The sequence below is a fragment of the Talpa europaea genome (assembly GCF_964194135.1).
Source record: "Talpa europaea genome assembly, chromosome: 8".
NCBI lineage: Eukaryota > Metazoa > Chordata > Mammalia > Eulipotyphla > Talpidae > Talpa > Talpa europaea.
Genome location: NC_140075.1, coordinates 121,102,601 through 121,244,841, shown reverse-complemented (window position 1 = coordinate 121,244,841; position 142,241 = coordinate 121,102,601). Strand labels below are relative to the sequence as shown.

Below are 142,241 nucleotides of genomic sequence, written 5' to 3'. Positions count from 1 at the left end.
TCCCCACCCGCCACCAGGGGCTCAGGAGGCAGGCAGGGGCCCCAGCAGCGATGGCTGACGGCAGTGGTTCCCCTTTCGCACCCGGGGCTGGCAGAGAGAAGTGGGGCCCCGCAGGCCAGCTCAGCACAAGGCTCCTCCAGTTGCAGGCCTTGGAGAGGCTGTGGAGGTGCCTGAGCATGGAGGGGCCATCAGGTGCGCGTGGTGAGTGCTTGGGAGCTCATGGCCCAGACACGCGAGGGCCCTGAAAAGGGGTACAGCAGGCCCGAGCCAGCCTGGGGCTCTGACCTGGCCCCAGAGGAGAGACGCTCAGACCCTGCTCCTGCCCTCCCAGGAACAAAGCAGCAGCAGCAGCCACGGCCGACCTGGCAAAGACTCTGAAGAGCTTCTCCGAGGCCAAGGCTGCACCTTTGCCAGCCTGTCCTGCCTCCGCCTGAGAGGGGCAGCGGGCCTCGGGCCTGGCGTCTCAGCCAATGGCTGGTGGTGAGGGCCAACCTCTCACAGAGCTGTGTGCCGCCCAGCACTGCTGACGGGTGACCAGCGCTCTATGTCCGGGTCACCTATGGGGGCTATCCTCGTCCGGCACCGCCTCCCCTCTGCTACCTGTTGCCGTCTGGCCCAGTGTCCACTGTCCGTCCCGGCCCTCAGACTGTGGCTGGGGCTGCTGCAGGGAGTGTCGCCCCTCCCCCCTCCTCAATGCGAGCACCTCCAGCTGCTGTGAGTTGGGTCCCGGCCGCCACTCCAGGCCCTCGTAGGCAGGATGGCGCCATTTTGGCCTTTTGTTAAAGCCTCATGGAAGCTTTGGACACTCTCTGGGGTGAGGTGGCCAGTGGTCTGGAGGACTCCTGGTTTCCCCTGTTTGTTAAATAAACCCCACCGCTGTTGTTCCCTGGTCTTGCAATTGTGCACGTGACCAGCCCTCCACCGGGCACTGCCCTTCTGACTTGCGACATTCCCTACGATACTCTCAACGTGAAATCAAAGAGGTAAAAACCATACACTCCTACATTAGAAATACAAACAGTGGGCCTCCCCTGGTGGCACAGGGGGTTGAGCGCCGCACTGTGAAGCTGTCCGCAGTCTCTGCAGAGCGGGTTTGATCCTGGCCGGCCAGCCGGCCGGCCGGCAAGAATCCTACATGGCATGGCAGACCTCTCCCGTCCTGCCTGCTGCTCCCCTCAGCAGTGTGTTTCGTCAGTTTGTCTGTTCTGCTCCCCGCTCTGTTTCTGGTGAATCCTCTCACCCTCCCGCACATCTGGCCTGTACCCTGGTTCTTGTATAAATGAATAAATAAATCTTTTTAAAAAAGAAAATACAAACAGTATGCGTTCATGATGCACGTTTACCTAAGAAGTCTATCTCCTCGCTGTCCACCATAAAAGGACTGGACACACCATCAGCTTGGGCAGTGAGCAGCCCCGACACCCGGACACCACTTCTACCGAGGGAACGGAGCTGCTCAGAGAACGGAAATCCCATGGCCGGGAGCAGGGACAGGACAAAATCAGCCGGAGCTGCCATACCACCCACATAGCAAGGACAGGAAGACAAAGCCCACACCAAAGGCTGGCGTCAGCCCCAAGAGGGACCTGGCGGAGAATGACGGCGACACGGCTAACATGCATGTCTAGATTCGCGTGCTTGTAACGGGACAGCGCAGCCACGGGCACCGGTGGAGAAGCTCTGGGGCCGCCTCGTCTTCTGAGGCTGATGAACCAACATCTCGCGGCATCTCCTACCCCAGCTGCCCCCGGCAGTGAGCAAGGGCAAGTTCTGGAGGCGGCCGGCTCACAAGGCAGAACACGCGCTGCAGCCGCTGGACCCTGAGTGCAGGCCCTGACCCCCGGGCCCAGCCTCCAGACCCACCTGCCACTTCACAGCCAGACAGGCAGGGGGACGCGTCTGGTGGGACCCCCCTCACAGTGAGACCGGAAAAGCCTCTGACTACAGGACAGTCAGCTTGGATTTTCCAGTGAGGAAAAAGGGGCTGTGAGGAGTGATGGTGAAGAAAGGAGAGCTAAGGGACAAGCAGCTGATGGCAACTGTCTGGTGTCGCTCCCAGAAACTAAAAAACACTGTTGAGGGAAACTGAGCAGCACCGTGCTTATAAACAAAATCTTATACATGAATTTCTCCAAGTGAGCTATGTATTAAATCTCACTTTGAACGCCCACATTTCAACCGCACTTTTACATTCATTTTTACGTTCTAACTTGTTACAGAGATCTAACATACTGAGTATAAAACGCACCCAGTCACAAGTGAGAGCTTAAAATAGAGGGTATTTCGTTTCCTTTCACACTCCCGGAGAAAGATGGCCAAGGAGCAAAGGCCATGGCAGGCGGTGAGGTGGCCCCGCCACACCCCGCGCAGGGGCGCCCTCCTTGGCGGGGGCCAGGAGGCCAAGACTCCTGTGCCAGCAGCTGTGTCTATTATTCTTAAAGTTTAATGCTGGCTCTCCAAAATGAAAAGTAAAAATGAGACCAGAATACAGAGGCCTGCCTGGAGGCGAGACTCAAATCCACCTACTGGAGAATGAATCTGCTACACAAAAATGAGTAAATTCAGGAGGTTTTCGAACTTTATTTTTATGCAAAGCGAACAGCAAAAGCCTGGTGAAAGCAACCTGTGGGAACTGACCTCCTCGGGGGACGTACCTGTGTGTCCTAAGCTGCCAGAAGACACAGCGATGCCAGGGGGGGCTCCAACAGGGAGAGCGGGGATGGGTCAGCCCCACCCCAGGGTGCAGAGGGCCCTCACCTAGAACGCAAGAACAGCACGTGGTCAGTTCCCTCCTGGGAGACTTTAAAAGCTTTCAAAAAACCAGTATCACAAACGGAAATGTGTATGAAATGCTCACACAAGAAGTTTAAGTAAGACACCTAAGCCTCTAGGCAAGCGCGGGCTTTGGATTTCCTACATTTTTTGAGCTGGACACAAATTACAGTCTGGGCATTTTCTGATCATCTTCGAATCACTTTTATTAGAAGTGCCACAGTCTCAGCAAAGCAGCGGACAGGTACGTACAGGCTGACAAGGCCAAGCAATGAGGACCAGGGATCCCCAAGGCCCTGGTGGCCCCTTTGGTGTCCCAAATCCTCTCTTCCTCCTCCAAGTGATCGTCACCCTAGCTCTTTAAATTTTTATTTAGGGCTTCCCTGGTGGCACAAGGGGTTAAGACACAACCTATGAAGCTATCCACAGCCACTGCAGCAAGAGTTCAATGCCCGGCCAGGCAGCAACCCACATGGCGCAGGCAGACCTCTCCTGTCTCCCCGCTGCTCCCCCTCGGCAGTGAATTTCAGTCGATCTGTGTGTTCTGCTCCCCACTCTGTCTCTGGTGAATCCTCTCATCCCCCGCACCTCTGGCCTGTACCCCAGCTCTTGTATGCATAAATAAATATATCTTAAAAAAAAAGATTTTCCATTTCTTACTTTTAGTAAGTTATATTTTTCAAGAAATTTGTCTGTATCATCTGTATTTTCAAATTTACTGACATTATGCAATTTCTAATAACATTTTATATTTTTAGAGTCTATTGAATCCATAGTGGTGCCCTGCCCTGCCCTGCCCTGGATTGTGCCTCCTTTTCCCCCTTCTGAGTCTCACCAAAAGTTTGTCAATTTTACTATATTTGAAGAACCAGTTTTTGGATTGGTTGATTTTTCCCAATAAATTTTCCACTTGATTAATTATGTTCACTCCCCCCGCTTAAGCTTTTTTTTTCTGTTATTCCTTTAATTTTTAATTAGAATAATGCTTAGTCTATTGATTTTCAGTCTTTCTACCTTTTTAAGGCTATAAATCTTTCTCTAGGTACAGCTTTGGCTGTATTGTACATATTTTGATATATAGTATTACCAGCTAAAAATCTTTTCTTGCTTCCTTTTTCAACTTTCAGGGATTTTTTTAAATTAATTTATTTGTTTATTTATACAAGCACTGGGTACAGTCAGAAGCGTGGGAGGGTGAGAGAATTCACCAGAGCCAGAGCGGGGAGCAGAACAGGCAGACCGACAAAGCACACTGCTGAGGGGAGCAGCGGGTGAGGCAGGAGAGGTCTGCGAACCATGTGGGACCCTCACCAGTGGCCGGAGATCGAACTGGCGCTGCAGAGGCTGCGGGCAGCTTCACAGCCCAGCGCTCAACCGCTGCGCCACCAGGGAGGCCCAACTTTCAGGGATTTTTATAATTATCTTTTTATCACTGAGATATAGCTTAATCTGACTGAGGTCTAAGATTATGATCTCTATTATACAATACTTTGAAAGGTATTGAGACTTGCCCTAGGCACAGCACTGGTCATATATGCCCCATATGTGTGCCTAGAAATAAAGTTTTTGGATGGAATATAGATTTTTTTAGTCTACTTATTCTATCAATTTACTCAGACCTATGTTGAAATCTCCACTGCAATTATGTATTTGTCTATTTTTCTTTGTACTTATTGACATAAGTATATTCTTGTATATTCTTAAGTCACATTATTAGATTTAGAATCATTTTGATTTCCTGTTGGATTGATCCTTTTATCATCATATACTATGGCAGGACTACATGCTAACCAAAATCATTTCTTTGGCCTCCTGAGCACACAGCTACGTTGTATTTTCCAGCCTCCCTGCAGTTAAGCTTGGTTATAAGACCTGGGCTGGCCCCATGGAATATAACCTGCCTTCCCTCTCCCCCAAATACAGAGGGTGCTGCAGTGTCCCCAGTCCCAGGAAGTGGCAGAGTCACAAGAAAGAAGCAACACCAATCCCTAAGTGATCATGTGGGAAGCAATCTGAGGACAAGAGCTTTGTGTGAGCAGCAAACCAACCTTTTATGGCAGGCTACTCAATGTCTTATTACAGGGCAAACTTTTGTCATATGAATGCAGTATTATTATCCATATGAAATGGCTTTCATATCAAGTACTGCTTTTTGCCTTAAAGTGTATTTTATCAGACACCTTACAATCTTTTTTTAAATGATTTATTTTATTTATTTATGCATACAAGAACTGAGGTATAGGCCAGAAGTGTGGAGGGGTAAGAGGATTCACTAAAGACAGAGTAGGGAGCAGAACAGGCCGATCCACTGAAATCCACTGCTGAGGGGAGCAGCGGGGAGACAGGAGAGGTCTGCTGTGCCCTGTGGGTGCAGCTCCCTGGCCGGGGATCAAACTCAAGCTACAGTGGCTGGCAATAGCTTGATAGCGCTGAGACTTTAACCCCTGTCAACCAGGGAGGCCCTGATACCTTACAATCTTGCTTTTGGTTAGTATCTGCATAGTTTATTTTTTCAGCATTTTATTTTCAACACTTCTTAATCCTTATGTTTTAAATGAAACTCTTAAACAGGATATTTGATCTTTACTTTTTTTTTTTTTTTTTTGGTGGGACCCTCGCCGGCGGCCGGGGAACGAACCGGCGCTGCAGAGGCTGCAGGCAGCCTCGCAGCCCAGCGCTCAACCGCTGCACCACCAGGGGAGGCCCTACTTTTTTTTTTTTTTTTTAAGATTTATTTATTTATTTATACAAGCACTGGGTACAGCCAGAAGCGCGGGAGGGTGAGAGAATTCACCAGAGCCAGAGCGGGGAGCAGAGCAGGCAGAAGGACCGAAGGACACTGCTGAGGGGAGCAGCGGGCGGCAGGAGAGGTCTGCGCGCCATGTGGGACCCTCCTCCGGCGGCCGGGGAACAGCCGGGGATCGAACAAGCGCCGCAGAGGCCGCGGGCGGCTTCGCAACCCAGCGCTCAACCGCTGCGCCACCGGGGAGGCCCTACACATTACTTCTTTGAATAATTACTTTAGAAAATAAAATATGCAGGTTCTTACCAAAATCCAATGTTAGTATCTTTTCTCTTCTCTTGAACAGCATCCATCCCATTTACCTATTTCCAAGTTAAATCCTCCTGTCGTGGATATACATGGTCATTACTGCTTTAAAACAAGAACCATTCTTTTTTTTTTCTTGTTTTTGAGGCACAGAATTATTCTTCCTTGTAGTCTCCTGAAGCTATCACGCCAGTCTTCCTGCTTTCGCTGCGGTGTTGAGAAGCCAAATGACCTGTCTCTTTGCAGGTGATATTTTTCCAATGACTTTAAGGTTTTCTCTTCTCACCGGTGTCCTGCCACTTCACCATCCCCTGGGTGTGGAGTTTTATTATCCTGTGAGTCATTTATTGAACATCTGAATCTGTGGTTTGGCACCTTTCATAGTTTCTGGAAAATCTTCGGTCATTATCTTTTCAAATATTGCGTCTGCATCCCCACCTTTCCCTCTTCACCTCAGAGCCCAGCCCCGTGGTGGCGGCCTCACTGCCCACCCACCCCCTCGCCCCCCCTTCCCTCTGCATTTCCTGGATTCCCAGCTCTGCTTCATCCTCATCTTTCTTTCTGCCCTATTGCTAGGGCGGCCTATAGTGAGTTTCCAGTGTCACGGGATCTTTCATTCCCCAGATACCTGGTCACCATGCCGTGTCCTCGTTAGATGTCCTGCGTGTGTCCTACTTGCCAAATTTATGGAGGTGTTTGGAGTGTATGTCAAATATTGCCTGGTAGTTTTCCTTTATGGTAGCTTTGGTTCTGATTTCAGGCTTTTGCAGGTGTCACAGAAATGTTCCTCTTCCACATTCTGAAAGTTTCTGTGAGGTGGGCATTCCATCTTCCCTAAGTACCGGACACAATTTACCAGTGAAGCCATTAGGGCCTGGAGTTTCTTTGAGGTCAGGATTGTAACTACACATTCAACTTGTTAATAGAAAGCCACCTAAGTGACTTATTACTTCTTGAGTGAGCTCTGGAATGCATGTCTTTCAAAATATTAGTTCATCTGTCATATTCATTGGCATAGTCATTCATGATACTCCCTATTATCCTTCAATGTCTGTGGGGTCTGCAGTGAAATTCTCTTCACATCCCTGGTGCCGGCAATTCATGTTTCTTTTTTCCCCCAGGGATAAGATTTTTCTGGATACATCTTCAATTTACCGGTTTACCTTCACACATTTAACACTCCAAACATAGTGACACCATCTTCACTTCTCCTCGTCCAGCCTTAGTATGTTGTCATTTACCCGCCTCTGTTCTCAATCCCACAACACGCTGTTGGTTCTTCTTTAATCAGTCAATTTTAAAAAGAAAAAAAGGGAGAATATTTATCCCTCTACTGACCATTTCAGGTTCTCTTCGTTCCTGGCAGCTCGCCCCATCTACAGTCTCGTGGTGCGACTCTGCAGGCGATGAGCTCAGCTCTTCTTGGTGTAGAAACGTGCACTCATGTTCACTTCTGAAAGGCTTTTACTGGGCACAGTGCTCTCCTGGCCAGGCCTGCATTTTGCCACTGAAGTGTGTCACCCGGGGTCTCCTGACCCCAGCGCCTCTGGCGGGAGCCTGCTGCGTCTTTGCTCCTCTGTGATGTGTCCTGTCGTCTCGCTGCTATTAGTGCACTTTTCAGCGCCTGGATGGCGCAGTACCTTGGTACGGTTTATTTACTCTTTGGGGGTTTTCGTCTTCATGGTTTATGGTTTTCATCAAATTTGGATATGTTCAGTGACTCATCTGAAAATACTGTTTCCAGTGCCCCCTCTTCTGGAACTCTAGTCATGCGCACCTGAGGGTGGTGGGTTCTGGCTCACAGGTCATGTGCTGTTAATTTTGTCTTTATTCTCTGTGCTGTAGTTTGGATGGTTTCTATTCCTGTGTCTTCTTCTGTAGTGCTGCTTTGCTATTAATCTCTACTGCATTTTTCATTTCTGAGCTTGTATTTTTCATCTCTAGAAGTTCTACTTCAGTATTTTGTATCTTTTATTTCACGCTTTCCTCAATGTTCTCACATATGTGCACCATATTTATAGCAGCTATTTTCAAGTCTGCGTGTGCTAATCCCATCATTTCTGTTATTGCAGGGACTGCTTCTATTGACTGCCTTTCCTCCTGGATAATATTGTAATTTCTTGTCCTTCCAATGTCTGGTAATTTTTATTAGATGGTGGACAATGGAATTTGAAAATTTTTTCACTTTATTGAGTGCTGAATTTTAAACATCCTTATTTTAGGTATAACTGGAGCTGCATTGGGAAATGCATTTAAGTTACGTGGGGTCAAGTGATCCAAACCTATAGTAGCCTTTTAATTGAGGGCTAATTCAGCCCCACCTCTAAGGGGGCACCTTTCTGAAGCCCCATAGCGGATGTCCTAAATGAAACCGTTGTTCTGAACTCACCTGACAAAAATTAAACAAGCCTTTAAAGGATCTAATGCCACCCTGGGTGGTGGCCACAAGCCCTGTCAGTTCGCTTCTTTCTGGCAGTGGGTCACCTGATATGGAAGTTTTCCTCTCAGGTACATGAGATCAGAGGAGAATGTCTCAGGGGTCATCTCAGGCCTCTGGAGTTTGGGTTATAGCTCCCTCCTCTCCTACACCTGCCCTCAAATTCTTGCTGCTTCATTGTCCCCAAACTCTGGCCTCTATTTTGTCCCGTTAGTGGGCTCTAACTGGCTTCTCTCTCCATGCCCTCTAATGTGGAAACTGTCTCCAGGCCAGGGCCAAATCTAACCTGCTACCTGTTTTTATAAATAAAGTTATGGGAACAAATCCACACCCATTCATTTATGTGCCTAATAAGAAAGCAACCACACACAAAGGCAGAGTTGAACTAGTTGTGACAGTGACTGACAGTGTGGAAAGCCTAAATATTTACTATCTGGCCTTTTTTTTTTCTTAAAGGTTTATTTATTTATACAAGAACCAGGGTAGAGGCCAGATGTGCAGGAGGGTGAGAGGATTCACCAGAGACAAAGCGGGGAGCAGAACAGGCAGAGTGACTGAAATCCACTGCTGAGGGAGCAGCGGGGAGACAGGAGAGGTCTGCTGCACCATGTGGGGTTCTCGCCAGCCAGCCGGGATTGAACCCGTGCTGCAGAGGCTGCCGACAGCTTCACAGTGCAGCACTCAACCGCCTGCGCCACCAGGGAGGCCCCTATCTGGCCTTTTATAGAAAATGTCTGTGGAGCCCTCCTCTAGAAAATCTATTAGAATTTTCATAGGGCTCATTTTATTTGTTTTCTTTAACTCAGGGAACACCATCCTAAGCTACCAGGAAGCCAATGTTTGGAAACTGTCATTCCATGTCTGGTTTTTGAGTTGTTTAAGACGGGCGTCAGTTTTGGGCCCAGGGGAAGGTGAGTGAAATGCCTGCTGCCAGGCACAAATTTTAGAGGCGTGCCGAAAACCTCAGAGAAATAATTAATGCAGAAAAGTTGCACGAGAAGTAAAATTTGAAAATTTTCAATCAAGACAGTATCTATAACAGTACTGACCTGAGCCACTCTGAAGCCTGAGGCAAAAGGAAAAATCACTAATAATGATCCTGTCTTCATTTAAAATTTGATTTCTTTCATGATAGGCTTTTTGCACCAAACTGAATTTTTTTTTTTAAAGGATTGCAGTAAAATAGAATTAATCTCAGTTCCTGAGCTCTTCTGGTGCTCCCTTAAGACTGCAGTTGAGGCCAGAGCCCCTCCCCCCCAGACCTGCAGAGAGCAGTTCTCCAGCCTGTCAGTGCCCCACGGCAGACGCAGGCTCCAGGAAAATTTCTGACTAAGCAGAATCACACCAAAGTATTAAAACCACGAGACAGTATCCGGGCTCAGACTGAATGTTTTTTCCCAGAGATATCTTAGAGACAGCCAGCGCTTCGGCGTGACACACTGAGCCCTTATCACTTCTGCTGCGCGTTTCACACTTCCCACACACACCCACTTCGTGGACGGAGCGCTGCAACGGAAAAATTGTCTTACAACTCCTGCGTATACACACACGGGACGCTCTGACCAGCAGACCGCACCGTGATCACACACTGGCCAGGGAGAGGCCAGCACGGGGTGCCAAGACCGCCAGCCGCAGCCACTGTCACCAAGTCAGCTCACTGATTAGGGAGAGGTGGTGTCCAGGCTCCGAGAACATGCACTCATGTAAGAGCGAATCAACCAACAGGCTGCTGTCCCCGGCTCTGCAGGATGACCGTCCTCCTGAAACTAGCCAGCCAGCTCTGAGCCCGCCGGTGCGGAGCACGGCACCGGGCGAGGGGAAGCACCACCTCATTGGCACGAGTGTGAGAAGCCGACTTCTCTGCACAGTTTACCTCCTTTTCCAAGGCACCGGTGCAGGGAAATATATTTAAATATAATGACCAAAAACCTTTTCCTCTTAATTAAATATTTTATGGCACGAAGTTTAGTAGAAAAACAAAGACTACGAAATTGAAAGTTAGCATTACAATCAGCTGCCATTCGGGTTCACGGACAGCCCCCTCCACCCGGCACCCACCTCGGTGCCCCGGCCCACCTGGCCCTCGGGCGGGAGGTTCTGCCCTGGCAAGACCCGCCTCCCGCAGCAGGGGCGGCGCCCACATTCCTGCGCCCCTCTGCCCTCTGTGAGCTTCTCCCCACAGCCTCCACTGTCTGGCGATCACTACATCCCCAAGTCTCGGCTCCCACACCTTGACAGCAGCCACTTAACCAAACACACAACTTTCCCAGGAACGCAGGGCAGGGAGACAGCAGACCTGCCCCGGGGCCCACGCGGGCCGCTCAGCAGGCTCTGTCTCCTGGAGCGATTTTCTGTGGATCTCAGATCCAAGTGGCCCCCTAAACCCTGGCCCACAGCACAAAGACACCATCATGGCCCCTGGCCTCGCTGCTGCCCTCGCGCCTGGTGGTGACCTCGCTGAAGACAAACGCATCCCGCTCCGGTTTGAGCCCCAGCACCCAGGGGACACACAGCAAACTTCCCTGGACACACCCCAGTCAGAGCACCGGGTGTCACTCACTCCCGTAGTCACCGTGGACGCCTCGGACCTCTAAGTACAGTCTCCCCTCCATGGGAAGGGCAAGGAGACAGCACTGGCCCGGCTTGCATGGCGCCAGCTGCAACAGAGTCCACTGCACCAGCGCAGGCGCCAGCGACCAGGCCTGGGAATCAGCGTCTTCACCATGGTGCTATCTGCCACCTGCCTGGCTGAGTTTCCTGTAGAGACCCCAGGGCCCAGGTGCCTGCTCTGGGAAATGGCCCCTCCGGCGGGCGCCTGTCATGAGGCAGTGAACACGGCCTGCAAATCTAAGCACCAAAAGCGCTAGGGTGGATTTACTGAATCTTAGAAACTATGCCTGTCTCTTGAAGTTCCTACCCTTGACTCGGAAGGCCCCCTCTGAGCCGCCCTCACACGGAGTCGGTGGACTTACAAGGAAAAGGAGAGGGGAAAGCAGGAGAAAGACCCACTCGGGACAAAAGAGTCATCTATTCTGAGGGCTGCCCGCTGCCCAGAGGGGGACGGAGGAGAGGCAGTCAGTCATTTGACAAAAATACCGAGTAATGGAAAAAAGACTGCTTGCTTGAGAGAGGAAACACTCTGGGGGTTCTGAGACAGCTGTAACAGCCCCAGCCAGCTCGAGGAAACGCTGGTGTCCATCGTTCACACACGCAGCTCGGACGCTGGGTGACCAGGGGGAGCGGAAGGTGCGAGCGGATCCTGTGTGGGCGGCGGGGGTGGGGGAGGCCTTCCTGAGAAACAGTTTAAGCTAATCTGAGGGGTCACAAGAAGTGAGCTATTTCTGAAATTCTCAGATTTTAAGATTGTAAATAAGTAACTATAAGAAGAAAATCCAGGGCCTTCCTGGCGGCACAGGGATTAGTCTCAGCGCTATCAATCTATCGCCGGCCTGAGATCGATCCCCTTCTAGGGTGGTGACCCACAGGGCGCAGCAGACCTCTCCTGACTCGCCCACTGCTCCCCTCAGCAGTGTATTTCAGTCAGTCGGCCTGTTCTGTTCCCCACTCTGGCTCTGGTGAGTCCTCTTACCCCCGCACCTCTGGCCTGTACCCCAGCTCTTGTGTGCATAACTAAAAGATACAAATCTTTATAAAAAAGAATTTCAGTTCCTGCATGTGTCTGTGAGACGCCACTGCGGCACTTTCACAAGGCTGAGAACTGGTCATTTTTGACTGATTATATCTCTTGACAAACCCTGATACTCCCTCCCTTCAATTCATGACAGAGCAGCTTCCACAAGATCGTGCTGCTGGACTCGCTGCTCGTGTGGCACAGTGTGGGAACAGCGCCCCAATCACTGCCGTGACTCAGTAATCGCCTCCCCGGGACGTCACCGCAAAGGGTCAACAGGGTAATGGTTTGCCCTTGGGTTTTAGGGAACCCAAGGGCCATGCAGTCTGCTGAGGTGCCGCCTCAGAGGCCCGATGAGGTAGCCTCCTGGGGAGAGCCCTGGGCACACAAGGCGTCGTCGTGAGAAGAGCCAGCCCAAAAGGCAACGTGGACTCCTCCGCGCTTGCAGGTGTCCTTTCCAACGCGCACCGCTCTCTCGGCTGGGTGAAGCTGAGCATCCGCCCTGGCCAAGGGAAACGGCTAGAGAACCTCGGTCTCCTTCTCACCGTTCCCGACGGCCCCATCTCCCCACATCTACCAGACTGCCCCTGGCCTTCCTTCCCGTCAGCGTCGCTCACCGTTCCCCAATCTGCAGCAGCCCTACTACTTCTGGGGAGCCCCAAAGTCATTCAGATGTTGACCAGCTGGTGGCTGCGGCCTGTGCTCTAGGCTAGGCCCTGCTTCCACCTATGACATCATCCTTGGCACGTGACTGAGAACGAAACCAAGGGGGAGACAGGAGCAGGAGCACCTGTGCTTGTGGCAGGGGAGATGGCCACGCACATCCCGCACCTGAACATGCCCTGCTCACAAACCTGTCGCCTTTCTCATCCAACTGGGAGGCCAGCGCGGGGGTGGCCCCCCAACGCCCTCCCCCATTCCCTCTGCACGAACGCTGTCACCAGTTCACTTCGAGTCAGAGACGGAGCCTGGACTCCTGCGCACACAGCGGACACTTCAGAAGTGCTGCAACCAGGTCCAGCTTCACCTTGTGCCCTCAACATGATCCCCCAATGCATGTGGTCGAGGGCCCATTGGGCCCAACACCGTCGCCGCCCCCGACAGTCCAGCAATCACACCTTTCGATTTTACTTGTCCGTTGAGTAAACTAGATTAAGAATATGGTTATCACTTGGGAGTAATGAAAACATCTGGGTGTACAACGAGGAATTTCCTGGGAAGTACTGAATTGTGCACTATTATAGGGCAGAGCGTATGGCAAGCACACTATCTCAAAAAAAAAAAAAAAACTGCAATTAAAAAATAAATTTAGGGGCCTCCCCGGTGGCGCTGCGGTTGAGCGCTGGGCTGCAAAGCTGCCCGCAGCCTCTGCAGCGCCGGTTCAATCCCCGGCCGCCGGCGAGGGTCCCACATGGCGCGCAGACCTCTCCTGCCACGCCAGCTGCTCCCCTCAGCAGTGTATTTCATCAGTCTGCCTGTTCTGTTCCCTGCTCTGGCTCTGGTGAATCCTCTCACCCTCCCGCACTTCTGACTGTACCCAATGCTTGTATAAATAATCTTTAAAAAAAATAAAATAAAATAATAAATTTAAAAAAGACTGGTTATCAAAAGCTCCCATTAACTTCTAATGCTTCCTATCTCTAGCACGTGACAACTGTCATGTCTAGTTTGGAGTATGAAAATACAACGGATTCCAGCGACTGCTGCATCATAACCACAAAGCGCAGGTTGTGGAGGCGCTGCGCAGAGGCACCGCGCGCGGCGGGGGGGGCACCTGGGACCTCACACCCTGTGGTCTCGCTGCCAGAGCTGATGGAGCTTCCTCCCAGCACGGCGCCGCCTGAGGGCCGGGAGAGGGTGCCCTCCTGCAGGCCTCCTGGAGGTCAGAGCACGGCCTCTGCCCACTGTCATGCAAGCAGCGCACAGAGCCCAGGCCTGTGAGGAAGAACAGGCCCTACTTGGCACCCCTACAGGCCATGAGGCGATACAGTCCTTACAGCAAAGAAGTTCTACCACAAAATTCCCATCTTCTTGGAAACTAACAAATTAAAACTCTGGGTTCACTAGCATCTGGCTAAAAACCCACTTGTATTTTGAAGTCTGGTGAGGGAACCTCTCACGGCCTGTATCGAGCAGGTCAGATCTGGGAGCTGCCCAACAGTAGCTGCTTTGCCTGAGGGGATACAGTGGCACAAGCCTGAGGGGGTGACCCTTCTCGGAGGGCACCACGGACGGGCCTGATGAGGCTGTGGGGCCAGCTGGATGTCCACGCACAGGCCAGGGCTCCCAGTGCTGGTTCTTGCCACCGACCCGCTCATGGACGCGGGCCCCCCCCCATGTCCTCTCCGTGGAGCCACCAACTCTGAGTACGTGTCGCATGGTCAGCAAAAAACAGGGGAGGAGGGTGAGAAGTCGGAGTTCTTGACTTCGTACACCAGAGAGTGCGCCTCCTGTTCCTGTGATCAAAGGGAAGCAAAACAGAAGAACCAAGTGCAAACCTCTTGTCGGGAAGAGTCCTTCGGGGGACAGAGGGGAGCGGGTTTCTGCCCTGGACCTGCTGCTGGCCGGCTCTGGGCCTCAACCACGTGGCATGACTTCTCGGGGTCTCAGCTCCTTCATCTGAAAAATAAAGAGTTGAAGCCGATGAGCATTTTCACGAGTGCAGGCGAGTCCTGCAGTGTCCAAGTCACAGCCTGAAAGGTCAGCACCACCTTCTAGGCCAAAGTCTCCGCTGAGTGGCCTGGGGTGTGGATGAAGCCCACGCAGGGCTGCCCAGCACCCGGCACCGCTGCTCCCGGGCCTTGCCCAGGCTGTCAGGAGCTGCTCACACAGCACTAGCAACCGTTCTTCCCTTGCCCTTGGCCCAGAGGCAGATACAGTTTGAATGAGCAGAGAGAATTGGTTTTTCAAAGAACCACAGTACCCTCGACTCTACCCAACTCCGATGGTCTCTGCTGCAGCCCTGGGCCGCCCCTCCAGCCTGCGCCTGGACCAGCCATCGTGGCTTCATGGAGACAGAAAGGGCAGTACTGCCTCTCGAAGCCAGGCTCACTGAGAGCCCTGGGGTGCCCCTGGGAGGCCCGCGCCCACACAAGGCTGTGGCTGCCCCATCCCGTGCGCCCAGGCCACTGTGCCCAGACTGGGCATGGGCTGCTGCTCACACGCAGGGCAGCGCCCCAACCCTCAACCAGTCTGCGTCCAGGGACCCAGGGACCCCCAGCACGACGTTAGTGTGGCGCGGCGGAGCAGCATCGGCCTCCCCACCTGACTCAGGTGCTCAGCTGTACCTCGGGTAAGTGCCAGAAGGCCACTCACAAGTCCCACAGAAGGCATGCAGTTGCCATGGTAACCTGGCATTACATTTCTTGGCATCAGACATGGAAATTACCACCCCGAATGAATGCATTTAACACAGCCCGGGTTCTGATTCCCAGCCTTCCGCTTAGCTAAACAAAAGGGGGTGTGGGAGGTGGTAGCCTGCTCACCCCAGGAGGACCCCGAGCCCCCACACCTCAGAGGCTCGTAGCAGGCGGAGAGCTGAGGGAGTGAGACTCCACCACAGCCCATTGCCACGTGGCCAAGCCCCCCGCCGAGCAGATGCCACTGCCACTACCCAGGCCTGGAGACAGGCGCGCCACAGACACGCACACAGCAAGTCGGAGGGAAAGCAGATCCTCGACAGAAGACCCCCGCTGACTTATCAGAGGGCATCTGTCAACACCAAGCAAGACGGGACTCACGTGTCCAAACCATCCTTACGGAGAAATGGAAGTTGTGTATCTTGGGTTCCGAAGAGGCCGGCTCAGTCACAATTCCTCACCTCATGGGGAGGCCGACGCAGCCAAAACACCCTCACCTGCGCGGCGCACCCTCACCACCGGCCGGCCTGCGCCCACTGCAGCTGCAGCTGCCCTTCCTGTGCCGGGCTGCTGCGGGACGCCAGGGAGGGGGCTGGCCCGCACCCCCATCTTCAGACTGCAGGCCGGATCAGATTGCAGCTGCCAAGGGGAGGGGAGGCCTCGCCTCCACTGCTGTCTCCACCCGGTGGGGACTCTGGCGTGCTGCACTGCGGTCCCCCTGGCAGCCACCAGGCTCGGAAGCCAGAGGAGACTCCAGCTCTGGAGGCGAGGCGGCATCCTGAATCACAAAGGTTTCCTGGGAAGCTGCAGGCTCGGGGGCGGGGGCCCTGCTCGCTCGCCAACGGTCTTCCCAAGGCTGCTGGCTGGGGTCTCTCCTGGAGCCAGCTGTGGCCAGCTGTGCGCTGGGGGGCAGAAAGGCACGCAGAGGCTGGGTGACACGCCTCCCCGCACACCTGGCGCACCCACCAGCAGACCCCAGGGAGCCCCCGACCGGAGCCCCACTCTGGGTCCAGAACACGTAAATGCAGCAGCCCCGTGGCAGCCATGGCCCTCCACAACCAGCCCCCCAGTCAGGGCTATCATGTGACCTGGGCACTTAAAATATTAGCGCACTGACGGCACAGCCCACTCCCAGCAGAGACTCCGGCCAGCCTGCGACAGCGTGCCCTCTGGTCTCCTTCCATTCGCCCAGCGCTGCTCGTGGGACGACCAGGCACCACCTGCCCTATGTCACTGTGCCCGCCTGGGGACGACCAGGGAGAGTCAGCCCCTCCCAGGGGAGGCCGGGGCAGGGAGAGCCGCAGAGCTGCCAGGCCCCCAGGGCGGGAGCTGGGAGGAGGGCTCAGGCGGGGGGAGCCCCCTCCCCATGTGGTTGCCAGCCCTGCACAAGGGGCTCTATCTGGAGGCCCACCCCACCCTCCTAGCACCCTGAGCAGAGCCGCCATCCCCAACATGCCCGACACCAAGGTCCCGAGTGGAGGGGGCAGGTGGGGGCCACAGCACCACCAGCTGGACCCCTGACTACCTTTGGCGGGTGATGGCTGTTAGGCAGGCACTGGCGGGGGGAGGGTGGGTGCGGTGGGGGGGGGGCGCCTGGTGATCTGACCTGCGAGCCCTGAGGGCCGGCCTGACTTGTCTGCATCTGACAGCTGAGGACACTGAGGTATGTGCACACCAGGCCCCTCTCCGGTCACCCTCGCCCTGCGTTCCAGGGGCCCCATGCCAGCTGGGAAGACGCTGCCTGCCGGGGGCGCTCTCTGCAGGGACAGGGGCTCAGGCCCAGGGACCTGTAAGGGAACACCACAGCCTCCCTTCTCTGTGGGAAGAAGCGGGGGGACTGTGCACAGGCGCAGCCAGCCCGGCACAGACTCCAGCGGACTGGATGACTCCAGCGGACTGGATGACTCCAGTGGACTGGATGCGCCCAGCGCGGGCCGGCTGATCAGAAGGGACAGAGAAAGAGGCAGCGGGGGACGTTCCTTTATTGAGACTCTCCGGAGTGGTTCAAAGTCTCAGAGGAGTTCTCATCAAATGTTCTGGGCACACCTCGGAGCCAGCCTGGCACTCCCCACAAAGGATGGCCTGTGGGCTCTGCCTCCCCAATCAAGGATCAAGGCTGCTTCTCTGCGGCAGCCCCGTCCCCGGCAGCGCGGGTTAACAGGCCCGTCCCCGCAGCCCCGCAGTCCAGCCCCGAGCACTGGCAGCCAGCGAGCGGGGCTCCCGCCAAGGCCCTGCGCCTCCCGGAACAGACAGGCAGGAGGAAGCCAAGACGCCCGTCTCCGCTCTGGGTAGTGTGCCCGGGAAGGGGTCTCGCCACGGAGCCACGATCAGAGCAGGGGTGAGGAGACGCGCTCCGGGCTGTCAGACGGCCGCCCAGGTTAGCCACTGGCGCGCGGGACCGACAGCCAGTACTGGGTCTGCTTCTCCGCTCCCCAGCAGGAGGCAGAGGCCCAGACAGGACGAGTGCCTGCCCAGAGCACCTCCCGCACTGGTCAGAGTCTCTTGGCAGGGGGATGGGGGGGGGGGGCCATGTCCCCCACAGCCTGTCTCCCTCTGCCTCAGCGGGGCCAAGCAGAGAGGGCGCGCCGTGCCCCTGACTTGGCCTCTGCAGGCCCACCCTGCGACACGCCTGCCCTGACTGGGCTGTTGAGGATGAGATGCAGGTTCCAGAAGCTACAACTGCCACCGGCAGGCGGGGAGTGGCTCCTGTGCTGCCTGCAGCGCTGGGCCTGTTGTGAGACTCCGCTGGCGGCTGACAGGGTCCACGCACATTTGCCAGCCGACCCCGCCAGAGACGTCCCTGCAGATGTTGCCTGGACATGCAGCAAAACGCTCAGGCATATCACGGCTACTTAAGGTGCCGACTATTTCAAAACCAGGCAGGATGGTTATCACACCCCCGCGAAACCCGCAGGAGGGAGCATGCAGCGCCGGAGGGACCCCAGACAAGTGCTCACAGTCACCCTAGAGCCACAGGGCCAAGGGGCAAAAGGTGTCCCCAGGAAGAAGTGGCGTGGACGTGGGGGGAACAAAATGCAGGCACGACTTCTCTGTCCTGGACACCGAGCAGACTTAGTCATTGCCCCAAATGGAGCAGGACGCTTGTCTGAAGGGCCCACGAGCAGCAGATGTGGCCTGGGGGAGGGGGTGTGTAATTTTAGCTGCTTCTCCAGGCGACGGGGGCCAGGTCTCACCGTGAAACAGGAGCCGCCAGGTACCTACAGGCCGAAGGAGCTCAGCCAGCACAGGAAAGCCTCTCTGTGCAGGGGCGAGGGCGGGGCAGCGCCCGTGGTGGACACTGAGCCCACGCGGGCCCCTGCACACGACAGAGCACGATCTGGCAGCAAAAGTCACCGGGTGCTGGTCATGCTGCCCAGCAGGGTCAGGGAACAGGCAACGGGGGAAGCAGACATCGGCCCCCAAGGCAGCTGCACCTCGAGGGTCCCAATAGGCCCGGGCCACGCAGCCCAGGGACGCACTGGCACCCTGGCCCGGGCACGGCAGGGGCAGCCCACGCATGGGATGGACCTGGGCACCTGCTGCCAGCCCCTGACCAGGGAAAAGAAGACGGCCATGGGACAACAGAGGCTCCGCTCTGTCAGGCGTGCTGTTTTGGGGGTGCCCTTCCACGGAAGTTTAAATTAGCTGTCTGCGCTCAAACAGCTCATAACTGCTTTGCAACTTTCCTCCCCAAAATCTCAGAGTCCAACAATTTCCAAGAAAAAAACTTGATCTTGATGTCAATGAAAAGTACAAATCACACACATATGCAAATGAAGAACTTTCTGACTTGAGGGGGCAGCGTCATGGGGGGGGGTGGCCACGGGTGAGGGGGACCCAAAGGTCTCACCAGATGGCAGCCAACCAGCCAGAGGACACGCACTCGGGGATGGACCTGAGCCTGGGAAGGCAGCCAGGGCACCCAGAAAGGCCACCCCGGTCCCAGAGCCTTCAGGGCACAGGCCCTGTCGCGGCGTCGCACGGCCACGCGCTCCTATTTTCCGCAGGAAGAGAATCTGTCTCTGCACAATTCGCAATGAGTCAACCAGTGTGTAAAGTATTTTACATAGTGGGAAAATTCATTATGACCCAAAAGTTCATTGTGTTCTCACTAAGTTACCAGAAATTACAGATGCGAAGACACTGCTGTCAACTTAACCAAAATCAAGAAAAGAAACGACTTCAGATACACGCACGTTTTCGGCCTGGAAGCCCTGATTCTCCGTGCTGCTGCATTTCAAACCCCTTGACTGGCACCGTAGCCTGGATGTCAGGGGCCGGTGCAGGCAGCCTCGGCGCCGCTCTGGCGCTGCCTCCTGCCACCTGCAAGGCGCCGCGGGGGCGGGGCTCCGGTTCTCACTACACCCCTACGGCCGCCAGCCAGCAGCGCCTCTCCGCCTCAGTCCGTGAAGACCCTGTGCAGAAAGCTCAGAGTTGCCCCCGGAGCATCTCGCCACGTCACACTCAGTGAAAAAAGAGACTGAGCCACTGAAGGGCGAAGACCTCGCCCCAGGCCACTGGGCCCCTCCTGCGCCAGCTGCATGCCTGTGGCTGGGCTCACCCCAGGGGTCCCCAAGCCCACAAACGTGGCCCATTTAGAGTCCCCCTGGTACCTCTTAAACTGCAGGAGACTCATTTAAGCCCCATTAAAGAAATTGTTTCCCGATAATCAGCCCCAAACTCAGGCTATGGTAGCCTGATCTGCCACCACAAGTCCCAAGAGCCCAGAGAGTGCAGGCCCCATCCTCAAGTATTGCAAAACACCCTCAGGGTGGCTCTAGCTGCGGGCACATTGGTGAGGTGTGGGGCCCTGGCCAGGCTGGTGGGCTGCCCCCCACTCCCGCCCCATCTCAGTCTTGGGCCTGGACCACCACGTGCTGCCTGCACGGGGCTGGAGTCAGCCCAGGAGGACCGGGCCAGGTGCTCTGTGCAGGGGCGAGCACCGCTCTCCTTTTGAAGTGCTCGGCCCATGGCCAGCCCCTCACGGTGCTGTATGAAGGGCAACGATCTTGCCACCTGGCAACCGAGGCTTTTTTTTCAAAATGCACCACTTCAGAGAGCAGGTAAAAAAAAAAAAAAAAATTAATTAAAGATGTCTCTTTTTTAAGTGAAAGATTTTGGTCTACATCCAAAACACATTCATATTTAAAGGTCAGGAAACATGCACTAAATCCATCCCACGCTGGCGGCTCTTGCCCCAGGCAGGCCCAGAGCAAGAGCTGCAGAGCAGGAATCCAGGCTGAGACCTCCCGAGCCCCCCCTCCCTACTGCCAGTACCGTGGACAAGGGGTGCCGAGGGGCAGGGGCGTCTGCCAGGGTCCCCAGGGTATTAGCAGCCCCTTCCTGCTGGGGTTCCAGACAGCACTGGGGGCACAGGTGGGGGGCGGCAGAACTAGCACCCCGCAGGCCCCTCAGCACACTCTTCCCCTGCACCTGAGCGCGACCCCACCCCACAGACTCGGCCAGCAGGGCAATGGCCTAGTGGCCGCTTGGGGCCTCCAGCAACACACATGCTGCGCAAATCTCAGCGTGCCTGATGTAAGGTGCTCCCCACTCCCCCACACATGTGGTGTGGCCCGATTTACCTTAAACCTCAAGATTCCTACCACCTCTGGCCAAGAATAGTGAAAGACCGTTCAGCGACAGGACAAGCAGAGGCTCCCTGGACAGCCAGGAGGCCCAGAGTCTGGAGGTGACCCCATGCAGCCCGCCCGCCGCCCTGCACACTTGCAGCAGACGCGGCCACCAGGCAGCAGGGCCCGCTGGGGGGTGGGGCCAGGCGGCAGCCAAGAGGCAACCCTCACAACGACCACCCCCAGCACAGGCGTGGTGACCCTGTGCCAGGGGACCCTGCGTGTGCTGGGGGGAAACCCTGCTCTCTGGAGCTCGCGGCAGGCGGGGAAGGAGGGCACTGAGGACGGAGCAGGGAAAGGGACACCAAGGGCAGCACTGGGCACGCCCGGGCTCCCTGCAGGCGTTGCCCCTCACTGGCCGCCACAAGGGCCGAGGTCCTGACTTCTCAGCCACGTCCATTTTGTGAAGCGACTCTGGGGCAAATAAAAATGCTTGATGGCACCTTCCCTTCTACTAAGCTGAGGAACCCAATGGGGTTCTAAATCCTGTAATCCCGTGCAGGGGGCAGCGCAGAGGGTGACAGAGACAGGCTAAGGACGGCCTCTCTGCCCCCAGGCCCGCCCTCCACCATCGCTGCCACCACAGGAGGCGCGGTGCTGGGTCTTCTGGGGCCCCCAGACAACGGCAAAGTTCTGCTAGGCCTGAGGGAAACAAAATGGGTGAGTGACTCTCACGCTCCTTGAGGTCCCACACGCGCTTGGGTGCAGCTAACAGCACGACAGTCGCAGGGGTGAAGCGCTTCTAGCCCTCTCGGCCCGATGCCCCGGGCAGAGGGGAGCCGTGCGGTGTGTCCTGTGAAGCCATTCGATTTCTAGGAAGGCCTGTGTTTTGTAGTAAACATTTGTGCAAATTTTACCTTTAACTCCATCGCGCAGCCTACAACAGCCTCCACGCCCCATCTCAGCCTCTGGGAACAGCGCCGGCCACTCGTGTGCTCTCCAAAGCCCCTGAGCGAGGCCCCACTCCCACAGAGCAACCTGTCCACCCACCCCCGCCACATCCTGTCCCTTTCACAGCAAATTCTTTCGCAGAAATGTGCAAACACACAGCCCATGGCCCCCAAGGACTTTCGGCCGCCTCAGCCTCTGGACTCCGTGCTCTTCCGGTGCTGGCTCCACCTCGCCCTGCTTCCCACCCGGGGGGTCCTCCAGCCCCACCTCGCCAGAGCCTGGGAATTACCACCTGAGCACCCCAAAGGCAGTCCAGACTCAACAGGTCTAAGTGAGGGTCTTGGTGTCCCCCCCCACCCCCGTCCTCCAGCACAGCCTAGCTCAGCAAACGGCACCTCCCCTTCCTCACAGCCCCTCCCACAGCCGTCCAGCGGCAACGCGTGTCAGCTGCACCTTCATGTGCACCCAATCCAAGCGCCTCTGGCCCAGTGCCAGCCACATGGGCTCCTAAAATGAGGCAGTGTCGAAAGCCACCAGCCCGCTGCACCAGCCGCTTCCCTGCATGGCGCCAGCGTCATATTCCCCATCAGAATATAAATATCCAGAAGGTCTGGACTCCAGCACCACTGTCTCCCCAAGTCCTGGACCATGGGGGGGGGGGCTCATGACCTTGTTCACAGCCGCGCTCACCGCGCTGTGCACCCTTAACTGGCAGCACAGCACACGTGCCCGAGGCCTTCGAGGGAGAGCACCCCGCACCAGCGCCAGGGCGCCAGCACCCGCGGGAAGAGGCCGGAAGCCGCCGCCACGCCTGACGATGGAGAAGCTCACACGTGACACGGACAGCAGGCCGCCGCTCCACTGCAGACACTTCCGCCCAGCACAGAGTCCCGGGAAAGACTTCAGGTCTCCCAGTGGCCACATTACAAAGGCACAAACAGGCAAAAGGACATCCGGTGTCATTTAGCCCGTTACAAAACGCCATCATTTCGGGTGGAATCGGCGGGAGAGCTGCACTGACGAGGCGTGTTCTCTTCCCTACACTCAGGCCGCCCGTCACCACGACAGCTGGTGAGGTCGAGGCAGGAACAGTCTTTAAGGCGCGCTTTAATCAGGCAGCAGAGATCCGGGCCATGGGGCTAGAGCCCTAAAGAAACCGCCGTAATTCTTCATTCCAGCCGGCTCTGTAGCGAGCTGAACACAGACGCTCAGCAGCAGGTGGGCCCTCACCGCTGCCCGGGCCCGTGACGTCCAGCCTGGACGCCTGGCCTCACGCTGGCCCACGTGCTGAGGCGCGTCTGCAGACAGCACCACTCCCTGCGCTCCTCCAGATGTGACTTGGGCTGGAAAGTTCGCTCACAGCAGACAGGCCATAGGCTACGTGTGCAGACCCCTGCCACGCCACACACCGGGTCCGGCCCGCCCCCCGCCCCAGCCTCTGTCAGGTCTGCAGCTGGATCACGCTGACAGCCTGCCCCAGTCCGGAGAGGCCTCCCCCGGGGAGGGGCATGTGGCTCAGGCCGCTGTGCGGGGCAGCACCTTACAGACAGAAAGGAAAACGCCGCGGTGCAGAGAGTGGACAAGGAGCGGACACTCTGCAGAGTGACAGCTGGACCCGGAGAGCGTGACTGAATGCCATGGCGTCTGGAGAGACAAGCGTCTTGGAAAAGAACAGGCTGAGGACTCGCCGTTCCTGGTCGAGACCCACCACGAGGCCGAGGCGGCAAGGCAGCGCCGGTGCGGCTCGTCACAGAAACGCAGGAGGCCAGAGCCGGAAGCAAATGCTTACATGGTGGGCGAGTGCCTTCTGCCCAGGGCGCCGAGACCATTCATTCAATGGCAGAAAGATTCATCTTTCCAACAAAGAGCAGCTGGACCTCCACATGCAAACAAGTGAAGCCAGACCCAACCTCACCCGCACTGAGGGAGCACAAGCTGCAGGCCAAGGCTGAAGCTGACCAGCTCTGGAAGGGCACGGGACCAGGGGGCGGAGGTGGCTCCTCGGGGAGGTCTGGAGTGCGAGCAACCAAGGGAAACAGCAAAGTGACCGTCCCAGAAGAACTTTCACGCATCAAAGGAAACCAAAGGAAGTGAAAAGACACCCACAAAATGGAAGAAAATTCTGAAAAATCACAGTTGATAGAGGAATTGTATCCAGAGTAGGAACTCTAATAATTCAACAACAAACAGATAAACAAGCCAACTTTTCATACAGGCCAAAGACAGAGTGTAAATTAAGTGAAAAAACAAGCTCACGACAGACCTGGTTCAGTGCTGGAAGGAATCAGCCAGCAACACCACAAAGAGATGCCTGAGCAGATGCTGTGTCTGGCGACAGAATGCAGTAAAAGTCAGAAAGGCCATGAGCAGACCTTTCCAGGAAGACAGGTCCTGGCCAGGGAGCGAGGGTGGGGGCCTCAGGGAGGGAAAGCAAAGCAGGGGTGTCACGCCCACCCTCCAGGCCAAGAGGAGGGAGACTTGAAGAGGTGAGAAGGCCAAGCTCAGTTACCTCCTGGTGGCTTCAAGAAACAGTCCCCAAAATGGTGCCTGCGGAGCTAGTGAAGGGCCCAGCCACTGGCCCCAGGAGCGAAGACCAGGCCCTCAAGGACACGCGGGCCCCGCGCCCAGGCAGGGGCGGACATGCACCAGCCACAGCAGGAGCAGCAGGGTGGGCGAGTGGATGGAGAGGGTCACGGAACCTTGAAAATAAGAACAAACCCCCACAAAAGACCACACATGATAGAGCTCCATTTTTATGAAATTTCCAGAAATGGCAAATCTATGAGAGACAGAGAACAGACTGATGGTTACCTGGGGGGGGGCGGGGGGAGGGAGGGGCGGGAACAGGAAGCCACGACTAAGGTTTCTTTGGGGAAAGGTAGAAAGATTCTAAAATTAGAAAGTGGCGACCTGTGAAATACACTGAAAGGTACTGGGAGGTATGATTTACATGGTGGACACCTGAGTTACAGCTCGATAAAGCTATTTTTTAAAAAGCAATTATGAGGCGCAGCCTACAGACAAGCCGCTTCTCATCAGTCGGTGCCCACGTGGCCCGAGGCGCCCGCGAGCAGGCCGCGCTTGTGTTTTCCACCTTGACTTGCCTATTACGGCAATTTTCCTGCAGTTGAGAGGCACTGGTTTTCTCATTTTAATTTTAAAATTATGTTTTTTAAAATGAAAAACTATGTATATTCCCAGTTTTTTAGAGATTTAGTTTTTTATGCATACAAGAGTTGGGGTACAGGCCAGAGGTGCAGGGGGTGAGAGGATTCCCCAGGGACAGAGTGGGGAGCAGAACAGGCGGATCTAGTGAAATCCACTGCTGAGGGGAGCAGCGGGGAGACAGGAGAGGCCTGCTGCGCCTATAGTCCCATTTTTTTTTTAATAAATTCCCATTTATATAGAAACGCATGATTATGCCCCCAGAAGGATGATGACACACACCAAGACCACAGTGGTGAGGTGAAGGGAAACGTGCATGTTCTGAATGTCCCACATAACTACATAACTACACTGACTTTAAAAAAAACAAGCAGCAAAAGCCATGGCCACACGCTTCCCGGCGCCACACGCTTCCCGGCGCAACACGGGGTTCTGGCAGGACAGCGTGGCCCTGGAAGCCCAGCAAGAAGCCTGGCAGGCCGCGCCTGGCCGTTGCCCTTTGGCGCACGTGCGCAGAGCCCTGTGCTCACACGCAGCATGGTGGGGCCATCTCTGGGCCACGCCCTGGGTGGGGGGACTTAGTCACAGGCCCCGCTGCAGGCTGAGGCTGTGTCTGGAGACCACGGACAGCCTCGGGGCCGCCATCCTGGGTGCAAACAAGGCCTTTGTGAAGGGTCCCCATGGCCGGACGTGTCCTCTTCACCGTGCAGTCCCTCCGAGCTGTGGAGGAGACCAGGAGTGTCGAGGGTGAGAAAAGCGGCCCCATGGCCTTGCATGGCAGATGGGAGCAGACTGCACAACCCGGGGCCGAGGGTCCTGCCGCCCAGACGCCCACCCCGATAGCAGGCACAAGGCTGGAGAGTCACCCCACTGGGCACACAGCCGCAGCAACCCACACCCCCACCGCAGGGCAGGCCTCTCGGGTGCAGCATGCGGGCCTCGCAGTGGGGCCCAAAGGCTCCCACATGGAGTGAACACACACAGGATCACAGCGGCCTCTATGCCCCTCGTGCATCCTCCGGGGCTGCCACACCTCCGAAGCAGGACACCTTCACCCGCCTCTTCCTGGACACCCCGTCCTGGGAAGCGTGACTGGGATCCTGTCCCAGGGCCTCTGTCACGGGGAACCCAAAAGGGCCAGCATTGCCAGGAGCTGCCTTCACAGTCACCCACAGAGATAATGGCGGGAACGGGGGCACAGAACACACAGGAACCCCCACGCGGCGTGCCTCCCGGCGGCCCCGAGCCCTCCACCGAGACGCCGGGGAGATGGCCGCAGCAGGCGAGCAGTGCTCGAGGGAGCCCAAGAGGGCCACAGCCTGGCAGAGCACGACTGCCCCAGACCCGCTCACTGCGAGGCCGGCACGTCTTAGGAGACAGGGAACGTGTGCTGGACTCCTCACGGCCAGCTCTGGCCGCGACCTTGACGGTCCACTGCAAACTACTGATGGTGGAGGAGTCCCTTCAGAACCAAGCTCAGGCTGCCGGTGTTTCAGACGAGCCAAGCAGGCCTTTGCCCTGGACACCCGCCCCTCTCCAGCCCCACCGGGGGCTCCCTCACCTCGGCCCCCACAGCACCACGACACCCCTGCAGCCCAAACCCCGGAACGGCTCTGGTCCTGCAGAAGTCCTGCCCGAGCCTCACTTCACAGCCAGCAGCGTCGGCCCCTTCAGCCTCAGTCAGCAACTTTTCCTAGTAAAGGCCAAATAAACATTCTAGGCTTCGAGGGCCCGCGGGGTCTGCACGTGCTCTCTGCTGACTGTCTAACCCTTTAAACCCATGAGAAGCATCTCAGACATGCGGCTGCCGGCCCCAGGCCATGCCTGCAGCTCCGGGACCCTCCCCAGCGCCCACCCCAGGAGGGACAGCAGCCCCACGGCCCCCATGTCCCAGGCCATGCGGTGCTCAGTCACTACTCTTGCAAATGACTGCTTCTAGGGTAGAGGACGTGGAATTTAAATCACGTATGGAAGCATCTTTCCTCACAAGAAGCTAAAACTTGTTTTTCGTAAAGCGGATTTCTGACCAGCTCCTGGAGTCAGACGAGGTGACCTTCCCCACCTTAATGTCGGCTGGATGACCCTCTAAGCCAGACCAAAGTTTCCCCGCAAAAGATCTGTTCCTGTCCACGTGGGTCTTTAAAATTCTACCCTGCGAAAGGTTTACTGAAAACCTGAAACAACCCTCACGTGGAGTATGTGGAGTTCCAGGACAGACAGATGCTTTGCAAAAACTTATTGTAACGGGGTCCCCAGAGGACGGGAGGGCCCAGGCCCCTGCCCCGCCCAGGGAGGGTGAGCCCAGCAGCAGGAGACGGCGGGAGCAGCAGGACAGGAGCAGGAGGAGCTGAGGCGGCGCGTGGAGCGGCAGAGACGTGTGAAGAAGCCGCCACGCTGGCCTCTCGCCTGACCGGACGGGGCCTGAGGGCCGGGGAGGGACGCTGGGGAGAGACAGAGACGCGGGGGCGAGACCGAGGGGAGGCGGCAGCGGCAGCTGCCATCTTGGTCTTGATTTTGCTCCCTTCCCTCCAGACCAGCCCCGCCTTCCCGCCCCTTTCCCGGGGTCCCCACCAGGAGGGGCCTTACACGCGGCAGCTCTCGGCCTCAGCGGCCCTGCTTTGGGCCAACCCCGTCCGGCTGGACGTTCGCCCTCGAGGGGGTGGCCTTGGGCGTCTGAGCTGGGAACCGTTTTCCTTCTCTCCCGCCTCACCCCGCCTCACCCCGGCCGTACTCCAGCCCCTTCCACGACAGGGCTCGCGTGCAAGAGCGTGTCTGTCTCGATGCGGCGGACGGCAGAGCCCATTCAGAGCGGGCAAGTTTGGGGGGCCCAGGCTGCCCCTCACCTGCTCGGTAACAATATCAACTGGCTCAAAACAATCAAAACTGAGACTGGGACTCAAGATTTTCTAGAAACAATCAGCCCCCCGAGGACATATTCCTCGCCGGGAGCTGCATCAAGCACCTCCAGCTCGGCAGCCTGCAAGGTGGCGGTGTCTGGGCCACCTGCAGGACCCAGAGCAGCACCAGGGTCCCTAGCAGGCCACACTCACCAGCCCTGGGAGGCCGCAGGACGCCCTCTCGCGCCCACCCTGCCCTGTGCTGACTCTGCCCTAGCAACTTAAGAATCTCCAATGTCAGCCTGGGGCGCACAGGGACTGGCCCAAGGAGCCCTCTGTGTCCACGCCCCGGATCCTGTTTCTGCAGCCCAGCGCCACTGTGTCCCAACCATGGGCCCCCCAAGGAACCCCTCACAGCGGCTGAGGCCCGAGCAAGGCCCGTGGCCCGCGAGCCGGCGCCGACACGGGCGCCCTGGCAGCCCTGCGGCCCTGGCTTACCACTTCCTCTCTGCAGGACGGAGACGCCCTGCTCACCCTCTCCCGTGCCGCGGACCCCCGGCAGCGGGGTGCCTTTCTGTGCTGTGACAACAGGGTGCGGTACAGGCCAGGGCGGGGGCCAGAGGTTCCCAGGAGGCACAGTCACTGCCGCCACCCCCACCTCAGCTCTCTTAACCCTCCAAAGGTGAGGGAAAAAAATAACTACAGAAAAATCCCCTATGCAAAAACCCCATCTCTGCGGGGAGGAGGGTGGCCCCAGTGAGTCAGCCGCCCCGCCTCTCCCTGGTGCAGCCAGGTAAGTGGCTGCTCCCGCCACGAGGTCCCTGGCTGACGACAGTAGTCAGGGAGGCCAGAGTGACCCGCGCGCAGCACAGGTCCCCCAGGAGCCAACAAGGGATTTCTGGGAAGGCCTCTCCAGCAGCTGCGTGGAGAAAGGCCAGGGTGGGCGAGGCGGACAAGACGGGCCAGCAGCCTGGGCAAGACTAGAGGAAAGCAGGGCTGAGAGCCGCAGGAGGGAAGGCAAAGGGGCCCAGGGTGAGCCGAGACCAGGGCGACAGCAGCAGCCTGTGGGGCCTGGCACCCCCTCTCTATGCAGGACGAGAGGCCCCTCCCCTGCAGCCCCTGCCCAAGCTGAGCCATGAGGGCACTGGCCCCCATCGACAGCTGTCACATACGCACGGGGGGCTGATGCACAGAGACCAAGTTTGGGGAACTTGGGAACCACAGCTGGAAAATTATTTTCTTTTTCTAATGGTCCCTACTCACAAATTCCCACTCTGCCAGCCCAGAGCAGGTCTCTGAGTGTGTCCTGGCAAGTTTCTCTGGAGTGACCTGGACGCTGGGGTGCTCGCGAGGCGGCCCCTGCTCCCACTGCCAGTGGCCACACACCCGCCTGGCAAGGCTCAGTGTCCCAAAAAGATTTTTTCTAAAGATTTATTTATGCATACAAGAACTGGGGTGCAGGCCAAAGGTGCAGGGAGTGGTGAGAGGACTCCCCAGAGACAGAGTGGGGAGCAGAGGAGGTGGATCCACTGAAATCCACTGCTGAGGGGAGCAGCGGGGAGATGGGAGAGGTCTGCTGCGCCCTGTGGGTCAGCTCCCTGCCTGGGGACTGAACTCATGCTGCAGAGGCTGCGGGTGGCTTCACACTTAACACTTTGCACCAGCAGGGAGGCCCCCCAAAAGATTTTTTAATCTTAAGGTTTCATTTAATGACTAAACGCCAAGTTTCTGTAGAGAACAGCTCACCTCGCCAGAAGAGTTAACAGTTTACACGTTCACCAGAAATTAAACAAGAAGAGAATGGAAAAATCACGCTAGAGCCCGGCCCTGGCACACTGACCAGGGCACTGGCCCTGTCCTGTCACTAGGGGCAGAGTCTGCCCAGTGCCCAGCATATTTCCAGACACTGCCAAGTGTCCCCTGGGACAAAGCTGCAGATCCCTGCCCCCGCAGAGAAATACCCCGAGACCAAGGGTCTGTTCTTATTACTGTGCCCGAGGAGATGGCTGGGGCCTTTCGGTCTGAAACGCTTGCTCAACTCCAGGCCCAAATCACAGCCTCTGGGGAAACTGAAAGCAAAACAGGTCTTGACACTGCAGCCACCGGGCTAGGAACCCTTCAAAGACAGTCAGGGCCTGATGTCAGAGCCTTGGCAAGGACAGGCTCCGCGCTAGGAGCAGGTGGGGCCGCCGAGCCCCCACGCAGCAGCACCCAGGAGCTGAGTAGGCGGCCCCTGTGTCCTCTTGGCCCTGGGGCAGCGGCCTCAGCAGCTGTGGTCTCAAGGCTGCAGTAGCCCCAGGGAGGGCCTGCCAGAGTCTGGGGGGGAGCCTTTGTTGGGGGGTTCCTGCAGGCAGCCGCACGAGGCATCTGCTGCCGTCCTCGTGTGCACAGGGAGGCAGAAGGGCACAGTGTCACGCCTTCAGTCACTCTAGACGCCGCGGTGTCAGGTCCCCCAACAGCTCCCCAAAGCGTTTGAGGTCTGACCTTCCCCATCTCTCGAGAGCAGTCACACTGGAGCGTGGGGTGGGGCCGGGCTCCCCATCATCCTGGGGTGGAACCAGGTGGTGGCCTCCAGGCAAACTTTTTGATAAGATCAAACTAGTGGGAATTACCTAAACAGCTAAAGCAGGGGATGGAGGTGCATCAGAGCAAACCCCTCCCTAAGGGCCAGAAGGAAAGAAAACTGAAGACCGATGAGTCAAGGATGACAGACTGACAGACCCGTGATCTCCCCTCTGGGCCTTCCCGGCTCCCCAGGGCGCAGCAGCCCACGGGTGCAGGGTCAGTTTTCACACACAGAAAGGTTTCCAGAGGTCTGGCGTATTAGCATGCGGGTCGTATAGCAAAAGAGAAAACCGCCATGAATTTCAATAAAACAGACCACAAAACCTGTGCTGAGAACAGGCTGCTTCAGGGTACAATGCCCCCACTCCCAAAGGGCCCACGGCCCAGCCCACCCGTCGGCCGCCGGCACAGGACAGTTAGGGTCGCTGAGATGCTGCCCAGGCCCCGGGCTGGCTGCTGCAGCCAGCACTGGCCCTGCCAGGTGCTGGTCACAGGACCCAGGGAACCAGGGGACACTTCACTGAAGTAAGAAGGCTTTGCGGAGGGACCACCTTCCTGACCTTGCGGCCTTTCTCTCCCAACCTCAGGGGTCTCCTCCTCGAAGCCCAAGGGCACGCAGGCTGCAGCCAGGAGCTGGGCAGGCCATGGCCCAGCCAGACCTTTCTCACACTCGCCGCCCCTCCCGAGCTAACTTCTGCAGGCTCTGCGGACAGGCCGCGACCGAGGGCCCATGTGCAGAATGGACGCAGAGGCGATGGCAGGCGGCACCGCCCGAGGGGTAGAGTTCAGCAAATGTAAAGGTGCCGAAGCAAAGGAGCCAGTGGGGAACGTGCAAAGCGGCGGGGTTCTCGCCGGCCCCCACCTCACACTGCCCTGGCGCAAACAAGCCACTAGCACGCCGGCCCCTGCCCCCAGCAAACGCATGGAGCCGCCTCCAGGGGAAGGACAAGGACAGCCACTCTACAAGGGATGGTGACCGGAAGGAGCATCGCGTCAGGTCAGGTCTTGGCACCAAATGTACGACCCACCACCCAAGTGAGATGCTCCAGGGCTTCGGGGCTGGGGCTTCAGAGCAGGGACTGGGGGGCTGAGTTTGGGGCTCCGGGGCTGCAGAGCAGGGGCTGGGGGGCTGGGGGGCTGGGTACCTCACGTGCGGGGCAGGGGCCCGAGACACCAACAGGGCAAGTGTTACAGAGCAGAGAGAGGGTCACCCCAGACCCCACAGACCTGCCTGCTCTAAATAGGTTCTGCCATCCGCCGCATCAACACAAAACATGAGACCTTAATAAAAAGGAACTTTAATACAATGAGTAAATACAGGAAAGGCAAAGAACACAGTTTTTAAGTCAAGTACCCAAATTTACCCATTTTCTCATGGGTAAAAGTCCAGCCAAACAGGATTGGCCCAGAGCAAGGCCCGAAAGCCTGCCACAAGTTTGAAGCAACTTCCAGCGGGGACCCACAGAAAAGGGTCAGAAACAACCAGACAAGTTTGGGAGAAAAAAAGCAAAATCAAGATAGAAACTGTCACTGTCACCTGCCCACAGGTCTCACCCACATCAGTGTCGCCCCGTCCACGACCAGAAGGCAAGCGCAGTGTTCCTGTGTGGGCTTCATTTCATTCTCCTCCAGCTCTCCTGCAGGCTCTCCATCCTGCTGCTTTTTTTTAAGTCCCTTTTGTAGTTTTGTTTTGGTTTTTTTGGCTTGGACAGGGCAAGGACTTGGGGAGAAGAGGCTTCAGTTCCACCTCCCAGGCAGGGGCAAGCTGGGGGTCAGCAGGTGGGGCCTGTGGTCCCAGCGCTCCCAGACCCCTGGGCAGGTGCTACCGATGGAACCTCCTTTGGGGGGCTGGGGGACTCCCTCCCCCACCCCCTGGCTGGGCGGCGGCGTGGCGAGTTTCAAGGATGCACCTGGATCTGACTCGGGTCTCGGTCGGACCAAGCAGCGTGGCACGAAGCCGGCTCCCGCAGCTCCTGGCCGCAGCGGGAGAGGTGGCGCCGCAAAGGAAACGAACGCCTGCGCCGGCCCAGGCAGGGCACACCAGGCCTCGGGGACAGCAGGGCTGGCAGCCCTCGCGGCCCACCCACTCCAGGTCCTGCGGGTCACACGCATCAGTCCCTCAAGGACACCCCAGACAGGCCTCGCTGAGGTCGCATCCAATCAGTCGCGCAGACACAGCCTCGGTCGGGAGGGTGGCCCCAGCGCACGAGCCAGGCCGAGGGACCGTCACACATGGCATGGACGGGAGTGAGGAGGGGCCCGCGGGCTGGGCCCGGGCAAGGAAGCCCAGGCTCGGGGACCCTGGCCCCCCACCGAGAGGCAGGCAGACTGGCCGCTGCTCAACACCGTCTGCCAGAGGCGGCCTCCACCCTCCGCCCACCCCCCCAACTAGAGCTCTGCTTTCAAAGCGCGCGGCAGGCAGCATTTGGGCGATGCTCTGGCCTCACTGACAGAGGTGGGTGCAGGCCCACCCCCCACCACCACCCCAGGTCACTCTTGGCAGCAGTTCCCTGGGGAAAATTCCTCAGAGAAACCAAGTGGGGGCCCGGGGGTGACTCACAGGCCCTGCTGCAGGCTGCCCCCCTTTACTCTGTGTTAGTGTAGTGGGGTCCCCAGAGGACGGGAGGGCCCAGGCCCCTGCCCCGCCCAGGGAGGGTGAGCCCAGCAGCAGGAGACGGCGGGAGCAGCAGGACCGGAGCAGGAGGAGCTGAGGCGGCGCGTGGAGCGGCAGAGACGTGTGAAGAAGCCGCCGCGCTGGCCTCTCGCCTGACCGGACGGGGCCTGAGGGCCGGGGAGGGACGCTGGGGAGAGACAGAGACGCGGGGGCGAGACCGAGGGGAGGCGGCAGCGGCAGCTGCCATCTTGGTCTTGATTTTGCTCCCTTCCCTCCAGACCAGCCCCGCCTTCCCGCCCCTTTCCCGGGGTCCCCACCAGGAGGGGCCTTACACGCGGCAGCTCTCGGCCTCAGCGGCCCTGCTTTGGGCCAACCCCGTCCGGCTGGACGTTCGCCCTCGAGGGGGTGGCCTTGGGCGTCTGAGCTGGGAACCGTTTTCCTTCTCTCCCGCCTCACCCCGCCTCACCCCGGCCGTACTCCAGCCCCTTCCACGACAGGGCTCGCGCCCAGGAAGGGCACCGCGCCCAGGAAGGACAGCCCTCCCGGCCCAGCCTGGCGCTTCGTGCCCAGCACCCAGCCCCGTCGCCCTCTCTCTGCCAGGAGAGGGCCAGGACCCCGGGCAGGGGCTCCACCCGCTCCACAAGGCCTAAGCCACGGGCTGGGGTGCTGAGCCTGCCTCCACGAGGGCTGGATACATGGTGGGGTCTGTGCTCAACCACTGGGGTGAACCCCGCTGGGGTGACCCCCGCTTAACTCAGACCCATGCAAGGTAGTCGGAAGAGGGGCACTGCCTGCCTCCCAGCTGCTCCGGGGCCTGACTGCCTGCTGTGGGTCCTCATCTAGAAGGACGTGCCGTGGCCGACGTGGACGTGCAGCCGGGGAGGAGTCAGCGCAGTCCGAGCAGGGGTGAGGGCAGCTGGCGGATGGAGGGGTGCTGGGCGGGCCGGACCAAAGGGAGCAATCACTGCACAAAGGTGACGGCCGATGTCAGGAAAGAAATCAAAGACAAGACCCTTGCAGAGAGCAGCTCTTTCTTCCCGGCCACATGCCACAGGTCAGAACCCTGGAATCCATGAAAAGAACAGGACCAGGCACGGGCATGCCGGTAGCCGAGTGCCCACAGAGAAATGCAGTGCGACAACGAGAGATGCCAGCCTGGGCAGGGCTCTGGCCCCTGGCAACACTGTCTTCGGGCCCAGGACCCTGGAACGCCCTCCGCATCTCAGCTGCTGCCTGTGGCCACCAGTCCCTCACAGCTGGCCTGGCAACAGGTTAGATGCCCAGCCATACGGGCATCTGGGGACACAGGCGGAGTGTGCTGGGGAACCACAGGGCCGGGCAGTGGTGCCATACGGGCTCCGGCCAGGGCAGCCGCACCCGCAGCGCTGCGCACGGCCTGCCGCACCGTCCCGCGCCCCAGGCTCCACAGGCGCCAAAGACGCAGCCTCTGTCTCCCTGTTAAACCGCTGCCCAACACCCCAGGGGCCCCGTGACACCCACTCGATGCGGCCCACCAGCCGAGGGGCGGGGGTTACAGAAGCGAGAGTCCATGTCAGAGCAAACGCACACGCACCTCCGCACCCCACTTTTACAGAGTCAGGTCTCTCACTGCTACATGTAGGGGCTTTACTAGGATGACCCAGCGTGGGGGCTGGGAGTTTAAGACACGCAGCTCGCGACCATTTTCCCACTGAAGCTCTTTTTCAAGAATGGAGAGAAAGAGCTTAAACCCCACCACACCTTTCAAAAGAAAAGTGAAGCTTTCAGATCATTTTTAAATGGACTAAGAAGGGGGGAAATGCAAGGACCCAAGTTATACTTGAGCTCCTGATGGAAATGACCAAGGACGCCTGCTAACCAATTAAATAAGATGCAACTGTGCAGGCATGAGCGTCTGGCCCAGAGGCCCGTCTAACCAGGACATGGGGGGCCTGTGGGCGGCTCCGGGCAGCCTGACCACCAGCACCAGCTGCCAGCACCCCACCCCTCCGCAGACCTGGCGGCTGTGGCCGAGGACCATGCAGCAATGGCCCGCGCACCGCGGCCTCTGCGTCCCCTTCTATAACAATCGCTCCAGGGGTCCTTCCTGCCACAGAAGACGCCCCTCCTCAGGTAGAGAGGCCACCGGCAAGGCCCTGAGTAACACTCAGAGAGGAGGAGCCACTGAGTCCAGCCTCTCCTGGCCATCCAGGCACGCGGCTGCAGCTGTCTCGGGCCATCCAACCTCCCCGGTGACCAGAGAAATGCCAGTGGGTGCCCTCAGCCACTGTGCGTGGAGTGGGAGAATCACCCACTGGGTGTTGCCTGCTCAGCCTCAGCCACTGCTGCTCAGGGTGGTGTGTGACTCGGCGAGCATCGCCCACAATCATCTGACTTTTCCAGGGCCCCCGCGCAGGTGGCAGTGTCAGCCAGACTTCCCGCCTAGAAGCCATGAGGGGCAGCTTGTATCTGGGAGCAGTGAGGTACGTGGTATGGCCATCTGGAGCTCTCTGGTCTACTTTGTGACCCTCCTGGATTTTCAAGACGCTGCTAAGTTAAGGGAGGACAGCTTTCCAGACCAAAGGAGCGGAGGTATAGCTGAAATGCAGTCGGCACCCAATACCACAGTCGGACGAAGACACGACACAACTGAAGACCAATGTCCTGATGGCGCAGACGTAACCACGCTCAACAAACAGGAGCAAACCAAATGCAACAACATGTTTCAAGGATTATACACCATGACAGCTGAGATGCATCCCGGGAAAGTAAGGGTGGTTCAATACATGAAAATCAGTAGGATAACACATCATGTCAAGGGACTCCCTAGTGGCACAGGGAGTCAGCACCATGAAGCAGTCCGCAGCCACTGCGGCCTGAGTTTGATCCCCAGCCAGGGAGCTACCCACAGGGCTCAGTAGACCTCTCCTGTCTCCCCGCTGCTCCCCTCAGCAGTGGGTTTCAGTGGATCCGCCTGTTCTGCTCCCCACTCTGTCTCCAGTGAATCCTCTCACCCCCCACCCATACCTCTGGCCTGTACCCCAGTTCTTGATGCATAAATAAATCTTTTCTAAAAAATAAAAGAAAAAAACAAACTGTGGGGATGGATGTTGGCTCAAAACAACCACTTTGCAATATGCAGAAAAAGCAAATCACTCTGTGGTTCGTGTAGGTTATACCTCCACATAAAACCAGTCAAAATAGGGGTCTCCTTGGTGGCGCAGCGGTTAAGTCTCAGCACTATGAAGATATCCACAGCCACCGTGGCCTGAGTTCAACCCGCAGGGCGCAGCAGACCTCTCCTGTCTCCCCACTGCTCCCCTCTGCAGTGGATTTCAGTGGATCCACCTGTTCTGCTTCCCACTCTGTCTCTGGTGGATCCACTCACTCCCATACCTCTGGCCTGCACCCCAGTTCTTCTATGAAAAATAAATTTAAAAAAAAAAAAAACACAAAACAGCTGGGTGCCTCAATCCAAGATGACAAGGCTGAGCTGCCGTCTGCTGACAGGGCACACTTGTGACCCACCGCCCAGCCATCGCCCCCAGCACACGGGAAGGTGAGAACAAGACTTTTCTGCTACAAATTTTCAAAGCCAGAAGTGCGACGGGGCTATTCGAGCAGAGGCGAGAGCAAACCGAAGAGTGTTATTCTGCCCACGGAAGGAACTAGTGTAGTAAATATAAATTTAAGTTGTAGAAAATCATCATATGCAAAAACTGCTTCTCTAGAAAATCAAGAGCATCAAAATACAGATATTTTGTACAGTGCAAAATAAAGCACAGTGATTCCCAGGCATTTTATTCCATTACAAATAGTTTGGTTAAGTCCAATGTGGGCCTGTCTCCCGCCCTGCAGGCCGCGGGCGCACTGCCTCCCGGGTGAGCAAGGCAAGTTTTTCTTCGATGAAGTAACCCAGGAAAGGAAAGAGGAAGAGGAATCACCACACATGACACGCTGGGCTCTTACACTCCCTCACATTGTCACTTCAATCCTCACAATTACCTGTCTGCAGACGAGGAGACCGAGCTTCAGGGAAAAGCACAAGCTAAGGAAAGGCTGGGCTTCAGATCGGCGCAGACCCAGACCCAAGCCTCCTCAGGACATGAGTTCAGCCACTTCTCCTGAGCCCAGCTCAGGTCAGAGGGCAAAGACAGCGGCAGCCCTCTTCTTAAAGCGTGGTCTTGACACCAGAAGCCCAAGGCACGCAGGCCACCCCCCACTGGAGGAGGCCGAGGCCCCAGGCCCGCACAGTCTCGTGCCTGCTCCAACCCCAAAGGGCCCATCTGTCAACGAACAAACAAATCCGCCGCCGCTGTCACTCCAGGAACCTGGCCTTGGGCCCAGTGTCCAGTCAAGCCCCTCTTCTCAAGCCAGTCACCACGGCCCTGCCGGGTTCCTCGGCCGGAATCCACACGGTGCGAGCAGCGAGTCACACAGAAGCATCTCCGGAACAGCCAGCGTCACTCTGCTGGCCGCGGGGAGCGCCTCGCCAGCAGCTTACATTCCCGGGAGCGGTCTGGAGTGATAATTAAATTCCAGATGAATGGGTAGAAATTCGACTGCGCTGGGCTGTGCCCATTATGCTCCTACAGGGACCAGGCCTCGGGGACCTGTTCACCACCAACAGCTAATGTTTGTAAAACCCTGTAAAGACATAATGACTCGACGCCATCATTACGACAAGGCTGCTGGCTGGGAAGCAAACCAGGAGCGAGAGCGGGTGTGCACAGCGGGGTGCCCTGAGAGGAGCCTGAGCCTTCCCTGAGCCTGCTGGGGGTGCTCGTGCAACTGCCCGAGCACCCGGGGCTGGAGGCAGGAGACGCCGAGAGGAGCCACGCTAGGATTTCTGGAACACAGGGCAGACTGGGCACCTACGCTCCAAACAAAGCCAGCATGAGGTGGCAACTCCCCTTGACTGGCTGCAGCCCTCGGGTGGCCAGGCGCTGCCTTCACTGTGAGAGGGGGTGGTTCCCAGCACAGAAGTCAGGCTGCCACAAAGGCCCCTCCCAGCCTCTCCCGGGGCGCTGGCCTGCACCTCCACAGAAGTTCAACCCCCTTTCTCTGGCTTGTGCCCACAAAATGCTCCCTAGCCCCTGGTCAAGTCACCAGCACCCCTGTTCTGTTGCCCTGGCACCCACATCTCACGCTGCTCCCGAGGAGGGTGACCAAGGAGCTTCCTGGTGGCCTCATAACTCCTAAGCCGGAGCAAGGTCTGCAGAGGCGCGTGGTGACTCGCGAGCACTCCAGGTTGGCATGAGAGACCAAGGGGTTTCCCCAGGGGGCAAGTCTAGTAAAAATGAAGAAAGCAGGAAAACTCCACCCTGGGTGCAGTCCCTGACTGGGGGAGTGCTGCCCCCAAGCCCTCTGGGGATGTGCCAGCAGGGGACACCAGCATCAGACCCACAGTCCTGGACACCAAAAGCTGGTGCACTCCGTCTACCCCAAGGTGTCCCCCCAACCCCACCTAACCCTGTCCCCCATGAGGTCAGTACCTGTGCACAGTCCCCTCGGCCTCTCCCTTGCCAAACAGGGGCGTGTCAGCCCCACTTTCCAAAGCAGGAAACCAGCCCAGAAAGGCCCAGATCATGCCCGGGGGCTCCTGCTCCAGGTGCTGAGGGCAGGCCCAAGGTTCGGCTCTTAAAGCTGGTGCCCTCCACCAGGCCCACCCTCCCAAGCCGGAGGGTGGCGACGAGTCCCAGGGGACCAAAAACCTGAGGGAAGCCACAGACAAACACCGCATCATTTGGAGAGTCACCTGCACTCAAAAATGGGGAGAGCCGAGGGTCTATACTGTGAACGCCGGCTGCACCGCTGGGCACAAGGGGGCATTCAGGTCACGTGTTCCACTAGACCGGGCCGGGCTTGGGCTCCTGTGAGGGTTAGACGGCCTGGCATGCATGCCCGAGCTCTGCAGAAGCTCTCTGAGACCCACACACTTAATTTGCTCCGTAACAAGGTTTCAAACATCAGGCTGTATTAATCCAAAAGGACAGAATTTAATTTCTAGAACAAAGTTGTGACTTCCGGGCATTACTGGGTGAGGAAGGACTCAAGGGAACTAATTTCCCTGTTCTTCTTTTAAGTCATTAGAAACCCCCAAGAAACAAGGGCAGAGCCAGTCTCCTGTCACACGAGCCCCCGGCGCCACACACCCAGGAGCCGAGGCAGCAAGAACACCCACAGGAGGCAGCAGGGCACCCCGACTCAGACTCCTGGGTCAGGCCGGGCAGCCTGAGTGCACCTCAGTCGCCCTGCTGTGCACGCTCCTTCCGGACCCCCCTGAGGGCGAACCTGCGCTGCCATGACCATGACTCCTTCAGACTCAAGCTGCCGCTCCGGCAAGACTGCTGTCCACTCAGGGGATAAACTCAGCCTTGTCCTCCCTCAAGGAAACCAAGTTTCCCATAAACGTTTTGGGGTTTTGTCACCAGATCAGTGCATGATCAGAAAGGAAACAAAAAGTCAGCGTAGCAGACATGACCCTTTCCTGAGCTACTGGCCTCGTGAGAAAAGGGCCCGCGTTACGCGCACGCACTTTGTATAGGTGGCGTCGAGAGCAGGGAGAAGAGCCGTGAAATAGAACGGGAGGAGCAACTTTTACTTTATGAGAATGAAAGACGTTCACCTCCCATGAGCATGGGTTAGAGAGGAGTGGGGGCTCCCGGGGGAAGGGATTTTTAACATTTACATGCCTCCCCGCAGCACCCCCTTATGGGAATCTCTCCCGGCAATGAGAAACGGTTGAGCCAGTCATGTGCTGCCACCCCGCTGGGTCACCACTGTGTCCCCACCACCACCCAGGCCCTTCACAGGCCAACCCACAAGCATGCTGACCAGCGGCACCGCCTGCCCGGCACAGCCCACCGTGCCCATGGGAGAAACCCTCCAGCTGTAAGAGGCCCCCTGCTGCCACAGCGGCCCTCACCCTGGTGGCGCACACCTCTTCCTGGAAGGCTTCCTCGACGACCCCAGCAGCCAAGAGCTTTGCGTACACAATCTACTAGATCGCTGCAGCCTGTATTTTATGACCTGCTAGAATCTGCCTAGCAGGACCGCTAGGTACTCCGTGGGCAGGGTGTCGAGTGCTCCTTCTTGGTCGGTTATTTTCGCGGCAGTCGCTTACCCGCTGTCTTGACACCTCACTGTGCACAGGGCCAAGATGCTCTAAACGCGTGCGCATCAAGGCCTGGGAGGTGGCCCGCACCTGGCAGAGGTGGGGCTCAAGGCACACTAGCTGGTCGCTCAGTGAGGAAAAGACTCCTGCGGCCCAGTTCCATGATCCCCTGATCTCAAGAAATGCAGAACTTAGAAAAATTCCAACCTGAATTCTGGAGTTAACAAAAACCCAGAGGCACCTGCATCTACACCATCGCCCCACCGCTGGCCCAGCCCCAGACGTCTGCACAGGGCGACAGAAGTTTCCTCCAGTCAAGGTCGTCCAGCCTGCCTGGCCCAAGAGACACGGGGTGATAGAGCCCCCCGAGGCCGGGGCAGCCGCTGGGCATGTCAGGCAGTTATGACTCAGACGTGACACGGTGCATGCGAGGCCTTCAGTTTTCCTTTTTGCTTAAAACGGCATTTTCTTCCCTCTCCGCGCTCCTCTGGGCCCCGCTGGCCGACAAGCAGCTGCTAAGCCACAGTCCCCTCTGGCTCTGCCCCCTGCGCGCTGCCCTGGCCGGCGGCTCAGGAGTCCCGCGCTCCAGCCTCGGCTGCCCGGGTCTGGTCGCCCTCCAGGTCCTCTGGCCTCACCTCGCCCTCCCCCCAGCTCTCTCCTGGGCCCCGTTCCTGAAATAGGTATCAGCCCCCCCCCCCATCTTCTTCCCCTACCAGCACTTGCGCAGGAGCACACGGGGGTCCTGAGCTCAGGGGCCGGGCGGGCGGCGCGTCCTGGGCACAGGCGCCCCCAGGTGAGCGGAGCCCCTGGAGTGGACCCGGGGAGCCCAGCTGTTGCATAATCTCGGGGTTCGCTCACTCGCCGTGCAGGGCGCGCGGCGCGACCAGCATACGGAGCCGGGCGAATTTAACGCAATTTCCTTTGTCTGCCGGAGCCAGCCCAGACCCGCCACGCTCTGCGAGTTCTCGCCCCCCAGCGCAGCTGTCACCCCCAAAATGGGACTCGCAGGCCACGGCAGGCCCTTCACGCCGCCCGCGCGGGCCCGTCCCGACGCCGGCGAGGTCCTGCTCGCGGGACGCGAGGCCTCGGGCTGCGGCGGCGCCCGGAGAGGGGCGAGCAGGCCCGGGGGCGGGCGCGGGGCGCGGCGGCCCAGCCCCCGCCGGGCGGGCGTCTCTTTCCCCCGGGACAAACGGGGGGTGTCGGGGGGAGAACGGCGCCCGGCCCCGGCGGGGTCCGCGCGGGCGTCGTGCGGGGGCTCGAGCCCGACCCGCCGCTCCGGCTCCCCCCGCGGCCGCGACTGCTGCAGTGAGACCGCGGCTGCGCCCGCCGGACCCCGCGCCGAGCAGGCCCCGCCGCGCCGAGCCCCGCCGAGCAGGGCCCCCCCAGCCCCGACCCCCGCCGAGCGGGGCCCCCAGCCCCGAACCCCCGCCGAGCGGGGCCCCCAGCCCCGAACCCCCGCCGAGCGGGGCCCCCAGCCCCGACCCCCGCCGAGCAGGGGCCCCCAGCCCCGACCCCCGCCGAGCAGGGGCCCCCAGCCCCGACCCCCGCCGAGCGGGGCCAGCCGCCCCGAACCCCGCCCCCGCAGACCCCCCCCCGCCGCCGCGAGCCCCACGCCCCCAGCCCGCAGCGCGTCGCAGCGCCCGTTTCCCCCCCCGCTCCCCCCCCCCGTCCCGCCGTCCCCCCGCCCCCGTCCCCCCGTGCCCGTCCCCCCGTCCCGCCGTCACCCCGTCCCCGTTCCCTCCCCCCGTCTCGCCGTCCCCCCGTCCCCGTCCCCCGTTCCCCCGTCCCCGTCCCCGTCCCGCCGTCTCCTCGCGCGGCGGCCGCGGCTCCTTACGCTCCAGGCACGTCCGGCCCGCGGCGCCCCGGCCCGCGGCGCCGCCCCGGGCGAAGGACCGGCCGGGCCCTCGGCGGCCCCGGGACCGCGACGCGCACCCGCGGGGCCGCGTGGGCGCCGGCCCGGCCCAGCCCGTCCCGCGCGCGGCCGCGAGGCCACTGCGGCTCCGGGCCCCGCGCGATGACTCAGGCGAACTTCGCGCCGCCGCCCGCGCCCCCGCCCGCCGCGCCGCCAAAGTTGCCGAAGTTGCGGCGCGGCCGGCGGCGGGGGGAGGCGGCGCCCGCGCCCGCGCCCGCGCCCGCGCCCCGCTCACCCGCCTCCGCGCTCGCCGTCAGGGGCGCCGGGCGCGTCCTCCGCCGCGGCCCGCAGCGTCCGGCTCCCCGGGCGGCCCCATGTCGGGGGGCGGGGAAGGGCCGGCGGCCGCCGGCGCCGCCGCCGGATGGAAAGTCCCGGCTGGGCTGCCACCCGGCTCGCGCACGCGGCGGCCGCGCCGCCCCGCGCTCCCCGCGCTCCCCGCGCCGGCACTTCCTCCCGGCGCTGGAAATCCCCGCGCGCGCCCCGCCCCGGCCCCGGCCCCGCCCCCGCGCCGCCCCCGCGCGCCCGCGCCGCGCCGCGCCGCGCCGCGCCGCGCCGGCCGCCGCCGCCACCACCGCGCCGGCGCGGCCCGCCCCCCGCGCGCGCCCGCCCCCGCGCGCGCCCGGCCCGCGCGCGCCCCCGGCCGTTCTCCGGGTCACCGCCGCGCCGCCGCGCCGCCGCGGGCGTCCTGGGGTCGCCGGTGGCGTCACCCCCGCGCGCCCGCTGCCCCCGCGCGCCCTCGCCCGGCCGCGCGCGGACACACGCTCCCCCCACCCCCCGCGGACTCACACCCCCAGCGCGGGCGCACACACTCGCCACACGCGCACACGCCACCCCCCAGCACGGACTCCACACGCCCGAGCGTGGACTCACACACTCACCACATACACACACACTCACCCCCCCAGCACGCACAGACACACTCACCACACATGGACACACTCACCCCCTCCCCAAGCGTGGACACCACACACTCACCACACATGAACACACACTCACCCCCCCAGCACACACACCACATACTCACCACACACGGTAACACACTCACCCCTCCCAGCACGGACACTACACACTCACCACACCCAGACACACGCTCACCCACACACCACACTCACCCACACATGGACACACACTCACCCCTGAGCATGGACACCACACATCCACGCATGGACACACGTTCACCCCAGCACGGACACCCACTCACACCAACCACAGAACACACTCATCCCCCCCAGCACAGACTCCACACATGGACACACACTCATGTGAGCACAGACACCACACACTCACACACGGACACACAACCACACATGGACACACGCTCACCCCAGCACGGACATACACCTGCAATAGACACACAGACACACACTCAACCCCCCACAGACACACACCTGCACATGTACATGACAAACCTATGCACAGACCCGCATATGAACACACACCCCAATCACGGATACCACACACTCACCCACACACAGACACACAACCGAGCATGGATACCACACACTCACCACACCCAGACACACGCTCACCCCCAGCACAGACACCACACTCACCCAAACATAGACGCGCTCACCCCAGCATGGACACACACCTGCACACACACATGCACACACACCCTGAGCATGGACACACACTCACTCCCCCACAGACACACACATGCACACAGACATGACACACCCATGCATGGACCCGTATATGGACACACACAGCAAGCACAGACACCACACACTCACCCACACATGGACTCACACCCACACACAGACACATGCTCACCCACAAATGTTCACACACTCACCCACACACGCTCACATGCTCACCCTGAGCACAGACACACACCCCCAGCATGGACACACTCACTGCACACGGACACACACCCACACATGCTCACACACACCTACACAGACACATACCTGCACATGGACATGTGCACCCGCACATGGACTCACATTCACCCACATGCATGCATGCACACTTACACACAGACACATACCCTGCACACAGACACATACTCTACACATGGACACACCCACACACAGATATGCTCACTGTGCACATACACCCGCACACACACTCATCCCCACAAACTCACACCAAGCACAGACACACACCTGCAGACATGCACTCACACATGGACATGTGCACACGCTCACACACCTGCACACAGACATGAGCACCGACACAGACACACTCACCTGCACACACATTCATCTGAACACAGACACACACCCACACAGACACACCCACACTCACATTCACCCCAGCATGGACACACACCCAGACACACTCACCAGCACACGGACACACACCCAAACAAACACACTCACTCACGGACACACACAAACACATTGGCAAACACGCACCCTGCACACGATCACACCCACATACAGGGGGGACACACCCACACATGCTCACACACTCACCTGCACACGTTCATAAATACGCTGTACACACTCTCCCTGCATATGCTCACACACTCACCCTGCACACGGACATAATTCACTCAAACACACTCACACTCCCCCCACACATGCTCACCCTGCACAAGGACACACTCACCTGAGTATGGACGCACACCCCGAGCCTGTATACACTCCCCCTGCACATGGACACACATACCTACACATGAACACACACAGACCCTGCACACTCTCACACCGGCTCACATTCACTCACTCTGCACACACTCATGCATACCTTCACATACCCCACACACTTACACACTCACCCTGCACATGCTCACGCTCATCCCACACACAACACATGCTCTCACACACCTGCTCACACTCACCCACACGTTGACACTCCCCAACACATGTTTGCACACTCACTCTGCACACACTCACACTTATCTACACATGGTCCACATGGTCACACCCTCACCCTACATATACACACACCCAGCATGGTCTGACACAGCCTGCACCGTCTCGCCACACCCCCAAATAATCTTACACCCCACATAGTCTAACCCTCCATCCACTGTACAGTCACACACACACCACCTCACAACGCAGCGTACTGTCTCTCATGTGCAGCGCTCTCCTGCTGTCATTCACACTCAGGCAGATGCTCACGCTTGGCCACAGACACACACGCTCACTCTGACAGGCATATTCACACTGGCTGACACACATGTTCCCTCGCATGCAGGCACGCAGCACACGTGTGCACACACACAAGCACACACAGGCGAGCCGGGGACTCAAGCCAGCGGGGCCGCTGCCCTCAGGCATGGAGGGGCCTCCCCTTCCTCTCAGGCTCCTCCCACACCCAGGAAGTTGCCTTCGGTTCAGTGTAAACAGGGGCCAGGGTGCCAACAGGCCCCCAGTTCTCATCTGTGTCCCTCACAGAGGTTCTGCTGCCCCAATGCCCCCATCCTCCCGAACCCCAGGTCTGCCGGGCACCTCCAGGCCAGGGGCTCCCATTTCTCCCTAGGTCTCGCCTGCTGCCCCCAAGTCATCAATGTCTCCCGGAGGCCCTCCAAGCTGCCCCCCCCAAGCCAGGCCTGGCGAGATGGGGAGCGCTGAGGGCCTGTCTCAGGCGCCAACCCCGAGGACGCAGAAGGGATCCTTCCCTCCCCTCTTCTTCTCGAGGAGGCTCTAAGGCCCCAAAGCCAGAGCCGAGGCCCAGTGGCCAGCGCCAGGAGCCATCCTGGTGTTCCTCCAGCGACGACGTGTGAGCAGAGGCGGGACTCCAGCGTCCCCCCCCTGCAGCTCCCCCGCGGAGCTGTCCAGAACCCCGGGCAGTCTGCCCAGGCTGCTGGCGCCAGGGCTCCCCCGCTCAGCAGGTGCTGTCCTCCGGCCGCCCAGGCCCAGCCAGGCCAGCTCCTCAAGTTCAGGCCAGAGCGCCCCGGGCTGTTCCCAAAGGACTGCGTGGGCCGAGAGCCTGGGCTCTGGCTTGAACCTAGGACGCCGGAACCGGTTCCTCGGCCCTTCTGCCGGGCCCTCCAAAGCCGCAGGGGCCTGTGCTGCCTGTCACAAGTTATCACGACTCTGACCTCAAAGGATCGGGGCCCACTGCTTCCCGGACCCCGGCTCCGGGGCCGCTGCACACTGCCCCGCCCTGGCTCGCAGGCCTGGGTCCTGGGACACCCCTGTGCACGACATCTCTTTACGACTTTGCCAAGTCAGGCTTCGCCCAACATTCTCTAGGCTAGACGAGTTCGGGCGACGAGGGAGAAGCTTCGGGGTTTTCTCGGGCGCCCCTTCTGCCCCCAGAAGCAGCATCAAGCAACACCCAGGAGGGCTGCCGGGTGGTCCGGGGCCCGTGCTGGGCGCTGCCCCTTCCCTTCTGCCCCTTCCCCCTCGTCCTCCCCCTCTTGCCTCAACTGCGGGTCTGGGCCCCCTATTCTGGGGAAGGAGGGCGCAGGGGGAGCGCTCGGGCGGGCGCTCAGGCCTCTGGCCCCCGCTGGCGGTGGTGGCAGGCAGTGAGGCGCGCCCGTCGCAGCGCTGCCCGCGCGGCAGCTCGAGGGCAGCTCCCGTTCCCTATGGCAACACGGCGGCCCCACGAGCTGCGCCAGCTCTGGACAAAGAAATTACTCGCCGGTATTTATGCAGCTCTCCGTGGCCCGGCGCCGTGGCCCATCGCCCGGGGACTGCGGGGCGTCGGCGACGCACGGGCCTGTGGTGGGCGGCCCGCGCGGCCAGGCGGCCTCAGGCCTGTGAAGGGGGCTTTGCCCTGCCCGCCCGGGTCCCTCTCAGTGCGGGGCCAGGGGTTGGCAGCGCAGGGGGCTTCGGCAGGGGCAGGGGCGTCAGCGGCGCGAGGCCAGGTCGAGAAGCAGCTACGGCCGCTCAGACGGGCCCTCCGGCCCCGGGCACATCTGACCCCGCGGCCACCGTCGCAGACAGAAACACGCTGGCGTCGCGGTCCCGCCTCGCTCTCTCACTGCTGGTTGTGACCGTCTCAGCTCCGCTGGCTCCAGACTTGAACTTGGGAAACACGATTCTGATGACTCAAAGGCGGCTGACGGGGGTGGGGGGGGGGGGGTGTCGTCCCAGCCCCCCAGCCCGTCCTTTAAGGCGCCCCAACAGCTGGGGTGCCCCCGAAGCAGCAGCTGCGAGCAGCCCTTCTCTGAACCAGACGCCTGAGAACACGTGCGGGGGGGGGGGGGGTTGTCGGGCACACAAGACCCAAGACGGGGGTGCAAGCACAGCCTCGGGGGTGGCGCAAGCAGCAAGGCGCCAAGGGGCAGGAAGGGGGCGGCTTCGTGTGACTGGCCACAGAGCCCCGGGTGCTCTCCTCTCTGCCGGCCGCTTCCAGAGGGAAGGCGACCTCATTCCACAGGGAAATCTGTCCTGGGGTCACACACACGCACCACCCACGTGCACGGCCGCTGGCTCTGGCCCTCTCGCCCGTCCCTCGGGAGGACTTGGCCTGGGGTGAGACCGGCCTCCACAGGCAGCCGGGCCCAGGGCCCTCACCTCCCAAGGCCTTCAGCGCTTTCTGCAAAGTAGATTCTGCCCCCCAGGAAAGGGCGGACATCAGAAACAAGGAGGGAGGGGGCTGCTGGCCCCGAGGAGCCCGGGGCGGTGAGGAGGCTGTTTGAAAGGTCATTCTCCTCATCAGAATTGCGCCCCGCCATCTCACACAGATGGGGCGCCCACGTGTCCCCCAGGGCTGAAGAGGGTGTGCAAACGTCACGTGACCCAGCCTCCCCACCCAGCTCATACAGCCCACTCGGTGGAGACTGGTCGCTGAGCATGACCCCCACTCCTCTAACCCCCCACCCACACTTTGCCCTTCCAGAGCTGGGGGGGGGGACAGGAAATTAACAAGTCACAAGTTAATCTACAGTGACAGGAGCAGAGAAGCTGCAGCGAGAGGGGACGTGGGGGGCCTGGAGCAAGAGAAGGGAAGGCGGCAGACAAGGCGCCCCTCGAGGCCTGAAGAAGCAGCGTGAACGGCTGCGGGGAAAGCCCCCGGGAAGCAGGCACAGCGTGGGCAAAGGTCCTGAGGTCAGCAAGCATGCGGGCATCGGTGTGGCTGGGGTCCAGGGACAGAAGAGAGTCACGGGGCGGGGGAGCCAGAGATGCAGGCCTGGGGGTCGCCAGAGGTGACCACGTGGAGGGGCAGCCACTCCCAGCCTGGCTGATGGCTCAGTCGGGTGGCACTTCATCACCCTCAGCAACCCGCGCTGAGCCCCAGGCAGAGCCGACAACTCGGGTGGCGCCTTGGACGTCAGCACGAGATGGCCAGGGGGCAGCTGGGCCGCAGCTGGGGGCCGTACAGGCGTCCCGCGAGGGAGAAGGGCTGAGTCCCTGGTGACCAGCGACCCACAGCTGGGTTCCCCAGGAAGCAGCCCCGGGAAAGCCCTGGGTGCTCCCACCTTAAGATGGTGGCCCCGCCGCGGCCTGGCCTGCTCACAGGCGGCTCCGCCACCGCGGGCTGCCCGCAGAGCACAGAGCGGCCTTTGTAGGAGCCCCAGAGCCGGTGGGGGTCGCCTCAGGGCCCAGGGCTCCCCTTGCTCATGTGTCCCCCACCTGGTCCCCGGCAGCCTTGGGGAACCCACGCCAACTGGGCCCCGGGCCTCGCCCATGGCTGCCCTCGCCCCAGCGCGGGGGTCTGGGCTCTCCTTCCGTCCCAGCCTGCTGGGGTGGCTCCAGATGAGAGATGTTTCTAGGACGCCCCTGACCACCTCGGGGGTCCCCCGCCTGACACGGTGGCTTCCCGCCTCTAGCACGAGTGAGGGGTGCCTTCGGACGAGCCCCCAGCTCTTCCACCCAGGGGCCTCAAAACAGCGTCGTGACGGGTGCCCAGGAAAGGTGACGGGCGAGGAGCTCCCCCGAGCAGAGTCTAGACCAGGAATTGAAAAAGCAGAACTCAACCCGTGACCGACTGCGGCTCCGGACGCGCTCACCTCCTCGGCCCGGCTTCCCCTTCTGCAGAGCGGAAACCGGACTGCGTGCCCCCACCCAGGGGCTGCGCGCCAGGGCTGCGCGGGTGGCTGAGGCCGGGCCACTGCCCGAGGGCATGACACCGGGCAAAGGGGCAGGGCCGACCCACGCTGCTGCAGTTACAGGGCCCCCGGCTTTCTTGGGGTGCTGAGTGTGGTGACCCATGCGCCCCAGTGCTGGGGGTCACTGCCACGGCTCTGGCGGCAGCTCTCGGGGCGCCAGCCACGGCCACATTACATGACACGCACACTGGCATCCGTTCCCCAGGGCATTTCTGAGCAACTGGGCCTCAGCCGCCACGCGGATGCACAGCTCTCAGGGCTGCCAGGCCCAACGCCCGCCCAGAGGCCACGTTTGTCACTGAGTTTGTAGCCCATTCATAGGCCGTGAAATCAGTTGTGTGGGTGTGGCAGGCGCCCTTCAAAAAATAGACAGCGCAGAATGCGCCTCGCCCACGAGGGTGAGGGTTTTAGCTCGGGGTGCCCTCGTGGTGACTGCTGTCCTGAGGGCCAGGGCCTCCCCAGGGCTAGGGACACCCCACGCCGGGACACGCTGAAGGGCCACGGCCACTGAGCTGCAGCCGTCATTTGAAGGTAGGTTTCTTCTCGCTCTGCCCACGTGTGTGTGCTCGTGTGTGTGTATTGTGCAAGGCGGAAGCTCCAGCCACCGTGGATGAAGCCATGAGGTCTGTGATGCTGACGACAGACATAAACGGTGGCCTCAGCTTGCAGAGCCCACCCGCCGTGCCAGAGCCACACCGAGGGCCTGTCCTCCCGCTCCAGGGCAGCGCACGACTGGCTGCTGGGAAGCTGCGGGCACCTGCCCGCAGTACAAAGCCCTGGGCAGCCCTTAAAACACCTGGCTGCTGAGGGGGGAGGGGGTGGGGAGGGGGGGAGGGGAGGGGAGGGGAGGGAAGGGGAGGGAGGGCCGGGGTAGGGAGAGTGAATGGCTGAGAAAGTGGGGGAGTGAGCAGGTGTATAGGGCGCGAGGGGCCGGGTCCGCCCCTGTCCACCTTCACCCTCCAATTTCACTTCCTCACTGAGCAGTCCCCACACTTAGCTGGGGCTCGGGGGGATGGCCCAGGAATCTCCCCCCCACAGCTCTGGGGTGTGGCTGAGTCCAAGGCCTTCACCTGAATCCTGGTTGCCGTGACCAGCTCGAGCTGCTTCTTCCGTCCCTGTTGCTGGGGACGTGGGTGGATGTGGGAGCCGCGGAAGATGGGGTCTCAGCCCAGCCCCGCCTCCCCGCTGAGCAGGCCCAAGCATGGGGAATCAAGCCTCTGCGGCTGCATCCGCAGGCCAGGCCCCGGGCTCTTGGGCTCTTTGGAGCAAGCTGAACCCCGAGGTGGGAGGGGCCGCCTAGGAAAGCAGGTTCCAGGGTGTGGGTGTCGGAGGGCGTGGAGGTGACAGGGATCAACTAGCCCAGTAACCCCAGGTCCTGCGGGCAGGGCTGGAAATCTCGGCAGACTCCCAAACACCGGGCCCTGGCCTCAGCCGGCCCCTCATCCTAAGGTGCTTTTTCCTTGAGTGATTTGCTAACGTCCACTTTGCCCAAAGACCCAGTTTGAATGTCCTTCTGCTGCTTCTCAGGGTGGACCCAGACACGCGCCTTCCACAGGGACTGTGGGGTCGCCCTGTCCTGGCTCCAGAAAAGTCAGGGTCTCAGAGAAGCCTGACCTTGCTGGGACTCCATAGGCCCGGCCACCTCCGCTCGTTGCCAGTACTCCGAGGCCCTGAAGCGGACAGAGGCCAAGGAGTCTGAGGCCTGAGGCAAGAGACTGGGCACCGCAGGTAGGGCCGCTCCCTGCTGAGGCTGGGCCAGGCCTGGGGTCCTGTGCGTCCCACAGAGGCACCAGCAGGCACCCTGCAGGGCACTGGGGGGGCTGTCGGTGGGGCTGAGGATAGGGTGGCTGCCCTGGGAAGCTGCCACAGGAAACGGCCTTTCCTCCCTGGTTGTTTCTCTTTGACTGTGAGGCAGACTTCAGAATTCCCCCACAGATGTGAAGGAGGCGAAGTCGGGCTCTGACTTGGGCTTGGGGGTTTTGTTCTTCATTCCGCAGCCCCAGCGGCCAAGGCCTGTGAGCAGCTGCTGCCAGGCCGCTCCCCAGAAGGGGCAGCGTGGCCTCCTGAGCCGTCCTCAGCTGGGGGCCGGTGCCTCCCACACCGAGACTCTGGAGCCCAAAACAAAAGTTCGAAAAGGACTAAGGTTGACCCTCCTCTGTCCAGGGCGCTGATACCATTTTCTCTCCCTTTTTAAGGATAAATGAGACTAACTTGGCCACAGGATCAAAAGTAACACCCACTGACAGCCTTTGACACCTTCCCCAGCGCCCTGCTGCCTCGTAAATCCCCCAAAGGGCTGCCTAGTAGGGGAGGGGCTCGGTGCTGCCCCTCCAGGAAGGCCCCCAGGAGCTGCCTAGAGGCTCCCCCCTCCCCCCACCCCGGGATTCAATAGGCCCGGCCACTGCTTACTACAGGGCTGGGGCTGTGGACACCAGCTCGCTGGAGGCCAGCGGGGCTGTAACCCTGCACCCCTGTGACCTGCCGGCTTCCTGGGCCGGGGGAGGGACCGTGAAGAGGGGTGGCCGTGAACTTGCTGAGAGGGTCCGTGGAATCTCAAGTGCTGGGGTCCATGGACGAGGGTCCAGCTGCCACTGGGCTGCCCAAAGACCTGACCCTAGCAATGCAGTGGGATCTGCCATCCCCCAGGACCTGAGGCTCCTTCCCCGCCGCCGTAAGGACTGGGCAAAAGCCAGGGGCTGTGGGCGGCACCCATCAAAGTCAGGACCCTTTCAAAAGTGCTGGAATTTTCCTCAAGCCGTTCCCTGCCACCCACTCCCCTCCCTATCACTCCTTACTGCCACCCCCAGCCCCCCACAGGGCCTCACCGGCGCCCCCCCCAGTTCTCTCCTCTTACCCGGCACCCTCCTTGTTCTCCCCACACACCCTCTGTCCCCCACGCCTGCCCGTCCTCCTCCCCCTGCTCCGCCGCCCCCCCCCCCGCCCCCCGGCCCAGCGGGGCAGTGTGGGCACCTCTGACTTGCGTCCAAGCCCAGGGGCCTCATCTCAGGGTCTTTCCTGCTCTGGAGTCCGAAACCAGCTCCTCTCGCCGCCCCACGGGCCTGGGGATGAGCTGCAGCCCGGCAGGCACACGCAGCCTGAATGGGGCGTCATTTCCAGCACAGAGCGACCTTGAACCGACCCCACACCGTCCTTCCCGACTGCTCTGGAAGCTGCTCTCCAGGGTCCTCTGGTGGAAGGGAGGTGGGGGGCAGCGTGGCCCGCCGGGGGCCAGGACGGTCTGTCTGGACATGGGTGCCACCTTAGGAATCTTGGGTGACACCATGAGCCAGGCCCTTGGAGAGGCCCAAGGGGTGGGAAGAGAAACAGGGCGATGGGCCCGATGCACGCAGGCGAGCCCCACCCACAGGGCAACTGCGCGGCGCGTGAGAACAGGGCGGCAGTGTGGACGCACCCAGGGCCGCGGGCAGCCCCGGCCCCCCCACCCCGGCCACTGTGCTCCCTGGGACCACAGGGAGACACTGCAGGGCCAGCAAACCCACAACAGACCGGACCAAACTCGGTGGCCTGACCAGCAACCGTCCCCTCGTTGCCCCAAGGTTTCTGCGGCCGGGGGTTTGGGAAAGTGGAGCTAGCTCAGGCCTCTCCTCCAGCCACGCCGCACGGGTGAAGTCAGAACAGCGGGGCCGCTCCGGGGCTCCTCGCCGCAGGCCGCCTCCGGCCGGCACCAGGCCCAGGCTTCCGGGCGGCCGCTCCTGCCCACGCTGCAAGAGCCACCTGGTGAAACCCTCCACACAGGACACTGTCAGCGTCCCCCGTGGCGGGCAGTCTGCCCAGATTCGGGGGGCAGCCCTCATCTCCCAACAGGTGCGACGTCCCGGAGCCAAGCCAAGGGGACAGGAAATACCAACGGGCCATCTGGGGGAGCCACAGTCTCCACGGCTGGGTTCCCTGAAGCAGAGCCTGAGCAGGGACTGGGGCTGGGGAGGGGCCGCCAAGGGTAAGGTTTCAACATAATTCTGGGGTGGGGGGACAGAGCCGAGCAAGGGTGTGGGCCAGGAGCACAGCCACGCCAGGGAGAGGGGAGAATGGAAGTTGGGGCAGCTCTGGTCCGCCGAGGCCACGCCCTGGAGAAGGCAGCTGTAGCAGTCAGCACGCGTGGCAGGTGAAGGGGCACCGCTGCCCGCACAGGGGGTGCAGGGGCGCTCCGGGCAGACTGCAGGGCCCACCTCCCCTTGCAGCTGCTCCTTTGGGGCCTGACTGTGATGCTCTCCCATCGAGCTGCTTCTCCCCACTCTCTGAGCCTGGGAACGCAAGGCCGCGTGGCGGGCTGCAGCCAGCGGGGCCTGAAGGAGCATGTGGGGGGGCCTGGTGGGCTCCGGCGTTTCTGCTCTCCCCGGCACATGGAACCGCCAGACCTTCGCACAAGCTCAAGCTGGCCGCATCCCAGGGGAGGAGCCCAGGTGTCTCAGTCAACAGCGCCATCTGTTGAAGCATTGGTGAGGGACCTCAGATCAGCCCGCGGCCTGCACCCCGCCCCCATCCCTGGGGCCCACGAGAGCAATCCTAGGCGACACCAGCAGGGCCGGTGAGCGATTATTCTGTGTCGCTGCCTCTGGGGTGTTAGTCACACGGCCAAGTTAATTAATACAACGAACGAGGTGCGCAGGGGCCTAGGGAGGCCGAAGGCCACAAGCTCCAGAGCCTCGAGGGTGAGGACGAGCCGGCCTTTCCTCCGGGCCTGGCCCCTCTGAGCCTTGGCTACTCGCACTGACCCCGGGAGACACCAAGACTGTCCCCTGAACAGCAGAGCCCCACGCCCAGGGTGAAGGAGAAGCCCCGGGCCCCCAGGGCTCTGAGGGCCAAGGGGAAGAAGCCCAGACAATGCCCCACCCAGGCCTCGCCCTTGGCCCTTAGGGCTCGGACCTCTGGGCCCCAGACTCGGGATCTGGGCGAGTGTCAGGGTCACTAGCTCATGTGTCAGCTGCCAGAGCCTCAGAGTAGAGACAGGGAGCTATGCCAGGGGATGCCAAGGTGCCTCTTGCAGCACAGTTTCGGGTCTCTTGGATGAAGATTTCACTATCAAACGTTAAGACTCTGCTCTGGGGCCTCCCCGGTGGCGCAGCGGTTGAGCGCTGGGTTGCGAGGCTGCCCGCGGTCTCTGCGGCGCCGGTTCGATCCCCGGCTGCTCCCCGGCCACCGGAGGAGGGTCCCACATGGCGTGCAGACCTCTCCTGCCGCCCGCTGCTCCCCTCAGCAGTGTCCTTCGGTCCTTCTGCCTGCTCTGCTCCCCGCTCTGGCTCTGGTGAATTCTCTCACCCTCCCGCGCTTCTGACTGTACCCAGTGCATGTATAAACAAAACAAACAAACAAACCAGCAAACAAATAAATAAAGCATGCCTCTATATAAAAAAAAAAAAAAAAAAAAAAAAGACTCTGCTCTGGCGGCCTCGCTGGGCGCGGGAAAGCTGGAGCCGCTTCTCAGTGCAGCATTTGAAAGGATTTAGTGATTTTCCATTAATTTTTTTTTAAATGTCAAGGGTATCTATCTTTCTTGGAGGACTCAGTCTGCGGCAAATTTCAGATTTTAAAAGACCTAGTGACGGACTGAAGGGACCGAGAAGGGAGGTGCAACCTACAATTCAACAATTATGAAACGGCTAAGTTTTCAGTTAATTCAAAAATCATCTCCGTGGAAAATTTTGTAAGCTCTCCATGCAGCATCCGAGGTCTGCTTTGGAAGGCACCCGGCGCGCACCCTGCAAGAGCTCGCTTCTGGAATAAGAGGACGGAGCGCGGAGCAGAGACACGGGCGAGCGGTCGGCTCTCCGCACAGACACGGCGAGTGGCGGGTCCGGCCGCCTCCTCGTCTCCAGCCTGCCTCCCTCTCCCAGCCCTGCCCGCAGCTGAGCAAGCACGCCCACGGCGCGGCCTTCAATTTTATGGAGCGATAAGATTTGTAGTAAATATTTATTAGCTGCTTAGTAAATACAATTAGCTTCCTGGCTGGGCTGTGCCCGGCTCTTCCACTGGAACTAGCTAAGGCTCATTCCCAGGCCATGCGGGCGCCACAGAACAAGCTGGTGCAGACAGCAAGGCGCAAACGCGAAATGGGCGCAGCAGGAGGGCACAGGCACACGGGGGCAGGCCAGGGAGCCACAGTCAAGGCTCCCGGCGCCGGCCCTGCCCTCTGTGGGCAGGCACCATCCTCTCCCCAGCGGAGTCCCAGAGACTTGGGCTCCTCCCCCTGGAAGGAAGCGCTTGCAGGTCCCCCTGGGGCCGGCAGTCCGCTCTGGCCCCTGGCCCAGCGCACGCCCAAGGCCTGCAGCACGGAGCAACAGACGCCAGACGCACAGCAGGACCCACAGCAGGACCCCAGCCCCTCCGCCCGCTCCAGGGCTCAGGACTCAAGGGCTCCTTGACTTCCCCTTCTAGAACAGGCTCTCGCCCTGGCCCCCACACCCGAGTATCTACCCCAAGGAATGAAAACATCGATTTGCACAAACACCTGTACACGAGTGTTCACAGCTGCAACCTCCAACCCACGGGAACTGAGGCAGGAGCCACAGCTCCGGGCGGCGTCGGGGGGTGTTGTTTGGCAAGAGGAGTAAGGTGCTGAGATCCCCGCAACGTGGGGGACGCTGGCGGCCTCTGTGACCCCAGAGCCGCCCGCAGTGGTTCCCACTGGAGGAGCCCAGGAAGGTGACCGCGGCCGGCGGCTGGCGGAGGAAGCAGGGCTCACGCCGAGGGCAGCGTGGTTTCTCCTAAGGCTAATGAAGCTGCTCGAACACTGACGTGGCCAGGGGCGCACACCGGCCACCACAGAGCAGCCACTTTGCAGCGGCCTCTGTGGTGCGTGAGTCACATCTCCTGCTGAGCACGTGCTCTGTGTGACTGTGTTGGCCCTGGGTTCTAATCCCGTCCCCCCAGACACTCTGTGGGACTTTGGGGGACCTACCTCAGCCTCTGCCCTGCTTTCGCAGCGCCAGCACATGGCACCCTCTGAGGCTGGCGCCTCAGGTGGGGGTGCGGAGGCAGCACCGAGGCCAAAGAGGAAGAGGTGGCTCCTCCCACAGGCCCGCTGGGCCCCACTCCTGATCAGTCCCCGCTGGATCAAGGGCGACCTTGGGCCACACTCCATGGACTGTCTAGGTGGGGAGACCTTCTAGAAAGCAGCCTTCTCCCACAGGAACCTAACACTGACTCAGAACACTGCCAGAGCACAGTGACATCTAAGGGATTGTTAAGCCTGGAGGGCAGGCCGAGCCAGGGGACACGGGGACGGCCCGTGGGCCCTGGCCAGCAGACGTCCTCGCCACCGAACTCCATCCTGGTCCTGGCAGTGCCAAGGCCAGGCCCCTGGCTCTCCCGGCTGGTGATTGGTGCAGCACAGGGCACATGACCCACCCTAGTCAATGAGATGCGCAGGACAGGGTACTGAGGAAAGCCGGAAAGGGCTTCCGGCTGGTGGAAGACCCCACGGCACGGCCGGCTTCTGCCCAGGTCACCTTAGCGGGCATCACAGAGCGGAGGCGGCCAGCAGCTCCGAGTGGACCCAGAGGCCTCCGTCCCAGGAGGCACTGTGGTGGGACGAGGGGGTTTCTTCTCCAGCGCGACTGATTCCGGGCCGCGCCCCGCAATGCGCACTAGACAAGGGAGCCTGCGCAGGACTGGGTGAAAACCTGCTGCTCACTTGCTGTGTTCCTGTGCCTTGGCCTGGACACTGAACAAGAGGCCATCAGAATTGACCAGCACTGGCCCCTCGGTCAGGCCCCTCAATCTTCATGGAGGTTCCCTCTGGGGTGGAAGTTTCGAGGGAGAATTCCCAGGGGCCTCCCAGGGGCCTTTGCTCACTGTTGAGCGAGGGGCGACAGGAGGGAGCTGTGGGCAGCGTGGTGCTGGGCGCCGGGCAGCGTGGGGCTGCTGTGACCTGCCAGCCTAGGACATGGGTGCAGCAGGCGGCAGGAGGTCAGGGTGGGTCACCACGGACGATGGCCAGCTGGACAGGGGTGGAGGACCTGAAGTGGGTGACTCTCAGATGGCAGGGGGAGGACAGTGAGTCTGGGGAGAAAGGCTTGAAGGGTGCATTTGGGGGCCCCTGTCCTCCCTTCTTGGGAGAGAGGCCCCAGAGATGTTGGGGGTGGGAGCCTTGGGAAGCCAGCGGACTGAAGAGAGGGGACCCCCCACAGGGTGCATTCCTTTCCAGTAGGAAGCAACCTGTGGAGTGGGGGAGTCCTTGGGGCCCTGAGCACCCCTTGATTCCATGAGCACCTGGGAGGAGGGGGGGCAGTCGGGGGAGAAGAAACAGGCCACACAGGCCAGAGAACACGCATGGCTTAACTTGGAGTAGTAAAAATAACCCAGCCTCTCCCCTGGGGTGCTGAAAGTCCCCAGTTTTAGAACGGCTCACCTCGCGAGCGTGACATCAAGCCAGCCTGCTGAGGAGTTCCGGGCAGCCTCGTGGTCCTGGCAGCTGGGTCCACCTCTGCCTCAGTTTCCCCACTATCAATTGCCATTGTGAGCATTGTGCCCTCTCAGCGCCTCATCCAGGAAGCAGCTCTCGCCCTTGAACTTGAGACCCCGGGGCGGAAGATCAAGCCTGTCGAAGCCGCCCCCCCTCGGAGCTCGCGGCCCCCAACCCGGTCCCCTCCCAGCCGCCGGTGGAGTTTTAAAGATTCAGTAGCTCGGGGCTGCACTGAGAGCGCAGACTATTAAGATCTCATTTCTCTTTGGAAATACCTGCGAAGAGTCCCTCCAACGACTGGCGCTGCACCTCACCTACCGAAATAAGTGAAAAGGCGCCCCGGGCCCCTGGTGTCCTCGGGTGCCTCCTCGGGGCCGCCAGCTCTTCCGCGCCGTCCCTGGGCCGTTGGCTCTGGGTCCCTGTCCTTCTTGTCCTGGGCCAGTGCTGTCCATGCGACGCAGGTTCCCGACCTGGCCGGAGCCACCGGGCAGGCAGAGGAGCCGCGCGGCCGGCCGGCGGGACAGCAGCCGACCGCCCGGAGGGGCCCCGGCCCGCCCAGGACCGCGGCCTGTCTGCACGGAGGCGAGCGGCCCGGCCCGCCAGGTGAGGGGCCAGCTCAGCAGCAGACCCTGGAGTAGGACCCGCACTGTGCGTCTGTGGGGCATCGCCCGGCCTCGGTCCAGGGGCGCCCCAGTGACGGCTTGGGGGCCCCGCGGGTGCGGCTGCAGCGATGGCGGAGAGGGGCCGGAAGGCCTGAGCGGGCCGGGCGCGCTCCTGCCCGCCCCGTCTGGCGTGTCCTGGTTTGGCTCCCGGCCTTCCAGAGCCTGTCTCCCCCCCGCGCAGTGGCCTGGCGCCCGCCAGCCCCTCGGAGGTGACTGGGGCCAGGCTGGGCAGGGGCGGCGCGAGCAGGGCGAGCCTCACCCAGTGGGCCCTCACGGGGCCGAAGCACAGCACAGCAGGGCGGCCCCAGCGCCACCGTGCCGGTGCCTGGCAGGCGGCCGGTGCCCCTGGGGCCGCCCTGGCGTCGGCTGTGACATTCCAGGGGCAGACGCGGTGAGCTGTTAGTTGGACTGTTGGTTTCATTTCTGTGGGTTTGCTGATTATTATTTGTGGATTCGGGGTTTGCACAGCCACAAACATGCACATCTCAGACCACATTCCTGCTGTTTCCAGGCTAATTCAAGCAAAACCCAGAACATTCTGCTTGGGTGCTGGGTGCCTGGCTGCTGTGGAAAAGGGACAGGGGTGCACCCTGCGCCCATCTGCTCTGGGAAACAGATTAGCCGGAGAGACCGGGCTGGGCAGCAGGGGCTGTGGGCTCGGCTGCCCTCAGCATGTCCAGGAGGCAAAGAGCAGCCGGGTGGGGTGGGGGGCGGTCACTCCTTGTAGGCGACACATTGGCCCTGGGGACAGGGGCTGATCTCCGTCCTCCCCTTCCACTGGGATCCAGCCAGGGAGCACCCAGCCCAGGGAGGACTCAGACTGGGGAGCACCCAGCCCAGGGAGCAGCCAGCCCTGGCCTGAGCGCCTGCAAGACAGTGCCTGCTGTGGGATGGCCGGTGAGACGCTGACACCTTGAGACCAGGCGCAGAGCAGGTGACTTGCGCTCTGGACACGGGCTGGCGGCTGCTTATAGCTGGGCCCTGGGGCGGGTCTGGGGGGGCTGCTGTGGGCAGGAGGGTGCCAGACTGGTGCCCACAGCCCTGCTCTGAGACTCTCACCCTTGCAGCCCCCAGCATGGTCTGGTCCAGAGACTGCGGGGAGAAACCGAGGAGTCAGGGAGTGGGGGACTCAGCGCTGACTGCCTCAGGAGAGGAGTTCTGAGGGGACCCGGGGTCTCCTCCAGGCCTTGCAGGGACAAAGGACAAGGGACGTGACGGCCACAGGTATGTCGTGGGGGAGAGCAGGTCTCTGGACCCCAGAAGACTGGGGCTGTGTTTACAGCCATTTCGGGGGCCAGAGGACTTGCTTCCCCACCTTAGCCACCAGCAGAGGTGGGGCAGGAGTGAGAAGCCAGACCCCAGGGTGGGGCAGGAGCCCCGCCTCGAGGGAGGGGCAATCCAGGAGGTGGGGCCAGGCTCCCAGCCCCTCTGGTCTCCTGTCCCGCATTGGGGCTGGGAGCAGGCCCGGGGGAAGGCCATGCTCCAGCAGCTTGACGGCTGCCCCAGGCTCTGCAGCCCCAAGGGGTGTGGGACTTCAGAGCTGGTTGAGCCCTGATTCCTTCATCATCTGTGGAGCCCAGGCGAGTCCCTTGGCTCTCAGGGTGCAGCCTCTTCACCCCCACTCTGGACACCGAGTCTGACCAGGAAGGGTAGCGGCCAGAGCAGAGTCCGCCCAGTCCAGGAGGAGGCCCAGGGCCCTGGTCAAGCCCCGGTGTCCCGCCTCCGGGCAGAGCGTGTGCAGCCTAGAGTCGCCGGCGCCGTGGCCCTGGTGTCCTCACGAAGTGCTTCTAGTTCCTACTGGGGTGTCTTCCTGGCAGGGGGCCTCCCGGCCGGACCGCCCCCCCCAAGCTCCTTCTCTGCAGCTGGCGGCCACTCCCGCCTCCCTGGGTCCAGCCTCCTCGGGAGAGGCGCGGAGACCCAGCTCGCGCCGTGGCCCTGCGGCGCTGCCTGGGCACGTCCTCCTGGGGCACCGACCCGGCCGTTCCGCACTGACCTCGTCGGCTCTGGACGCGCCGGGCTGCCCAGTCCCCGTGGCGCGGCCCGTCGGGCTCCCGGCCTGGCCGATCTCGCCCAGACGTCGCGCCCGCCCGGCCGGCCTCGGCGTGGAGAGCGCGTCTCGGGTGGACGCAGAGGCCGGAGCTCTCAACCCAGTCGACGTCACGTCCCTTCAGTTGGCGCCTTCGACTCTGGCTGCGTGGCATTTGGTGTCAGAGTCGCTGGATTTGGGCTCCCTTGCGGTCGGGCTGGGGTTCGCCGTCCCGCCTCTGCCTCGCCGCGTCCACTTCGGGTCCCCTCTTCCTTCTTGCGTGTGAATACGAGTTTTTCAGGACCCGTCATTTTCCTCCTGGATCTCCAGCTCCACGTCTTTGCAGATCCTGTTTTTGAGCAGTGGCTGGGTCTGCGCCCAACTGAGTCACCTCAGGGGCGATCCGGCAGCTGCGCCCCCTGCCCCCCCCCAGTGGCGCCCCCGGCGCCCCCTCTGCTGTTTCTGCTCTAAGCGGTGATGCCCTTTCAAGAAACAAGGGGCGAGGGGGGCAAATGTGTGGGGCGAGAGGGGCAAATGTGCAGCGTGCGGCTGTCGGCTCGCGGCCCGAGCCAAACCCGGGCCCCGCTGCCCTGCTTGCTGATTCTGGAACCCACTGCTTGAGCATCTCTTGGCCTGCCGGAGAGATGCAGCCACGCTGCGGAAGGTGACGGATGGGAGGTGTTTAAGGTGCTAAGATCGGTAGAGGGACGCTGCAGACACGCCGGACGCCCCTCCCCGGGCCTGGGTGCTCTCGCCGTGGCTCAGCCGCCAGAAGGCCTGCCCACAGCGCTCCTTCCGGCGAGTTCCTGGGGCCACCAGCGGGGGCTTCCTAGGGGCCAGCTTCAGCAGGGTCTCTCCTGTGGGTGCTCCCGCAGCAGCCACGACAGCACTTGGAGGGCTGGGTCTCAGCTTGGGGGACGGCAGGGGCGGGACGCCATCCTCTCCAAGTTCCTAATTCTCCCCGCACAGCAGAGAGCAGCGGCCTCCTGCCTCCTGCCTGTCGTCCCGAGTGTCCTTTTCCACGCACCCCGCCGTTAACCGTCACCAACCCGTCATTCGCTGCTCAGCTTTCCCAGTTCCAGTGACGAGAGCGGTTTCCGTCTTCTGACAGGACCTTAACACCGGCATCCTTCCCTCTCCACTGCCCCTGCCTCCCTGCAGGTCTGACCGCCTGCTCTTTACCCTGAGCAGCCTGCATTAGCATTTCCTACAGAGGAGCTGTGCCCGGGACACACTTGTTTTGTGTGTGTGTTGTCCTCATTTGCCTTTATTTTGAAGATTTCGCTGGATGTAGAGCTCTTTGGGGCCGTTTCTGACTTTAGCACCTAACCACGCTCTTCCAAAGTTCTCCATCTTCTGTCGTTTCTGTGGGGAAGTCGCTGCTGACAGAATTGCTCCCTCAACACGCCGTTTTCTCTTGCTACTTGTTTTCCACTTCTTTGTCCTTGACACTCAGCAATTAGATGGCGGTGGCCCTGGGGGAGTTTTCCATTGTTTTTATTCTGCTTCAAGTTCACTGGCACTCTTGGATCTGTAATTTAATGTTTTCTACAACATTTGGGTAGATTTTGCATTCTTCGTGTTTTCTGTCCTGTCTCTGGTTCCTCTCTTGAGACATTTACATATATCTTAGTGCTTTATATTGTCCCACTCGGTCCCTGAGGTGGTTCATTTTTCTTCAATCTTTCTCCATTCATTGAATTATTTTCTATTGATATATCTTTTTTTTTTTTTTTTAATTTTCTAGAGGCATGTCTTATTTATTTATTTATTTGTTTGTTTGTTTGGTTTATACATGCACTGGGTACAGTCAGAAGCATGGGAGGGTGAGAGAATTCACCAGAGCCAGAGCAGGGAGCAGAGCAGGCAGAAGGACCGAAGGACACTGCTGAGGGGAGCAGCGGGCGGCAGGAGAGGTCTGCGCGCCATGCGGGACCCTCCTCCAGTGGCCGGGGAGCAGCCGGGGATCGAACCGGCACCGCAGTGGCCGCGGGCAGCTTCGCAACCCAGCGCTCAACCGCTGCGCCACCGGGGAGGCCCTCTATTGATATATCTTGAAGTTTACTAAGTTCTTCTGCCACCTCTAATATGCTGTTTCAAACCATCTAACAAAATGAAAAATTTCAGTTTCAACTTTAGAATTTTCACTTCCACGCTTTTAAATCTTGTTTCCTTACAAGTTGACCCATTGAAACAACTTTTATTACTGATACATGTTTATACAAGATGTGATACATACTTGTTATAGGTGTTTTGAAGTCATTGCTAAATTCAACATCTGGGTCCACGTGGCATCAATTTATATTATTTTTCCTGATCATGAATCATACCCCTGATTCTTTGCCTGTCTATGAATTTGTTTGTAAATGGACAATTTAGATGACGCCCTGTAGCAACTCTGGATTCTGTTGTGTTCTGATGATGATGTTGTTCTAGGGACAGTTAAATTGCCTGTATTCAAACTGCACATCCATTGTCTCCCTCACCGCACCACACCCCATGTGTAGTCATGAGGAGTCTGCTCAGTCTCATTTTCCAGCTGCAGCACTTGTTACCTGCTCCCTGGGGGTACTCCAAACTGTATATAGTTGGAAGTCAGTCAAGGATAAAGCAAAGTTTACACTTAGACTAAAGAGCTCATTCTCTGTGGCTCCCTTGCTTTTGGGGTCCAGCTTCTCTGTCAGCATCTGGTGATGAGCTCTAAAACTTCAAATTTCTTTTCTTTTTTTTTTTAAGATTTATTTATTTATTTATACAAGCACTGGGTACAGTCAGAAGCACGGGAGGGTGAGAGAATTCACCAGAGCCAGAGCGGGGAGCAGAGCAGGCAGAAGGACCGAAGGACACTGCTGAGGGGAGCAGCGGGCGGCAGGAGAGGTCTGCGCGCCATGTGGGACCCTCCTCCGGTGGCCGGGAGCAGCCGGGGATCGAACCGGCACTGCAGAGGCTGCGGGCAGCTTCGCAACCCAGCGCTCAACCGCTGCGCCACTGGGGAGGCCCTAAAACTTCAAATTTCTACTACTGATGCTGCATAGTTGGGGAATGCACTCAGTTAAAAAGTAGTAAGCTCACAAGACACATCTAGTGTAGATGTCTCTGTCTTTGCATTCACTGCCCAAAATCTATAGCGCATGTGTGAACTTGTGGTGAGCCAAGGTTTGAGAATTTAGACTCAAATTTAGGGTCTCATCCCTTCTGTGGTTCTCTTATTTCCAGAGATTCCCACCACCCCAGGTACTCATGTAGCTCTGCTCTGTTCTCTGCTCCTTGAGGTGAGAGAGATGCAGTGTTCTGCTGCTGTTCAACTCCTTCATGGCGATTGACATTGTGCAGTGTCCTCAGGGAAAAAAATTAACTCTCAATTCTTACCCCTTTTATTTTTTTTTTTTCAAAGTAAGAACACATTTTTTTTTTTTTTAAGATTTATTTATTTATTTATACAAGCACTGGGTACAGTCAGAAGCGCGGGAGGGTTAGAGAACTCACCAGAGCCAGAGCGGGGAGCAGAGCAGGCAGAAAGACCGAAGCACACTGCTGAGGGGAGCAGCGGGCAGCAGGAGAGGTCTGCGCGCCATGTGGGACCCTCCTCCGGTGGCCGGGGAGCAGCCGGGGATCGAACCGGCGCCGCAGAGGCTGCGGGCAGCCCCGCTAACCCAGCGCTCAACCGCTGCGCCACGGGGGAGGCCCTCTTACCCCTTTTATATAGTAATTTTTCAGGAACAATACTCCAATTTCTCTGTTTGGGGGCACTTTTCAGTTCTTTCAATTAGCTGAAATTTGCTTTTATTTTAGTATTTTATTCAGATTTTATTATTGTTTCTTACAGTGGGTGGCCTGATCACTTCATTCCATCACTCAATGACTTTAAAGATTTATTTATGCATACAAGAACTGGGGTACAGGCCAGAGAGAGAGTGAACAGAGCAGAACAGGCGTATCTACTAAAATCCACTGTTGAGGGGAGCAGCGGGGAGACAGGAGAGGTCTGCTGCACCATGTGGGTAGCTCCCTGGCCGGGGGTTGAACTCGTGCTGTGGTGGCTGCTGATAGCTTCATAGTGCTGAGATTCCTTGCACCACCAGGGAGGCCCCTCAATGACTGTAAATTGTGCTCAAGTGCACATAAAAAAATTAATCATTTTAAGTGCACAGTTCAGTGGTATTAAGTAGATTCACACTGTTGTGCAACCATCACTGCCAACCGTCTCCAGAACGACTCTTGCAACACTTAAACATTGTACTTACGAAACAATTTCATATTTCCTTCTGACACCTAGACACCCTCTATTCCACTTTCTGCCTTTGAAGATGCCAACCCTAGGTAGCTCACATAAGTGAAGTCACACCATATATGTGTTTTTGTGATTGTCTTACTTCGTATAGGATAATGTCTTTCCGATAGACGGAATGTGTTTCCCTAAAATTCACATTTTGAAACTACAGCCAGTGGATGGTATTTGGGTGTGGGGCTTTGGGAAGATGATTGTCATGAGGGTGGAGCCCTCTGAACGAGATTAGTGCCCTTATATAAAAGAGACCCTAGATGAGGATTCAGTGAGAAGATGGAATCTGGGAAGCAGATCACCACCAAATACTGAATCTGCTTGAACTATGATCTTGGACTTTCCAACTTCCAGAACTGTTAGAAATAAATTTCTGTTGTTTACAAGCCCCCCAGTTTATGGTACTTTGGTTTACCAGTCCAAATGGACCAGATCACGTTGTAGCGTACGTCAGATTCCCTTCGTTTAAGCAACTGTGTTCACGGATGTATACATCACTTCTTGTTTAATCCACGGGTCTCTTGACGGACATCTGGGTTGTTTCCACCTTGGCTGTTAGGAATCATGCTGCTCTAAGCATGGGCGTACAAACTTCTTGAAGACCATGCTTTCAATTTTTAAAATACAGAAGTAAAATTGAGGGATCACAAGGTAATTCTACTTCTACTTTTTTCAGGAACCCAATACTCTTTTACTAAGTCCCCTTTTTGCTTCTGTCAGCCAGTTTGTTTCTGCCACCCAGCCAGTGTGAGTCCTGACACATGCACATGCCCAAATCCAGTTTATGGCGTGTGCACTAGCAGCCTCCCCGGAAACAGAGCCAGAGGCAAAGGCCTTCTCCCAAGTGCAGCCCAAGGATACAGGAGTGAGGAGAAAAGGAATAAGAGCAAACCGAAGAGTGTGTGTTACTGAGCAGGTCACATTCCAGGACAAGTGAATCTGCTCAATCTCATGGCACATTTCCTCTGAGGTCATACCTGAAGCTCCTGCACGTCTAGAGCCTCGATGTGAATAACCGGGACGAGACGATTGGGTTTCGTATCCTGTCGGTTGCAGTTCCAAGGGCACATTTGCGTGGCTGAGACCCTGTTGTGTCCCAAGTTTCCATAGTAACAGAGAAGCCCAGACAAGGGGACAGCAGCTGGGTGTGAATGGGTCCCGGAGCAGCAGGGGTTGGCCGTGGCTGCTGGGGAGGCGCCACAGCTATGGGCACCGGGCCAGGAAGCAGGCACTGGGAGGCCAAGGATGGCATGTCAGGGAACAGGACGGAGGAAGCGGGAGGCTGACTTGTGGGGGCAAAGGTTGAGCTGCAAGGCGACTCAGCCCAGGGAGGCAAATCCAGCCTGATGACCACAGCTAACAATACTTTCAACACTTCCTTTTTGCCATAGTCTGAAAGTTAAGCTTTCACAGAGACAGCCCCATCACACCTTGCAGCTCAAAGGGAGGAAATACAGACTTTACCTCTTCATGGGAGGAACAGCAAATAATTTGTGGTCATGATGAATGACCACAGATGATGAATCAACCATCCCCAGCACTTCACAAGCCCACACAAGAACAAGGCTGCATGCACACGCACAGCCCCCCCCAACCACTGCTCTGCTTTCTGCGATTTCTGAAACCACAAAAAATGGAGGTGCCACATCGAGAGGGGGAGGAAAAGGACGTTCACATAACTTTTATTACAGTACTTTGTTCAACTGCCCCATTGCTGCTGTTCACCTTTCACTGTGCCTAGTTTATTAATTAAACTTTATCACAGACAGGTATAGGAAAAAACATAGTAAATACGAGGTTGGGACTACCCAGGCTTTCAGGCAAGTTTTTAAATGAGTCGATCTTCAATATTCTCACCACGCAACGCGGCAGCCACGTGTAGCAATGGATGTGTTAACCAACCTTCCGGTGGGAGTTATTTCCCAAAATATACATGTAACGAAAATAAGTTGTCAGGAAGAGCGCCTAATCTATCGGAGGAAAAGAAAGGCGAACTCCCAGAACCGAGGTGCCGGGTGTCTGGCCTCTGGAGAGCAGGCCTGTGGGACAGCCGGACCAGGCCCACCCTAACACCGCCATACAGCTGCAGAGGCAGGGCGACTGCTACCTGCACCTTCTCCCTGACAGAGCACCTCTGCTCCAGACAGACCCCTGGCTGGGACTTGGCTGCTAGCGACATCTTGACAGTACTAAGCCTTCCAGTCCAGACTGCCTTCGCTTTAAACAGCTATTTAAGTATTTATACAAGAACCCGGGCACAGGCCAGATGCGCGGGAGGGTGAGAGGATTCACCAGAGACAGAGCGGGGAGCAGAACAGGAAGACTGACGAAATACACTGCTGAGGGGAGCAGCGGGGAAACAGGTGGGGTCTGCCCCCCATGTGGGACCCTCGCCGGCCGGCCGGGGTGGAACCAGCGCTGCAGAGGCTGCGGGCAGCTTCACAGCGCGGCGCTCAACCGCCTGCGCCACCGGGGGAGGCCTGACTCGTTCACTTTTCATCAATCCTTTTTCTATTTGATCTTCAGATTTGTTCAATTATCCTATCTTCAGAATTCTTCTATCTGCTGAAATATGTTGCTGAGTCTCTTCAGTGAATTAATTTCCCATTATTGTACTTTCCAGCTTTAGAAATTTTTGGTTTCCTTTTTCCTATTCATTCCGTTTGACTCCCACATCACTCTCTTGACTTTCTCCTCGGTTCTTTGGGTCTCTTTAGCAAGTGTATTTCCAGTGTTGCCTCGTAGATCTGTCTTCTGATCCCTCTGAGGGACTGTTTCTGTTTGTTCATCCCCATTCCCTTTTGAACAGGTCATTGATTTGCCTGTGACTTTTAATTGAAAACCGGGCATTTGAAACTAGTAACGTGGGAACGGACCATCAGATCGCACCCCTCCCGCTGCTCTGCTGTTTGACTGTTGTCGGCGAGCTTAGCGCGGCGTGCTGAGCCCGAGGACTCCGCTTTTCAAGCCTTCTGGAACTTTTTGTGCACCTGTGCCTTTTCCTGGGTAAGCACGGCGCTCACTCCTCTCCAACACGCAGTTACTCTTTGATGTCCTGCGCTTCCGTATCTGGCTCCCAAAGGAAGAAAAGTAAAAATGGAGGCGGGACAACAGGGGTTGACCCCTCGTGTCCCCATGAGGACGCCCCAGTTGTGGGGGAGGGGCCCCAAGTCAGAGGCCTGCAATGCTCACTGCCCGCCCGGGGTCTACACCTTTGTCATGAGCAGTGGCCAGCAGAGATCAGAACCCAAGTCCTCACGTCTGGAGCACCAAGTCCCTGTTCCCAGAAGCTGAGCGCACGCCGCTCTGGGAACAGACGCGCGGCCCGGCGCGGCCTCAGTCGCAGCTGTTCAGCAAGGAGCTGAAGCTGCTGTAAAGTTACGGGAATCCACTGTCCAAGGCTTGTCTGGAAATTGGAAGGCTCCAGGAGACTCCAGAGCTCCCAAACAGGTACATCAAACAAATTCTGCCAGTGCGACTATTGTCCAGGTGGGGAAATGCCTGGTGCTTCCAGAACCCTCTCCCAGGGGCAGGGATTGGTGCTAAGGTCGCTGGGGACACCTCACGGAGCTCTTAATCAGTGGACGGAGCTCCTAGCAAGGGGGCCAGGGCCGGAGGGCTAAGGTCACTCGGCTGCCATATGGCTGGTAGGGCTGCAGGCCCCAGGAAGCGGACAAGCAGGAGCTGGCACGTGGCCTTACCCCTGAGCCAGCCGTCCTAAGCCCCCAGGGCAAACGCGACCCCAGGCCCCCGAGGGTCTTGGATCACTAGCCCCTGGGGAAAGGTCCAGGGAGGGAGCGCGGGGGAGGGGGAGGCCTGGCTTGTGCCTCCCTCCCCAGTCAGAGGGTAAGTGGACCGGGAGGCCATCCCGGGCATGGGCTCCCCCCGGCCAGGATGACAGCGCAGGTTGGGACCAGCCACGAGCTTGCCCAGGCCCAAAAGCCGCCCCCAAATAAGACCGGCCTATGAATGACCGACCTGTGAACGAGGCCCCCCGGTTGTGCGCGCAGGGTGCGGCTGTAGGCACTCGCCCGTTCCGGATCTCTGCAGCCAACAGGGAGGAGAAAACCCCACTTCGTGCACGTGAGGTAGAGCTTGGGGGGGCGGGGGGGAGAGGGCTGGCGCGGGTTGCAGAAAATGCTGTTTCATGTTTTATTACATCAATGGCTTGAAATTTTTTATTTAACTTCAGCAAATATTGGAAATAGAAAAATGAATTCTGCAGAATTTCACAAATAAATTTTCAACCTCCACTGACATGTCTTCGATGGCGGCGCAGCGCTAATGCTATGGGCGTCACAACGAATGTGCGAAGTAGAAAACAGGCGGGAAGAGGCAGTAAAATACACAACAGCATTATTACAACGTGTTTTCTTTAAAATTCCAACGTGGATTTCCTTATCACTTCAAAAGATATACAGCATTTCCATTATATTTGCAAACTTAACCTTATACATCTTTTAAAATCTTGAAAAATGCTTAAGCAATCTAAAAAGCACTTGGCAAAGTTGATAGGTCTGTACGGTGGACACAGGCGGCCCAGGCCGGCCCCACGCGCCCAGCAGAGGCCGCGGGCTGGGGCGGGGCTGCGGGTGTGCTTGGGGGGCGCGGCCGGGCAGGGCGCTGCGCTCTGCAGAGGCTCACGGGACTCCAGTCTCCTGGAGACCAGCTTCCACCTGCCGTGAACAGCTTGTCCTGGGCCGCGGCCTGAGCAGGGCGCCAGCTAGTGTAATGCACTGGGTGGCTTGTTTTTGGTAGGGGCATACCAAGGGGCGCCAGCCATCGGGGACAGCAGCAGGGCGGAGTCTGGTTCAAAGGGACAGGAGCACTGGGAGTGAGAGGTGGGAGGCGGCGACCGTCGCGGGGACAAGCCCTGCTGCACTCACCGCGGCTCCCGGCCCCGGCCGTTCCGTTTTCACGTTTGGATTGGAGGTTCGCGACCGTCCACGGGTCCCACGGGCTGGAATCCACGCTGCGCCGCCGTGAGGGGTCTTGGCAGACGCAAGCCCCACCCGGCGCTCGGCGTTCAAGTAACAAGGTGCCGAGCGCGCGGGGAGGCCCTACCACGCCCCACGGCTACACGGATTTAAATAAAACCAACTCTTAATGCATATGCAGATACGACTCAGGTCTCTCAGGATCTCTAAACTAAAAGTTAAACTACCATTTGCTTCAAGGGTACTAGAGTTTGCACAATAACTTATGAGAAGTTTTTCACAAAAATATATATATAATCACGACATTCACATTGATGACCGAAGACGACAAAGCGGAAATGAGCACCGCACCCGAGCCGCGGCCGTGCCCCGCGCCTGCCCGGCGGCCACCCGAGTCTTGATATGTTACGAGGGTCTTCACGGAGGGGAGACGAGCCACCCGGCTTTGAAAGCCAAGCGGTTTCTTGCATCCACGACATGCTGTGCTGCCGGCGCCCGTGGCTGCTGCGGAGAGGGGCACCTCGGCGCCAGCGCTCCAGCCACCTGGAGGACGCGAGACACAGCAGGGAGGACCGAAGCTCGGGCACTGCCTCGCGTCCGCTTCACACGATGGGAGAGGCCAGCTCCGCCCCAAGTCTTCCCTGCCGATTTCCAACGACACGGTCGGCTGCTGACAAAAGCAAAATCCAGCCTGATGTGGCTCCTAGTGTTCTTCCGCCACCCTTCGGGCACGGAGGTGTGCCGCCCTTGGGCCCGTCCTCTTTGCCCAGCAGGCACGAGGTGACCCGCCGGGCAGGCCCCATTTCACGCCCCGATTGAATGACCATTGCCTAGATTTCTAAAAGCAAAAAACCAAATCCATTCCCAACCTTCTAGGCTTCTAGCTGCCCTTCCTTCCTAGAGATCAGCCGACTCAAAAATATAAAAAAAAGGAGCAAGGTGCTTGGGAGTCAGGACACGTTAGATTTTAATTGCATATTTTAAATCCTTAAGAATTCTGCTTGTGCCTTAAAGCATCTACATTGTTTTTTCTTTTTGGTATTGAGAGTGGAAAGGTGTTTAGATGATGCACAGAACGACCACGCGAAAGCTACGCCGACGTACCAATGCAGGCTGGCCAGGCGGCTGCCCCCGGGCCTCCTCAACCACCACGCTGGTCCTAGTGGTGCCCCCTCAGCAGCCCCCCACCTGGTAAGAGAAGTAATTCTGGAAGCTTCCAGTTTATTAGAAAATTTCACTTGTTCCCAGAGGAGCCGGACGGCCTGACTCACAACTCTGCAGCTGCTTCTCCGCCATGGCCCCAGCCGCCGGCGCCCCTGCCCGTCCTGCAGCAGCGCGGACTGCGGGCGTGGGGGGGTTGGTGAACACGAGGTTCCCAGCAACACGGCGAGGTCAGCACGCCCAGGGCGGACAGCCTGCGGCTCCTGTACGGCCCTCCCCTGCTACTCTGAGGCCCTTTGTTGAGCTGACCCGTGGTCAGAACCCTCAGGGTGGCCCTCGCCTCCTCAGCCCAGTGACGTCATCTTTGGCAAGCGATAAACTTCAAAGAAATAAGACACTAAAACAGAAAAGGGACTGGTAACATGGCTGCCAAAAGGAGAAGGCACCAATTCCAATGTACAAGCACCAGGTACGTGGTGTGGACCGCATCTTGGAGTCGGGCGGCGGCGGGAAGTCAGGACAGGGTGGGTGCGCCCAGGCGGGCGGCGGCGCTGAGAGGTGAAGGCAGAAGGTGTCGAGGTCCACGGTCCCTTGAAGCTGCAGCGTCGTGTCGAGGACAGCTGCTGCGAACGAGCATTCCACGCAGGCGGGAGGGCGGGCCGAGCCGGTGGCAGAGGGCCACAGAGACGGTGCGGGGGCCACGGCGTGCTCCGGGCGTTTGCACAGAGGCTGGCACGCAGTTGGCCAGAGTCGGGCTTCCAGGAAGCATGATGTCACCTAGTGGACGCCTCAGGAGAGAGCAAGAGAAACTTCCCGAGGGCCAGCAGGGTCGCGGTCACTCTGGAAAGCACGTCATGCACAAAGTGGAGGTCGCAGGCCATGCGGGGACAGAGCCGCTGCTGGGCCGAGCGCCTGCTTGGAAGCTTGGCCAGGAGGAGCTGCCCGAGGTGGGCCCAGGAGCTCTGGAAAGCCGTGGAGGCCCCGCAACGGGAGGCGGGCAGGCGCTTGGAACCCGGCGATGCCGGCGCCTGGGAAGTGGCGCCAACATGGGGAACGAGCGAGGACTAAGGCAGACGCAGCCAGGACGCGACCTGCGCCTTTTTGGTAACAGCTGCTTGTCCAGAGTGCGGTGCAGTTGTCAAGGTGACGCCTGGTGACGCCTGGCACCGGTGACACCGCCGTCCACACTGGTGCTCAAGCCCCAGCGTCTCATGAAGCAGACGCGTATCTGACGTCAAGAACAGAAGCAGCCTGAGGAGAAGGAAACAGGAGTCAGCATGGCCACACCCCACGCGTGGTCTGCACAGAGGAGGCCCAGACGGCCTGTCCTGCCAGCACCACGGCCGGATGGCCAGAGGGCAGGCCAGGTGCGGCCTCCACAGACACAGGCCCAGGGCGCGGAGGCTGCAGCCTCTCTGGCTCTGTGCCTTTGGGCAGGGTCTGGTCTCTTTGGAAAATCAGTTCTTATGCAGAATGCACCACAGCAGGGGCTGCTTCGAGGGACAAAGGGAAACCCCTGGAGCAGGCACAGCAGCGTACCCAGCTGGAGGCCGGCCCCGGGGGCATCCTCACTGGCGAAATGGTGACTGGCGCTCAGCCACAGGCCCTGCTGGAGCCAGGGGTGCCGACACAAGTGGGGGGTCTTCTCTAAAAGCTTTTAACTTTTTATGTTAGTGATACAGTTTTTAAAATGTGGTGTTTTCTAAGCTTGAAATTTAATACAGTCCTATACTGTACAATTAAAAAAAAAAAAGCTTGCAAGGCATCTCTTAACCCCTCTGTTCTTCTCAAGGCTGACTCCCAGACCCAGATCTCAAGGCCCAGGTGCACTGAGGTGCACAGCAGCCCTCCGGGCGTCACTGCTGGGCAAAGCGCTGGACGATGGCTCCAGAGCCTGACCACAGCGGTCCCTTTCAGGCAGAATCACAGCGCAGGGCGGCGGTCCCCATCGCAGCAAACCTTTCCTCACTAGCATACTCACCGTCCACGTCGTCAGCAACTCCAGTCCGGCCTTGTGCTTGCTCAGGCCCCCCCCACCCTGGCTGGACTCCAGCCCGGCCCTGAGCGCCCTGCTCGGGCTCCCCTCCCCTCCCAGACCTGAAGGGAGAAAGTCTCTGGTGGACAGGCCTTAGGCCCCCAAGCTTCTGGCCACCTGATGCCCCTCCCTCTGTGCACTGCGCAGAGAACACCCAGGGTGGGGCGGGCAGCTGGCAGGCAGGGGATGACCCAGAGGCCAGCCGACAAGGACACCAGGCTCGAGCCCCGAGCAGAGCAGTGATCCAGCCAGCTGGCAAGCGCGCCCAACCTTGGTGGACGGAGAGGAACAGCCAGTCCTCACAGATGAATTTCCTGCTGCAGAGCAACCGGAAGACAGAAAGCCAGGGTGGCTCTAAGAGAGGCAGGGGCCAGTGACAAAGAAAACATGGGGAGAGGGCGAGACGCAGATGGCTGGCGAGGCAGACAGTCTGTGGACAAGACAAGAGATGGCATGGCAATGGCGGGCCCCAGGGGACAACCGCTCGCCTTCCAAGGACCTGCTTGGTGGCAGGGGGCGGGGGAAGGCCTAGGCCAGGAGGACGGGGCAGTCAGCTGGGAAAGAGTCCTGAGGTGCGCTGCTGTGCGGTCACCATGGAGGGGGATCATGAGGGATGGACCTTCCTGACAAGCCGGAAATGAAGTCACTGGCTACTAGGGCCAGTCAGGGCATGAGGTGTCTTAACAGAGGGACGCACGAGGGACTGGGGTGTCTGGGTCCCGGCCTGACCATCCCTTCCTTTGACGGAGCGCCATGGCCATGTGTGCAGCAGAGGGGCCGGCGCTCCCACAGGCCGAGGGAGGCTTCTGCCCTGGCAAGTTTGTGAAGGCCCTTTGTACTTCCAGCCTGTGAGCTGTGTCCAGGCCTAGATGCCGACTGGCTGGGAAGGTATGACCGGCTCGGGAAAACAGACGAGCGTCACTGCCTGCGCCAGGGCTAGGCCATGCACAGCCAGGCCTCGGGGGCTACTGTCGCTGCCAGGGCAGACACTCTGCTCCCTCCTCACAAGGGCCTCTGGCAGAAGCCTCCAGAGAGTCAAAGTATGTCACCATCAGCATGTGCGCGCTCCTGTTGGCCGCGGCCAAGGCAGAGCCTGACCATCGAGGTCAGCTCCCCAGGGCCGCCCTGCTCACCTGACCGGGGCAGGGCCTGGCTGCCCCTGCAACAGGCTCTGAGCACAAAGGGGTCGCATAGACAACACAAAACAGGCCATTTCCAGGCAGTGCTGTCCCGCCCGCGAGTCTGATGAAGTGGTGACTTTGCCTGCAGAGCTCAACTCATCCCTTTTCATGTCAGAGACAAACTCCAAAGTCCAGGGTGGCTGTGAGTGGCCCCTGACCTGGGCCAGTGCCACTCACTTGTCCGTGGGTGTGGGGAGTGCACAGCAGGGCAGGCCAGCCTAAAGGAGGGAATGGCCAGCCCATCAGCCACAGGACACAGGGAGGGAGCAGGCGGCCCCGCGGCTTTAGTAATCCCCTGCCGGGTCCTGGAGTCGACCAGAATGTCCACCACCATGCAGCCATGGCCTGGAGCCGTGCCCCTCAACACTTGAGCCAGCCATCTGCAGACACACCAAAGGGTGGATGGTGTGGCCAGCGGGACTGGCGCAAGCCCTGGCTGGGGAGCCTGTGGCCTGCCATGAGCCCACAGCACGCTGACGTGACTGAGCTCTCACAAGCCTCCAGGGCCCACACCCTGACGTGCGCAGTCTTTCTGCGTTCAGACAGCACTGGTTTAAGTAAACCCGGGTGGAATTCAGAATCTGCCTAGGAATTAAAATGTGAGCAACACATAGTGACAAAAACAGACCGTGTGGCGTTTAAGGTAAGAGTCAAGTTACTGAGCCCAAAGGTATTTCCACAGCTGAAAGCTGCCCTCCCTGAAGAGACTGGCGCCAGCGAAAGAGACGGGCTTGTTGCACACGTACCTCATCCTCCTCTTCAGGCACCTTGATGGAGTTATCCGGGGACTTCATGGGCTTCTGGCTACTGGGCCCGTTGGCCGCCTCCTTCCCGTGCTCCGCCTCCCACTCTTGCAGGACCTCATCGATGTTGAAGCGGCGTCGATAGTTCACGAAAAAGTTTTTCACTTGTACTACTGACTTGTTCCCAATCACATCTGAGATGGCCTGAAAATCTCGGCCATATTTCCTGATGGCTGAGGACACAAGAGAGCATTTTTTTCAACAGAAGAGGAAAACCATTTTCCACACACACAACTGACACCCCACGTCCAGGTATGAAAGCCACAGGCCTCAGCAGCGGACAGGCCCTTAGGGCGAGGCCGGCGGAGAGAATAGCCAGCATGGTTCTCCCACCGACAGCCATCCAGCTGCCCAGCCTGACCCCACCACGCCCCTCAGGTTGCAGATGGCCCCGGGCCCGGCAACGTCCCCCGAGGGCTGTGGCTACTCCACAGCGTCTCTTTAAGGCCCCAAGCCCAGAACACCTGACCGCAGAGCCGCGGCCTTGGGCCTGCTGCGCTCCTGCTCAGGGAGGACACTCACACCTTCAGGAAACCAGGCTCCAGGTTAATGTCACATCCTGGAGACACGGGGAGGCAGAGGGAAGGCCCACAGGGAACGCGGTCACTGGCTACAGTGATGCTCGCCAAGGGGGGCTCTCTGGGAACGCGGCATGGGGAGTAGGTGGGGCAGCCTTTTCCAGAGCATGTTCTAAGGAGAAGGCCCCTCACCTTGTACGGCGAGGAGCTGCTCCTCCGTGGTCCAGCGCGCGTTACACTTCTGGGCGACCTGGGCAGCAAAGGACTGCATTAGCACACTGCAGTGAAAGGAGCTGTCCCAACCAGGGCGGGTGAGGCTTTTTCTCACACTAGAGCATCAACATCAACTAGGCACATAAACTCGCGCCTATGCCTGCTAAAGGATGTACATTCATGGCTGTTTTCTTGGACACACACAGCTCGGGTGTCACCTCCAAGATGGCCTTAGCATCTCCTCACCTCTGGCAGTCGATATGGTTCTATCCCACCATCAAGTTTTTCTTTGAGAGCACTGTTTGTCTGCTTAATGTTCTGAATCTAAGAGACAGAAGAAAACATTTTAATTTACAAAATGAAAAAAAAATTCCCAAAGGTTTAAAAAGAAAATAGAACTAAAAAAACTAAAAGAAACAAAAGACCAAGAGCAAAGACGTCGCTGAGCTCCATGGCAGCCCAAAATGGAGGCTCAACCGCGTCCTCAGAGACATCTGCCTGGCCCTAACTGGCGCGCGCAGCTGCAGACAAGGGGCCGCAGCAAGGGAGGGAGGGCGGGAAGGAGTTTGCTCGCAGCCCAAAGCCCCCCGTGGTCACAGCCGGTCGCCCGAGCAGCAGAACTAGCCCCGGGGCTCTGACACGGAAGACATGGCGCAAGGCCAGGGCTTCCAGGCCCACGACCCCGAGTGACGGCAGGTGGGCGGCGAGAAGCAGGAGGAGCTGGGGCTGGAGCAGGCGCCGAGCAGGGAGCCTCGGACTCCAGGTCCAGAGGGCCCCAGGCAGGTCCACATGCACCACGGCCTTCTTGATGGGGAGGAAGACAGGAAAGCAACGGGCCTGTTTCCCACAAAGCTCATTTGGACCAACTGTAACTTCTGTTTCTCACGAATTATCTTTTCCCGTATCGTTGCTTTGATTCAACAAAACTACACTTCCACTGCCCTCGGCCAATCGAAAGGACACAAACGAACACCACAAACTGCTCACTCAGCCCACGTCCCACCGGGCCTCCGCCCTGCACGGGCTTGGGCGCACCTGTCCCCACACGCAGCAGGGGTGCGCCTGAGGGCAGACTGTGGGCGCGGGCACCCAGGCTCGCGAGTTAAGAAACAAGGAGAGAACCAGGCTCATCCTCCTGAGCGAGGCGTCCGCGTCTCTCTCCGGCAGATGGTGCCCCCAAGCAGAAGTCCCACTGAGGCAGGTGAGGAGAAGCAGGGCGAGGAAGCACGCTCACCCTCTTTAACGAACTCTTTTTTTTTTTCCAATTTATCAAGTTTTATTTTTGGATATGTGCTAAATCTCAGGAACGGTGGGCCATCTTCAGCCTGCCGTCTTGTACAAGGCTGAGACGTGCGTAACAAACTCTCTTCTAACTCCACAGCGCCGAGCGCCGACAGCTCGCAGAATCGCCGCCTCACGCCCCGTCCTCCCAAGTGCCGCTTCTTCTCAGGGCTTTTAAAGGGAAGTAGATGGGCTGAGAAGAGGTCCCTGTGGTCAAGGGCACCAGCCGCAGAGCCAGCCCCCAGGCCTATCTGGGTAGTGCCAAGTCGGCCTTAAAGACAAGTGAGAAGGAAAATGCAGGAAACGTGCTCAAAATGTAGAGTAAACCACAAATGGGGACCTTGGTTTACAGAAATTTGCGTTAGTTTATTTTGAAAATGTACAAGAAAGAAAAGAAACTGGCCCGGAGCTCACTCTGGCGGGCACTGGAGACAGCGCCGCTGCCAACGCAGTGGGCCTGGTCCCGAGGACTTGGGTTTTAACAAGCTCAGACACAAATGTCCATATGTGGGTTTTTGCCACCGCGCAGCCGCGCCCACGCCTGTGCAGAGCAGGGACGCAGGTCACGGAATTCTCCCTCAGTGAAGAGCCCGGCCTAGAAACATCTGTCAGGGAATCAGCAAATTCTCAAGTCGGGAGTCTGGAGAACGCCCAGCCCTGGCAGCCTGTCGGATGTGTCCTCTGCTCCCTCTCACCGCTTAGCCACGCTCCTGTGGGCAGAGCTGGGCCTACACTGCCGCTGATGGAGCGCTGTCGTCCACAGGCCAGCGACATGTCTGCACACACGCCTGCTCCCCACAATCGAGAGAGGGGCACGGAGGGTCTTTCCGAGGCCAGAAAGCAACCACCAGCCTCGGAGCACCGTAGACCCACGTCTGCTAGTGACACTGACCCTACCAGGGGCAGCTAGTGGGGCACCAGTCCAGCACCCAACCGCGCAAGTGACCCTGTGCCAGGGAAGACACCGGCCGCCGTGGAAGCGGCATTTAAGGAGATGGCAGCAGCAGCACGCAGACCAAGCAGCGCTGCCCAGCCGCCCCCACCCCCTGGCTGGACACAGCCTCCGATCCTTGACCTGGGGTGGGTGCTAAGAGGCTGCTCTCAGACGTCAGGTGCCCACTCTCCCTGAGGCCCAGGGACCTGGCATTGCTTTCTAGGTGACGACATCCCTGCGGCCAGGAGCAGCCCCGGGAAGCGCTGGCCATGGCCCCAGAACCTCGGGGAAGGCCAAAGCCCTTCCTGCTAAGAGGGGCAGATGGCCAGCTCTGCCTCCACCTCCCCCACCTGCTGGGGATGAGATGCGAAGCTGCAAGATGGCTTCCGGAGCGCCCACTGCCAGCAACAGGCACGATGAGATGCCCAGCCCTCGAGGCCAGGCTGCCAGCCACTGAGGCTGGGACTTCTAGCTATTTGAGAGAAACAAATCCTCGATTACTTAAGCTCTCGGTGATCAGGTTTTCAGGCGACAATGTTTGTGACAGACCAGCAGGCACGAGGCTCCTGGACCAATGGACCACAAGACACGCCCACCTTGTGCCGTCCTGACCTGCTCCCTTTGCATCGTGAAGCCCCTGCCCTGGCACCACACGGCCAGCTGGAGCGTGACGGGTGAGGCGACAGGCCTCCGCTGCAGACAGCCAGGCAGACGTGCACGTGTGGAAGAGGCCACGGCCGAGACCGCAGAAGGTAAGGCCCCTTCTCCTTCCAGCCAGACCCACAACCAGAACCCTCGTTCTGAAAACCAGAGACTCTTTCATCTGTCATGCTAGAGGATGAGTAACAGCTTTGTGGAAGCGCTTTAGCACAGTCACTTCCAACAGCCGGCGGCAGGGACCCGGCAGAGCGCTGCCCCGAGGCCCTTGCGGAGGACGAGAAGCGCCACGCGGCCCTGATCAGCGCTCACCCATGCTTCACAAGAGCTGAAACCGCTCGCGCCGCAGCCTCACACATCCTGGGAGATAGGGAGGGAGAGGATAAAGCCCCTCGTATGGAAAAAAGCCCAGAAGATAAAGTGATTCTCCTAAGATGAGAGCACAACCGAGCCGGCTGCTGGGCAAGAGGCTGGCCCTGGGCCGCCTCACCAGACCCCACTCCCTCAGGGACCAAGCCACACGAGGCCACTTTCACCTCCCAAGGAAAGCATCTGGATCAACACGCACTGGGCAGACAACCGGAAGTCAGCCGCCTGGCCACGGCGCCCCGGCGGGCAGCGGGCACGAATGAAAGAGCAACACTAAACCGCGGGGCAAAGCCAGACACGCGACCAGCGAGAATGACATAAAGTACCAGAACAAAAAGCCCTGAGGACCGCGGGCCCTGGGGAGGCCAGACGGCCTTGTGTGCCGTGTCCAGGGCTGCCCTTAGGGTGGAGGTTCTGGTCTATACGGTCACTACAGCCTCAATCAAAACTCTAAGAAAATGATACTTCTGGAAGGTCAGGTGGTTCTAAATTGTACAGAAAATAGAAAGGGTCTGGAACAGGGGCGAGCACCCCGGAGGCCGCAGCAGCAGGGCCAGATGGCTCTTGCCGGGGGCGCTTCCGTCCCACTAGGATCACAGACCCGGGGCACGGCCGAGACCGCGCCGCGGCGGGGAAGGATGGTCTCTAAGACAGCAGGCACTCTATGTGCCCACACCACTGCCGGAGGCCGCCGGCCGGGCAGACACGCCCCTCCCCACCACAACACACGCGGCACCCCAGCAGGGCCGAGGTTCCAGAAACGAAGGCGGCTGAGACTCCCAGGAGCGGGACCTCCGTGCACCCGACATGGGCTCCTAACGCGAAAGACCAGAGGAGGGCCTGGGGGGCTCCTACGGGGAAAGTCTGTCCGTCACAAGACACTGCTGAGAAAGCGGACAGGCAGGACTCAGAGTAGGGCGGGGCCTGGCAAACATGGCGATGCCTAGGCCTGCCGGGGAGGTGCCGCGGACATTTGCTGAGCCAAGGCAAAGATGCTGCCACCCCAGGCTGACCCAGCCCAATGTCAGTGCTGCTGCCGCCAGGAAAGCCCGATGTACGGCCCAAACTGTTCTGCCGCGTGCCGTGGAACCGTCAGCCCTGCTCGCACTACTGGGCATGGGCACCCAGCCAGCAGCCCCTCAGGCAGACGCCCCAGGATACTGCTCAGTCACCTGGCCGGCCCAGGACACGCTGCTGGCAGAGTCCTGCGCAGCCCCGAGGGAGAAGGTGGCCTGAGGGTGCTTCGCCCACACAGCGAGGAAGATGCACATGGCCACTCACTACTCCGTGTGCCTCATGTACTGGACAAACCAGCCACGAAAGAAGCCACTTCACAAGACTCTGTCTATACAAACTCAAAATGGGGAGAACGACACGTGATGGAAAAACCAAGACCAGGCCACCTAGGGGGAGGTGGGCAAGGATGCGGCAAGCCCCAGGGTGGCCTGCGACTCAGCTACCTGGCCTTGCGCTCCGGCTCTCACACAGCGAACACTCCAATTTTGAAAATAATTTAAGGGAAAAATAAATCAGTGGACCAGCACCTAAACTGTTCCAGCCAATTTCATAGAAACAAAATGCACAAGGGCCTCTCTGGTGGCACAGGGGTTAGTCTCAGTGTTATGAAGCGATCGCCAGCCACTGTGGCCTGAGTTCGATTCCTGGCAAGGGAGCTACCCACAGGGCGCAGCAAGACCTCTCCTGTCTCCCTGCTGTTCCCCTCAGCAGAAGATCTCAGTGGATCCGCCTGCTCTGCTCCCCACTCTGTCTCTGGTGAGTCCTCGCACCCTGCACCTCTGGCCTGCATCGCAATTCTTGCATGCATTAATAAATTAAGTAAGAAATAAATTAAAATAGAAACAAAACGCCCTTTGCCATTTGTGGAGACAGAACGCCCACTGCTGACTTCGCTGACATGGCTGTGGGTACCTGGCGCTTGATGGAAACCAGCTCCATGTCCAGGTGTCGAAGCACGGTGGTAGCCGCTGTGGCATTGGCAGAAACGGCCTCCACATCTTCTTGAGAAAGGAACATCCCTCTCGGAGGCTTCCTTTTCGCTCTATTCTTCGCTTGTGTGCTGTGCTTTTCTTTTTTAATCTGAGGAACTGTCTCAGTGGGGGGTACCTGCGAGATACATGTGTTTGATAAATGAAACTGAAAAAAAAATTAAAATGCCCAATGTGGGCCTCCTTGATGACACAGGCATTAGTCTCAGGCTGTCACTGCTGTGGCCTGAGTTCGATCCCCGGCCAGGGAGCTACCCACAGGGTGCACCAGCCCTCTCCTGTCTCCCCGCTGCTCCCCTCAGCAGTGGTTTTCAATGGATCCACCTGTTCTGCTCCCCATCATCTCTGGTGAGTCCTTTCACCCCCACCCCTCTGGCCTAACCCCAGTTCTACCAAAAACAAGAAAAAGAGAGAGATACTGTGCATAAACAAATAAACGAAATGCCCAGCAAAGGTGAGAAAGTGCTATCTCCTTAACAGGGTCCAGTCTAAGCCCAGTAATGTGCATGCCACAGTCACCAGCTCCAGAGCGCAGCAGGCAGTTAACAGGCAGGAACACTGGCTAGTGAATTTGGGAAAACACTTCAAAGTGTACTCCATTTCCTTCTTGTACAGACACATCCTCATTCTATCACTTTAAGACTGTAGCAGTAAGCACTCTCACCTGCCTGCAGTAATTGGGGAAATCTGTATTCTCCCCTGGGGAGCTTTGTGAATAAGGAACTATTTTATCCTAACAGGCCCTAACAATACAGAGGACAGATGACCACTGTAAGGAAAAAATGATTCTGCACATGTATAAAATATACATTCAAGTCCTGTAAATCTTCTCAGAAGTCCATAAAAATATAAACTTCAATGTGAAATTATGACTGGTTTATACTTTTTTTTGGGGATGACACAACGTTTAGGGCAACTGTGTGACTTACTTCAAACAGTATATGTGTAATCTTAAAATGCATGGCTGATTAACTTTCTTAAAAGTGCTTTCTCTATCTAAAACCAAAACCTCCAGCAACGGAATGCAGTAAACGCTCGCTAGGAAAAAGTGACCACTCACTGGCCCCTGCTTTGAGAGGAAAGGGCTTGTGACTGTTCGCAGCCACCTTCTGCTGCGTGCATTAGCACGGCCAGCACGGCTGGACATGCCAGGCCTCTCCGCTCCATGGCGCACCCACCACGCCTGACAGCAGGCACACGCAGTACATGGACATACCACGGGCGGCCAGTCCAGTACTGTGCCGCACCGTGCTGCCCACCCGCTGGCCACATATCTGCTTGGGCAACATTTTAGTAGTTGAAGAAACCAAGATTCAACCATTATTTTTGAATCAGACATTGTTTTATATAAATAAGAATTACAGAAATTAATATAAAACCCAGCCTTCTTTCATTAAAAATGTTCTATTGAAAGAACCTTACAAATAAAAATGCATCAAAACAAAGCTTATTAAAAATTGTAAATGTGATCTGGTTTCCCAAACAATCCAATGTAGCGAGCCCTTCTGGGTCCTGGCAAGCTGCTGCCACCCAGCAGTCACTAGCTCCAAGGTGGTGACACGCACCAAAAGACATCTTAAAGATGTTTCTAGAACACTCTGACCCAGCAATTCAACTGTCAGAAATTAATTCTAATGGAAAAAATTAAGAGCACTGATATGAGTGTGTGGACAGGGGCCGCCATCTGCTAAGCAGCCGCAGTGCTGTGGGTGCCGTGCTCACTGCCACGTGCAAGCATGGGGCTCCCGCTCTGTGACACGTGTATCATGGCAGAGTGTTAAGGTCGAGGTACATCCAGACACCTCCGCTCTTCCCAGCCTAATACAGCTGTTCTCCTATAATGCCCTTTTGAACGAGACTCCTCGGAGGCTCTACTACAGCTGCGGGCGCTGTCTGAGCAGCAGCGGTGAGCATGCACTGGGCATGTCCATGCTGGACTGGTCCTCCAGTTAGAGCTAAGGGCTGAAGGGCTCCAGGGTGCTCAGCAGCCCTTTCCTGGGGGGAACCCTGGTGATACCCCTGGGGGGCCTGTGCAGGTAAGGCTTGGCTTGGGGTGTCCAACCTGTTCCATGGAGTCCTGGGTCTCCCTGGAGAAGCCTGAGGTTCCCACACATGCTTTACTAAATTATGGGTACCATGATCCACGATGCAAACCCCATCCTCACACCCCACTGTTCTCAGTGGGAAAGTCACAATAAACAAATGTTACATATAAACAAATGTTACAAATAAAACAGTCACATGCAACTGCAGAGATTCCTGGGTCCTTTAAATCCAGAGACTAAAAACACCTGGGTGATTCTGAAGACGGGCGAGACCAACGTTCACCGTGGTGCAGCGTCCCTGGGTATGACCCAGGCTGCTGGCTCTGCCAGTGCCAGGAAGACCACCAGGCTGGGCGCCTCAGGAAGGAAGGCAGCCAGGGCCCTGCTTCCCCCGGCAAGCCCCGCGCTCGCTGCGGCTGCCTTGTCCTCGAAGGCTTCCTTTACTCGTGTTTCTTGGTCAACAAAACTCTAAGTTCTATAAAGCGAAGTGAGTATTGTTTAAAAACCATATTATGACCCCCTGGACACAGCACTTACTATATTACGTAGGGTAGAGGAAGGGGAACGTTTTACTGAAGGAACTAGTAATGACATGTATTTGCCTAAACAATACCAGGGGAAAAAATACCTCCTTTTTGCTCTCCTTGTTTTGATCAATCTCAATGTCAATGGGGTTATTTCCATTTGTTTCTTCCAGTTCATCCTCACTGGAAGACAAGAACAGGTTACTACAGGTTACTTTATACTAATTCTATTTAATACACAAACATAAGCAATAAAATGACTCAACGACAGATATAACAGGAAATCAGTATTTGTTTTCAGAATGCTGAGATAAAAACATCTTTAAAATTAAAATAATGAGGGCCTCCCTGGTGGCGCAAGGGGTGAAGACACAACCTACGCAGCTGTCCACAGCCACTGCAGCACGAGTTCAATCCCCACCCAGGGAGCCGACCCACATGGCGCAGCAGACTCCTCCTGTCTCCCCACTGCTCCCCTCAGCAGTGGATTTCAGTAGATCTGCCTGTTCTGCTCCCCACTCTGTCTCTGGTGAATCCTCTCACCTCCCCTCCACACCTCTGGCCTGTACCCCACCTCTTGTATGCATAAATAAATAAATCTTTAAAAATAAAATAATGACTCCATAGTTCCTTCATTCTAAATGATAAAAATACCAGTAAAGTAGGTTTCCAACTCCTAAACCCGGTCTAGAACACCGCTACTTTATACTTGTGAAGTGCTTTCTCTCGACTCGACTGAAGTATCTTTACACTATTTCTTACATTTCCCCATGACTGCCCGGTGGAGGACCAGGACAGGGGGACCAGGCCGACAGAGAAGTCAGGCACAGACTGGGGAGCTACGCCATGCTCGGGCCCACCTGCCTCCTCACAGAAACACGAGCCTGAGAGTGGGAGGGCCCAGCTTGCGGTCGGGATAACTGGTATTTTAAATTAATTAAATAACACTTGCGCTGTACGGCACTTCAGGTATTTTTACCTACATTCACCTATGTAATATTCATTTTGAAACAAAAACAAAAGCCACGGTGTGGCAGGTAGGACCTTCACCACATCCAGGAAGAGCCCCAAGGCTCAGCGAGGCCACAGCCCCTGCACGAGGCTCGCCTTCCAGCCACCCTCCTCACCCCAGGAGTGAGAGGTTGTGGCCGGGGAGAGAGCGCCCGAGGAGGCACCCTGGGGCTGAGAGGGCTCCGTCTCAGGGCAGGAGAGGGTTCCGTCCCGGTCCCTGTTCTTCCTTCCCAGGGCTCGCCCTGCCCGTACCGCGGTTCCCCGCACGGTGATGCTGCAGCCTGGCCTCTGATCCCCTGAAGGATAACAAACCCCAATTTATTTCCTCATTTAAGCCTGACTTCAGTGCAGAAGGACGCACCTGCCTGCAGCGACAGGCTCAACTGAGAGACAGTGAACAAGACCTGCACGTAGCGGAAATGCCAAGTCTAAATCCAAGCTGCCTGTGCCCTTCCCCAGCTAGTAAAAGCGCGGCCCCCACCCAGACCTCAGGTGGATGCTGTAGAGCAAAAGCACACGGCTGCGTCAAGGGCGGCGTCCCCGGACTCCTACAGCCCGAGCGCGGGTGGGGCATCCTCAGCACCGCTGCCCTTTCAGACGTGGCCCAGAGTCCAGGCTCTCCAACAGCCACGCACCCCCCGGCCTGTTCCAGGTCCTCTTTCACTCGAAATCACAAAAGCTCCTCTGAGATGGGGCTATAGAGATTACACAGTTCCTCTTCCTTCATTTAACATTTTTTTTTTTTAAATTAAAAGTGTGGAATATAGGTTTTAAAAACCACCAACATTTTCCCCCAACCTAAAAAAGGGTCACGTTGGTGTATGGCTTTCTGGACTTTAAACACCATCGTCTAAGAACAGAGGAAATTAAGGCCGGGGGTGGAAAGTGCTGACCGGCCTTGCCCAGGAGGGTCTAAGCTGGACCTCTGCTGGAGGCTACAGCCACTTCCGAGCGGAGCTCAGCCCCTCAGCCCACCTTTCAGACCATAAGACGCAGTCTGCGCGCTGCTCTGTCCGTGAAACTCACATTTTTACTAAGAAATCACAAAATGTCCCCTCCTCCCCTCACAGTCACAAAACAGATGATCAGAAACAGGAAGGAAACCCAAACTGTTCTGTGATCTCTCCTAATAAACCCAACATACAAGCTTGTCAGTGCTGCATAAGCAAACCACATTAATTTCAGCCCTGGACACCCAGGTGCCCCCTCTAGCAGGAGACGACTCGCGGCAGCATGAGGATGCGCTCGGGCAAGGCCTCTCTCGAGACACAGGTCTACCCGCAGCTGGCGGTGGTGAGAAGAACACCAGCATGGAGCAGGCTCACGTGCCGAACAGCTCACGAGCGCTGAGCCGGGGTGTGTGCCAGCCTGGGCTCCGGGGACGGTGCGGGAAAATGCAATCACCCCACCTTTCCTAGTCAGGCTCCCCAGGTCTTTAGAACCGCTGCAGCTCGGGACAGCCCCCAGCACACTGACCTCTCCTCACGCTCCCGCTTCTGCTTCCGAGCATGGCGGTCCATCACGCTGGTCTTGGTCCTGGTCTTCTTCCAAGAATAGTAAAACTTGACGAGGCTGGCGATCGACTTGTCAGGAAGCTGCACGTCAAAGACGAGTCGATTTAGGGTTAAAGCTAATCTTTACAAATCAAGCGTGTTTAGGTACATGTAGTGAAGATCACGCACCCACACTATGAAAGGCCTGGGCCTCAGAGCCTTTCCTCTAAAGAAGACAACTGCTGAAGAACTTTCCTCCCTGCAACTCTAAGTTACTAATGTTCCAACTGTACACTTAGCTCATGAAAGTTTATAAAGTCCATTTAAGAAGAATCCGAATCTCACGCACCTAAAGTTCTAGAGTAACTTTTGGATTTTATTTTCAAATTGACTTCAAGCCCTGACACAGCTGTCCACAAGCATTCATGGAAGGAGCCCACCGAAGAACTTTCTAGAAGGTGAAAGGCAGGCAGGTCTTCCCCAGGTAGGCAGGTCTCTGACACGCCACCTCAGATAATCCCCAAAGACCCTTCCTATAGGACTCATCTTCTGGGGAGTCCCACCAGGGAGGGCAGGCGTGACACCGCCAAGCAAGGAGAGCTGGGGAGTGTCACTTGTGCAGTGGGCACCTTCCTTCCCGGCCAGCGACCGGCACCGAGCTGCTTCTAGGGAGTGCTGTCAGGAGGGGCCCACACGTGAGGTCGTGATCCTTCCCCTTAGGCTGCGGGGGTGACGGTGGTCTCATCTACTCACCATTTGTTGGATTCTATGAAAAGTTTTCCCGTGAAAACTAAAGGCTTGCTCAAATAAGACTTTATCTTCCACAGTCCACTCATCTGGGAAGGGGGTAAAGTTGGGCAAATCAGCCAATGACTTTTCAATATTATGCTTATGCCAAAATAGCATTCCAAGAGCCTAGAAAAACAGTATCAGTGACATTTTAGATCAAAGACATGAATGAAACATTAAAAGAAATGAGGCGAGAGGACGCGTGTGGCTGCGCACAGACAAGCGAGCGCCTGGCCCTGCTCCTCCTCAGCAGCCCCGGCCCCGCACGGCCTTCTCCGGTCCGGACACGGAGCTGAGGAGCGACTTCCCCAGTGCCAGTGCGGGGGACAGAAGCCTCAGGTGGGCTAGTGGCGGGGGGGGGGGGGGCAAGCAAGAAACTGGGCTCTTGATGCCGCTGCACGGAAGGAGACAGTAACTGCTTTATTGTTCTTTTGCCCAAAAACTCAAAAATACAGTTTGTTTGTTTTTTAATCTCAGGAGAAAATACACAAATGGGTAACTAGAAATGAGACATAAATTAAGGAATATTTTCCTGAGAAAACACCTGTATTATGAACATGAAAATGTTCATATTTTTGAAAAACAAAATCCTTAAACATTCATACAAATACATTTATCAATCACCCAATAATATTTACATTTGCTAAACAGATAAAATTGGAGGATTTTTCTGAGCAACCTTGTGAAGTTTGTGAGCACAGTTTGGAAAAAGAGAAGCAAGAGGCCCTCCCTGGGGGCGCAGGGGTCAGTCTCAGCGCTATCAAGCTATCAGGCCACTGTGGCCTGAGAGTGACCCCTGGCCAGGGAGCTGACCCACAGGGCGCAGCAGATCTCTCCTGTCTCCCTCTGCGCCCCCTCAGCAGTGGATCTCAGTGGATCTGCCTGTTCTGTTCCCCACTCTGTCTCTGGGGAGTCCTCTCACTCCTCATCCCACACTCCTGGCCTGTACCCCAGTTCTTGTAGCATAAATAAATCTTTTAAAAAAGCAGCAAGAAAGATCACCTTACTGTAATTGTCTAGCAATTCTACCAGATAAACTGACTGAGAAGGCCAAGGCTGGAGCCAGTGTGTCCCTGCCAGGCCGCGAGGGGCGTGCTGGGCACCAGGGCAGGCGAGCCGCTTGAGGCTGAGCACCTGGACCTGCACACCAGGAAGTACCAGCCCGACCCACTCACTGCAGAAGCAGGCCCCAGCGACAGGACCGAAAGAGATGCCACGCTTCCGGAGGAGAAATACTCTCGTAGGCTTCTCATTAACAGGCTCCAAATAACTTAAACTTGGTCAAATGTTCAAGGATGAGTGACGTAAGACAAGCAACACGGCACCAAGATGCAGCTGCAGGCCCGGGGCGGTAGCCAAGTCGGGGGCACCCACATTGCAGTGGCACAGACCCCCCGCGGCCCAGCGTGAGGCCCAGCGCACACACCCGCTGCCGCAGCCAGCCCCTGGCTACCTTGCCAGTGACCACCCAAGAGAGCCACAGGGGACAGAGCTGCGGGACCCCTGCAAGCGGGGCCCAGAACAACTGGGCGGGCTCACCTGTTCCATGTTGTAGCCGTGCTTCTCCTTGGCGATGGCGATGTACTCGTCCACTGAAAGGCAAAAAGGCAGGGGGCTGAGGGGGACGCAGGCCGTCCACACCCTCCCCACCCTGCACAGGCACCGCAGCCCCCGCCCCAATAAGAGGAGACAGGGTGGTAACATCCCTGAAGTCTTGAGGAGGACCCACTGTGGCTCTTACACACCTAAACCCCAGAGAAGTGACTGGAAGGAGACTCAAGTGCTAACAGTACTTACCTGTGGTTGGCGAGATCATGACTCTCATTTTTTTTTTTAAAGATTAATTTTATTTTATTTATTATTTATTTATTCATACAAGCACTGGGTATAGTCAGAAGCGCGGGAGGGTGAGAGAATCCACCAGAGCCAGAGCGGGGAGCAGAGCAGGCAGAAGGACCGAAGTACACTGCTGAGGGGAGCAGCGGGCGGCAGGAGAGGTCTGCGCGCCATGTGGGACCCTCCTCCAGTGGCCGGGGAGCAGCCGGGGATCGAACCGGCACTGAGGAGGCCGCGGGCAGCTTTGCAACCCAGCGCTCAACCGCTGCGCCACCGGGGAGGCCCTCTCATTTTTTTTTTAAAGACTTATATATTTATTTATACAAGCACTGGGTACAGTCAGAAGTGCAGGAGGGTGAGAGAATCCACCAGAGCCAGAGCGGGGAGCAGAACATGCAGACTGACTGAAATACACCGCTCAGGGGAGCAGCAGCAGGCAAGACAAGAGAGGTCTGCGCACCATGTGGGACCCTCGCTGGCGGCGGGGGAATAGAACTGGTGCTGCAGAGGCTGGGGACAGCTTTGCAGCCCAGCACTCAACCGCTGTGCCACCAGGGAGGCCCCATAACTCTTATTTTTTTTTTTTTAAAAAACTTGGCTCTACTTAAATTTGCCGTGACAAACAAGTACCACTTTGGTATTTTAAAAAATGATTTAGTGGGCCTCCCTGGTGGTGAAGGGGTTAATCACTGCACTATGAAGCAATCCACAGCCTCTGCAGCATGAGTTCGATCCCTGGCAGGCCAGGGAGCTACCCACACGGCACAGCAAACCTCTCCTGTCTCACCCACTGCTCCCCTCAGCAGTGTACTTCGGTCAGTCTGCCTGTTCTGTTCCCCACTGTCTCTGGTGAACCCTCTCTCACCCCCCACACCTCTGGCCTGTACCCCAGCTCTTGTATGCATAAATAAATAAAATCTTTCAAAAAATGATTTAGAATCAAGTATTAAATTTGGGTTCATTTTTAGTCTCAGCTGAGGGTGATGAAAAAGCAGCCAAGGTTTATGTCAAGAAAAAGCTAAGCCATCAGCGAGGTCACCCAAGCCTGGCACAGGCCTCCAGCCTGCCGCCCACTGTGGCCAGGGACACCTCTCAAGCACTGAGGAGTGCCGGGAAGGCAGCTGACCGGGGCCAGGAGTCTACATCCTCCCTGCATGTTCTCCTCTTTTCTCCATGTCCTACCTGAAAAACAAGAGGCTACTTCGTAGCCAGCAGCACTTCCTCAGCTTCACTTAGGGCCTTTCTTTACTGATTACAAAAATAAGTTGATCACAAAAACAGAAAAACAAGTAGCCCAGAGTACAGGGAGCCCTGGACTCCCCACATGCCCCATCCCTGAGGCGGGCCCAGGGCACTCCCCGCCCAGGTGCAGGCAGGGAACACTGGCCCGGGCGGAGGCCGTTCTGGAATTGAGGACTTTGTAGGCACACAGGCCCATACCGGGGTTCCGTGCTGACGAAAGGCAGCGCCTTCTGGCGCGCCCCCACCTAGGTGCAGGTCTAGGCCCCCGGCCTTGGGCGCTTTCAGACTGACTGGTCACTGCACCCCAGACACGGGGACACACCATTTTCCTGAGAATCAGTAACCACCCAGAGGGTCCTGGTTTGCCACAAAAGTGGAAAGTGATCGTTTTAAGAACGGAGAGGAAACTATGCCAGAGCACACACCTTTCTTAGCCCCTCACGACACGGCGGGTGATCTGAATAGCAGGGGAAAGGCAGGGCATCGTGGGGCACTTGGGAGAGGCCAGCAAGGAGACCCCAGGGATGCGCCGGGGCACACGACAGACGCAGTAACGGGCGGCACGAGAGCCCAGACACGGAAGGGGACAGGGAAATGCTGCGGGAGCGGAGGGTCACCTTGCAGAAGTAGGCAGAGGGCCCTGCAGCCACCATGCCCAGCACAGGGGCTTGTGCACCAGCCCCACCATTGCACCAGGGAGGGGGAGGGGACGCCGCAACGGGGAGAGCACAGTGTCAAAGGTGCGTGTGCCAGATCCCCGAGAAAGCAGGCGGAACCCCTACAGTCTGGACAGCTCCTGCTGACCCGCGCTTCCTGTGCCCAGAGCTGGGCACTGGCTGGCAGGCCCCAGACACAGGAAGACACCCAGGGACGGAGAGCAAGGGGAGGGGGGAGGAGCGGCATAGGGGGAGGGGCGGGCACGCCCCCAGGCACCCCGGGCGCAGGAGCCTCCTCAGGTCCTGACAGCTGCCACATCCGGGAGTCTGCCGTGCCTCTGGTGCTCCGAGCGGGGCACACAGTCTCTCTAGCCTTCCCGGATCGTTCTGTGATGGCTCCCACTCGAGAATGGAGAAAGCAAGGGTCAGAAAAGTCAGGCCGCTTGGCTAGGCCGGCCGGCAACCACAGAAACAGGCTGACAGCAGATGGGGGGCTGGCCCGCAAGGGGAGCACGGGGTGGGCCGCGCTGCGGCGGGCCAAGGCTATCCCACTGAGGCGCCTGCCTTGTTCTGCGTTCACGTTGCCGTCCAGGGGAGGAACTGCCCCGGTGCCCGCAGCCAGCCTCCAAGTCAACGGAAACAGGAGGAAGAATGCGGACCGTGGGGCCAGCGCCCAGGAGCCCCGCCGCCCCCTCCCCTCCCGGGACGCGGCGAGCCCACACCCAGTGACCCTGCGTCCCTGCGAGCGAGGCTGACCCAGCAGGCGGGCGAGGACAAGCTGCAGTCTCGGTGCAGGTTTGCGTGTTTCACTGTCAGGTCTGCACGAGCCCCGGGCACTGCCCTCCCGGGCCCGCAGCTCATCCAGGACGCAGCCAACAGCGCGGTGCCCACTGTATCACTAGCAAGGGACGCGGGTTCGGGATTTGAGCGGGTGTGGAGCCCCCGCGGGCGCAAGCTCCACTGGACGGGCGTTTCCCAGGCCGCCCGCGAGGATAGGCCTGGCCGGGGTAAGACGCACTCTACTGTGAAAATGCTATTTCTTGGTGCGGTTTGGTCAAAACCCCACTTTACAGGAGCAGCGCCTTCTATGCCCTGGCACCCCGGGAACCACCACAAATGCTCACCCAGGCACAGACAAGGCGCCCTCCTGGGGGCCATGGGCTCCAGCCAGCTCACGCCCCCCCCCCTTCTGCCGTCACCCTGACGACCAAGGGCGCCGCCCGCCACCACACTCCAGCCACACACATGGCGCCCGGGATTGGGCGGCCTGCAGGGACCCTCCCACGCAGCAACGCCTGTGCAGACAAGCTCAGGGCACGCACGTCAAGTCAACTGACCAGCAAGCGAGTCCCTCGGCACCGTGTCCTCAGGATATGCTCCTGCTCTCGTGTTTTTTTTTGTTTTTTTTTTAAGATTTATTTATTTATTTATACAACCACTGGGTATAGTCAGAAGAGCGGGAGGGTGAGAGGATTCACGAGAGGCAGAGCGGGGAACAGAACAGGCAGATCGATGAAATACACTGCTGAGGGCAGCAGCAGACGGCAGGAGAGGTCTGCGCGCCATGTGGGACCCTCGCCTGGTGGCTGGGGATCGAACTGGTGCTGCTGAGGCTGCGCGCAGCGCTCAACCGCTGTGCCACCAGGGGAGGTCCTCCTGCTCTCATGTTTTGCCCTGGATTCTGTGAGCCGCAGGAAGGGGCTAGGCTGCAAACACCAGCCGGCCCAGCATGGGGGTTGGAGTGGGGTGCTGTGGGGTCCCCCACAGCCCTACAGCCCTACGGTGGGCTGGAAGGGGCCACCACCAATGATCTGGCCTCAACCAGGGACTTTGCATGCTGGACCTGACTCCTCCCTCTCGTCCAGGAGGAGCAGCAGGTGAGACCCCCGGCCTCTCTCCAAGGAACACCTGCTGCCAAGCGGCATTAATGTGAATTCCTGCAGTCACAGGTGGGGTTCAGTTGGAGGCACTTCGTACAGTTCACGCCGTACAAGCAGCAGCTACTACTACGTGTGTGTGTGTGTGGGGGGGCAGCAAACAGGCGAAGGAAGTCAAACCATATGACGCAGCTGCATGCACCGCTTCCTGCTGTGGCCAAGGAAGGCGTCCCTGGCAGTAACACTTGATGGGTGACCAGGAGGGGCCAAAGGAACCATGTAGCCACCTGGGAAGTGTCCCCAGAGGGAAGAGAAACGGCTCTGGGAGCAGGCATGGACAGCTTCCAGGGGCAGAGACTGGGTCAGGCTGAGCAGGGCCTGGAGCGCCTGTGGGGTGGCACTTCCGGGAGGCGGTGCGCAGACTGCGGGCGCCACCCCCAGGCACCCCGCCGGGCGCGCCCACTGCCTACCCTGGAGGGGCCCCAGCAAGTCAACCCGAAATACGCGTCATGAAGTCCAGTGACCTTAACCCACAGTGCCGTGTGTGTGTCTAAGGAAGGCTCGCACTCCAAGAAAGCGGCAACTCATTTTAAAACCCTTCATTTGACTCTGTCTTTTGACAAACTTTGCCTTTTGACAGAATTCTGCATGGCTGGCGAAGCGGGGTGTGCTCAGTTTTCCTTCCTATCCAGCAGGCACCCAGCTTAGAAATAAGGCCGTTGTCCTGTGTGTCTGAGACCCACACTTCTTACCACCGTACCAGCTTATCCTCATTTTTATAAAATAAAAGTGAAATGTAATCCCCTCTTAAAGAGCTGCAAAAGCACTTACCACACAGAACCTACAAGACACGAACGCACAAATGAGGGAATCCGCTGCTTCCTCACTCCCAGCAGCAGAGCTGGCTCCCCGCACCTGCCCCTTGCAGACCCCCGTCCCCAGGTGTGGATGGCCACACAGGCCTCCCCTCCAGCCCCAAAGTTCCACCTTTCAAGCCCTACCTCAGAGACTCACACAATAGAAACTGGGCCTCAGACTATTTTATTCCCGCCCCCAACGGCTCCGCTCTCCTCAGCCCCCTCTAGGCACCCCCAGGCCACAATTCCGCATGGCACGGGACCACTCCTGCCTTGGTCAGCTCTTTATTTTCCTTAAAATAGTAGAGCGAACCAGACTGAGAATAAGATCGAGCCTAGCTCTACACACATTTCAAAGAAGAAAAAATTCGTTTAAAAAAAAAAAAATACTTAAAATTTCCTGTACTAACACGTCCACTTTGTCGTGCTGGCTTTCAGCTGCTTCTCTACAGACCCCAAACCTCGCATGTGTCTACCTAAGAGCAGACTGCGGGAAAGACTGCCCTGAGGTCGTCAGCTGGCCAGGCCAGGGGGCCAGGGCACATGAGGAGAGCGCCCCTAAGAGAGGGCAGCCGGGAACCGGGTGGGGAGAGGGCCCCAGGCGGGAGAGGAGGGGAGGGGCGTGGGGCAGGAGGAGGGCCGCACACATCACATGGGCATGGGGGGGGGCACCAGGGAGCTGGCGTCTCGCAGAGCGCCTGGCAGACTCTTCGTCAACACCAAGGGGAGCAAAGGCTGGGAACGCGCGGGTGCCCCAGGATCCACCGAGGCCACGTGCCATGACCTGCGTCTGTTTGGGGGCAGTTCCGACTGCGGCGATGGCAACTAGACCCCCTAGGTCTGCATCCAGTCCCCCTGGGCGCCAATTCCCTCACCTGGAACGGAGCTCCCTAAACCGCAGGCCGTTAGGAACTTTCTGAAGAGGGGCCTCCCTGGTGGCGCAAGAGGTTAAGCACCGCACTACGAAGCAATTCGCAGCCTCTGCAGCACGAGTTCAATCCCCGGCCAGGGAGCAACCCACATGGCAGGCAGACCTCTCCTGTCTCCCCGCTGCTCCCCTCAGCAGTGTACTTCAGTCAGTCTGCCTGCTCTGTTCCCCACTCTGGCTCTGGTGAACCCTCTCACCCCCCGCATCTCTGGCCTGTGCCCCAGTTCTTATATGCATAAATGAATAAAATCTTTAAAAATAAATAAAATAAAGAACAAAGACAAGTGGCAGCCCCTTCTATGTGCTGGGGGAGGGGCGTGGAGGAGGGATGGGTGCTGGCAGCAGGGCCACCCCAGGTCATCAGAGAGGAACAGGGCCCCAGAGCCCGCAGGTGGTGCCCGGTGAGAGCCCAACTCGCATGAGGGAGCGCCCGTGGCCATTCCACGCTTGAGGCAGTTGCAAGGCCCTGCCAGCTCTGTTCCTAGGGATGCAGCTAAAACAACAAAACCACGAGAGGAAACATCAAAAATAACCAAAAAACAAAGAGAACAAAGCTTTGTGATTCAGTTTTCACTAGCGCCTTCTTTTCCAAAAGCAACAGAGTGCCAGTTACAGGTAAGCGCGGGACAGGCTGCCGCAGGCCCGCACGTGCCCGCAGCCCCTCCACCCAGCACTGGGGCATGGGCGCGCGCCACACACACAGCTCCTCTCGTGGGTAACGCATGCATAGCAAAGTAACTGGGAAAAGGATCCCTAGCTGGGTCATGGAATCCTGGGCAAATTGTTCCTTCCACACACCTTTATGGGTCTTCTGAACTTTCAACAAAATATAAATGTTACTAGTCGATTCAAAGTTTTACCAAAGCCGGCAGGGCCTGCAGTAAACTGCAAACCTGCTTAGCCAGTACCACTTTTTACAAACGTATTAATTTCTCATATTCTACTCTTTTCTTCCAGGTCCAGAAAAGGCAATATCAACATAATACTAACCCTAAACGCCTGCTGCAAAGACGCCAGCGGGCAATACGAGAGTGAAGGTGCCAACGCAATCCTGAGCTGAGGCCGGAGCGCCCCTCCAGGACAGCTGGCGCACCAGGGTGGGGGGAGGCCCCCTCCCGCTCCTCTGGGGTAGCTTCACAACCCTCTCTGAACTGTGAAGAGCCACCTGAAAAATGGGGGTAAAAATTTCTTCCTGGGCTATCGTGCCGACTGACTGACAAGGCCTGGGAACCTCTCGGCACAGCGCTCAGCACAAAGGCTGGACGAGCGCTCTCTGCTCTGGCTATGCGGCTCTGGACACCACGACTTCAGACGGCACGTGGCCCATGGAGCACGTCCTGGAGGGCGCCACAATGGCCAGAGGCCCGAGTCAGCCACCGGCAAACGCTGGAAGCAACTCGGCAGGCCCCACGCGGGGGTGGGAAGGGAGGCAGGCTGTGCAACCTCAGGGACGGCTGCACACGCACTCCCTGAAGCAGAGTTCAGGAAACCAGGCTTTAAATATTACAGGAGGCAGATTTTTCAGCTCTCTGGTAGAAAGAACAACATGTTCAGAAATGGAACAGATTGCTTTTGGAAGTCAGCAAGTGCTCAAAAGGAGGAACCAAAAAACAAACAGGAAACACTTAAAAGGCCTCCCCCAGCACAGCAAAGGCCTCGTAAAGGCCAATGCCCCCGCCCCTCCGGCCCTCTGTTCATCACAACTCACCAAACAGCAGCCCAACGGGGCAGAGTCGAGACACCCTTAAAATCAGGCCAGACAGACTATTCAGCACCGCCACGGCCACTGTTACTGAGAGTAACCGGATTCCCCTGGTTTCATGGAGAGTTTTGTACAAAAAAGCGGGGGAATCCTTGGTCAGAACTGAACAGGTTTCTTTCCCCCGTGAGTGTTTGTGCCTGAAATATGTTAATGCAGGTGCTGACTGTATAAGAAGAAGATACTCTTTCATATACACCATCTCTGACACTTGGTGGGCAGGGCAACACCGTCGCGCATGGCACAAGAGGAAGAGGGCCTCTTCTCTCAGCTCCCGGCGCTTCCAACGGACACGTCCCGCTGACGGCGTTCTCAGCCGGTGTAGAGGACGGACTCCTGATCCACTCTTCTCAAAGATCCCATTGGAAGGCCAATGTTCTTTCCTCCGGAAAACCATGTATGTACCAGAACACTCTGCATGTGATTTCCAAATGCGCAAGCCCCTATAAATTCTGCCCATGGACTCTCAATGAAAAGTTTTCCAAAGAGGGATTTAATTTTCCTTCTTTCATGTCATGAAGAAAATAAACTTTGAAATTAATGAAGACTAATAGTAATATAGCAGCAATAAAACTATTCTTATAGTATCACCTGAACAGAGGACAAACCTAAACCTAAACCCAACTCTGAAAATACAATTAATATTACTGCCAACAACAGGACTCCTGGCCCTCCCACATCTAAAATCCAAGGCAGCCCAAAACAAATAGCCACTAAAAGTGCCTTCTAGCTCGGCTGAAGGCTTATTATTAAGACCTGTGACACATATTCTCGACTCTTCGTTGTCACAACAACATAACCCCCCAGATGAGGGAGTCAGGCACTGCTACCTTCCATCCTGAGTCTGGCCTCCTCACTTCAGCATTCACTTGAACAGCATTTTGGGAAAAGGGGAAGATTAGGAAGCCACAGGTTAAGGATCTTTGAATCATATGACAGGCCAAGGTATAAAGAAAAACACACTTTCAAACTCTTCACGTTATTTATTTTAAAGGTATTTATACCGACTTTTAGCTATGGTGGTTTTAAAACGTCACATTAAAAAAGAAAAGATGAAAAATTACTTATGTGGGCCTCCCTGGTGGCGCAAGCAGTTGAGCGCTGGGTTAAGAAGCTGCCCGCAGCCTCTGCGGCGCCGGTTCCATCGCCGGCTGCTCCCCGGCCACCGGAGGAGGGTCCCGCATGGCGCGCAGACCTCTCCTGCCGCCCGCTGCTCCCCTCAGCAATGTACTTCAGTCCTTCTGCCTGCTCTGCTCCCCGCTCTGGCTCTGGTGAATTCTCTCACCCTCCCGCGCTTCTGACTGTACCCAGTGCTTGTATAAATAATAAATAAATAAATCTGTTAAAAAAACAAAAAGAAAGAAAGAAAAATTACTTACGTTTCGCTTCTGACAGGTTCTGATTCGGTGACCAGACCAGCATGCCAAGATTGTCTCGTTCTTGACTGCGCCTTGCTAGCTTGGCTGGGAGGAAATAAAAAAGAAAAGGCTTGTTACAATTGAGCAAAGATTAAAAAGATACGATTACCACCACCACTATGATTCTGCACCTCCTCCCATGATGCATGACCCTCCTGGCGCTGAAGTCAGCTCACCACACACGTACGTTGAGATGGGGTGGGGAGTGTCTGTCTGTCTGTCTGTCTCTATTTTTTCTATTGTACTGTCACTTATTTAACATGAGCACGTGAGGTCAGTATGGTTTTTAGCTTCAGGGGCTAGGTGAGGAAACCGAACAGGTCATGTGGCCAGCAGGAGGCGGAGTCAGGACTGACCTTGGCAGGGGGGCTGCCTGTGGTGCCCGCCCAGGAATCAGACATGGGACACCCAAAAGGGAACCTACATGTGCCCAGTCGCTCAGAAACCCCTTTCAGCAGGACCCCCCATGTGCGCTGAACACCAGCACCTTCTCTGCCAGAGCAACCTTTTGGCGACAAGACAACAGGAATCCAGAAGATTCTTAACAACTTTAGCGAAGACTAAATGTGAGAAAGAGCTACCCTGGAACGGGACTTCTGAAGCATGTTCACGTCCTTTAAAGCCTGTGACAGGGCGGAGCGGCAGCTCTCCAGTGCCAGCGCCGAGCTTCCCTGCGTACCTGGATGAAGTGCGGCCTACAGTCTCTTCCTAACAGGGACACTCAAACCATCATCTTCAGAAGGTACAGCAGACTCCAGAGACATGAGGCTTACTTGATAATGGCCAGGCCCACTCATTCATCTAAAGGCGTCTTTGTTTTCTTTAAATCTGCTCCTCTGGTGAAACTTACAAGCTCTACTTTCCAGTAAAAAAAACTAATAAAAAACCTCAACTAAATAAAAGCGCATGAATGGACACCCTGCCCAAATGAAACACTCAGAAAATTCATTCGCCTGCCTTGCAACACTGTGTTCCAGGTTTTATAAATAATAATTTCTACACTCTTGTAAAATCTGTGGGGCAACTGCTTTAAAGAAATACAATTGGATGGGGCCTTCCTGGTGGCCCAGGGGTTAAGTCTGAGCTCTATCACTGCTATGGCCTGAGTTCGATCCCCACCCCCCCACCCCCGGGAGCCGACCCCCCATGGCACAGCAGACCTCTCCTGTCTCCCCGCTGTTCCCCCAAGCAGTGGATTTCAGTGGATCGGCCTGTTCTGCTCCCCACTCTGTCTTTGGTGAATCCTCTTACCCCTCCACACTTCTGGCCTACACCTCAGTTCTTGTATGCATAAATAAAAATATCTTAAAAAAAAAAAAAAAAAAAAAAAGGTAGGGCCTCCCCGGTGGCACAGCAGTTGAGCGCTGGGTTGTAAAGCTGCCCGCAGCCTCTGCAGTGCCAGTTCGATCCCCAGCCACCGGGTGAGGGTCCCACATGGCGCGCAGACCTCTCCTGCCGCCCGCTGCTCCCCTCAGCAGTGTCCTTCGGTCCTTCTGCCTGCTCTGCTCCCCGCTCTGGCTCTGGTGAATTCTCTCACCCTCCCGCGCTTCTGACTGTACCCAGTGCTTGTATAAATAATAATCTTTTTTTTTTTGGGGGGGGGTGTAAAATGCCAAGTGTATTTCTATACACCAGCACTTAAAAATCAGAAATAAGGAATACTTCTTTCAAAATCATCAATAAATATGAAATACTTAAAGTTAAATCTGATAGATGCACACTGAAAACTATGAAACATTGCTGAGAGAACTAAAGATCTAAATAAATGGAGAGACATACCCACGTGTATGTACGAAAAGACTCCATTAAAAAATACAATTTTGAGGACCTCCCTGGTGGCACAAAGGGTCAAGACGCAAACTATGAAGCAATCCACAACCTCTGCAGCATGAGTTCAATCCCCAGCCAAGGAGCTGCCCGCATGGCGCGGCAGACCTCTCCTGTCTCACCCACTGCTCCCCTCGGCAGTATATTTCAGTCCATCTGCCTGTTCTGTGCCCCACTCTGTCTCTGGTGAATCCTCTCACCACCACCCGCCACACTTCTGGCCTATACCCCAGCAATTGTATGCATAAATAAATATTTAAAAAAATAAAAATAAAAAATACAGTTTTTTTTTAAAGATAGCTTTCTCGGGCCTCCCTGGAGGTACAGAGGTTGAGCGCTGGGTTGCGAAGCTGCCCGCAGCCTCTAAGGCACCGGTTCGATCCCCGGTTGCCGGGTGAGGGTTCCACATGGTGCGCAGACCTCCCTGCTGCCCGCTGCTCCCCTCAGCAGTGTATTTCGTCAGTCTGCCTGCTCTGTTCTCCGCTATGGCTCTGGTGAATCCTCTCGCCCTCCCGTGCTTCTCACTGTAGCCAGGGCTTGCATAAAAAAAAAAAGATAGCTTTCTCCCCAAATAGCTCTACAGATTCAAAACAACCCCAACACCAATACCACCATGGTTTTTTGGTTGAGAGAGAGTCTAACCTTCCTGGAGGTTACAGTTTTTGTAGACAGCATACCTACAATAGTCAAACAACTTTCAAAAAGAAGAACGCGGAAGGCTTACACTATCTGAATCAAAACTATTACGTGAACCCACAAAGGCCCCAAAGCAATCCTGAGAGAAAAGAAGAAAGATGGAGGCAAAACCAATTACAAAGAGTCAGAAACCAAGATGATGTGGCGCAGGCATGTGGGGAACACATGTGACGGGTGAAGTCCAAAGACAGACCTACGCGGGCAGGAGCTGATTCTCCACAGAGGCGCAAACACAAGATCAGTGGGGGAAAAAAAAATCACCGTTTCAACAAACGATGCCAGAACACATGGGCACTCACCATATCCCATATCAAAAAACAAAAACAGGGCCTCCCTGGTGGCGCAGCGGTTGAGCGCTGGGTTGCAAAGCTGCCCACAACCTCTGCAGCGCTGGTTCGATCCCCGGCCGCTGGCGAGGGTCTCACATGACACAGACCTCTCCTGCCGCCCGCTGCTCCCCTCAGCAGTGTACTTCGTCAGTCTGCCTGTTCTGTTCCCCGCTCTGGCTCTGGTGAATTTTCTCACCTCCCCGCGCGTCTGACTGTACCCAGTGCTTGTATAAATAAATAAAATAAATCTTAAAAACAAAAACAACAAAACCAAAACCAAAAACAACATTTTTAAAAAAGATTTATTTATTTATGCATACAAGCTGGGGTGCAGGCCAGAGATGTGGGGGGTGAGAGGATTCACCAGAGACAGAGTGAGGAGCAGAACAGGCAGATCGACTGAAGCACACTGCTGAGGGGAGCAGCGGGGAGACAGGAGAGGTCTGCTGTGCCCTCTGGGTCAGCTCCCTGGCCGGGGATTGAACTCGTGCTGCAGAAGCTGCGGATTGCTTCATAGTGCGGTGCTTACCCTCTGCGCCACCAGGGAGGCCCCAAAAACAAACAACATTAATCTGGATCCACAGCTCTCACCTTAAACAAAAATAACTCAAAACTGATGACACAGACAATTACAAAAACTTCTACAGGGAAACACGAGAAAACCTCAGATACAATACCAAAAGCATGCTCCGTAAGAGAAAAAAAATCTGTCAGCTGGACTTCAAAGTGAGAACTTTCACTCCTTAAATCACACTGAGGAAGTGAAAAATGAAAACCCGAGTCAGAGGTGGAGAGAAAATCCCAAGCCACGTGTCTGGTAGAGACCTGCATCCAGAGCACATGGAGAACACGCACACCCAACACAGGCAGCAGCGCAGGCACCACTCAAGGGCAGGAGAGGCGAAGAAACAGTCGCAAAGACGTGAGGCCAACTCTGCGGCCCGGAGAGCAGGAGGCCACCCTGCAGTGGGGGTCAGGTCTGGCCGCATCCTGAGAATGGGGTGCACTACAGATCTGCTCGATGAAATAAAACTCTGCAATGAAAGGAATAAACTGAGCACACAGCATGAGTGCTGAAGCAAGTGTGCAGAGCTAAGGTGTTTCCCACAGAGAGGAGGTGGCGGCAGAGAGGACTGTGGTGCGCGACAGGGACCTGGTGGAGACGGGCTTTGAACACAGGCAGCCAGCGTGTGCCCCGTGGACACCACGGGCGTGTGCTCATTCCAGCCCCGCCCACTGGGAGCATCTCGACACAATGACAACCCAGCAACAGTGAGCACTGCCAGCTCCCAAGTCTTGGCTTCTAAATACTAGAAACCAGGTCTCCCTGGAGAAACAGACGATCCCAGGGCTAGGAAAGGAAACATGCAAGGGGATCCTAGAACATCCTATCATGCAGAAGAAAGCACTGAAATGATGACAGGATCTCCCATTGGCCAAATCTGGAACTATCTGAGCAAGAAGAAAACAAATGAAAGAACCACTCTCACTGAGTGGTCAGAAAGTCCAGGAGCACTAAACAAAGTCAGTAAAACTTGAGAGAATAAAACCCTGGACAGGGGAGGCAGAGCTGGGAGTAGGGGCAACAGCCAATCACAAAGTAGGATGATGAGATGTGAGGACAGAGAAAAAAAGTTTAAATACCCCTACTCACTGGCCCACAACAGCTTCCCTGCCCCTCCCAAGTACAGACCCGGCGTCCTCACTTCCTTCCTTTAAATAAACTTTACTTTCTCTTTTTTTTAAAGATTTATTTATGCATACAAGAGCTGGGGTACAGGCCAGAGGTGTGGGGGTGAGAGGATCCACCAGAGACAGAGTGAGGAGCACAGAACAGGTGGATCCACTGAAACCCACTGCTGAGGGGGGCATCAGGGAGATGGGAGAGGTCTGCCGCACCATGTGGGTAGCTCCCTGGCTGGGGATCTAACTCGTGCTGCAGCGGATGCTGATAGCACCACAGTGCCCCACCAGGGTGGCCCAAATTTTACTTTCTTAAACAAAGCCTGTTTCTCTCTGCCTCCATATCTAAAAGGTCTGCAAATTCCTTTTTACAGCTTCATGGGGCAAGAACCTGTGGTAGTTCAAAGGCTAAATTAACAGCACACACCGGCGTCACTGGCGTACGCACACACAGTCACTCAGAAAGATTCTGTGGTTTTTACAAAGATATGACTATACTCAACAAATAACTGACCCAACAGGAAAGGGTAGGCCCATGCCCTACAGATGACAGTTCCCCGTGAAGCTCACACACGATGATTTGCAGCAGTTTCAGTGACATCACCAAAAATGGGGGTTGGGGGGTGGACGGGACAAGTGGCCTCAGGACTAAGTGGCTAAACCTCCCGTGATGCGCCCACAAACAGGAGCACTTGGACAAGCAATGCATGTCAATGACACGCCCAGGCGACAAGGGCACCACAGCTCCAGAGCACCGGACTGTGTCTTGGGGGCTACAGAAGTCTGGTACCATTCTCGTGGCCTTCCAGAGCAGGCGAAGGTGCAAGGACAAGGGCAGGTCAAGGTTCCAGGGGTCAGGAGTCAGAGGAAGGCTAAGAACAATTTCTTGAGGAGATGGCACTGTTCTGCACGCCAGTTCTGGTGGCGGCTACACAAAACGAAACACAAAACTAGCTCATTCTGCTGTATATATGGTGAATGACAAAAATATAATGAAAACCTTCAAAGCAAAAATTGAGGTTTTCCAGAAGAAACTGGGCCTCAAGACTAAAGCCTCCTTGCTTCCACTATGAACTTTATACTTGTCAGGCACCTGCAATGACATAAGCCAATTACACACACACACACACACACACACACACCCCCCACACCCCACCCCACCCCCATTGGTTCGGTTTCTCTGTAGAGTCCTGACAGGGCTGCTTAACTACACCCATGGTCTGAAACATGAAATTCTTTAAAAAAAAAAAAAAAGTCCAACAGGCCCTGGCTAAATATAGGCAGCACCTCCAGAAAATATTTCTCTTTCAGGAAATAAAATTAATCAGAACCACCAATATCAACAATTTTGATTACTAAAATCCAGTAGAAGGAAATGTTTACCACCACAACCCAAATATTAAGAATACTGAAATGATACTACTTTTACTAAGGGTGCAGAGAGCACAGAGCACAAAATACCTACAACTTAAGGTTGACAAAGAAGCAGGCCTCCCTGGTGACGCAGGGGTTAGTCTCGGGCAATCAAGCTATCACCAGCCACTGCAGCATGAGTTTGATCCCTGGTCAAGGTGCTGACCCACAGAGCACAGACCTCTTCTGTCTCCCCGATGCTCCCCTCAGCAGTGGGTTTCAGTGGATCCACCCGCTCTGCTCCCTACCCTGTCTCTGGGGAGTCCTCTCACCCCCCCACCCCGCTCCTCTGGCCTGCACCCCAGTCTTATATGCAAAAATAAATAAATCTTTATTTAAAAAAACCAAAGGGGGGGGCCTCCCCTGGTGGTGCAGCGGTTGAGCGCTGGGCTGGAAGCTGCCTGTAGCCTATGCAGCGCCACTTCGATCCCTAGCCACCAGCGAGGGTCCCACATGGCGCGCAGACCTCTCCTGCCGCCCGCTGCTCCCCTCAGCAGTGTACTTCGGTCCTTCTGCCTGCTCTGCACCCCGCTCTGGCTCTGGTGAATTCTCTCACCCTCCCGTGCTTCTGACTGTACCCAGTGCATGTATAAACAAACAAACAAACAAACAAATAAATAAATAACATGCCTCTATAAAAAAAAAATTAAAAAAAAAATATCTGCACAAAGTGAATTCAAGTCATAACAATTATTTCTTCTCACAGTAAAGGGGGCTCGCCAAGAAATATGACAACTAATACAGGCTCAACCTTAACTTTGGAACCCACTGTGTTACCTGGTGCAAACAAAGAGAGGTATACAGAGATTTTTCTGGGCCCATCTGTGCACCCACACAAGTGGGGCAGGGGACAGCCATAAGGAAACACTTACAGATGGACTTGTGTGCCCGGCCGACACCACCCCCAGCCTCAGCCTGTGACCATCACAACTTTCAGAAAGAGACCAATGTCAGCTTTAACCCTTTGCACTCCGCTGTCCCCTCTCAGGGGACAGTGGAATTCTAGCATATCACTCGGATGTCCCCTCTCAGGGGACATTGCAACTTATTAGTGATTATGGGGAACTGAGGTTATTTCAACGCAACTTTTTGAGACATGCATGTTTCCCTGAAGTTTTATCTAGAAATGGCACAAGAAATTAAATCAAAATATCGTAAAATGGTTTGGAGTGCAAAGGCTTAAAAACTGAAAATAAAGAAAATAAAAATAAAGAAAACCGTGCCAATAAAGCAAAGGACAAAACTTGCCAAAGGCAAGGTGCCAGGAGGAAGGTGCCAGGAGGAAGCGCGGCCCTGAGCGCCACACAAAGAAAAGCACCCGCGAGTCCTGGCCCCGCTGGGAGGCTGCGGGAGGCACTGCTGGCACCGTGCACGCTCTCCGCATCGTCCCCCTGGGCACCCTGCACCTTTGTTGGCCTGTACCGACATTCGGTAAAGTTTCATTGGAGAAAAAAAAAAAAAAAGCCAACTACAGGGCAAGTGCGGCCGGGGCCGCCGACTGTAAATGGCATGGTCACACCTGTGGGCCTCCCGGGCCAGGGGCCGCTCTCCCAACACACGGGCCACAGAGAGGGCATGTTGCCAGAGCCCTAAGCCGCGCCACACAGCGGTCCTCAGGGGACAGGACCGACTCGGTCAGAGCCACAGCCTGTCCTACCTCCTCGTCAGCTGTACCTAAGCGCCCCGATCAGAACAGATCCAGCGTCACAGGGCAGCAGTCAGCCTTTAAGGAATGATCAGGGAATAACATTGTAAGTTCAGCGGCTCGTATTTTCACATGGCTTCTCCCGCTGCTGCCCTCGAGCCTTGTGGATGCCCCTCCCCGCTCTCTGTGGACCATCACACGCCCCAAGTGCTTTCATTATTTACCAAGGATCATTGTTATCACCGGGATGATAGAAAATGCTAAAAGCAGGGGCCTCCCCGGTGGCCCAGCCGTTGAGCGCTGGGCTGCGAGGCTGGCCGCCGGAGAGGGTCCCACAAAAAAAAAAAAAAAAAAGAAGAAGAAGAAGCTAAAAGTAGGTGGCCATTATGTATCAAAAAAAAGATCTCAGATGGCAGGCTGGCCCTAGGTGATCAAAAGGAATGCTAGAAAGAAATGCAATTTGTAGAACTTTCATCCGGGTGAGGGTCTCAGTGAAAGGACACAGTGAAATACTTAAAATACAGAGGCGGGTGGATGGTACAATACTTGAAAGAGCCGTTCAGAGGGGCGAGGAGATAACCAAGCTTAATGCTAGAAAGAAAAGGAAATAATATAATCCCACAAAACACTGAGCGCGAGAACACAGGGATTAGACGAAGAGCTGAGAGAGGAATGCCGAGGCGACGGGCACCCACAATGCACTCCTCAGCGTTCCTTCTTCCGTCCGGGCAAGTGGACAACTTGGTGCGCCCATTCTTCACGCAGCAAACATCTCCTGGGCCTAGAGCCTCAGTCTGGGGACGGAACCCCAGCTGAACAGAAGCAGCTGTCCGGTCTCTACAGGGCCTGATTTTCTCTTCTGTAAAATGGAGCCAGCACCCCTCCTCATAGAGATTGCGTAAACAGCATTTTGAAAGAGGTAAAGAACGTAACAGGAGATTAGAACAATAACTCATTTATTTATTTTTAGGTTTTTTTTTTAAGGATTTACTTATTTGTGCATACAAGAACTGGGGTACAGGCCAGGGAAGTGGGGGTGAGAGGATTCACCAGAGACAGAGTGGGGAGCAGAACAGGTGGACTGACTGCAATACCCTGCTGAGGGGAGCAGTGGGCAAGCCAGGAGAGGTCTGCTGCACCCTGTGGGTAGCTCCCTGGCTGGGGATCAAACTGCAGCCACAGCTGCCTCGAAGTGGCTATGGATTGCTTCATAGTGCTGAGACTTAACCCTTTGCACCACCAGGGAGGCCCTGGAGCAGCAGGGAGACAGGAGAGGTCTGCTGCACCATGTGGGTAGCTCCCTGGCCAGGGATCAAACTCGTGCTGCAGAGGCTGCAGATAACTTCACAGTGTGGTGCTCAACCCCTTGCGCCACCAGGGAGGCCTACTCCAGTCTCTTCAACTCTTTTTAAATTCTCAGCTCCTCACTAGCAACCCTGCTCCAAACCTACTGCTGGGTCATTCAGACAGATCCCAGTAGACGAAGGTGCTCCATTCACCGTGGCCATCCTCCAATGGGGTAACTGGTCCAGGGCCACGGCCCTCGGCCTGTGCCCTGCGGGCAACCTCACAGCAGCCAAACCCTCGGCAAAATGCAGAAACTTGAGAGTGCCTGGAGCTCAGGCACCCCATCCCCTGCACGGCCGGTGAAGGCGCCGGGACACCATCGCTTGGGGCTTCAAGGCGGACGGTCCCGGCGCTGCCGCCCGCGCACTGCCAGACCCCGCAGGTGGGCATCCCAGGGCCGTCCCGGCCGCTCCCCAGCACCCCACGACTCACTGCCACCACAGGGCTGCACCCTGCCGCTGGGCAGGGCCGGGCAGGAAAGGCCACTACAGACACCTACTCCAGGCCCAATAATGTGGAGAACGCCCCAAAGACAGGTCCTCAACAAGTGCCGAGGGCCAAAAAGCAGAACAGAAGACCCGCAAGCCAGGCCACGCGAGCCTCTTCCAGGCCTCCCTAGTGGTCCAGAGGTCGGCGCACAGGCCCGCTGCCCACCCTGGGAGCAGTTGCCAGGGTCTGCGGCTGGAGGTGCTGATTCCCAGGGGTTTCCCCGCAGCTTGACTCCCTGGCCTGTCACAGCAGGGCACCGGTGCGGCGTGATTCTCTGTGCGCCTGCCTTCCCACACCCCACAATGTGCTCAGCGCGCAGTGGGCACCGTCTGGCCCATCAACCCCGTTCCTGGCTGAGCCCCGCTGCAGACAAGCTGCTCTCGGAATCCCAAAGAAAGGCTTCACACACCCCAATATCTAGATGTGATGTATGGGGGTAGGATGGAAGAGAGGGGAGGGGAGGACAACCCCTCACCCCTAAAAAAAACCTGGAGTGGGGCCTCCCTTGTAGCACAGGGGTTAATGACAACGCCATCAAGCAATCGCCAGTCTCTGCAGGAGTTGGATCCCCAGCTGGCCAGGGAGCTACCCACAGGACACAGCAGCCCTCTCCTGTCTCCCCGCTGCTCCCCTCAGCAGTGTGTTTCCGTGGATTTGCCTGTTCTGCTCCCCACTCTCAGGTGAATCCTCTCACCACCCCCACCACCCCGCCCCCACACCTCTGGCTTATACCCCAGTTCTTGTATGCATAAATAAATAAATCTTCACACACACACAAAAAAAGCCCGGGGTGTCTGAAACAGTCTTTGTGCTCATACGTCCCACCCCAGAGGGCGCAGAGCCCCAGCCTGGAATAACACCCCTAAGACGGAGGGCAACACCCCCATCACCTTGACTCCAGGGTCACACACACTTCAGTTCTAGGTGATCTGTTCCCGAGGGAACATTCCGGAGTCCCCTCTATTCCCAGTGTTCTGAAGCCCTTTGTGACAGGCCAACTATATCTTCTTTCAGTCACCGTGCCGGGGGTGCTCTGTGGACCTGCTCCATCTGGAGGATCCTGACGATCGGTGCTGAACACTGTCAGTACCCGCCTGAAGGGGGAAACGCTGTGCCTCCAAAGCACAGATGCCTCAGGAAGCCCACGTACCTCAATTAAAAAAACAAAAACACTAGCCACAGCGCCCTCTGGTTTCCTTTCTCCCTCTCTCTACACCACCGGACTGCCCCACTGACAGCTGGCCGCGTCCTCTGCTGTGTTCCTTGTTCTCTGTCACGCACTGACGTCACGCCACCACTGCCTGCTGCCCCCGAGCATGCCCTTCTCCCTCCTGCCCACACAGATGTAAACCCCAGTTCCTCCACACGCCTCTCCTGGAAGACCATCGCCTGCAGAACTAGCGCCACCGCCCACCCAGAGAACATGAACACTGACTCACCACTTAAGACACAGGCCGCCTGCACAGCCCACACGCCCCCCCAACTCAAGCAACTGCTCAGTCAGTCGAGGACCCCATCACGGCTCAGGCACTGTGCCTTTCTCCTTTCCAGTGAGCTCTGCCTACCACTTTCTGGAAGTTTCCTATTGAAACATTTCCCTGCCAGCTTATTTTCTAAGAGTTCTTTCTTGTTCTCAGAATGGTTCCCTGTTTTATACCATCCTATTTTTTTGTGACATGAAAGTAGCAGCTACTTTTAGTTCTTGAAGCCTTTTGTTTTGAAATTTTAACTTTCCTTCTCTAATTTGTTCCCTACTTTTTATTCAGTTTCTTCTGTATGTTTGACCACTAGACACTTTGTTTTATTATTGTGTCTACTAAAGTCACGCTGATTCACAACACTGTAAATGATTTAGGGGAGCACATTCCCACATCTTCAAGTGTGCGTCACCCCCACCCCGGAACCAGCAGCCCTCCCCCCCAGTCCATGGCACTTCTGGTAACTGCAGCCCCATTCCCAGGCTGTGTCTGACTCTGCATTTGTCATCCCAGAGTCCTTCCTCCTGTGTGCGGTGGGTCGAGACTGTCCAGTCACGGGAAGAGAGGCCCTAACTGGGACACAGGCCTTAACTCATGTGCCTGGACAGGGCTGATGGAGTAGCAAGGCTTCCCCGCGCGATGCTCAGCGCTCTACCTGTTTCACAAAAAGCTAGAGCAGACTGTCTTTTCTAGAATAATCCACATTATCTCCATCTCACAGGACCTTCTCACAGTGTTGCCAACTGGAACGCCTGCCTTCAAGAAGTAAGGTCTATGTTCCCTGCCCCTTAAGCCTGGTCAAGTTTGTGACTACAGTAATGGTGCAACATGACTTCCAGGTCAAAGTCACAGAGATGACACAGCAGCTGCCTGGTCTCTTGGAACACGTACCTTTGGGCAGTCAGCGTCCACAGAAGCGCCAGGTGCCCCGCCATGCCCAGCTGCTCACCTGCCTCACCTGCCCTGCGCACTCCTCCAGCTCCACCACCAACGGCCACTGCAGAAAAGGCTGAGTCAGCACTGCCCAGCCAAGCTCTGCCCAAATCCTGAGCTACCAGAAAAAATTAAATTATTTTAAGTTACTTTTTTAAGCCAGAAAGAGTAAGCGGAACAGGCACTGGCTTCCAAAAACTAAGATCACGGTGCTGCCACAAAACCCGGAGCCAGGGGCCCTGGCTTTGGGACTGGGAAACAGGAGGGAACCTGCAGCCTTGAGAAGCAGCCAGGGAAAGCCCGGCCCAGCGCAGAGGCAGCCTTTGCTCCTCCAAGACACGGTGCGCTGGAAGCAGGCTGAGAAAACCACTTCACTACGAAAACCAACCATTCCTTAGAGAGAATGTAGGCAAAGGATGTACCTGATGAGGGAGGAAGACCCGAACCCTACAGAGAGCGACTAAACTCAACATCAAAAAAATAACCCCATTCCAAAATAAGCCACACAGCCACAGCAGCGCCGCCGTGCCCCGGCCCACAGCCCCTCCTGTCTGCTGTGCCAGCAGACACTGGCCTCACAGACTGAGCGGGAGCACAAACTCACCCCAAATCCGTAAAGAAACGTTTCCTCGAGCTGCAGCTGTCAAAGTCACCGCCACTGCAAGGAGGCTGGTAAGGCCCGTGGACCCAAGCAGAGTCACAAGGATTTATGAAGAGAACCGTCCAGCAGCAGCAGCGGTGGGGCAGCAGCACTGAAGCAGGAGCCAAAGGGACAATACTGACCTCTGGCCCTAATCACTGGCTGCACTGGCTTGTAGATGCGGCTGCTGAAAACCTGCAGGGAGCTGATTAGCTTCCCTAGGAGCTGGATCAAAAGTTTACGTACTTTGTTCATAGACATTTCGATATTATAATCATAAGAGTACATCATCTATTTAGATGTTAATTAAAAAGAATTTTAGGGCCTCTCTGCTGGCGCAAGGGGTTAAAGCACTGCACTACGAAGCAATCCACAGCCTCTGCAGCACAGGTTCGATCCCCGGCGGGCCAGGGAGCTGCCCACTCAGCGCAGCAGACCTCTCCTGTCTTCCCACTACTCCCCTCAGCAGTGGATTTAGGTCAATCTACCTGCTCTGTTCCCCACTCTGTTTCTGGTGGATCCTCTCACCCCCCACACCGCTGGCCTGTACCCCAGTTCTTGTATGCATAAATAAATCTTTAAAAAAATGACGAAGGTGGCCGTTGTTGTGTTGTGTGTATTTGAACACATTTTCTGAGCAACCGTTCCTATGGAAAAGGATGATTCGGGGGGCGAAACACAACTCAGGAAGAGCGCCCAGGCCGGAGAACCATTCCCCGCCACAGAACTAGGCCTCGGCAGGAGGCAGCAAGTTGTGCCTGGCTCAACTTCAGAGGGTGCATAGCCTCCTGCTGTCCCCTGTCTGCACAGGAGCCCACAGCTATCCTCGGCCTGACCTGCTGCTGAAACTGAAGGAATGGCAGCTGGCCTGTCTCCTGCACGCACCCACGTTCAGCGAGCTGCACCTGAGGGGGTCTCACGTGGCCACAGCCGGACTGATTAGGATGACAAGACCCTGAACTTGGGGCTGGCGCCGGGCTGGGATGGGGGGTGACAAGCATGCTCAGGACGCTGACAACCCAGGGCGCACGCAGAGCAGGTGTGGCGTCTTCCAGGGACGGATGCACCATCTTGCCACGCGTTCTCCTCGGTGCAACTGTTGCATGTTGAGCTGGAGACGGCTCTGTGCCACCTGCCCCGAGAGCGGAGCCGACGGTGGCTCTCGCACAAGTGACGCTGTGTGAGTCCTGTGGCCAGGTCCGAAGAGGCCACCGTTTATTTCCCTTTGGGGCCCCTGGTATTTGCCAGTCTATGCCCATGCTGTGCCAGCTCCAGCCACTAGGTGACCACTGCCCTCGGAGCCCTTCCGGAGACCCAGCCCCCAGGACAGCCCCCGCCCCACCCCGGGAATGCAGTGACCAGCGCTGGCACCCGTCATGCACCACTGGGCGGAGTGTGACACCAGAGCCCCCTTCCAGCCCAGTCGCGTCCAGTCCCGTGCACCCCTCCCCCCAAACGTAGTGCCCCTCTGGCTCCAACTCTGCTGGCGGCAAACGCGCCCTCTGCTGGGCTCGGGAGGAAGGTGGCCTGGGCTGCAGGAGTGAGGCAGGAACCAGGAACCCAAGGGCTTGCCACAGACTTTCAGGCACAGCCCATCACTCCCACTGAGCCTTTGGAGGCCCTGGGTCCCGTACTTCCAGGCCTTTCTGTCTTCCATTTGCTCTGTTCCCACCGGCACCACTACCACTGCCCTCCGGTTTCAGCTTTCTCAGTTCTGCCAAGGCAACTGCATTAACCTATTTTTTTAGTTTCCAAAACATCAGCGACATCTTCAGACTGCTCTGGGGCCCACAATGTCCCATTACCCAAGGCACCGAAACTCAATCTCTCTACCTCCCTGCCTTTCTGCTGGCCCCGCCTCTCCAATCTGACCTCTTTCCCATTCCCAATGCTTAGCTGGCCCACAAAGGCCTTTGCCATGAGGCCTGAACACTGTAAGTACTGTCAGCTCTCCCGGGGGACCTTCCTGACAGCACCCCCACGCCACGCCCTCCTGCGTTCTCCCTGCCCACGCAACGCTGGCACACACCAAGTACTCGGCAAGTTTAATTACCAACCCGAGACTTATACAAGGATCTTTTAATCCTCACAGCAACCCTACAAGAGCAACATTATCCCCACTTAAGAAGAAAATGCCTTCAACAACCATCCGTAGAAACGAACTGGACCTGTAATTTCCTTTTGCCAGACAATCTCGATGATCCTCCCGGCCTGGTGGTGCACGACACACGACATACCAAACGCGGATTTTCAAGGACACTTGCTGGCAGCACTAACAGAGACGCGTGTGCCTCTATTCCGACACACTCCTCTTAGTGCAGGGACCTGACAGGAGACTGGGTCGTCAGGCCAGAGAAGGGAAAGGAGCCACACTAAATGTGCACTCGCTGGGAGGACGTGCAGGGAGTGCCGCGCGGAGCACCTGTGCACGACAGGGCAAGCTCGAGACCGGCCCCATGAGACCCACCTAGACCCACCTAGACAGGAATGTACACTGAATGCTGCTCCGATCCTGCAGGAGAATGTTCTACAAAGAAAAGTCGGAGTCACAGCTATACAAGGTCAAAGCTCATCACCCAGCCTCATCTGGCACACCACCCAAGGCCGGGAACTATGGGGACGGGGTAAAGCGGAGCTAAAAGATGGTGCCTGCTTTCTGGGAGCACAACCTAGAGGGCAAGAAACACAAAATCCTGAGCAAGTTACTTAGCTTCTGTAGGCCTCGGTCTCCTGACCAGTGCGGTGGCAGTCATGGAAGCTGCTCCTGAGATTGTCCCACACACTGACCTCAGGACAAGCCTCAGGCTCAGGGTTCAGCAGCTACAGGGTTCATTTACAAAAGGGGGCGAGAGAGAGAGAAGGTGGGAGAGAGGAAACAGAGGCAGGGCCAGAGGCAGCAGCGATGGTCAGGCGGTGGTCGGAAGGATCAGACATGGGCGGTCTCCCAGGTTGAAGGCCTCTGCAAAGGTGACACAGCAATCAGCAACAGCAGTCCCAAGGCCAGGATGAGCGGCACTGGACACCACACTGGCCAGTGCCGAAAACAGCAGCGCCAGGGGTTTGTGGTGGATACGTCGGAGGCAAGGAACAGAACTACAGCTCCCAGAGGTGCCAGGCACAAAGCCAAGCACAAAGAGCTCTCTCAGAGACAGAGACACCTAGCGCGGGCCCGAGGGGGTCATCAGCAGGCAATGTTGGAGGCAGAGTCAGAGGTCAGGCCTGCGAAGGCGTGGAGCCAAGGGACAGAGACCAGCGTGACAGCGCAACAAAGGTCTTCCTGGGAGAAAAGCCAGACCAATCTGACTGACTGGAAGCTGGCTGGAGCCCCACTTAGACACTCTTCAGGGTGTCCGCCTTTCAAACCTGATGGGTCCATTTTAGTGGACTGGCACCCACGAAAGCACCAATTAGTCTGTTACAATCTCAGTGGTTTGACGGGTGCCGGTCAAGCTGCGCCACTGGGCCCAACCTCGCCTATACCGAGGCTGGGCGGCAAAACTGAAGCCAGGAGCCCCGATCACATGGGTCGGCTTTCCACCCCATGCTGGCTTCTGGGCTCCTCTGACAGCTGGCACACAGGAAGGCACTACTACCTGCTAGCATTAACTCAAGTGACACTTTAAAATATAATCAGGGCCTCCCCGGTGGCGCAGCAGTTGAGCGCTGGGTTGCGAAGCTGCCCGCAGCCTCTGCAGCGCCGGTTCGATCCCCGGCTGCTCCTCGGCCACCGGAGGGGTGTCCCCCATGGCGCGCAGACCTCTCCTGCCGCCCGCTGCTCCCCTCAGCAGTGTACTTCGGTCCTTCTGCCTGCTCTGCTCCCTGCTCTGGCTCTATTGGGTTCTCTCACCCTCCCGCGCTTCTGACTGTACCCAGTGCATGTATAAATAAATAAAACAAACAAACAAACAAACAAACAAATAAATAAAGCATGCCTCTATAAAAAAAATTATTAAAAATATATATATATAATCAGACAAGTAGTTGGGGCGAACAGCAGTCGCTGGGGAAGTGTGTGACCTGGAGGACAAAGGTAAGAGACCGACCACCTTTCATTGCACAGCTTTCCGAAATGTAGCTGCTTTATACCTGACACATGACCTCTTTAAATCTTTAAATAAAATTACAACAAAAATGAGAAGCAGGTACCTCAGTCTCAGTCTCCGTGAGGCTTCCTCGGCGAGTCCCCCATGTCTTTCAGAACCAGGATGACCCACACTAGGCCAGCATTCTGGAGCCCGAATTATGCTCTAGGATGGCACCCACATCTAATCCCTGGGTATTGTAACAGTTGTTTCAACTAATTCTTTTCCATTTCAAACATTCAATGAGTTAAAAACATGACCAGTCCTTTCTACTATCGAGGGTCCGTGCATATCACAGCTGTAATTCCAACCTACTCTGTTCAGCTACCCTCCCCAACAGAAGGTAAAACATCCAAACACATTTTAATGAGAAAATTTTAATACATTCCAAGCTAGATCTGCCTAGCAGCAAGTTATAAACTCGTGTTATCCTACTTACGTTCCCATGGATACAGTCATGAACAGTACGGTGACAGCTGCACAAATCAAAAAAAGAAGCCCAAGAGAATCATATTTGAAACTTGGACAGAAGATACCACTTTATTTATTTATTTTTTTAATAGAGGCATGCTTTATTTGTTTGCTGGTTTGTTTGTTTGTTTTGTTTATACAAGCACTGGGTACAGTCAGAAGCGCGGGAGGGTGAGAGAATTCACCAGAGCCAGAGCGGGGAGCAGAGCAGGCAGAAGGACCGAAGTACACTGCTGAGGGGAGCAGCGGGCGGCAGGAGAAGTCTGCGCGCCTTGTGGGACCCTCCTCCAGTGGCCAGGGAGCAGCCGGGGATCGAACCGGCACCGCAGAGGCCGCGGGCAGCTTTGCAACCCAGCGCTCAACCGCTGTGCCACCGGGGAGGCCCCAGAAGATACCACTTTAAAGGTAGGAACGCTGTCTAGTATCCTCCCATTAAAACCCACCTCTCCACACTCTCCAAGTCCCAAACAGCCTTCTTCAAATCTGTCTGCCCCACCCAGTGTTTCTAAAAACAACTGTAAATAAGATTTCAGCAGCAACCCCTGCATCTGAGCTGAGGACCACCTGGGCCACTGGCCTGTGTCATTCTCGGGATAGGGGCACAGTTCTCCCTAACACAGCAGATTTGGCAAACTGGCGTGACCACAAGGTGGGGACCCAGGCTGTGTGTTAAATCTGCAGTCCAGGGACAGTTGATGTTCTTACTGCTTTTATAAACCAACACTTTCTGGGCCTCCCCAGTGGCGCAACGGTTGAGCGCTGGACTGTGAAGCTGCCCACAGCCTCTGCGGCGCCGGTTCCATCCCCGGCCGCCCGCTGGCGACGGTCCCACATGGCGCACAGACCTCTCCTGCTGCGCCTGCTGCTCCCCTCAGCGGTGTACTTCCTCAGTCTGCCTGTTCTGCTCCCCACTCTGGCTCTGGTGAATCTTCTCACCCTCCCACGCTTCTGACTGTACCCAGTGCTTGTATAAACAAATACATAAATCTTTAAAATAAATAAATAAATAAACCTACACTTTCTAAGCACTGACATCAGCAGAAAAAGAAATGCATGACCCAAACTGTGGAGAAGACAGTTACTTTCTCCGTGGATGTTTCTGCCAGTATGTAAATACTCCAGTGAGAAGCGTTCTGTAAACAGTCTAGGCGCACCGCAGCTAGGAATGAAGCCACACGCCCTCACAGCAATTGAAGGACACTCTTCTTTAGTTGCAGTAACTTTTCCCTAGATTGTAGAACTTCTGAGAGCACCAAAAAAAGGCAAGTGTTCTTTAGAGACCCCCTCCTGCCCTCCTGACACACACAAAACACCCCCACCCCGGGCCAAGACCAGCTGCCCCGACCCCAGGAAAGCACACTCCCCAGCCCTGCGTCAAGGCTGCGCACACAGCAGCAGAGCGGCCCACGTGTGCCACTCACAACAGAAGCCCTTTTATAATCGTCCCCTCCTCTAAGTCTGATGAAAACCAACAATTAACAAGTGCAGAAGCCATGAACAAAGTGATGCATCTACACGAAATGTAGAACTCTTGTACAAATCATCCACCCGTCATTGTACAAATCATCCACACATCCTTGAAAAAAAAAACATTCCAAAAAAGTGTTATCAAAGCACGTGCTCCCGTAGCATTCCGGGCAAGTGGACGCAGCAAGGGCTGCCATGGGGCGCGCAGAGGGAGACAGCGGCCCATCAACACATGCGCGGGCCCCGCGCTCAGCACTTAAAAAGAACCGGTGATGACTTTTTTTTTGAGAATTCAAAGGAAAGACACTTTCCAAATCTGCATGTGGTAAAAAACAGTTCTTGCAGAAGGCAATCTGGTAGTTCATGCCTTTATTTCGACGCAATAATTCCACCATTAGGAATCTACGCTCCAGAAAAGCAACCTGAGTGAGCAGAACCTAGATGCAGACTTAGCCGTAACTGAGAATACTGGAAACAAGACGTCCTTCCCCAGGGTGAAATGATGATGAAATCTATGCAAGCACTCTCCACAATCACTATGAATAAATATGTAGCTGCCTTACGCGCATGTCTGTATATGTACATTGTAATATATGCATAAAGCAATCAGTATGTTTCATATTAGAATATTACAGAAATACAGAGGAATATTTTTTTTAAGTCTGCACAAGAAAAACTAAGGAATGGGACAAGGGCTTAGAAATTAGAAGGGCCTCCCCAGTGGCGCAGCGGTTGAGCGCTGGGTTGCGAAGCTGCCCGCGGCCTCTGCAGCGCCGGTTCGATCCCCGGCTGCTCCCCGGCCACCGGAGGAGGGTCCCACATGGCGCGCAGACCTCTCCTGCCGCCCGCTGCTCCCCTCAGCAGTGTACTTCGGTCCTTCTGCCTGCTCTGCTCCCCGCTCTGGCTCTGGTGAATTCTCTCACCCTCCTGCGCTTCTGACTGTACCCAGTGCATGTATAAACAAAACAAACAAACAAATAAATAAACATGCCTCTATTAAAAAAAAAAAAGAAATTAGATAGAAGCATGTGGAAAAGAAAACAAACATTTAACTGAAAAAATATTTTAGAGGCCTCCCTGGTGGCGCAGGGGTTAAAGTCTCAGCACTATCAAGCCATCGCCAGCCACTGCTGCATGAGTTCCATCCCCTGCCGGCCAGGGAACTGACCCACATATGGCACAGCAGACCTCTCCTGTCTGCTGCTGCTCCCCTCAGTGGGTTTCAGTGGATCTGCCTGTGCTCCCCACTCTGTCTCTGGTGAATCCTGTCACCCACCTGCACATCTGGCCTGTACCCCAGTTCTTGTATGTATAAATTTAAAAAAAAAAAAAAGGATTGGCTTGTATTTAGAAGTCAAGTTCAATCTCAAACACACGCGCTTGTCTAACACGTATCCTCACACAGGAGGGCCACAAGGAGGAGTGAAGGCGGGGTCCGGGTCTCCGGCTTGCTCCAGGGCGCAAGTATGACAGCAGTGGCCTCGCTCTAGGTCAGCCCGCGACCGCCCAGCTTACAGCTGTCGACCCAGCACCAGTCTAACTGGCGCCCGTGCGCGGCTCCCAGCACGAGTCAGGACTCGTCTGCTCCCAACCGCCCTCTCCCGCGCCGGGGGCGTCAGTGCCCACAGCCGATCTGGGCTGGGCTGTGACTCACGTGGCGGAAGCGGTACGTGCCGGCTCTGGCCCTACACTTTCAAATGACTAGCAGCTTCTGCTTCCCCTTCTTAGAAAGCTGCTTTTGGGAGCACTGAGCGGGAAATCTGGCCCCCACTGGAGATCTCTCCCACTGGAAAAGCAACAGGCCCTGAGCTACAGGGAGAAAGCGAGCGTCCAGCTGCTCCAGCGCCTCACAGAAGCCACCAGATGACACCAATCACTCCCAGACCGCGGCCACGGGAGACGCTCCAAGGACACCCGGCAGAACTGCCTGGCAGTGCGGGAATCATGGAATGGTTACTCTAAGCTGTGAGACGTGAGTGGTGTGTCCCACTTTCCTGAGGGAGAAGGGGACGCCCACACTTCCTCGTGCGACACTGCAGAGGTGGGCACACTGGCCGCCGGAGCCAGGAAGAACAAGCACCTCCATGTGTGGCTGTCACCATCGGATACAGACAGGCGCCAGGAAGAGCCTGGGAGGCTCTGGGAGTTGGAGCTGAGAGAGGCGTCAGGAGTGGTGCTTCTCCCTGATCTTACACGGGGGATTCCCAGCTCTGAGGTTCAGTACTGAGGACATGCCCAGCAGACGCACCGACGAGGCAGGGGCATGAAACAGCTGCCCCAAACCCCTAAGTTCTTGCATGACATGACAGATGACATCGCTCCATCTGGAAAACAGCCTACCCTGTGATCAGCATCTACACCAAGACACACCCAGCTGGACTCTGCACTAAGCTGGACTCGCCGCAGGCAAGAGCTTTAGTCTCCGAACCTCAGCTCCGTCCCTGTCCAAACGGAGACACCACTCGCATTATGTAGGGCTGTCACACGGGTTAAATAAGATCTAGTTTGTAAGGTCTTCAGCACAACTCTGGTTCTTACACACATGCTGGCAAGACGGAGGTGGGAATATTGGCAAGGTGTCTTCAGGATTATTCCAGTTCGTCCAGTCAGACTGTGAAGGCCCAAGTGTGAAGACATGCTACATGCGACGGGCCCTCATAAGGCAATAAAGGTGCTCACAACTGAGACTACCGAACTGGAGATTTACATTTGGCAAACTTCCTGGCTTTTCTGTCATGGCAATTTCTGTCCGTGGCTTTGTTCCTGGTTTTTTGTTTAGTTTTATAGGCCAGAGGTCTGTTAGCCACCACCTTACAGGACGGTTCCAGCGGCAGGCCCCCTCCGCGGTTCTCGCACATGCTTCCCAGGGTGGGGCAGGCTGCGCCTCCACTGTACCCAGGGCCCTCCCCTCGGCTCTCAGGACCCCAGCTCAGCTCCTCCGGGGCTTGAAGTGCTCAATACTAGCATGAGTTCTCCTGGCAAGAATCCTGCCCTTTACTTGTTTGTTCCCAACAATGCCAACTGCATGCTGGGTAACATCATAGACTCTTTCAGTGTTGCCATGGTAACGTGTGGGGGCACTGGGTTTTGAACAGCGCCCATCCCCTTGATGTCTACAGTCTCACCTTTCTTGTAGATTCACATGTCTGTGGCCAAAGGAGCAACTCCCGGTTTTCTAAGAGGCCCAGAGGACACGCAGTAGGCCTCTGCTCTGTCCCCCCCCAACTGGGCGCCTCGGCAGCTCACTGGAGATGGCGTTTCCGGCCAAAAGGCCTGACCATGTTTTTTATATGGAAAACTGTTACTGAGACAACTCTGCACCGGGCACTGTTCTAGAAATTGGGGGTTGGAAAGACTAACAAGACTAAAGACCCTTCACCTCACAGAGCTTACCGTCTACTATAGTTGGACGACTCAGATGATAAGATAAATAAGGAAGTACCGTGGAGAATGTGAAGAGTAAATGAGGAAAAAAATAAACCAAGGAAGGGGAACAAGAAATACCAGGGATGTAGCTGCAATTTTTAGATAGACTAACCAGGAAGAGTCTCAATGAGAATGTGACTTTTCAAAGCAGAAGGAAAGACATAAGGGCCTAATTTACACGCATTAGGGTAGCGGGGCAGAGGAACAGGCCAAAGCACTCCAAGCGGAAGGAAAATGAGTGCAGAGACCCGAAGGCAGGAGCCTGTCGCAGTGGTCAAGAAACAGCACGCAGCGCCTGTCGCCATAGAGAAGGGAAAGTAGTTGAAGCCAAGTTCAGGGGTGACCCAGGAGAATTTGCAGGGGCTAAATCAGCATCTCGTTCTCCATGTCACCGGAAGAAAGGGTTCGTGATGCTTAATTTAAGGTGTCGACCAGACCAGGCGAAAGGGCGCCCAGGAATCTGCTTAAACGCTCCTCTGGGTATGTCCACGAGAGAGTGGCTGGATGAGATTCACACGCGAGTTGGCAGACCAAATAAAGAGGAAGACCCTACCCAATGTGGGGGGGTCTCATCCAATCAGGTGAAGGCTTCAAGTGAACAAGTGAACAAAAAGGCTGAGAAGGAGGGGACTTCTCCTGCCTGAAGGCTTGCTCTGGACATTGGGTCTCTTGGCTCTGGGCCTTCAGACTCAGTCTAGAGCTTACGCCATCAAGTCTTGGGCATCTGACTGCAGGTCCTGGAAATTCTCAGCCTCCATAGTCACATGAACCAATTCCTTATAAAATCAATCTCTTTTATACATATCCACATCCAATCTATACAAACGTGGATATAGAAATAGATGTCAGGGCCTCCCTGGTAGCTCAGGGGTTAAAGTCTCAGTGCTATCAAGTTGTCACCAGTTCCACCCCGGCCAGGGAGCATGAAGAAATATATGCTGTTAGCTCGGTTTCTCTGGAGAACCCTGAGTAATCCAGTTTCAAAGAGGAGTGACCTACGGGGCATTGTGGGGCAGGCAGGTCACAGCAAGTGAGGAGCGCACACTGGCCGAGGCACCCAGGCATCATGGCAGCCACTGCTGATGCCACACAAACTCACAGAGGGATGGCGGGGGCAGGGGCCTCCCTGGTGGCGCAGGGGTTAGTCTCAGCGCTATGAAGCTTCCCAACCACTACAGCACACGTTCGACCCCGGGCCAGGGAGACTTCTCCTATCTCCCCGCTGCTCCCCTCAGCGGTGGATTTCAGTGGATCCACCTGTTCTGCCCCCCACTCTGTCTCTGGTGAGTCCTCTCACCCCCTCACCTCTGGCCTGCACCCCAGTTCTTGTATGCATAAATAAATCTTAAAAAAAAAAAAAAAAAGGAACAGCGGGGGCAAAGCCTAGATGGACTGTGCCCCAGAAAATTTAAGAGAGGGAAAAAAGGAGACCAGAATGAATAGCAAAAGAAACTTTCTCTGAACAAGGGAGAAGTAACAGTCTGTTTGCAAAGTACTGAGCATGAAATAAAGAAAAGTCTGATGGGGCGGGTGAAGATGAAGCGTGGACTGGCGTCTCTGAGCAGTCAGGCTGATGGAGCTGGTGTCTCAGCCTGGGACACGAACAGTCTCAGGAGGTAAGTCAGAGGGTCAGACACAGGCGCCGGGAGCTGCAGCTGGGGCAGTGGAAGTTCTCTTCCACCTGCAACAATGCTTTTCCAGTGAAATACAGAAAGGGTAGAAAAGAAATGACATTCCAACCCCATCTAGGAAAGCGGGCGGAACAAGAAAACAGAACATGACCCACGATGGGCTCAAGCGATTTTGGTGATCGTGACTTTAAAGCGAGGCTGGTCAGTAGTTCCTCCTGCCATGTTTCGACTGTAAGAGGCCAGGGCTGGGTGACACAGGTCACAACAGATGGCACAGTGCATGCTCTCCCCATACCCGACTTGCCAGCAGCTCCGCTGCCCAACTGGAGCAGCCCCACCAGGCCCAGCAAAGCTGTTCGCAAGCATCTCATGATCAAAAAGCCCACACCCCAGTTCCTGGCACAGTTGCTGCCGCTCTCTGCCCCAGAGGTTAAGGCTGTGGTGGCCTCCACCGCGCCCACCTGGCTGCACAGCGGCTCCAATGCCCAAATGCAACTGCTTCTCCAGCAGCTGCCCAGAGGCAAAGCAATGAACTGAAAGCATAGAACAGTTAGGCCTGTGGCACAACTGGGGCGGAAGATGGGGCAGAGATGGGGCGAAGATGGGGATGGAGATGGGGCGGAACCAACAAATCCACCTCTCTGTCCTGCCCACAGCCCTACTTTCAAGAACGTTCTGGAAAATGCCAGGGTTCCCTGGAAGTCTCCAGCAAGATCCAGCAGCCAACTAAGGTTCTCAGGCAGCCGTGACCAGCTTGACCTCTGTCTGTGCTCCTCTGCCTCTCTTCCTCTGCCCCAACTCTAATTTTATTTATTTTTTTAAAAGATTTATTTATGCAAGCACTGGGTACAGTCAGAAGGGCGGGAGGGTGAGAGGATTCACCAGAGCCAGAGCGGGGAGCAGAGCAGGCAGATGGACTGAAGGACACTGCTGAGGGGAGCAGCGGGCGGCAGGAGAGGTCTGCGCCATGTGGGACCCTCGCCCAGCACTCAACAGCTGCGCCACTGGGGAGGCCCCCCAACTCTAATTTTAAAGAAAGCTGTAGCGCCTAAGCTGACCCTTATGCCCCTGGTTCTGCAGAGCCAGGCCAAGACGCTCCGGGCTGAGCTGAGGCTGCAGAAGAGCTGAGAGGGGGCGGAGGAGAGGCAGATCTGCTGCGGCGCTGCGGTTCCGGTGAGCGCAGACTGAGCAGGATGGAGGGAAAGGGGCAAGGATTGATGAACTCAGGCCCTGATGGGGCGGGAGGCAGCAGGGAACGCACGGTGCAGCATGGGCACACCTGAACCTCACGTACCGCGATAATGCAGTTACTGCAATAAAAGATAAAAATGTCAGGGCCTCCCTGGTGGCGCAGAGGTCAGTCTCAGCGCTATCACACTATCGCAGCCACTGCGGCTTGAGTGCGATCCCCGGCCAGGGAGCCACCCACATGGCGCAGAAGACCTCTCCTGTCTCCCCGCGGCTCCCCTCAGCAGTGGGTTTCAGTGGATCCACCTGTTCTGCTCCCCACTCTGTCTCTGGGGAGTCCTTTTACCGCCCCCCCCCACCCCGGACCTCTGGCCTAACCACATTTTGTCTATGCAAAGATAAAGAAAACCTTAAAAAAAAAAAAAAAAAACAGAGGCAGCAAGGGAGCACAAGGGGTAACAGAAGCCAAACTTCTAGGTCAGTCCCTGCGTGGCCCTTTTTCCCTTATTAATCATGTAGTCCCCAGAGTTCTCCAGCTACCATCTCACCCATGAACCGTAGCTACATTCTCTTGTGTTCTTCCCTCCCCTGCACATGGCCCTTCAAGAGGAGAGAAACATCCAGTTAACATTCACTTGCTGCAAATTATCATCTCTAGGGCAGAGGATTCTGGGAAGAGGGCAGCGTGGGAAGCAGTGACATGTGCCTCCCCACCTAGACAACACCTGCACGGGCAGCAACAGTCTGATGTGGCTGCTCCTGACGCAGGAGTTACTGAAGGGTGGCGGCCTGCAGGGTAAGGCTATGGGTGGGGTGGCGAGGCTACTAATCTCAGCTCTGGGCACAGGGCAGCTGAGGTGCCCCATCCCAGCCAGGGGCAGGGGGTGAAAAAGAGCCAGTTCTCCAAATCTTGGAGGGCTGTGCTCTGCCTGCAGCCTCAGATGCACACCGCACACACCCCCCGCCCCCACCACATACACACACCTTCAGACTGTGATTCACGCAACTTTCAGGATACTTTTTCCACCTCCCTTCATTTTTCTTTTTCCCCTCATGAGAGGCAGACACTGATGGTCAGGCCACTGCAAAGCAGCTATGTACATGAGGGAAACCGGAGAGACCACCTATCTGCTCAGAAACAGGCGTGCACTCAGGAAGATCGGGGAAGACCTTAGGTGGACACCTCAGGATGATCCTCGCACCGAAGCAGCCCACAAAACATCAGGAAGGAAAAAAAAAAAAAAAAAAACAGCAAGTCCCGGAAAAGGGGGCAAACACATGAGCTTCAAATGTCCAGTCTTCAACCAGAAAAGAAACATACAAAGAAACAGGAAAGTATGACCCAAGCAAAGGAAAATTTTCACCAAAAACTATCCCCGAATGAACGGACAGCAGATGCACTACACAAAGACTAAAGCAGAGTCTTAAAGATGCTCAAAGAACTGAGTGAAGATGTAGAGAAAGTCAAGAAAATGCAATGAGCAAAACAGAAGAATCACTAAAGAGAAAATCTAAGAAGAACTTCGGGAGCTAAAAAGCGCAAGAGCTGACCAGCTGAGCAGCTGCCTGATGGGAGTCAAGGCAGGTTTCAGGCAGGCAGAATCGGCGACCTTGAAGATAGAGCAATGCAAACTCTCCAAGCTTGGTGATGGCTGTACATTATGAATGCATTTAAAGATTTATTTTTATCTATGCATACAAGAGCTGGGGTGCAGGCCAAAGGTACAGGAGTGGAGGGGTGGGGGGTGAGAGGACTCCCCAGAGACAGAGTGGGGGGCAGAACAGGCGGATCCACTGAAACCCACTGCTGAGGGGAGCCGCGGGAAGCCAGGAAGAGATCTGCTGCACCCTGTGGGTAGCTCCCTGGCCAAGGGTCACACTCAGGCCCCAGTGGCTGTGACAGTGTGACAGCACTGGCCTTCATGGAGGCCCCTATGAATGCATTTAACAACACTTAAAAATGGTTAAAGATGGGCCTCCCCAGTGGTGCAGCGGTTGAGTGCTGGGTTGCGAAGCTGCCCGCAGCCTCTGCAGTGCCGGTTTGATCCCCGGCCGCCGGGCGAGGGTCCCACATGGCGCGCAGACCTCTCCTGCCGCCCGCTGCTCCCCTCAGCAGTGTCCTTCGGTCCTTCTGCCTGTTCTGCTCCCCGCTCTGGCTCTGGTGAATCCTCTCACCCTCCTGTGCTTCTGACTGTACCCAGTGCTTGTACAAATAAATAAATCTTTTTTTTAAAAAAAGGTTAAAGATGGTACATTTTGAACAAAGATGAAAACACATACATTATACAAAAATGAAAAATTATGTAAAAAATACATAAAAATTTTAAAAAGATGGTACATTTTGTATTGTATCTTACCACAACAAAAAGACTAGAAAACAAAACAAAAAATATTTCGTAGCCTCTAGCACAGCCACCAACAGAACAGTATTTTGAGAAAGGCCATATAACTCTCACACTCAAGAGAAAAGGAGAGAATAGTAAGAAACGACAAAGCAATAAAAGACTAAAGGATCAAAAACAAAGCAGGTGGTAGGGCCTCCCTGGTGGCCCAGCGGTTGAGCGCCATGCTGCGAAGCTGTCCACAGCCTCTGCAGCGCCGGTTCGATTCCCTGCCAGCCAGGGAGAACCCCACATGGCACAGCAGACCTCTTCTGCCTCGCCCTCTGCTCCCCTCAGCAGCGTATTTCAGTCAATCTGCCTGTTCTGTTCCCCACTCCGTCTCTGGTGAATCCTCTCACCACCAACCCACCTCTGGCCTATATCCCAGCTCTTATATGCATAAATCTTTAAAAAGAAAGGGGGAGACTCCCTGGTGGCTCAAGGGGTTACGCGAAGGGGTTATGCCGAAGCCACTGCAGCATGAGTGCAATCCCTGGCCAAGGAGCTACCCACACAGCACAGCAGACCTCTCCTGTCTCCCCGCTGCTCCCCTTAGCAGTGTACTTCGGTCCTTCTGCCTGTTCTGCTCCCCGCTCTGGCTCTGGTGAATTCTCTCATCTTCCCGCGCGTCTGACCTGTACCCCATTTCTTGTATGAATAAATAAATCTTTAAAAAAAAAAAAAAAAGCAGGTGGGTCACACAAGCAGTGAGCTTGGTCAGATCAAAACGCACCCCCACGAGGGAAGATTTACATGAAATTGTAAATGCTCCAAAACCGAGTGCCCTGGGTGAAAACAAAGATGCTTCCAGGCGTGGGTGAGAACCTGCTGGACACACCTACAGCCCCAGAATAAAGCGGTGAGGGCATAGGGTGACGACAAGACACCAGGCAGACAGCCCGCAGGGGCGAGGCGCAGGTGCGGGGCGCTCCCGGCACAGCTCTTCCAGGGCCTTCTGCTGAAAGGCAGGTCACAGCCGCAAGCGGTGGCGACACATTTGTAGTGGGGTGTTTTGGGGGAAGCGAGAAGAACGGTGCAGAGGTGGTAGTTAAGAACTGAGGGACCCCTTGGGCCTCCCCGGTGGCGCAGCGGTTGAGGGCTGGGTTATGAAGCTGCCCGCAGCCTCTGCAGTGCCGGTTCGATCCCCGGCTGCTCCCCGGCCACCGGAGGAGGGTCCCGCATGGTGCGCAGACCTCTCCTGCCGCCCGCTGCTCCCCTCAGCAGTGTCCTTCGGTCCTTCTGCCTGCTCTGCTCCCCGCTCTGGCTCTGGTGGATTCTCTCACCCTCCCGCGCTTCTGACTGTACCCAGTGCTTGCATAAATAAAAAAAAATTAATTAAAAAAAATTAAAAAAAGAACTGAGGGACCCCCACCTACAGGCCGGGCCGCAGGGAGGGCAGTTCGTGGGAGACAACTACTCTTGAGGAGAACAAGAACATACGGGAAATTCCTAAGCTGCCGTGCCGGAGCTGGAAGGCTCAGTGTGCAGGTTTCCAGTGAAGATGGAATGGACACGGACAGGGGACCCCTGAGCCGCAGGATCCGGGCCCTGCTCACGGCCCACGAGCACACAAGCTGAGCCACGGTGCCCCATCCGCAGAGGAAGTAGGGCCGGTAACATAGCCTCGCCCCCAAAATCTACCTCTGGAATTTCTAACTGCCAGAATTCCAGAGGATTTTACAGATTTTAGTAACTGCCATTAAGCGCAACTATTCTAATAAAGGAAAACGTTCCTTTCCTGTGGTGGTACTGAGGCGAGCCAGTGTTGTGCCTTTGTGTTCTATTCATTCATGTATTCAAGGCAGAGCAATACACTAAAGACCCATGGCCTTTAGGGAGTTATTTATTTTTTTTCTTTCTTTTTTTTAATATTTTATTTTATATAATTCTTACACCATTTTTCATTTTTGCACAATGTATGCATTATCATTTTGTTATATTCCCCGTACAATTGCACCCCCCCCTTATTTTGACCCTAGTCCTCCCTCTCCCCTTCCCTCCCCCCCTCCCCCGTGGTGTGTCTCTGGTTTATAGTTGCTTGTGGCCTTTAGGGATTTATATTTTAAAAGAGACCTTAAACAAACATGTAAATTTATTGTGGCAAAAAAGAAACAGCAGCAGAGGCTCAGGGGAACTGGAGTGCAGCAGGGGCTGACTTTGTGAGTAGGATGGGCCAAGCAGCCCCTAGGAATCATTTTTGCAAAAAAAAATAAATAAATAAATGTTGGGCCTCCCCGGTGGCGCAGCGGTTGAGCGCTGGGTTGCGAAGCTGCCCGCAGCCTCTGCAGCGCCGGTTCGATCCCCGGCTGCTCCCCGGCCACCGGAGGAGGGTCTCGCATGGTGCACAGACCTCTCCTGCCACCCGCTGCTCCCCTCGGCAGTGTACTTCGGTCCTTCTGCCTGCTCTGCTCCCCGCTCTGGCTCTGGTGGGTTCCCTCACCCTCCCGCGCTTCTGACTGTACCCAGTGCTTGTATAAATAAATAAATCGTTAAAAAAATAAAAATAAAAATAAATGTTAATCAGAAATGAATCAACCCTCTAAGTCTAACTACCAGTTTATAAAAAATACAGAGGGCAAAGAAAAATGTTTAAAAACAACACAGAAGAACGATCAGCAAATACAGAGCGAGGAAGAGGCAACCCCAGGATCTAGTGGTTTCCACAAGGAAATCACAAGGAAGAACAAAAAGAAGCAAATCAATACCTTAAAGCTCAGCATGGGTGCTCCTGGCCAAGACAGAGTCACAAGAGGCTAGATTTACCCTTCCTGGAAATAGTCAAAATGACAAACAAAATATCTGAACAAGGACCTCCCTCGTGGTGCAGGGGTTAAGTCTCGGTGCTATCAAGCTATGGGCAGCCACTGCTGCAAGAGTTCAACCCCCGGCCAGGGAGCTGACGCACAGGGCACAGCAGGCCTGCTACTCCCCTTAGCAGTGATTTCAGTCCGCCTGCCTGTTTGTTCCCCACTCTATCTCTGGTGAGTCCTCTTACCCTCTGCCACCTCTGGCCTGTACCCCGATTCTTGTATGCATGAATAAGTAAATCTTTAAAAAAAAAAAAATCAATTGATTGACTGGAGATATAATTATACTAAGAAATAATTACCTTTATTTAATTTTTTAAAGATTTATTTATTTATTTGTTTATTTATTTATACAAGCACTGGGTACAGTCAGAAGCTAGGGAGGGTGAGAGAATTCACCAGAGCCAGAGCGGGGAGCAGAGCAGGCAGAAGGACCGAAGGACACTGCTGAAGGGAGCAGCAGGCGGCAGGAGAGGTCTGCGCGCCATGTGGGACCCTCCTCCGGTGGCCGGGGAGCAGTCGGGGATCGAACCGGTGCTGCAGAGGCTGCAGGCAGCTTCGCAACCCAGCGCTCAACCGCTGCGCCACCGGGGAGGCCCACCTTTATTTAATTTTTAAATATAAAACTGGCACTGTTTTATATTTAAAGACATTGTTTAGAGTAGTTTTACATTCACAGCAAAACTGAGAAGTTCTGCTTCCCTACCCTCAGCACCCACACATGAACAACCTCCCCATTTTAACCATCCCCCCCAAAAATGGACATTGTCATCACAGATGAATCAACATTGACAAACCGTAACACACAGTCTACTGCTGACCTTGGGTTCATTTGGGGGGCTGCGCATCCTGTGGCTCTAGACACAGACAGGATGACGTGTGTCTACCATCAAGGTCACACGCAGCATCAAGGTCACACGCGGTGTGTTCTCCCAGGCCTGAAAACCTTGCTCAGCCTGGACACCCTCCTCCCACGCTAACCCTGGGGACCATTCACTTTTTTTACAGTTTACAGTTTTGCCTTTTCCAGAATGACATATAGTGGCAGTCACACGGTACGCAGCTGGATGTTAGGGCACACTTGAGGGCACTTACAGATGGACAGGAGGGAGGTCAAGGCAGGCCTCGCTGAGAAGGTGACGTGTGAACGATGAATTGGAAGATGAGGCGATACCATCAAAGAAAACTCAAGAGTAGACTGAGGCGGTCTTAAAAAGCCAGGGGCAATTTTTCCCTAAGTGAAATGCAGGCCACTGCAAGGTCTGTGGCAGCAGACTGGCTTGAGTTTCAATACACAGAAGCAGGAGGCTTACTAGGTGTTCATTTTAATAACAGATACGATGCCTTTCTTATAGGAGGATAGTAACAGTGCAGGCAATGAAAAGCAATTCTCTTCTCCAAACTTGGGGCCTCCCTGGCGGCACAAGGGGTTAAGACGCAACCTATGAAGCTGTCCACTGCAGCACGAGTTCTATCCCCAGCCAGCCAGGGAGCAATCCACATGGCACCGCAGACCTCTCCTGTCTCACCTGCTGCTCCCCTCAGCAGTGTATTTCAGTCTACCTGTTCTGCTCTCCACTCTGTCTCTGGCGAATCCTCTCACCCCCCACACCTCTGGCCTGTGCCCCAGCTCTTGTATGTATAAATAAATAAATCTTAAAAAAAAAAAAAAACTTCTACAGCTAATCCATAGCCAGGGATACAAAAATGATACTGGTAATCCCCACCCTCAGCGGGCAGCGGAGATGACCTCAAAGCTAATCATTATGTGAAGACGAGACATGTTGTAAGATCAGCAAGAGACAGAACAGGGAGACAGGAGAGGTGAGTCGAACTTGGGGGAGACGCTGGAGAGTCCAAAATCCCCAATAAGCATGGACCCAATTAGCACTTGCAGGTATCTCACCGAATCCCAAACTCCTGCATCCCCTACGCAGCCAACCGTACCGTTAATCAGCGAGTCATTGAAGCCGGAAATCCAAGACCCGCTGTGGCCTCCCGGTGCCCCGCATCCAATCTGTTGTCGCAATCACCGCAGCCCAACAGCCTGAGAACTCCGTCCTCGCTCCCCTCCTGAGCCACTTTCTCCCAGCGTGCCCTCGCCACAACTTACTCCCACCAGAGCTGCGTGAGGTGTCCAGTTGGCACACAGTGCCTAGAAGTGTCTCGCCTAAGCGACACTTGTGTGATGTAAGATAAAGTATCAGGCTTTTCCACCCTCCCACCATGAGGACTGATGACGGATCTGGATCTGCGGTCCTGCATACATGCCTGAGGGCGAACCCTGAAGTGGGGTGTGGGCATGCGTAAGTGGGTTCACCTGGGCTTGTAAGGGCAGCGTCACAGGGACGCCAGCAGAAGAGAGCGAAAGGAGCAGAGAACAAGGCCACGAGAGAACGCCGGGGCGCCCAGAAAGAAGGAGGGGGCCGGGAGGCCTGCCCCCCCACCCCCGCCTGCCGTGTGCCTGGTAAATCCCAATAAAAGCCTGCAGAAGCCACCCAGGGCTCCAAGCACAACCCCTTCACCTGTCTGCTCGGGTCACAGAGAACCTGCTCCGGCCCTTGACACGTGGCCGTTCTGATGAACACGCGGACCAGGCGCCTGGACCCGTCTCCGAGGCCTTCCCAGAGCGCATGGTGGCAGAGCGCCGGGCCTCACGGCTCGCGGATTGCAAAGTCCGCGGAGTACGGCACGACTGCCTTCACCACACAGAGGCTGAAGGGAGGCGCGGCACGCTAGACATGTGAGCCTTTAGTTGTTGCCAAAAATCATCTCAGCATTTGAAGAAAACACTGGGGGACAAGTGCTGGGACACACAAGGTTTCCTTTAGGGTAATGGAAACGAAACTAGTGGTAAGCGCTGTGACTCAGCAAATATACTAAAAAAAATTCTATCTGTTAAGAGTGAATGTCATGGGCTTCCCTTGGGGACGCAGGGGTTAAGTCTGCGCTATCGCAGCCACTGCAGCCTGAGTCTGACCCACGCCAGGGAGCTACCCATGGGGTGCTGCAGACCTCTCCGGTCTCCCTGCTGCTCCCCTCAGCAGTGGATTCCAGAAGATCTGCCCGCTCTGCTCCCCACTCTGTCTCTGGTGAATCTTCTCACCTCCTGCACCTCTGGCCTGCACCCCAGTTCTTATAGGAGTAAACAAAAATAAATCTTTAAAAAAAAAAAAGTTGGTAGGATATGCAGGGTGTCTGGAAACAATATTACCATTAATTTGTATGGAATAAATTTGAAGCATTCCCAAACCCAAACCAAGCCCACCGAATCATACCAAACTCTTGGATAGGCGCAGAAACAGGCACTAAGAAACAAAGCAGGCGAGGCAAGCCCAACAGGCTGTGCCGAAGGACTAGGGTGCTTTGGTGGTGGGAGCACTCCAGGGGCCACACCTGAGGGGGACATCCTATACTGTAAAAAAAATTAACAAGGATGTAGAATAATGGTCCTTCCTTAAAAATGAATAAAAAAATTAAAATACCCAACTCAAATGTCTAGATATAAAACAAAGTGTTCAAAATTCAGCAAAAGGGCCTCCCTGGTGGTGCAGGCGGTTGAGCGCCGCGCTGTGAAGCTGTCCGCAGCCTCCGCGATGCCGGTTCAATCCCCGCCGGCCACAGAGCAACCCACATGGTGCGGCTCACCTCTCCTGTCTCGCGCTGCTCCCCTCAGCAGTGTGTTTCTGCTCCCCACTCAGTGTCTGGTGGATCCTCTCACCTTCCCCCACGTCTGGCCTGTACCCCAATTCTTGTATAAATAAATAAATCTTTTTAAAAAAAAAAAGAATAGTTGAAGTTTTATTTAGCTTTGTGTATGTCTACATAATCTAAGTTAAAAGTTACACTGCTTTAAAAAAAAACAAAATTCAGCAAATATAGACTGAACAGAGCTTTAGCAAGCATGGACTTCAGCAGCCCACTCTACCCTTGAAATATGTCCAGTTTATTTTATGCCAATTATACCTCACTAGGGCTGATTTAATCTTTCAAGACAAAGCTGAGTCTTCATACTATTAATCTTTTAAGCCCTACAATTATCTTCGCTATAATCATACATCTTAATCATCTTTTTGGTTTATTAGGTACTAATAACCACTTTGAAAAACAAAGCTCTCCTAAGTTTTCCATGTTTTCTTGCCATCTCAAGAGGTCCTAATTTGAGTATCTTAACAGCACTATTTCAACAAACACTCCACCAGAGAAACTGAGTACACAGGTACCAAGGTATTTATCAGCTGTCCCAGTATCACATTTCCCCACACACCCAGATTAAAGAGGCAAAACCTCTGAAGCAGTTATAAAAAATTAGTAACAATGGCGCTCCCGGCCCACCAAACCCCCGGCTCTGTGCTCTGCAACAGCAGCTTCCAGTGAATCTGGTAGCCAGTCACTGCACAGGCTCCCGAGCACTGGAAATGTGGCCAGTGTGACAAGATGGAACATTTTATTTAATCTTAATCAATTTAAATAGCTTCATACTGCAGGTGGCAACATCAGACAGCACAGCTCAAGACAATTTCAAAAATCTAGATTGAAAATGTTTAAGAAGGGCCTCCCCGGTGGCGCAGTGGGTTGAGCTCCGCGCTGTGAAGCTGTCTGTCTGCAGCCTCTGCAGCACAGGTTCGATTCCCCGCTGACCAGGGAGAAACCCACATGGGGCGGCAGACCTCTCCTGCCTCACCCGCTGCTCCCCTCAGCAGTGTACTTCCATCAGTCTGCCTGTTCTGTTCCCCGCTCTGTCTCTGGTGAGTCCTCTCACCCTCCCCTGCCTCTGACTGTACCCCAGTTCTTGCATAAATAAATCTTTTTAAAAAAAAAAGCTTAAAATTAGAATTTTCTTATTTGATAGCCCAAATATATGTTAATTTTTAAATTAAGAAAAACCACAAAGTCATAAACACTGGAAAGTTCCCTTTTAAAAAAAGAATTATTCACTTATTGTAAGTTTTTTTTTTTGGGCAGGGCCTCCCTGGTGGCGCAAGGAGTTAAGCAACGCACTATGAGGCAATCCGCAGCCTCTGCAGCACAAGTTCGATCCCCCGCCAGCGAGCAACCCACATGGCACAGCAGGCCTGTCCTGTCTCACCTGCTGCTCTCCTCAACAGTGTATTTCAGTAGATCTGCCTGTTCTGCTCCCCACTCTGACTCTGGTGAATCCTCTCACCCCCCACGTCTCTGGCCTGTACCCCAGCTCTTGTATGCATAAATAAATAAATCTTTAAAAAAAATGTTGTGTGTGCAGAAGAACTGGGGTGTAGGCCAGAGGTGTGGGGGTGAGAGGATTCATCAAGGACAGAGTGGGGATCAGCGGGAAGACAGAAGAGGTCTGCTGCATCCTGCGGGTCAGCTCCCTGGCCGGGGTTGAGCTCAAGCCACAGTGGTGACAGCACTGAGACTCGACCCCTAGGCCCCCAGGGAAGCCCTGAAATGCTCCCATTTTTGAGGCTTGGCTCAAAGGACCATTTCATCTAAAGCTTCATTTTAAGAGTTTCTTCAACTTCCACCTTCCACCACAGGAAGGATTCGGCAACACCGCTACCCCACGACTTTACACTGAGTAAGTGCAGGCAGGCTGAGTGCTTGTCTTACTCTCCCTGCTCTCCTGGTCTCCCCATATCCATTCTAAGTTTAAAAGAGGAACATACCCCAAGCCCAAAGCTTCTATGCCAGCAGAGGTTAAACAGGAACTGTAACCTTCAGAGCAAGGAAGTGCACGCACACCAGCACAGGAAGGCTTCCCAGCCGCTGAGCAGCCCCACGGAGCTGGGCCTTTTCCAAAACAAGACCATCAGGTCGTCGTCTCTCCTGGCCACACACAAAACTGCTAAAGGACAACCACAGCCAAACGTCAGGTACAACAGACTCCCAGGAGAGGCTTCGGTTTAAGGACAAAGCAAGCCTCAAGCTTCTGGGCAAAAATCAGTCCTTAATAAAGTTAGGCCTTAGCTCAATTACACTATGATCACATCAACAACAAGTCTCACATCTGAGTCAAGCAGAATACGGCTTGCAATTTTCTTTAGGTATACTCTGGCCTTTGAAATAAAGACAAAAGTAACTAATAATACCAGGAAATATATGCTTGCGCCGGGAAGGAAGAGGAGAGGAACTCTTGCACAGGAGGGAAATTAGTGGCTCAACAGTATTAACAGCTGCACAGGTGAAATCCAGGGTTTCAAATAAACTCAGTATTTTGTGCATCACTTCACACTTTACTCAGAACATGGCACTTAGCACATTCCACAGCTCAAGGCCAATGTGACTCTATAGAAAAACCGGGGGGGGGGGGGGGGGGGGCAGGAGGTGCTGAAATGCGGTGTCTGTGCAACCCAAGGCGAGCCAACATGCCACTGCCCTTCGTAACCTGAAGTCAACATGGTCACAAGAAACTGCACCCCTCAAATAACAATTCTGTTTTAAGCTCTGAAGATGACTACTCCAACACACCTGCAAGAGCCAAGCAACTCCCCCACTCTGCCCTCCACCGCCTCTGCAGGGGTAGAGGAAGGCAGCCGAGGTCACTCCGCAGCGTGAACATAACTCCACAGCACCGGGGAGCTCCAATGAAGCTCTACTCCTAGCTAAGGGCTTTCCCTTAAAGGAGATTACTAGCGCTCCCTGAAATACTGCAACTTAGCAGCTTCCTATGTGTCCTTTCTTAGTGACAGACAAAAAACAATGATGGTTCTTACAACAGATGGCATCTTAGACGGGGTCTCCTTGGGTGAGGTGTCAGGCTGAACCCTAACAACACGCCTCTCTTGCCAGTTTCCTTATCTGCAAAGAACAACTTTACCCACCTCGGGTGACTGTTGGGTTAAATTACTGCGTAGCCAGGAAGTGCTCAAACCAGCCTGGCTCCCAGTGGGTGGGAGCTACACTGGCCAGCACAAGCACAGGCACAGGCCAGCCCTTGGAGGTTTCTGTTAGTGATGACAAGACACACACCCCACCCTCATACTCCCCACCCCTCCCTTGGGCTGGTGGCAAATCCCTAGGACAGCTGAATTTAGTTTCACTCCATAGCACCCTAACCTTCTGTAGGAAACTAAAGCCATAACTCTAAGCTCCGGCGTGCAACTGTAACTGCATGTGACAAGTTAAATCTGAAATTTTTCATTTTTCAAGTCACCTGGTACCATAATTTGGGTTAACTGGCTAATAGTGCACCAACTGAATTGAATAGCATTAAAACAACAACAACAAAAAAAAAAAAGATCTGTCAATTCTCAGTGACTTTCATGTTAGAAATTAGGTGACAAGTGTTACCGGCTGGGCACCAGGGCCGGAAACACATATCCAATCAAGGATATATTCTTATTCCTTTCTAATCAAAGAAAACCAGTGAACTCCCATACTAAGGAGGAAATAAAATGCTACACATGCAATTTTAGTATCCAATTATATAAAGAACTCACACAAATCAGAAAGAAAAAGACCAGTACCCTACAGAAAAATAATTAAAGATATAGGAAGAACCCAAGTAGCCAAAAAAAACACATAAGGGCCTTCCTGGTAGCGCAGGCGGTTGAGCGCAGCACTGTGAAGCTGTCTGCAGCCTCTGCAGTGCCAGTTCAATGCCCGCCAGCCAGGGAGATTCCCACATGGCGCAGCAGACCTCTCCTGTCTCGCCCGCTGCTCCCCTCAGCAGTGGATTTCAATGAATCCAACTGCTCTGCTCCCCACTCTGTCTCTGGTGGATCCTCTCATTCCCCACACCTCTGGCCTACACCCCTTGTATGCATGCTCTTGTATGAACGCATAAGTAATCTAAAACAAAAACAAAAAACTGAATGCCACGGTGAAGACTTGTTTGGGAAGCATCAATGCAATAAACCCACTTCCTAAGACCCTGACGATGACAAGACAGATCGCTTGCCCGCGACAGTATGCACTTAAGTACAAAACACGCACGGGGATTCTGCAGGCTGTCACTGAGTTCCCTTCAAGAGACAAAGTACTGGGGGCCTCCCTGGTGGCGCAGCAGTTGAGCGCTGGGTTGCGAAGCTGCCCACAGCCTCTGCAGCGCCGGTTCGATCCCCGGCCACCGGAGGAGGGTCCCGCATGGCGCGCAGACCTCTCCTGCCGCCCGCTGCTCCCCTCAGCAGTGTACTTCGGTCCTTCTGCCTGCTCTGCTCCCCGCTCTGGCTCTGGTGAATTCTCTCACCCTCCCGCGCTTCTGACTGTACCCGGTGCTTGTATAAATAAATAAATAAAAACAAATAAATAGATCTTAAAAAAAAAAAAGAGAGACAGTACTGAAAGCAGAGCCGTCAGCAGGCAGTGCCCGTCACCCAGCACCTCTGGGACCCACTGCAGCACCCCTGCCACAGCCAGGCCAATGGCTGAAGACAGGCACTGCAGCAGAGGCAGTCCAGACCAACGGACTCTTCCAACAGACCACCTCTGCTTTGACAAGACTTTCTCCCAGTGGCACTGCAATCTCAGCCGCCCGGGTCACCCATCATTCTCCCAGTACTGTTCATGCACGGGCGCCACACCTGCGCCACTCTGAAGGCTTCTGCAACTGAGCCAAGCACCTCCTCTTTACCCTTCCCAAGCATTCACCTTTGTGAATCTGTGCGCTTCTGAGAGTACCGCAACATCCGCGCTGCAGAGGACACAAACCATCACAGCACAGCACTGACCACATCGGGTGAGGGAAGGAGGGAGACTAGTCCTGGCTGCGCCTGCAGCAGGTATGGCCATGTTAATGGTGCTGACTGACAGTGGGGAACAAAACTATTATCTTGCTGTATTTGAAATGCTTAACTTTTTTTTTTATAACTTTTTTTTTAATAGAGGCATGTTTATTTATTTATTTGTTTGTTTATACATGCACTGGGTACAGTCAGAAGCACGGGAGGGTGAGAGAATTCACCAGAGCCAGAGCGGGGAGCAGAGCTGGCAGAAGGACCGAAGGACACTGCTGAGGGGAGCAGCAGGCGGCAGGAGAGGTCTGCGTGCCATGCGGGACCCTCCTCCGGTGGCCGGGGAGCAGCCGGGGATCGAACCGGCGCCGCAGAGGCCGCGGGCAGCTTCGCAACCCAGCGCTCAACCGCTGCGCCACCGGGGAGGCCCAAGAAATGCTTAACTTTTTCTAATAACTTTGTCTTTACAATTCCATCCTGCCTTATGGTAATTTATAAACACATTCAAATTATGCACCATTCTGGACAATTTTTTAAAGTTTCACTTTTATTTCTGGTTCTGAAATTATGAACACACATTACCATTCCCAATCACTGCGATCAAAACAAGCTCTGAAACAGAAGTCTGAAGTTGGGTAGCACATGGCCTCAAGGCCACCTCGAAGAATTTTTTTTTGAAGATTTATTTATTTATTTATACAAGAACCAGGGTACAGGCCAGATGTGCGGGAGGGTGAGAGGATTCACCAGAGCCAGAGCGGGGAGCAGAACAGGCAGACTGACGAAGCACACTGCTGAGGGGAGCAGCGGGCGGCAGGAGAGGTCTGCGCGCCATGTGGGACCCTTGTCAACCGGCCAGGATCGAACCAGCGCTGCAGAGGCTGCGGACAGCTTCACAGCGCTGCGCTCAACAGCCTGCGCCACCAGGGGAGGCACACCTCAAAGAATTTTTAACGGAAGATAACAAAAAAAGAGCTTACTTTCTTCATCCAGAACACAAGAAGGTTAGAGTAAATGGACATCACAATTTTTCTCTGATGACTAGGAGAGAAGGAAAACCCAGAAACTTCAAAGAATTATGCCCAGTGTGTCATTTTATTAAAATCCAGATCTTGGGCCTCCCTGGCGGCGCAAGGGGTTAAGCATCACACTATGAAGCAATCCGCAGCCTCTGCAGCACGAGTTCGATCCCCGGCCGGCCAGGGAGCTACCCACATGGCACAGCAGACCTCTCCTGATTTGCCCGCTGCTCCCCTCAGCAGTGGATTTCAATCAGTCTGCCTGTTCTGTTCCCCACTGTCTCTGGTGAGTCCTCTCAACCCCATGCCTCTGGCCTGTACCCCAGCTCTTGTAGGCATAAATAAATAAATCTTTAAAGAAAAAAAGATCCAGATCTTTAAAGAATTTGACTATTTTGGAAAAATAAGCGTTTCTGTTATCATTTAATTAAGTGACCTTTTTTTAATGCATACAAGAACTGAGGTGTAGGCCAGAGGTGCGGGGGATGATAGGACTCACGAAAGACAGAGTGGGGAGCAGAACAGGCGGATCTACCGAAATCCACTACTGAGGGGAGCAGCGGGCAAAACACTTTGTGCCACCTTAAACCAATTTTTAAATATTCCACTTGTAGAAATCAACAACAGAAAAGCATAAAACTCAGGCATTAGATAATGTATTGATAAAACTTCAGAACACAAAATAAAAAAAAAATTATTACAACTATACTCTATCATTCCTAACAAGGTCATAGTTTCCATAATTGCTATTTAAAGTCGCAGGAATTAACAGTTACAGAAATAACAAATCACTGAATCAGCACTAAATCCCCAATTCCTACCTTATCCAGACTTTCACTGCTTTGCTAAAGATGCCTTCTCCCCAAAAATGATTTCCAGTTCTCTGCGTGGACTACAAATATTAACTGAATACATACTCTTTAGCAAAAAGTCACTGTTTTCTATTACTGTCAAGAAGGACACTATTTCTTATGTCTACAGCTTGAGTGGAGCCTCTGGAGAAAGGCTGGGAGGAAGGTGAGGGCCAAGCTACAGATTAATCAGCAATCCCGGAGCAGAGAGGATATAGAAAAGCACCACCCCCCAGGGAGACACAGTGACTCGGAGGAAATGCGGTGTTTTAGGTGTTTTATCTCGCAAAACTAAGACTTTTTTTCAACTTTATACATAAACACCAAGGAAGATAGCTGAGAGTGAGCCTGAATTTCTTCTGTACACGTGGCCTGTGATGTTCCTTTTGAAGCAGCGCTGCTCTGGGCAGCCTCAACCAGTGAGCCTTGGAGCCCAGCTCTGGACAGACCCCCTGGACAGTCTCAGCTCCGGGAGGCAGGCCTGGAGAGTTGGCACCAACACTCCCAACTCAGAACCCACTGAAGGTCTCAAGCCCCAGGAATGGAGTCAAGATTTCTTTTGTACCATCCAGAAACCTGATCCGAACAGGTTCTTCTCTCTGGACCTCAGTGTTCTTTGTCCACCATAAGGACTAATTCTGGATCTTCCAGGAAAAGGTTTTTATCTGAAGTGTAGCAGATACATGTAACTTCTAGGCGTTCCTCTTTCACACAGCTCAGGTCACCAAGGCAAAAGCAGGCGATGCAGGGGTCACTGCTTGGCAACTCACATCACACTCGTGATAATCAGAATTATGACACAGGAAATGTCTGCCCTCGCCGTGTGTGCCAGGCCCTGTGCCGGGCATCTACCAGGTGCAGCTCAGTCAGCTCCCTCTCTTGAGGAAGCTCATTCTCTCCATTCTACACACAGGCAAAAACGGAGGAACGTGCTCGGGGTCGCACACAGCGGGCAAGAGACCGGCCAGGACCGGAACTCGGGTTCCTCCGCCAACACAGGCCCAGCCCAGCCTATTCTACACTGCTTCTGGGGAAAAAACCACGAAATTAAAAGCACGACTGTGACACGCTCACAGACGACCCCTGCCGTCGCCAAGAGCCCCAGGGTGATGAGGAGACCCAGGCTGCTGGGCCAGGAGGCGCCCCAGCGCTCCCGCGCCACCCGCGGGCACCGGGACGCACCAATGGCGGCTCCCAGGACCGACGCCTCCGGGCTCTCTTGAACCGTCTCAGAACATGTTCACATCACCGTGACTTCCCAGGATCCCTGTGGATTTCACTTCCACAATGAAACCAAAACACGGAAAACAGTGCGCTCCAAGAGGAAGGAGGAGCCGCCAGGGACAGCGAGGAGGGGCAGGTCGGACGCCCTCACCCGAGACGCGAGGAAGCGGCCCTGCGGGGAGAAGCCTAAACCCTCCCGTCCAAGAAGAGCGCAGCGCACGGGCGCTCAAGCCCCCTGAGGCGACAGCTGAGCCCGACACCCACGAATGCGCAGGCCCTGAGGCGAGGTTCAGGCCCCACGAGCAGGCTGCTGCTCTGGGAGACCGGGGCTCACAGCCGCCCGACGCCGGCCCCGCGCCTGAGGCCCCGCCGGCCCGCCTGGGGCTCGCGGCCTCCTCGCCGCGGGGGGCCCGGGACGCGCAGGGTCGGCCCCGCTCGGCTCCCAGTCGGCCAGACCCGGCCCGGGGCGCGGGGGGAGCGTCCCCAGATCCGCGACGCCGGCTGGGAAGCCGCGGACAACGAGAGACGGGCTGGGCCAGGGCAGCGGCCCCGACCCCGTCCCGTCCCGTCGCGGCCGCGGAGCCGCTTCGGCCGGAAACAGACGGCGGGAAACGCCAGGTCGTGCCCCAGCCGGCGCCCCCTGCCCGGCCCCGGGCGCCCGAGCCCCGCTTCCACAGCGGCGGGGCGGGCGGGGCTCCCAGCGGCCGTCACCCCGCGCCTCGCCCCGCCCCCCGGCTGGGGAAGAGCTGGGGCGCTCCGGGGCGTCTGGCCGTTCCAGCTCCCGCGAAGACGAGGCGAGCCCTGGCGCCTCAGCGGACGGGCCCGGCGCTCGCCCCACGCCGGCCGCCCCCGCGGGCACCGCGCCCCGCGCCCCGGGACCGAGCCGGGCGGCCCCGCAGCCCCAGGGTGGGGGGGATTACTCCGAGGCCCGGGGCGCCCGAAACGGAGCCCCGAGGCCTCCCGAGCCCCCAGGCGGGGCGCCGACCCCCGCGGGCACGCCCAGCTCCGCGCGGACAGCGGGCCTGGGGACGTCCTGGGGACGGGGCGCCCGCGGGGCGGCGGGAGAGGACCCCGGGGCGGGGCGGGGCGGCCGGAGTGGGGCCCCCCCGCGCCCCTCCCCCGCCCACGCCGCGCTCGCCGCTCCCCCGCGGAGCCGGCCCGGCGCCCCCAGCCCGCGGCCCCCGCGGCCCGAAACGCGCCCCCACCCCGCGGGCGCCTTTGTCTGGCGGCCGCAGCGCCCCGAGGTCGCGGGCGGTGGACGCGCCCGTCAGGCCGACACGGGCCCTGCCGGCCGCGCCCCGCGAGGACCGGACCCCGCGAGGACCCGACCCCGCGCTTCCGCGGGGCCGGCGGGGAGGGGCCGCGGCCGCCCGCTCCCCACGCCCCGGGCCAGGGCGCGCTCCGGCCGGACAGGCTCGCGGCGGGCCGGGCTCTCCGCGGGCGCAGACCGGCCCCCCGCCCCGCCCCGCACCCCGCAAGTTGCGGCGGCCGCCCCGGGGCCCGCGCGGGCTACTCACCGGGGTCGAAGTCGGGCACGGCCGCCTGGTACTGGGGTCCGACGCGCATGCCGCCGCCGCCTGCGGGGAGAGGGGTCAGCGCGGGGCGGGGCGGGGGGCGCGGGGCGGGGGGCGCGGGAGGATTGGGGCGCGGGGGGGCGCGGGGGGCCCCTACCGTGCTCCTCGTCGCTGGACGAGCCCGAGCTGCCCTCCTCCCAGGAGTTGCTGCTGCTGTTGCCATTGGCCGCGGCCGCCGCCGCCAAACTTTTATTCTGCCCGTTATTGGGGGCGGCGGCGGCCGAGGCGGCGGCGGAGGCGGCGGCGGCCGCGGCGGCCGAGGCGGCGGAGGCGGCGGCGGCCGAGGCGGCGGCCGCGCTGGCCGCGTTGTTCCTGCCGCGCCGCTTCCCGGAGACCTCGGGGCCCTTCTCCACCATGGCCGGCATCGGCGGCGCCCGGCGGGCGGGCGGCGGGCGGGCGCGGGCCCGCGGCGCCGGGGCGGGCGGGCGGCGGGCGGGCGGCGGGCGGGCGCGCGGAGCCGCTCCAGGCCCCAGCCCGACCCCGCGCAACTTGGGCTCCCACGGCCCGACTTCCCGGGCCCAACTCCTCGGCGCCCGAGCGGGGAGGGCGGGGCTGCGCGGGCGGGGGCGCAGCCCAACCCGGCGGCCGAGGCCCCGCCCCCGCGCGCGCCCATTGGCTCTGGCGGGGCCGGGCCGGCCAGCGGCCGCCGGGTTGGCTCGGCGCCCCGTCGATCCGCGGGGCCGGGGCGGGACGGACGGCCGGGGGCGGGGCCGGGCTTCCGTTGGGCAGGTTCGGTTGACGCGCACCGCCCGTCGTACGTGTTTGAGGCGCGCCGTCGCTCGACGCCCCATGATCCCTCTCTCCGCGCGACGGCGGGGCGCGCGCCGCCCCCCGCCCCCCGCCCCCTGGGCCGCACGGCCCCGCCGCCTCGGGCGCCCCCGCGCCGCGGCCCCCGCACCCTGGGGCCCCGCGCGCCCGCCCGCTCGGGAGCCCGGCGCGCCGCCTGAGGCCGGGCCGGGACTACTTGCCCGCGCGGAGGGCTACAGGCGCGGCCGCGGGCCGTACAAAGGGGGACACCCGCTGCGAGGAGCTAGTCGCACCCCCAGCCGCCCCGGGGCGCGGGGCGGGGCCGGCGCGGGGGGCCGGGCCCCGGGTGACCGTGTCCCCGGGCGCCGAGCGTCGGGCGTGGAGGTTCCTGCTAATTGGGGGGCTCCCGCGCCCGAGTTGCGGGGCGCGGCGGAGGCGGGGCGCGGGGGGCCTGCCCTGGGCGGCGGCTCGGGGAAGGGGCGCGGGGCTCGGAAGCGGGCGGGCCGGGGGTGTGGGGGGTAAAGAGGAAGCGGCTGTGCCCAGCCCGCGCCCCGGGTGGGGAGGAAGCAACTTCCCCGAGGCCGGCGCCGCTCCCCGCCCCCCGCCCCGGGAGAGCCCGCCGGGCCGCCCGGTACCCCCCCCCGTGCCCCGCCGTCGGGCACGCCTGGGAGGCCGGGGCGGGCGGCGGTGGGTGGGTGGTGGGTGCGGCGGCGCCCGAGCTCGGAAGTTGCTCTTCAAGCCTGAGCCTCGCGTGGGGCCCTTCGCCCCCGCGGGGGTGGGAACAGCTGCGGGGACAAAGCTGCAGTTTCTGGGCTTTGAAGCCTGAGCACGCGGGCCGCGCGTCCACGTCGGCGGCGGCGGGCGCCGTGTCACCACCTCCGGGAGTGACCGCGGGCGGAGGCGGCCTTCGAGCAGCAGGGCCCGGGGCCGCCCGCGGGGGCCCGGCCGAGGTCGGGGGCGCCCCTCCTGGCCTCCCTTCAAAAGGCAGGCCCTCGCCTTGGGGAGCCCCGGGATGCTCCCCGCCTGCCGGCCCGGGTGGGGTGCAGACCTCCCAGCGCGGGGCTAGGAGCCGGGGGGCCGTCCGGGGCCGGCGCAGCTGGGGTGGAGCGAGCGCGGGCGGCGGCCCCAGCCACCTGCCGGCCCTCGGTGTCCACGAGAGACGCGCCCGCAAGGGCAGAGGCGGCAGGCGATGGTGGGACACGCCGGGCGCATGGGGGTGCCCCCCTGGTCCATCCAACCATTCACGTCTTTCAACAAATATTTATTAACATCTAATACAGACACAGCTCTAGTCCGGGCCCAACGCCACACGGATGCTGCATTGACCTTGAACCTCTCAGCTTCCTCACCTGAAAAACACATAACAATAGGCGCTCCCCAAGGCCGGGGCTTTTACCAGCT

The 142,241-nt window shown here is 56.9% G+C and overlaps 1 protein-coding gene across 2 annotated transcripts; it reads right to left on the bottom strand.

Moving 5' to 3' along the window:
- Positions 1-71,615: 71,615 nt before the first annotated feature.
- Positions 71,616-140,458, bottom strand: RCOR1 (REST corepressor 1; the record flags this gene model as incomplete). Of its 2 annotated transcripts, none has more annotated exons than XM_084240971.1 (12): positions 71,616-71,657; positions 74,369-74,598; positions 75,136-75,193; positions 75,403-75,480; positions 80,327-80,521; positions 83,077-83,155; positions 85,460-85,578; positions 86,230-86,391; positions 87,805-87,857; positions 96,800-96,883; positions 140,037-140,096; positions 140,191-140,458. In XM_084240971.1, the coding sequence occupies 12 exons, from the start codon at positions 140,456-140,458 to the stop codon at positions 71,616-71,618; spliced, it is 1,428 nt and encodes a 475-aa protein (XP_084097097.1). The 2 variants fall into 2 exon arrangements, with proteins under 2 accessions (XP_084097097.1, XP_084097098.1); XM_084240972.1 differs by having other exon boundaries at positions 71,616-71,654.
- Positions 140,459-142,241: the final 1,783 nt, after the last annotated feature.